The sequence below is a fragment of the Barbus barbus genome (genome assembly GCF_936440315.1).
Source record: "Barbus barbus genome assembly, chromosome: 3".
NCBI classification, from domain to species: domain Eukaryota; kingdom Metazoa; phylum Chordata; class Actinopteri; order Cypriniformes; family Cyprinidae; genus Barbus; species Barbus barbus.
Genome location: NC_136731.1, coordinates 558,572 through 702,750, shown reverse-complemented (window position 1 = coordinate 702,750; position 144,179 = coordinate 558,572). Strand labels below are relative to the sequence as shown.

General features: G+C 40.0%; 9 protein-coding genes across 10 annotated transcripts in view; 3 read left to right on the top strand and 6 right to left on the bottom strand.

Moving 5' to 3' along the window:
* Positions 1–3,705: 3,705 nt before the first annotated feature.
* Positions 3,706–15,318, bottom strand: LOC306856440 (uncharacterized protein). The gene is made up of 2 exons (XM_079395734.1): positions 14,409–15,318; positions 3,706–6,317 (listed from the first exon to the last, which is right to left on the bottom strand). The coding sequence occupies exons 1-2, from the start codon at positions 15,124–15,126 to the stop codon at positions 5,467–5,469; spliced, it is 1,569 nt and encodes a 522-aa protein (XP_079251860.1). The 5' UTR covers positions 15,127–15,318; the 3' UTR covers positions 3,706–5,466.
* Positions 15,319–16,952: 1,634 nt separating this feature from the next.
* LOC306856574 (microfibril-associated glycoprotein 4-like) lies at positions 16,953–18,415 on the top strand. Its single transcript, XM_079395935.1, has 6 exons — positions 16,953–17,012; positions 17,119–17,169; positions 17,258–17,467; positions 17,548–17,644; positions 17,720–17,887; positions 17,965–18,415. Exons 2-6 carry the CDS (start codon positions 17,164–17,166, stop codon positions 18,216–18,218), a joined length of 735 nt encoding a protein of 244 aa, XP_079252061.1. The 5' UTR covers positions 16,953–17,012; positions 17,119–17,163; the 3' UTR covers positions 18,219–18,415.
* A 10,988-nt stretch (positions 18,416–29,403) lies between these two features.
* Positions 29,404–36,093, top strand: LOC306856416 (uncharacterized protein). Its single transcript, XM_079395697.1, has 2 exons — positions 29,404–30,646; positions 32,144–36,093. Exons 1-2 carry the CDS (start codon positions 29,614–29,616, stop codon positions 32,863–32,865), a joined length of 1,755 nt encoding a protein of 584 aa, XP_079251823.1. The 5' UTR covers positions 29,404–29,613; the 3' UTR covers positions 32,866–36,093.
* An 18,990-nt stretch (positions 36,094–55,083) lies between these two features.
* Positions 55,084–77,708, bottom strand: LOC306856297 (uncharacterized protein). 2 transcript variants are annotated; one of them, XM_079395476.1, is made up of 7 exons: positions 77,611–77,696; positions 76,628–76,811; positions 65,768–65,830; positions 65,030–65,605; positions 60,729–60,791; positions 59,991–60,566; positions 55,084–57,520 (listed from the first exon to the last, which is right to left on the bottom strand). In XM_079395476.1, the coding sequence occupies exons 3-7, from the start codon at positions 65,778–65,780 to the stop codon at positions 55,698–55,700; spliced, it is 3,051 nt and encodes a 1,016-aa protein (XP_079251602.1). In that variant the 5' UTR covers positions 65,781–65,830; positions 76,628–76,811; positions 77,611–77,696; the 3' UTR covers positions 55,084–55,697. The 2 variants fall into 2 exon arrangements, with proteins under 2 accessions (XP_079251602.1, XP_079251601.1); XM_079395475.1 differs by lacking the exon at positions 76,628–76,811 and having other exon boundaries at positions 77,611–77,708.
* A 3,094-nt stretch (positions 77,709–80,802) lies between these two features.
* Positions 80,803–86,862, bottom strand: LOC306856501 (chymotrypsin-like protease CTRL-1). Its single transcript, XM_079395838.1, has 6 exons — positions 86,750–86,862; positions 85,818–85,838; positions 84,783–84,948; positions 84,439–84,707; positions 82,983–83,131; positions 80,803–81,818 (listed from the first exon to the last, which is right to left on the bottom strand). The coding sequence occupies exons 1-6, from the start codon at positions 86,802–86,804 to the stop codon at positions 81,441–81,443; spliced, it is 1,038 nt and encodes a 345-aa protein (XP_079251964.1). The 5' UTR covers positions 86,805–86,862; the 3' UTR covers positions 80,803–81,440.
* A 4,821-nt stretch (positions 86,863–91,683) lies between these two features.
* On the bottom strand, positions 91,684–108,068 carry LOC306856287 (NACHT, LRR and PYD domains-containing protein 3-like). Its single transcript, XM_079395465.1, has 10 exons — positions 107,929–108,068; positions 105,622–105,814; positions 103,328–105,193; positions 102,493–102,666; positions 100,169–100,342; positions 99,874–100,047; positions 96,419–96,592; positions 93,825–93,998; positions 92,719–92,765; positions 91,684–92,636 (listed from the first exon to the last, which is right to left on the bottom strand). The coding sequence occupies exons 2-10, from the start codon at positions 105,771–105,773 to the stop codon at positions 92,050–92,052; spliced, it is 3,522 nt and encodes a 1,173-aa protein (XP_079251591.1). The 5' UTR covers positions 105,774–105,814; positions 107,929–108,068; the 3' UTR covers positions 91,684–92,049.
* A 6,113-nt stretch (positions 108,069–114,181) lies between these two features.
* On the top strand, positions 114,182–117,950 carry LOC306856549 (junctional adhesion molecule-like). The gene is made up of 4 exons (XM_079395898.1): positions 114,182–114,285; positions 116,901–117,245; positions 117,338–117,694; positions 117,781–117,950. Exons 1-4 carry the CDS (start codon positions 114,195–114,197, stop codon positions 117,900–117,902), a joined length of 915 nt encoding a protein of 304 aa, XP_079252024.1. The 5' UTR covers positions 114,182–114,194; the 3' UTR covers positions 117,903–117,950.
* An 18,426-nt stretch (positions 117,951–136,376) lies between these two features.
* Positions 136,377–139,964, bottom strand: LOC306856450 (uncharacterized protein). Its single transcript, XM_079395744.1, has 2 exons — positions 139,820–139,964; positions 136,377–138,615 (listed from the first exon to the last, which is right to left on the bottom strand). Exons 1-2 carry the CDS (start codon positions 139,875–139,877, stop codon positions 137,138–137,140), a joined length of 1,536 nt encoding a protein of 511 aa, XP_079251870.1. The 5' UTR covers positions 139,878–139,964; the 3' UTR covers positions 136,377–137,137.
* Positions 139,965–142,662: 2,698 nt separating this feature from the next.
* LOC306856471 (uncharacterized protein) overlaps positions 142,663–144,179 on the bottom strand; it is an 8,482-nt gene continuing 6,965 nt past the window's right edge. The window contains exon 3 of the mRNA XM_079395784.1: positions 142,663–144,179. This exon is cut by the window's right edge and continues 887 nt beyond it. Coding sequence (XP_079251910.1) covers positions 144,039–144,179 — 141 coding nt within the window. The 3' untranslated portion in view covers positions 142,663–144,038.

The window sequence follows — 144,179 nt, the reverse complement described above, 5'->3', positions numbered from 1 at the left end:
GGCGTACACGTGCTTTTATAAATCTGAAAACTTTTGTGTGTACGCAAAATCTAGCTTTTGTGCGTACGTAGACTTTTAGGATGAAATCTATGGAGAGTTTTATACACGAGACCCCAGTTCTCCACCAATCCAATTCTCCTCCACTCCAACTCATCCTCGATCCTATCACGACAAAGCAAAGATCCATTACTACAAGCTAAGCCATTCGGACATTTATACTCCGTCTCATACTCACCTCTCGTCTGCACCAGATTCACCCTCGCTCATCAGTCAGTAAAGCTCTGTGTTTAACCCCTTACCTGTGTTGTGACAGAAGACCGGACCCGGATACATACCATGGATCCCCGGCTTCCCACTGCAGCGGACATGCTCGAGGAGTTGGTCAATACCCTCAGAGCCACCTCATCCTCCATCACCCTAAGCACTGGAGCCCCTCAAGGTTGTGTTCTGAGCCCCCTGCTGTACTCACTGTACACTTATGACTGTGTGGCCACTTCCAACTCCACCACCATCATCAAGTTTGCTGATGACACTGTTGTGTTGGGCCTGATCTCAGACAACGACGAGACGGCCTACATACAGGAGATTAAGAACCTGGAGAGTTGGTGCCAGGTGAATAGTCTACACCTGAACATCAGCAAAACTAAGGAGCTGATAGTGGACTTCAGTACGAAGCAGGAGCGGTCATACCAGCCGATCACGATCAGCGGGACTCCAGTGGAGAGAGTGGACAGCTTCAGATACCTGGGTGTTCACATCACGCAGGACTTGACTTGGTCCTGTCATACCAGCACCCTGGTGAAGAAGGCCAGGCAGCGTCTGTACCATCTGAGACGCTTAAGGGACTTTAGACTTCCCTCTCGGGTGCTTAAGACTTTTTACACCTGCACCATCGAGAGCGTCCTGACGGGCAGCATCACTTCCTGGTTCGGGAACTGCACTATGCAGGACAGACGAGCCCTCCAGAGGGTGGTGCGTTCAGCGGAACGTACCATCCACACCGAGCTCCCTGACCTGCAGGACATCTACAGCAAGCGGTGCCTGACCAGGGCCAGGAAGATAGTGAAGGACCTTAGCCATCCCAACAATGGACTCTTTTCTCTGCTGCGTTCAGGGAGACGCTTCCGCTCCATGAAGGCGAACACAGAGAGAATGAGGAGGAGCTTCTTCCCGCAGGCCATTCGAGTCTTAACCACTCTCCACTCTAAGCACATCACCCCACACTTCCACTTTGCACATTTTTCAAGTACAATCTGCACTAATTTGTAGAAGGTTACGTAAGGATAAATGAGTGGGACTTACATACCATTTGTCTTTGTCTTTAGTATTCCTTTTACTCACTTACACACTTTACTGCACAGCACAGCACACAGACACTTTATCACTGACATACACTTTACTTTTTATAGAATCTATATAGAATCATATTCTATTTTTATTCTTCATATCTATTTTTATTCTCATATCTATTTGTTATTTTATTTTATTGCTAGTTTATTCTGTATATATGTTTACTGTACTTTTTCTATTTGTATTTTTGTAAACTTGAGGTTTTTCTTAATTTTGTTGGACAATTTGTTGGACAGTCGTACAATACATTTCACTACATGTCGTACTATGTATGTATATGTATGTGACAAATAAAATTTGAATTTGAATTTGAATAAATAAATAAATAAAAAGACGCTCTTGAGATACTGTTGGCTCCTAAAAGAGATGTGATTTATAGGGATTAAACTAATAAACTACTTTGACTAGTGACTTTACCATTTGCTTTAATAATGTTTATGTAGAGTGTAATTTATTCTCCTTACCTGACTCGTGCAGAATTCTGTCCTGATGTTTGGCTGTGGTCCCTCCATCATCACTCTTCAGCAACTGGTCTTTGAATGGAGGCCACCATCATCTATACAGATCTAGTTGTCTCACAAACTCCACTTTCAGGTATGTTTTTTCTTTGTTTTTGTTTTTTCAGCAACATTGACTGTATTTTTGCATGCCAAAACCTAGGGCTGCACGATATAGAAGAAAAATGCATTATGCAAATTTGAACATTTTTAAATAATTTAATATTCGATATGCAATTCAATAATGCTTAAAGTGTGTAAAATAAACAAATTATATGTAGGTATATTTAAAATCTGAAAACTCTACAACTCACGTTAATGTTTCATATTCTTTTTGTGAGAAGAAAGCATGCCCACAACTTCTGAACAGCTGTACTTACTGTAGCATTACATCAAAAGTGTAAACCAGGGGGTTTAGGGTTTCAGGGAGGCCCAACTTAGGTTTATTTAAGAGCAGAAACAAACTAATCAAATGTAAAGATTAAATAAAGCTACAAAAGATATTCAGTCATGAGCAGTGAGAGATTTTCAAAATTGAGATGTATACATCAATGAGCTTTCCATTGATGTATGGTTTGTTATGATCGGACAATATTTGGCTGAGATACAACTATTAGAAAATCTGGAATCTGAGGGAGCAAAAACATCTAAATATTGAGAAAATCTCCTTTAAAGTTGTTCAAATTAAGTTCTTAGCAATGCATATTACTAATCAAAAATGAAGTTTTGATATATTTACGGCAGGAAATTTACTAAATATCTTAATATCCTAATGATTTTTGTCATAAAAGAAAAATGTATAATTTTGACCCAAACAATGTATTTTTGGCTATTGCTACAAATATACCTGACTGCTTTTGTGCAGCAGGGACACACATATAAATATGTTTACACATTGTTTTTCCTTCAGCTCAAAACTGAAGTCCCAATGTAATAATCAAGATGCAAAAGATCAGGTTTCATGAATAATCAAGATAAAACTGAAGTCGTGATGTGGCTTATATAATTAAATATTGCTGCATGTTTCAGAATGAATCCCAAAACTGTGTTCATCTACACACATCTAGCTTATGATACAGTGTTTTCTGTATTACATAAGCTTTACCTGTTGTAATAACAGGCTTCTAAAACCTGTTGTCAGCAACAGAGAAGCTAAGGCAGTGGTCTCAAACTCAGTTCCTGGAAGGCCACTGTCCTGCAGGGTTCAGCTACAACTCTAATTAAAAGGTGTGTTCACTCAGTGTCGTAATTGTGATTTCAGATTTCAGTAAAAAGTGTTTATGTCCTCAGAGTTTATAATTGCAGCTTGTAAAATGAGTTTTCTGAGAGCTCCTGCTTGTATCATGTGACCGCTGTACCACCTGACCTCTGCAGATCCATTTAGCCATTGATAGTGGTGCCATAGAAATGCATAATTCCCTTTAAGAGGATGTAAACGGTTCTGAATAGAATATCACATGTTGCCATCTCCAGCCTACGGTAATTACAAGATGGCATGAACGCAGCAAAACACACCTGATCCAGTTAATCAAGGTCTTCAGTATTACTGCATTACAGGATTAAGTCCCTTGTACCTGCATTAGTCTAGCAGTTGGAACAATCCTTCTTTAATGGTAGCATAACATTTTTTTATTGAGTTAGGAGCTAAATGGGAAAGCCAAATCTGTCTATTTCTGCTTTCTGCTTGTCTAAGATCAGACGCATGCACGGGGCAGCTTTGGGTTAGTTGCTCTGTGCTGTTTAATGTATGGTAGTTGGAATCTTGTTCAGTTTTATTCATTACTGTCAGCTTTCACACCAATACTGTTAAATGAGCAATTATCTCTGTCAAACCATCAAACATGGACCTTAAAGGGATGGGTCACCCAAAAACTTTATTCAAATAAATGAATATTGTGACAATCATGTTCATCAGTCTGATTTCAGTGGCACAGCTTCGAGTAGTATCTAGTACAGAGGTTGTTGACAGTATTGTGTGCATGTTGCTACATTGTACATGGTGTTCACTGCCTGATATTGTATTATTGTTTACACCTTCAGTAACTTGTACATTATTTCCTTATAAAATGCTCTTAACATATTTTTCCATTTCTTTTCTCCACCAGACACCGTAGGAAATGGTTCATCCTAAGATGCACAGATCTACCTATAGCCCACCATCATTCCCACACCCATGTTGCAACAATGTTTCATTAAGTGCAGTCTGTAACCAGTGTTTGCCATGCACGGCCTGCTTCTTGTTTATTGCAGATGTTATGGATTATTCTATTAGAGCTCTTTATATTCGGTGTTTAAAGAAAACAGAGCAAAATCTGTATTACAGCTCTCTATATGAAGCATACAGACTGTATTAGAGCCATGGAAAGACAAACGTTATGCTGAAAAAGAATTCATAGCCTAGGATAAAGTCATTATGTACATTAACAATGATTTGGGACAGATAGGCTATAATGTTATTTAATGGAATACTATGTGAATGGCACTCTGTTCCACGGCAGTATTTTCTGTCAGCTGCATTTAAATGCGTGTTTGAAGTTTCCCGCTCTGTGCGAACCGCAGTGTCACATGCCAAAACAAACAACACGTGCTGTCAGTGATTTCCGCCTCTAGAGGCCGCTCTCATAATGTAAAATGATAGCAGACCATTCTCAACCACTCCAGCAACAGACGCAACACAGAAAACTATCCGCATGGATTTTTTACTGATAACCGATAGTTCTGCAAATCAACTATCTGTGCCGATTAATCTGCAAAACCGATGAATCGGTCGACCGCTACAAAGTTACATGACAATATATCCTGTATCTGTTTTCTAAATACATAAACAATGATGAATAACTAGTGGCTTAAAAAACAACAATGAAGAACAAATTAAAAATAAATCTTGTTTCTCTCAAAAGTGTTAGTCTCCTCTTCAGCTTCCTGAATAAGAACAGTTTGTAGAAAGCTACTTTCCTTCATGAAAGAGTAAGCAAACTACAAATGATACGTCCAATGTGTCGACCGACTGAATCGCTTGTGCGGTTTCTCTCCAGTGTGGATCCTCTCGTGTCTTCTCAGGTCTCCTGACTGACTGAATCTCTCGTCACAGTGTGAACACTTGTGCGGTTTCTCTCCAGTGTGGATCCTCTCGTGTCTTCTCAGGTCTCCTGACTGACTATATCTCTTGTCACAGTGTGAACACTTGTAAGGTTTCTCTCCAGTGTGATTTCTCTCGTGTCTTCTCAGGTCTCCTGACCGACTGAATCTCTCGTCACAGTGTGAACACTTGTATGGTTTTCTCTCCAGTGTGATTTCTCTCATGTCTTCTCAGGTCTCCTGACTGACTGTATCTCTTGTCACAGTGTGAACACTTGTAAGGTTTCTCTCCAGTGTGGATCCTCTCATGTCTTCTCAGATCTCCTGACTGACTGAATCTCTTTGTCAGAGTGAACACTTGCACGGTTTTCTCTCCAGTGTGATTTCTCTCATGTCTTCTCAGGTCTCCTGACTGACTGTATCTCTTGTCACAGTGTGAACACTTGCACGGTTTTCTCTCCAGTGTGGATCCTCTCATGTCTTCTCAGGTCTCCTGACCGACTGAATCTCTTGCACGGTTTTCTCTCCAGTGTGTTTTCTCTCATGTCTTCTCAGGTCTCCTGACCGACTGAATCTCTTGCACGGTTTTCTCTCCAGTGTGTTTTCTCTCATGTCTTCTCAGGTCTCCTGACCGACTGAATCTCTTGTCACAGTGTGAACACTTGTGCGGTTTCTCTCCAGTGTGGATCCTCTCGTGTCTTCTCAGGTCTCCTGACTGACTGAATCTCTGGTCACAGTGTGAACACTTGTAAGGTTTCTCTCCAGTGTGAATAATCTGGTGCCGTTTTAAACACTGTTCAGATTTAAAAGTCTTCTCACACTCAAAGCAGATATAACCTCTCACAGCAGTATGTATTTTCTGATGATTTTTCAAATATTCTAGACATGAAAAACTCTTTCCACACACAGAACATGAATGTGGCTTCTCCTTTGTATGAACTCCCAGGTGCTTCCTCAGGTTTGAAACCCACAAAAATGCTTTCCCGCATTGATCACATGTGTGCAGTTTCTCTCTAGTGTGGATGATCATGTGTTCCTTAAGCGTTGATGATTGTATGAAACTCTTCCCACATTGATCACACGTGAAAGCTTTCTCTCCAGAATGAACTCTCATGTGTCCCATTAGGGCTCCTTTCTGTGTGAAACCCTTCCCACATTGAATACATGTGAAAGGTCTCTCTCCAGTGTGAACTCTCATGTGAACATCAAGATTATATTTGTATGCGAAACCCATTCCACACTGAGAGCAGATGATAGATTTATCCGTTCTCTTTTTCTTTACATTTTTCTGTTTGGTTTGAGAACAACTCAAAGGTTTTCCTCCAGTTTTGACATTATTTCGTTCCTCAACTTCACTCAAGTCTTGATTCTCCTCGCTTTCTTCAGTAAACTCTAAAATAAAAGCAAAAACAATTTATTTGTCAGTAGCTTGAAAAACAAACAAACTAAGAAAACATAGAAAAATGTGTAAGGACATAAAAGTTTAACAATGTAAAGTCAATTTCTATACTATGGAAGCCCGTTTCTGCCACTGAATAAAAAATAAAACAACGTAATTGCGACATTTGGTCTCACAATTCAGACTTTTTTTCTCGCAATTGCGAGATATAAACTCGCAATTCTACCTTTTTTTTCTCACAATTCTGAGATATAAACTCACAATTCTGACTTTTTTCTCGCAATTCTGAGATATAAACTTGTTATTCTGACTTTTTTTTCTCTCGCAATTCTGACTTTTTTTCTCGCAATTCTGAGATAAACTCGCAATTCTGACTTTTTTTTCTCGCAATTCTGATAAACTCGTAATTCTGACTTTTTTCTCGCAATTCTGAGATATAAACTCGAAATTCTGACATTTTTTTTCTCTCGCAATTCTGACTTTTTTTCTCGCAATTCTGAGATATAAACTCACAATTCTGGCTTTTTTTCTCGTAATTCTGAGATATAAACTCGCAATTCTGACTTTTTTTTCTCGCAATTCTGATAAACTCGCAATTCTGACTTTTTTTTCTCGCAATTCTGAGATAAACTCGCAATTCTGACTTTTTTTTCTCGCAATTCTGATAAACTCGTAATTCTGACTTTTTTTCTCGCAATTCTGAGATATAAACTCGAAATTCTGACATTTTTTTTCTCTCGCAATTCTGACTTTTTTTCTCGCAATTCTGAGATATAAACTCACAATTCTGGCTTTTTTTCTCGTAATTCTGAGATATAAACTCGCAATTCTGACTTTTTTTTCTCGCAATTCTGAGATATAAACTCACAATTCTGGCTTTTTTTCTCGTAATTCTGAGCTATAAACTCGCAATTCTGACTTTTTTTTCTCGCAATTCTGAGATATAAACTGGTAATTCTGACTTTTTTTTCTCTCGCAAGTCTGATTTTTTTTCTCGCAATTCTGAGATATAAACTCACAATTCTAAGATATAAACTCGTAATTCTGACTTTTTTTTCTCTCGCAATTCTGAGATAAACTCGCAATTCTGACTTTTTTTCTCGCAATTCTGAGATATAAACTCGCAATTCTGACTTTTTTTAATCGCAATTCTGAGATATAAACTCGCAATTCTGACATTTTTTTTCTTTCGCAATTCTGACTTTTTTTCTCGCAATTCTGAGATATAAACTCACAATTCTGGCTTTTTTTCTCGTAATTCTGAGATATAAACTCGCAATTCTGACTTTTTTTTCTCGCAATTCTGAGATATAAACTCACAATTCTGCCTTTTTTTCTCGTAATTCTGAGCTATAAACTCGCAATTCTGACTTTTTTTTCTCGCAATTCTGAGATATAAACTCACAATTCTAAGATATAAACTCGTAATTCTGACTTTTTTTTCTCTCGCAATTCTGACTTTTTTTTCTCTCGCAAGTCTGATTTTTTTTCTCGCAATTCTGAGATATAAACTCACAATTCTAAGATATAAACTCGTAATTCTGACTTTTTTTTCTCTCGCAATTCTGACTTTTTTTTCTCGCAATTCTGAGATAAACTCGCAATTCTGACTTTTTTCTCGCAATTCTGAGATATAAACTCGCAATTCTGACTTTTTTTAATCGCAATTCTGAGATATAAACTCGCAATTCTAAGATATAAACTCGCAATTCTGACTTTTTTTTCCTCGCAATTCTGAGATATAAACTTGTAATTCTGACTTTTTTTTCTCTCGCAATCTGACTTTTTTTCTCGCAATTCTGAGATAAACTCGCAATTCTGACTTTTTTTTCTCGCAATTCTGATAAACTCGTAATTCTGACTTTTTTTCTCGCAATTCTGAGATATAAACTCACAATTCTGAGAAATAAACTCATAATTCTGACTTTTTTTTCTCGCAATTCTGAGATATAAACTCGCAATTCTGACTTTTTTTTCCTCGCAATTCTGAGATATAAACTTGTAATTCTGACTTTTTTTTCTCTCGCAATTCTGACTTTTTTTCTCGCAATTCTGAGATAAACTCGCAATTCTGACTTTTTTTTCTCGCAATTCTGATAAACTCGCAATTCTGACTTTTTTTTCTCGCAATTCTGAGATATAAACTCGTAATTCTGACTTTTTTTTCTCTCGCAATTCTGACTTTTTTTCTCGCAATTCTGAGATATAAACTCACAATTCTGGCTCTTTTTCTCGCAATTCTGACTTTTTTTTCTCGCAATTCTGAGATATAAACTCGTGATTCTGACTTTTTTTGCTCTCGCAATTCTGACTTTTTTTTCTCGCAATTCTGAGATAAACTCGCAATTCTGACTTTTTTTCTTGCAATTCTGAGATATAAACTCACAATTCTGAGAAATAAACTCATAATTCTGACTTTTTTTTCTCGCAATTCTGAGATATAAACTCACAATTCTAAGATATAAACTCGTAATTCTGACTTTTTTTTTTCTCTCGCAATTCTGACTTTTTTCTCGCAATTCTAAGATATAAACTCGCAATTCTGACTTTTTTTCTCGCAATTCTGAGATATAAACTCACAATTCTAAGATATAAACTCGTAATTCTGACTTTTTTTTCTCTCGCAATTCTGACTGTTTTCTCGCAATTCTAAGATATAAACTCGCAATTCTGACTTTTTTTCTCGCAATTCTGAGATATAAACTCGCAATTCTGGCTTTTTTTCTCGTAATTCTGAGATATAAACTCGCAATTCTGACTTTTTTTCTCGCAATTCTGAGATATAAACTCGCAATTCTAAGATATAAACTCGTAATTCTGACTTTTTTTTCTCTCGCAATTCTGACTTTTTTTTCTCGCAATTCTGAGATATAAACTCACAATTCTAAGATATAAACTCGTAATTCTGACTTTTTTTTTCTCTCGCAATTCTGACTTTTTTATCGCAATTCTGAGATATAAACTCGCAATTCTGGCTTTTTTTCTCACAATTCTGAGATATAAACTCGCAATTCTGGCTTTTTTTTTCTCTCGCAATTCTGACTTTTTTATCGCAATTCTAAGATATAAATTCGCAATTCTGACTTTTTTTCTCGCAATTCTGAGATATAAACTCGCAATTCTGGCTTTTTTTCTCGTAATTCTGAGATATAAACTCGCAATTCTGACTTTTTCTCGCAATTCTGAGATATAAACTCGCAGGGGGCAGTCGTGGCCTAATGGATAGAGAGTTGGACTTGTAACCCGAAGGTCGTGGGTTCGAGTCTCAGGTCCGGCAGGGATTGTAGGTGGTTGGAGTGAATAACCAACACTCTCTCCACCCTCAATACCACGACTGAGGTGAGACCCTTGAGCAAGGCACCGAACCCCTCAACTGCTCCCCGGGCGCCGCATTGATGGCTGCCCGCTGCTCCAGGTGTACCTGGATGGGTTAAATGCAGAGAACGTCCCTTTCCCCCTTCCCCTTTAAAAAAATAAATATTTTGTGGGAAGTCGTGGCCTAATGGCTAGAGAGTCGGACTCGTAATCCAAAGGTTGTGGGTTCGAGTCTCGGGCCGGCAGGGATTGTAGGTGGGGGGAGTGAATGTCCAGCGCTCTCTCCACCCTCAATACCACGACTGAGGTGCCCTTGAGCAAGGCACCGAACCCCCAACTGCTCCCCGGGCGCCGCAGCATAAATGGCTGCCCACTGCTCCGGGTGTATGTTCACGGTGTGTGTGTGCACGTTGGATGGGTTAAATGCAGAGCACGAATTCCGAGTATGGGTCACCATACTTGGCTGAATTTCACTTCACTTCAATTCTAAGATATAAACTCGTAATTCGGACTTTTTTTTCTCTCGCAATTCTGACTTTTTTTTCTCGCAATTCTAAGATATAAACTCGCAATTCTGACTTTTTTTCTCGCAATTCTAAGATATAAACTCGTAATTCTTACTTTTTTTTCTCTCACAATTCTGACTTTTTTTTCTCGCAATTCTGAGATAAACTCGCAATTCTGACTTTTTTTTCTCGCAATTCTAAGATAAACTTGTAATTCTGACTTTTTTCTCTCACAATTCTGACTTTTTTTCTCGCAATTCTGAGATAAACTCGCAATTCTGACTTTTTTTTCTCGCAATTCTAAGATAAACTTGTAATTCTGACTTTTTTCTCTCACAATTCTGACTTTTTTTCTCGCAATTCTGAGATAAACTCGCAATTCTGACTTTTTTTTCTCGCAATTCTGACTTTTTTTTCTCGCAATTCTAAGATAAACTCGCAATTCTCACTTTTTTCTCGCAATTCTGATATAAACTTGCAATTCTGACTTTTTTTTTCTCGCAATTCTGAGATAAACTCGCAATTCTGACTTTTTTTCTCGCAATTCTAAGATAAACTCGCAATTCTGACTTTTTTCTCGCAATTCTAAGATAAACTTGTAATTCTGAATTTTTTCTCTCACAATTCTGACTTTTTTTCTCGCAATTCTGAGATAAACTCGCAATTCTGACTTTTTTTTCTCGCAATTCTGACTTTTTTTTCTCGCAATTCTAAGATAAACTCGCAATTCTGACTTTTTTCTCGCAATTCTGAGATATAAACTTGCAATTCTGACTTTTTTTTTCTCGCAATTCTGAGATAAACTCGCAATTCTGACTTTTTTTCTCGCAATTCTAAGATAAACTCGCAATTCTGACTTTTTTCTCGCAATTCTAAGATAAACTCGCAATTCTAACTTTTTTCTCGCAATTCTGACTTTTTTTCTCGCAATTCTAAGATAAACTCGCAATTCTGACTTTTTTTCTCGCAATTCTGCGATATAAACTCACAATTCTGAGAAATAAACTCGTAATTCTGACTTTTTTTTCTCTCGCAATTCTGACTTTTTTCTCGCAATTCTGACTTTTTTTCTCGCAATTCTGAGATATAAACTCGCAATTCTGGCTTTTTTTCTCGTAATTCTGAGATATAAACTCGCAATTCTGACTTTTTTTTCCTCGCAATTCTAAGATATAAACTCGTAATTCTGACTTTTTTTTTCTCTCGCAATTCTGACTTTTTTTTTCTCTCGCAATTCTGAGATAAACTCGCAATTCTGACTTTTTTTCTCGCAATTCTAAGATAAACTCGCAATTCTGACTTTTTTCTCGCAATTCTGAGATATAAACTTGCAATTCTGACTTTTTTTCTCACAATTCTGAGAAATAAACTCGTAATTCTGACTTTTTTTTCTCTCGCAATTCTGACTTTTTTCTCGCAATTCTGAGATATAAACTCACAATTCTATGATATAAACTCGTAATTCTGACTTTTTTTTCTCTCGCAATTCTGACTTTCTCGCAATTCTAAGATAAACTCGCAATTCTGACTTTTTTTCTCGCAATTCTGAGATATAAACTCGCAATTCTGGCTTTTTTTCTCGTAATTCTGAGATATAAACTCGCAATTCTAAGATATAAACTTGTAATTCTGACTTTTTTTTCTCTCACAATTCTGACTTTTTTTCTCGCAATTCTGAGATAAACTCGTAATTCTGACTTTTTTTTCTCTCACAATTCTGACTTTTTTTTCTCGCAATTCTGAGATAAACTCGCAATTCTGACTTTTTTTCTCGCAATTCTGACTTTTTTTCTCGCAATTCTAAGATAAACTCGCAATTCTGACTTTTTTCTCGCAATTCTGAGATATAAACTTGCAATTCTGACTTTTTTCTCGCAATTCTAAGATAAACTCGCAATTCTGACTTTTTTTCTCGCAATTCTGCGATATAAACTCACAATTCTGAGAAATAAACTCGTAATTCTGACTTTTTTTTCTCTCGCAATTCTGACTTTTTTCTCGCAATTCTGACTTTTTTTCTCGCAATTCTGAGATATAAACTCGCAATTCTGGCTTTTTTTCTCGTAATTCTGAGATATAAACTCGCAATTCTGACTTTTTTTTCCTCGCAATTCTAAGATATAAACTCGTAATTCTGACTTTTTTTTTCTCTCGCAATTCTGACTTTTTTTTCTCGCAATTCTGAGATAAACTCGCAATTCTGACTTTTTTTCTCGCAATTCTAAGATAAACTCGCAATTCTGACTTTTTTCTCGCAATTCTGAGATATAAACTTGCAATTCTGACTTTTTTTCTCACAATTCTGAGAAATAAACTCATAATTCTGACTTTTTTTTCTCTCGCAATTCTGACTTTTTTCTCGCAATTCTGAGATATAAACTCACAATTCTATGATATAAACTCGTAATTCTGACTTTTTTTTCTCTCGCAATTCTGACTTTCTCGCAATTCTAAGATAAACTCGCAATTCTGACTTTTTTTCTCGCAATTCTGAGATATAAACTCGCAATTCTGGCTTTTTTTCTCGTAATTCTGAGATATAAACTCGCAATTCTGAGAAATAAACTCGTAATTCTGACTTTTTTTTCTCTCACAATTCTGACTTTTTTTCTCGCAATTCTGAGATAAACTCGTAATTCTGACTTTTTTTTCTCTCACAATTCTGACTTTTTTTTCTCGCAATTCTGAGATAAACTCGCAATTCTGACTTTTTTTCTCGCAATTCTGACTTTTTTCTCGCAATTCTGAGATATAAACTTGCAATTCTGACTTTTTTCTCGCAATTCTAAGATAAACTTGTAATTCTGACTTTTTTCTCTCACAATTCTGACTTTTTTTCTCGCAATTCTGAGATAAACTCGCAATTCTGACTTTTTTTTCTCACAATTCTGACTTTTTTTTCTCGCAATTCTAAGATAAACTCGCAATTCTGACTTTTTTCTCGCAATTCTGAGATAAACTCGCAATTCTGACTTTTTTTTCTCACAATTCTGACTTTTTTTTCTCGCAATTCTAAGATAAACTCGCAATTCTGACTTTTTTCTCGCAATTCTGAGATAAACTCGCAATTCTGACTTTTTTTCTCTCGCAATTCTAAGATAAACTCGCAATTCTGACTTTTTTCTCGCAATTCTGAGATATAAACTTGCAATTCTGACTTTTTTTCTCGCAATTCTGACTTTTTTTTCTCGCAATTCTAAGATAAACTCGCAATTCTGACTTTTTTTCTCGCAATTCTGCGATATAAACTCACAATTCTGAGAAATAAACTCGTAATTCTGACTTTTTTTTCTCTCGCAATTCTGACTTTTTTCTCGCAATTCTGACTTTTTTTCTCGCAATTCTGAGATATAAACTCGCAATTCTGGCTTTTTTTCTCGTAATTCTGAGATATAAACTCGCATTTCTGACTTTTTTTCTCGCAATTCTGAGATATAAACTCGCAATTCTAAGATATAAACTCGTAATTCTGACTTTTTTTTCTCTCACAATTCTGACTTTTTTTTCTCGCAATTCTGAGATAAACTCGCAATTCTGACTTTTTTCTCGCAATTCTAAGATATAAACACACAATTCTGACATTTTTCTTGCAATTCTGAGATATAAACTCGCAATTCTGACTTTTTTTACTCGCAATTGAGAGATATAAACTTGCAATTCTGAGTTTATATCTCACAATTGCGAGTTTATATCAGAATTCTGAGAAAAATTGTGAGGAAAAAAAGTCTGAATTACGAAACTTTTCATGAATGAGGTACACTTTAGTTTGTTGTAATAGAAGCAGTCTTTAGAGCGGATGAATAATATAGATGGAGCAGCAAATAATAGGAGACACTTTTTTCAACAAAATGCATGTTAGATAATTTTATAGTTGATCAAACATTTAATAGTTCTCCTTGTAGAAATATGGGATTTATAATGTTTTACAAATTATATTTTGAAGATCATCTGCTTGAAACTTTACAACTGTAGTATTGTTACAGCTTTGTAAGTCTAATGTACCACAAACAATTATTACCCTTACGCAAATGGGTTTTATTGTCAAAAGTGTGGTAACCATGTTTTTTGGTGTATTGATTAGCCATGATATTTGTAGTAAAACTGTGGTTATACACATGGTAAACTATGGTTACTGTTGCAAAACCATGATTAATTTGTGGTTACCATGGTTTAACTATAGTAGCCATGTTTTTTGGTTTAATTTGTACTAAAATCTTGGTTAATTTCCGTAAGGGTAAAATTGAATGAAGAATAAAGACCAACCTCCTTGTTCCTCCTGTTTTATTCTCCAGGGTTCTGGTTCCTCCTGTTTTATTCTCCAGGGTTCTGGTTCCTCCTGTTTTATTCTCCAGGGTTCTGGTTCCTCCTGTTTTATTCTGCAGGGTTCTGGTTCCTCCTGTTTTATTCTGCAGGGTTCTGGTTCCTCCTGTTTTATTCTCCAGGGTTCTGGTTCCTCCTGTTTTATTCTCCAGGGTTCTGGTTCCTCCTGTTTTATTCTGCAGGGTTCTGGTTCCTCCTGTTTTATTCTCAAAGGTTCTGGTTCCTCCTGTTTTATTCTCCAGGGTTCTGGTTCCTCCTGTTTTATTCTGCAGGGTTCTGGTTCCTCGTGTTTTATTCTCAAGGGTTCTGGTTCCTCGTGTTTTATTCTCCAGGGTTCTGGTTCCTCCTGTTTTATTCTGCAGGGTTCTGGTTCCTCGTGTTTTATTCTGCAGGGTTCTGGTTCCTCCTGTTTTATTCTCAAGGGTTGTGGTTCCTCGTGTTTTATTCTCCAGGGTTCTGGTTCCTTGTGTTTTATTCTGCAGGGTTCTGGTTCTGGTTCCTCGTGTTTTATTCTCCAGGGTTCTGGTTCCTCGTGTTTTATTCTGCAGGGTTCTGGTTCCTCGTGTTTTATTCTCCAGGGTTCTGGTTCTGGTTCTTGTTTTATTCTCCAGGTTTCTGGTTTAATCATGTTCTCCTCACTCTCCTCTTTAACAAACACCATCTTCTCAGTTCAGATGATACTCCTCCAGATATTCCTGCTTGCTTCAAAACGACTGTGAGGATGAGAATATTACAGGTATTTACTGATTTGATTTCAAAAACTGTTTTTTCTACAGAACGTACAGGTCTAACAGTCTGTATTAAGCCAGCATCATGACAACAATAGAGAGTGCAGTGAAACGGAACTTCTTCTGAGGTTTGTTTGGCAAACAAACATGTGTTTTAGCGCCACCCGCTGGACTGGAGAGAGAAGGGAAATAATGTGTGAGAAATACTTAGCCATTTACCATATAAATATGTCATTTCTAATAAAGTAAATGTAGTAAAGAAGTACTTTACAAATTATCCACAGATGTTATCCTGTAAATGCAGCTTTTAGCAGACATATAGTGTTTTTAACAAATGTACTTTTTGTAATATATCTGTTGAAGATATTGAACATTTATTTTTTTATTACACTTTCTCCATTTCATTTTGGGTTTACTTTAAAACACACATGACAAAAAAATTAAACAAAGCCCTTAATTTAGAACCTCATGATATTTTACTTTGTTTTCAAAACCCATCTTTTTCTGATAAACAGATTTACATTATTAATCTGTGAATTATCTTGGCAAAGTTTTATATTCATAAGTCAAAAGTCATTCAAAAGAAACCATCATATTACATTGATCTTAAAATATAATTTGAAACAATTTTTAATATGAGATCACAAAATAAGAAGCATATAAAAACAATACAATTTCTAAAGCTTTTCAAATTTATGTAACTGTCCTAATGTATAGACTTTTTTTTATCCTAGTATTTTTCTTTTCTTTTATACACACACACACACATGTATATGTGTGTATATATATATATAACTTTGCAACTACAGTCATGGCCAAAAATATCGGCACCCTTGGTTAATATGTAAAGCACAGCTTCTAATGCAGGTGTGTGAATTGTCATCTACTTATGATTGCAATGTATTCTAAATATAGAATATATAATATATGAGCAACAATAATGTACGGTATGTGGAAAATAATGTGTATTTTTAACCTTAAACCACATAAAGACATTAAATACACAAAATAATGTTCTTTTTAGCAACGTCAAATTATTTGTAGGACCAAGAAATGTTTGTCCAGTCAAAATGGTGTCGCATCAAAACTTGTTGGAAAAGAGTAATTTCTATCACTGCTGTGAACAAACCACACAGAATATGAAAAATATCAAAAATATTCAGGACTCAGCTGTCCACGGTAATCTTTAAGATATCAGCCCAATAACACACTCAGCAAAATATCATCTAATTATCGTTATCGATAAAATCCCAGAAAACATCAAGATATAATTTGTCAATTTCGCACACCCCTAATTCATGTTATTTAATTTATATAATAATTTATTGATAATTGCTAAAATCCATATAATTAATACTTTTAACTTATCCATTTTCTTAAAAATGGTTTAAAGGCTGAAATGTAAAGTTTAGCATTTCACAAAACTTGTAGTTTTTGTGAAAACGTGTATCTGAATTGTAAATGATGCTTTTGTCAGTCATATTACAGTTTAATATGGTACTATAGACATTGCCCTGCCCCGCTCATATGGTATTCATTTCATTTGTGCAGGTCTTAAAAAGTCTTAAATTAGAGCTTAAAAATTTCTGCAAAGACGTCCTTTCAATAACAATAATAATAAGAAGAAAACACATGTAGCGATTTGTGGCCAAGGAACTGCAAGCACAGCATATACAACATGTGACTGCAGGTTTAACTTGCATTTTATTTGCAAACAAAATGCGGCTCTTCATAATGTAAATTTCATCTGTAATGCAGAGGAGCAGCCTGAGTATCTGACAGATATAGAGTGGTTGTGTCAGACTGAAGAACACAAACGGTGAGTTCCTGTTTAATTCTTCACTTACCTCATAAAACATTCAGACATTTATGCATTTTTCAAAAAATGTCAAAGTATGAAAATGTTTCTGTTCATTTTTGTCTAGATAAAACACATTTCTGCTGTGATTTACTGAGGAGAGATTGAGCAGATGGCAGTAAGTTAATCAATATCTCTACAGTCCTAGAGACGTTTTCAGCTTCATTTAAGTGTGACGCTCATGTCTTACGCTCTGTCTCGTGTAGATGATGGTGTTTTTGGTCATTCTTCTGGTGGTTTTTCTGATGAGTGGATGCAGTCAGAATGTAGATAAGCCAGTTGACTGTTCTGATGTTTATAACTCAGGAGAAACAGTCAGTGGGATTTACTCCATCTATCCAGCAGGTGACGTTCCTGTCTGGGTTCACTGTGAGATGATCTCAGATGGGAACGTTGAAGACAAAGGAGGATGGACGGTACGAATGTGACTTTAGATCATTAAACACACATCAGAACATTCATTATGAATCATATATTCTGTATAAACCCATCACAGGTGATTCAGAGGAGAATGGATGGCAGTGTGATTTTCTATCAGGCGTGGGATCAGTACAAGCGAGGATTTGGGAAAGTGGAGGGTGAATACTGGCTGGGTAAGATCTCACAGTGTGTGTGTGTTCATGTCCAGTGTCTGGTTGAACATGTTCTTCATGCGTGTGTATGATCAGGGCTGGACAACATGTACCAGCTGACACGCAACAGGAATTACAAGCTGAGAGTGGATCTGAAGGACTTTCAAGGAAATAAAGTCTTCGCTCAGTACTCGTCTTTCTCTGTGGGTCCTGAAGCTGACGGGTATAGACTGCGTGTTTCAGGATTCACTAATGGAGGAGCTGGTAGGACACTGTAATTTATACTCATCAACACTCATACTAGTTGTTGTTTTTCTCAGTGAGGCTCTTCTTCTGTGCAGGTGACTCTTTGTCTGTCCATAATGGATTCATGTTCTCCACCTTTGACAAGGACCAAGACATCAGTCCACATAACTGTGCCAAAAAGCATCTTGGGGCATTTTGGTACATGTCCTGTCACCATACAAACCCCAACGGTTGGTATTTATGGGGAGAAGATCACACCCATTACGCTATTGGAAATGTTTGGTCATCATGGAAGGGTTTCGCTGGTGGTATGAAATCCATCAGCATGAAGATCAAACGTGTGTCTTAGAAGCATTACAACGCTTCTCAGAAATAAACAGCAAAAACAATCAAATTAATAGCTTAGGAAATCCTGTAGTAATATCACTCTCAAAAGTATATGACTGTTTATAAATTGTTCTTCTATGTTTTGGGTCACTTATTTTAATTTACAACTGAAATTCATCAACAATTGATACATTTTCAATAAAGTCCTGCACTGAAAGCATATTGTCAGATGTGTTTATCTCCACAACAGATACCAGAAATTTAATGGAACAACAACTGCTGAGACAACCATCATAAAAGAAGCATAAAAACTTTGTTCAGAAAGTGTTCTTAATGACCTTACAGTATAGAAGCTCAACGCAAAATGTATTTGACATTCTAATGATAGCCTCAGTTGTGTTCCACGGGGTTGAAACTAAACTTTGCCCTCCAGAAATTGAGTGCTGCAACCCTGAGCTACAGCATTCATCTTAAAGGCCCATTTATATACTTTTTTTGGGGGGAAAATTATTTTTATTGAGAAAAAAAATACAAATCCCCACCCACCAGGCAGACCCACACCATACATGAATTCAAAATAAATTATACATCAAAAAGAAAGAACAAGATTTAACAATGTCAAAAGCAGCACTCCAGGTCTTCAAAGTTGTGTGTCTTTGATCCATGAATACAAGCTGTAGATAGTTCCATAGAAACAATGTCCTGCAAAGATAAGCCCATACACGTCTGGTCATTGACGTGCTATTGTGCCAGCATTATCACCATTTCTGTCTAAAATGGACATATTTCATTTTTTTCTAACAATTATCAAAACACCTTCAGTCACAGCAAAAGAGACCACCTCATAATATTTATTATTGCATCTATGAACATCATCCTTCTGCAAATAAGCTTCCTAGATTAGTTCTAATAAACCATCAACCTGATCTAAAAAAAAGCCAGATTCATACCTTCTTCTACTGCTCCATGGTCCAGTTCATTCGACCCGACATGATCTCCAGAATCAAAATTTATCTGCTATGACTTAAAGGGGTCATATGATGCCATTTCAAGTGTTCCTTTCTCTTTGGAGTGTTACAAGCTGTTTGTGCACAGATAAGATCCCTGAACTTGCAAAGACTAAAGTCTCAAACCCAAAGAGATATTCTTTATCAAAGTTAAGACTCATCCACGCCCTGCCAAAATGGTGCATTAAAACACGCACCCAACATGTCTACGTCCAAGTCAAATGTTTCAATATGAACTCAATAATACTGTATAATATGTATATAAATATGAATATATAACAATCAATGTAGTCATGTATTTTGTCATAATCATTCAGATCCAAGGTTACGCATTCTGTAGTGAGGCTTTTTGATAAAGGCATCTGGTACACAATTATTTTATTTGCAAATGATGTGGCCTATGCACATAAACAGCACAGCTCTGTTTTCCTATCGTATATTTACATGCATGCAAAATGGGTTTTACAAGACAAACTCTTCAGTGTTAAACAAACAAGGGGAGAAAATGCATCTGTTAAAGCAGTGGTTCTCAATTCCAGTCCTCGCGCCTCGAATGAGTGTGTCAGATAAAAATGGCAAAATGTGCCGAGCTGTGGGTCCCGAGGAACAGGAATGAAAACCACTGTGTCTTGTCGCTTCAGACGTTTGTTCTATTCGAACGTAAGTGCCCTGCGAAGTGGACATCACAGGATATTCCGCCATGATTCCAGTTCGAATCGAACAAATATGTTCCATTCAAAGTGCACTGAAGTGTGCGAGACGTTCATTTAAATTGTATATATTTACAGAGGTGTATTATGTCACACTCATCTGTGTGTGAAGACGTTGCAGGGAGTAGGGAGCAATGAACACTGTGTAGGGAGCATGTCAATCGGAACACAGTTCATGCATGGAGCTCACTTCTAACGAGCTGATTATCTGAATCAGGTGTGCTAACAAAGAGAGACATGCATTTGAAGATGAATGTAATTGTACAGAAGAGGACTGGCTTCTTTGATTTAGATAGTTTGTGGATCGTTAAGTAGAGCTCACAGCGGGTGATCGGTCAGAATCACGCAAGATTTCTTCGTTTGAAGTATTTATTGAATTTTACAATTGCATGATTGAATGTGTTCATTGACGTGTGTGTGTGGTTCTGAAACAAATAAAATAAAACAAACACAATTAGTTGAATGCAAATGAATGATTATCATGCAACAAACCTCTATTTGTATTAACTGTATTCTATTATAATAATATAGCAGGAATAAAATACAATAATATTTTAACATGGCCGAAACTGGCATTAAAAGAATGAAAAGGGCTGTTCTGTGGGTCTAAACAGCTACAATTATTACAATGAGAAAGGATAAACCATTCGTAATACAATGGCCCCCTCTGCCGGTCGCATAAATAACTACACCAGACCACTCCGCGAGGTGTCACGTGACGACCAGTGTACATGCGGGAGGTGCGTGCCCTATAGCAAATTAACTAGAATGACCGCGAATATCACCGCGATAGTTTACAAACTATACGCAGAGGGTGCTTAACTGGTATTCTACAATGTGTAACCAAAGAATAATGCCTGAGTGGCAACCTATACATTGATAGAAAAAAACATCACAACTCGATGCCCAGCCGGGCGGGAAAAGCCTGAGCTTACATTTAACAACACTAAACAGACAAAACACTACCAATCTAGCCTTAGCAATGACAGTAAAAGAACAACAGAATACCGATTCTTACTTGTAAAGACGCACACAGAATAAAGCAGTTGTATCAAGGCGGGTTGTAAGTCCGTGCGGTTAGCGTACACTACTGGCAAAAAGTCTCGGACAGAATGCTACCAGCGCGCAGCGATCCTGAGTCAACTTGTGATTGGCTAAGAGTCCAGGTGAAGCGAGGCGTATTCTAATAGGAGAGAGAGAGTCACAGTAAAGTGACTGATGCTTAGCGGCCACAAGGGGGCCTTTTTTACAGCCGCCCCCAGATTACTGAAGGGAATCTGCAGAAGAAGAAAAGGCACCCACTCGTCCGGTAGTGGTTAGTCTGACAACTCTGGAAGCTGGATGAGTCGAGCCACAGGGCGGGTGTACGCTCGGTCTCCTACATTCACTTCAGCAGATCGTACTTTACCGTCGAGGCCGGGGAAGACGCTGGTCACTGTACCCACTGGCCACAGTGAGCGAGGGAGCTGCGGGTCAATGATGAGGACCGTCTTGCCGATGTGCAGGTCTGGATTTTCAGCATTCCACTTCTGTCGGGCCTGGAGGCTGGGCAGATAGAAACGGATAAAATGCTTCCAGAAGTGGTCAGCCAGCAGCTGGCTATGGCGCCAACGCCTACTGCTCAGGAGCTCGGAGTCAGGATACACCACCTGCGGGATAGAGGCATCTGGCCGCCCAATGAGCAGTGAGTTGGGAGTTATTGGATCAGGGTCGGCGATGTCTGCAGATGTGTAGCCTAATGGTTTGGAGTTGAGAATCCCTTCAATCTCAACTAGTAGGGTTCTCAGTACCTCATCTGTCACAAGCTGGGCTCCAAGGGTTACTTGTAGGGCTTGTTTTACTGAGCGTATCTCACGCTCCCAGCAGCCGCCAAAGTGGGGGGAGTTAGGTGGATTAAACTTCCAGTCGATTTGCTGAGAGGCGAGTTGAGCTTTGATGTCTGGAGCAAGGTCGGCGAATGCTTCCCGGAGCTCTCGATCACCACCTCTGAAGTTTGTCCCCTGGTCTGAAATCAGCTCGAACGGCTTTCCTCTGCGGGCGATGAACCGTCTCAGTGCCATGAGGAATGAGCCCGCATTCAAACTGGAGAGCAGGTCGATATGCACGGCTCGGATGGTCATGCATTTAAAGATTATTCCCCAGCGCTTTTCACTCCTCCTTCCAATCGCTACCGAGTATGGCCCGAAGCAGTCTACTCCTGTTGAGTAAAATGCTGGCTTGAAAAGTCGGACTCTGGATGGAGGCAGGTCTGCCATTTTAGGTATGTGTGGCTTTCCGCGCCATTTCTGACACTCTTGGCACTTGCGCTGAAAGCGGCGGATAGCCTCTCGCCCTCCTGGTAGCCAATACTTGCGGCGCATCTCTGAAAAGACCCTCTCTGGGCCTGGATGGTGCAGACGGTAATCATACTCTTGGATAAGCAGCTGCGTGACTGGGTGTTTGGCATCCAGCACCACCGGGTGAACAGTATCCGGTTCCAGCTGGTTACTATGGCGCAGACGTCCGCCAACACGGATGAGCTTGTCACTGTGGTCGAACTCTGGTGCCAGCTTGAGAAGTCTGCTGCTCTTGGCGACTGGTTTCCCTGACTGCAGCTGGGCATAGTCAATAGGAAAACTGTCTTGTTGGACCTGTTGTAGCAGAGCCAGCTGGGCTTGCCTGTAGACTGTGACGTTGCCTGGGGCCGCCCCATGTAGAGTTTTAGTTGTGGCGGTCAGGAGGTCTTTGAAGGAAGAGAACTGCGTAGCGTCAGGGAGATGACTTGGCGTGGCAGTAGTGAAGCCGCAGAATGGAGGTTTCTTGAGCTCTTCACCCTGATCTGCCTCTGTCTGAATCTGAGGGCTTTGTGGCCATTTTTCTGGGTCACACCACAAGAAGGTTGGGCCTTGACCCCAGCGGCTGTCTGGTGTCAATGTGTCGAGAGGTTTGCCACGCGTTATGTCGTCGGCAGGGTTCTGTGCAGAGTCCACGTACCGCCATGTGTCACCCTCGGTGAGATCTTGAATCTCTGCCACACGCGTGCCAACAAACACTTTGAATCGGCATGACTCCGACTGCAGCCACTTGAGCACGGTGGTAGAGTCCGACCAGAGCACCACCCGCTGGATGGGCAGTGTGAGTTCAGATTTGAGAATCCGAGCCATTTGTGCTCCAGTCAGAGCAGCACATAACTCCAGGCGTGGGATTGATTGCTGCTTTTTTGGAGCAACTCTGGATCTTGCGGTGACGAAAGCTACTTGGACGACTCCATGAGGATTTTCGGTTCGGAGGTATGCCACGGAGCCATAGGCTCGCTCTGAGGCATCACAGAACACGTGGATCTCACGCTCACAGTTGGGAGAGTCTAACTCACGGTCAGTGTAACACCTCTGAAGTACTATGCTCTGTAGGTGAGGTAACTCGTCCTCCCACTCTCTCCATGCGGTTAGCAGGTGATCCGGCAGAGCAGGGTCATCCCAGTCACGCTTTTTGTCCCACAGGTGTTGGATGACAACTTTGGCCCTGGTGGTGTAAGGTACTAGAAAGCCAAGGGGGTCATATTGGCTTGCCACCACTTTGTAGATGGAGCGCATAGTGACAACTTCTTCAGTGGCTACAGCCTCTCGACACTTGAAGGACAGGGTGTCCTCTCGACAATCCCACTGCAGGCCCAGGGCTGATTCTTCTTGCCCTGGGTGACCTTGGGCGATCCACTTTTCAGCACTAGCCGATCTCGCCTCAGCAGGGAGGTGACGGATGGTGTCTGGATGGGTACTGGCCCACTGGCGTAGCTCAAAGCCTCCCTCAGCAAGGAGAGTCTGCAGCTTGTCGATGATGGGCTTGGCCCCTTCAACTGTAGGCACACTTTGAAGACAGTTATCCACATAGAAATGTCTTAACACGGAGTCTCTCACTGCATCAGCTGGCTGAGTATGGTCGGTGACGTGCTTCTGTAGGGCATATGTAGCACAGCAGGGGCTACAGGTAGTGCCGAAGGGAAGCACCTTCCACTGGTAGACTGTGGGTTGTTCATCACGCTTGAGCTCCCTCCAGAGGAAGCGGAGGAGAGGCTCATCTTCCGGAAGGAGCCTGACCTGGTGAAACATCCCCCGTATGTCACTGCTGAAGGCCACACAATGTTCTCTGAATCGCAGGAGAACTGAAAGGAGAGGTGGACCAAGGGTTGGACCAGGGAGCAGGAGTTTGTTCAAGTCAGCGTTGCTGTACTGGAAAGAGCAATTAAAAACCACTCGATGCTTGCCATTGTGCTCGACAAGGTGGTGAGGGATGTACCAGCTGCTTGATGTGTTCTCTGTGCCAGGGGGTAGTTTCGCCACATAGCCAGCCTGTTCAAGTCTCTGGATCTCTGCGTTGTAGACTTGGGCTGTCTCAGGGTTCTTCACCAGCCGCCTTTCCGTATTCCGGAGCTGAGGAAGTACTGCCTCCTTTGGTGCGCAGAGCTGGGGAAAGTTCTTCACACGGAGGAGAGGAGTAGCATAGCGGTGGACACCATCAATATCTACTCGCACCGTCTGTTTATCCAAGCATTCAAGGGCCTCCTTGTCCTGCCGTGACCTCGTACTGGCCTTTTCGCTGCGCCATGGGAGGACGTCCAGCTGCCACAGTCTCTCAACGTGCTGGTAGATGTCACCTGGAGGTGCCCCGAAGGTGGTGAAAAGACAGCGTTGTTCGATAAGGTACTGCTTTAGATTGTTGGTCGGACCTTGCAGCGTCCATCCGAGACGGGTGCGGACAGCAACCGGTGCACCAGGGGGACCAAAGATGACTGGCTCAACTGGAGTCACCAAGTGGGGGTGGTCTGAGCCAATGAGCAGTAGCGGCACAATATCCTTGAATGAAGGGATAGAAAGCTTCTTCAAATGTCTGTATTTGCTCTGCAGTGCTTTGAAGGGATACGTGTGCTGGCCTAGCCCAAGCTTGGGTGCGGTAAAGGCTCCTTGGATGTTGTATACCATGGCTGGAGAACAGGCTGGAGAGATGCTAAATGAGACAGCCGCCCCGTGAAGCGTCTGCAGCTCCTGTCTGACTGTACGCAGGGGCAAATCCTCGGGCTGGCCTTCAAGTCCCAGTTGTTGGACAGCCGGTTGGAGGAGCAGGGTGCGTTCGGAGCCGTCGTCTAGCACGGCATATGTCTCTAAAGTTTGGTCACCATGGCGGAGGATAACTTTACTGACCTTGAGCAGCACACGATGGCCCTGCGGTGGCTTGCCAATGTATAGCACTTGGTCTGCATTTGGTACGGACAAAGGTTTACTCTCACTGGACTTCACCTGGTCAGGCCTTCTCTCAGCTTTGTCAGTCTTGGCTAGACTTCTCTCGCTGACATCGTGCAGAGCAAGCAGATGTCTGCTGTTGCATGTTTTACAGCACATCTTCAGATCACATTCAGCTGATCTGTGTTCTCTGCCGCATCGCCAACATCGGTTGTTATCCTGAATCCAGTTACGTTTCTGGGTGGCGGTGAGCAGTTTGAAATTTGCGCAACTATTCAGAGTGTGCTTGTAGTTCTCACAGAATGGGCAGAACTTCTTTGCATCTAGACTGGTTGGAGGAGTGGATTTGGCCAGCTCTCTAACCGATTTGGGTTCAGCCCCCAGCATGAGGACTGAGGCCTTATGTGACGACTTGACAGTACTCTTGGAGTCTTTGGGCTTAGATCCAGTGTCCTTTCTCAAGCGGTATTGTGATATATCCTCCTGGATCTGGAGCTCGTATTCCAACCAATCTGCTAGGTCCAGAAGAGTGGGGATAGGAATGCGGAGCGGGTGGATGTAGCGCCTGAAACTGGACCTCAGGTCGTGCGGTAGCTTGCCCAGTAGACGGGTGACATGAGATCCACAGTCCAGCTCAACTTGCCCCTTTAAACCGAGCTGCTCCAACATGCTCACCAGGGATCTGACGTTCAGGGCGAACAACCTGAATGACCTGATGTCTCCACTCTGAATGTTGGGGCCATCCATCAGTTCAGCAATACGCTGAAGGGCGAGTTGGTGTGGCTGCCCGTACTGCTGGTTTAAAGCTGCCATAGTGTCAGTGAAGGGGTAATCAGAATTGCTGTAAGAATCTGCCACCAGCAATGCTTCCTCCAGCTTCAGATGATCCACTAATATCTGGAACTTAAAACGTTCAGTGGCATCTCTAGGAAGGAGATTGTCTAGAGCAATGCGGAGTCTCGCAAAGTCTCTTGGGTTAGGACGGTTGAAGTTCGGGATTGTAGGAGTGGGCCCTCTGTATGTTCTTTCCTGTCCACCAGGGGGGGTCACTGAGCGTCGGCGTCTAGGCTCGTGCCGAGGTGAAGGGGGACTACGTCTCTCGCGCTGGTCTGGAGAGTAGCTGCGTACTGGCTTAAGAGAGCGCTTAAGTGAGGGAGAGTCATACCTAGTTGATTCCCTGTAGTCCTTTGTCTCTCTGCTGTAGTCACAACGCCTGTCAGAGGACCGTTGTGGTGGTGTCTCCCTTCTAGATACAGTCTCCCTGTCTCTGAAGTAGACTGATTTGTACCGGGTTGAAGCACCTCCATAATCCAGCCCTTCTCGGTAAAGTCTATCTCTGGCAGTTACAGTACGTGGCTCTGGACGGGAACTGCTGGGCTCCGCTTTGGCTCTGAGCTGCTCGTTCTGTATTTTTAATTCCTCCATTAATGCTAGGAGATCTTCCCTTTCACGCTCTAGAATGTGACACTCCCTTCTCCACTCATCTGCAGAAGATTCCCGTTTATCAGTGACTGACCATCGCTCTGGGCTGTGGTGCAGCTGACCTTCTGGGGATGCAGAGCGTGAATCAGATCTGCTGTGGTCCTCTTCGTCTAGCCGCTCTCTGGACTGTGACTCAGAAGACTTCTTGGTCTGAGATCTGGTCGGGAGATCAGACAAGTCATAATCTTGCAAGTAGTTAGGGAGGGACCGCTGCCTCCTGGATCGTGCACCAGACTCTTTATCCGAGGTGGTAGACATCTTGCTCCGCTGCAAGCTCTGGATCCGGCTCGAAGGACCACTTTGTACAGAAGAGGACTGGCTTCTTTATATTTAGATAGTTTGTGGATCGTTAAGTAGAGCTCACAGCGGGTGATCGGTCAGAATCACGCAAGATTTCTTCGTTTGAAGTATTTAGTGAATTTTACAATTGCATGATTGAATGTGTACATTGACGTGTGTGTGTGGTTCTGAAACAAATAAAATAAAACAAACACAATTAGTTGAATGCAAATGAATGATTATCATGCAACAAACCTCTATTTGTATTAACTGTATTCTATTATAATAATATAGCAGGAATAAAATACAATAATATTTTAACATGGCCGAAACTGGCATTAAAAGAATGAAAAGGGCTGTTCTGTGGGTCTAAACAGCTACAATTATTACAATGAGAAAGGATAAACCATTCGTAATACAATGGCCCCCTCTGCCGGTCGCATAAATAACTACACCAGACCACTCCGCGAGGTGTCACGTGACGACCAGTGTACATGCGGGAGGTGCGTGCCCTATAGCAAATTAACTAGAATGACCGCGAATATCACCGCGATAGTTTACAAACTATACGCAGAGGGTGCTTAACTGGTATTCTACAATGTGTAACCAAAGAATAATGCCTGAGTGGCAACCTATACATTGATAGAAAAAAACATCACAACTCGATGCCCAGCCGGGCGGGAAAAGCCTGAGCTTACATTTAACAACACTAAACAGACAAAACACTACCAATCTAGCCTTAGCAATGACAGTAAAAGAACAACAGAATACCGATTCTTACTTGTAAAGACGCACACAGAATAAAGCAGTTGTATCAAGGCGGGTTGTAAGTCCGTGCGGTTAGCGTACACTACTGGCAAAAAGTCTCGGACAGAATGCTACCAGCGCGCAGCGATCCTGAGTCAACTTGTGATTGGCTAAGAGTCCAGGTGAAGCGAGGCGTATTCTAATAGGAGAGAGAGAGTCACAGTAAAGTGACTGATGCTTAGCGGCCACAAGGGGGCCTTTTTTACAGTAATCTAGTTAGAACTTCTGTAATGCTATTTAAATGATAGTTTCAATATTTACAACATTAAAACACATGCTTTTTGATTCCCTACTGGTTTCTACCTCTCATCCTACTGTCCTGAGGATTAAAGGTGCATCACAATATTTGATCAAACAGTTCTACGGACTGCCATAGACTTCCATTCAAAAATAATAAGAAGAAGAACAACAACAACAAGAATATAGTTGAAAAGCAGCAATTCGGGGCCAATGCACTGCAAGCAAAGCAAATAGAGCTTGTGACAGCATGTTTAACTTGCATTTTATTTGCCTACAAAATAAGTATTTTTGCAATCTAAATTTCTTTAAATCCGAGGAAGAAGCTGAGAATCTGACAGATGTAAAGCGTGTTTGTTTCAGACTGACACATAGGAAAATTGTGTCGCTCAGTGGTTGATTTTCCTACGCTCAGATTCTCATATATCTCTCATTTTAGTATCAACGGCATTTTCAGGAAAAATAGAAGTAGACACAAATGAGACATGAGAAATATTTGAGAAATATTCTCAGTCAAAACTGAGAATGTGGTGGAAGAAACATAGACTATCTCTTTACTGTCTCGCTGCAATCTCTATCAAGACTCCATTATAGGAATATTTTATTGCTCTGTTGCTCTTTCTAACCTCAGGAGGCTTAGTTGCGATGTATTTCTTATTTTAGTCTCAACAGCGATTATTGATGTAATAGCAGAAACAAGACAGCTGCTGTAAAACATTATAATCATTCTGGTGTGGTTTTATGAATTAATTAGATGAATGAGGTAGATTGACATTTCATGTATTGCTTTTCAAAATGCACAAATGAAATAGTTGTAGTGAGTACTATCAAGCATCTAATGATAAGTTAAAGGGACCAAACAGACCTCGTCCTCATTTACTCCCATAGTAGGAAAAATAATATGAAACAGAAATGCTATGGTAGTCAATGGGGTGATATCTGTTTGGTTCCTGACGTCGTTCCAAATACCTTCCTTTGAGTTCAGCAGAGCAGAGACCTTTATACAGGTTTGGAGCAACTGAGGCCGAGTAAATGATGACAGAATTCATTTCTGGAAGAACTATCGCTTTAAGATATTCCTTCAACCCTGTCAGACAGTCTGGAAAGCACATTTACTTCATACAATTAGCTGTTTATTGCTTAAAAATATATATATAACAAAAAACACAATGTTGTATCCAACAAACTGAAAATCTGTTGAAAACTCTACTCATTTCATAATTGAACTCTTTATCTAAATGTGATGAAGTGCTTGATGCTTTCTAACATGAATGTTCTTCAGCATGTAGACAACACATTATTCTCTGTATTTGCTAATATTGTTTAAGTTAAGCAGAGCTGACTTTGCCTAATTTAAATCTGTACACTCACAAAGTATTTATCTCGTATTATTTCCCTCCTCTCTCCGTTTCTCTCCAGTCCAGCGGGTGGCGCTAAAACACATGTTTGTTTGTTAAACACCAGTAAACCCCAGAGGAAGAAGATTAGTGTCACCAGCTCTCTGTTGTTATCTCGGGATGCTACAAACTGTTTGTTGAAATGTAGCCTATTTCTAAATAGAAAGATACAGCATTGCATCAGATCAGTAAATAACGTTTCCTGCAATATTCTCATCTTCACAGACGTGACTAAGTGTTGAAGCAAGCAGGAATATCTGGAGGAGTATCATCTGAACTGAGAAGATGGTGTTTGTTAAAGAGGAGAGAGAACCAGAACCCTGCAGAATAAAACAAGAACCAGAACCAGAACCCTGCAGAATAAAACAAGAACCAGAACCAGAACCCTGCAGAATAAAACACGAGGAACCAGAAACCTGGAGAATAAAACACGAGGAACCAGAACCCTGCAGAATAAAACAAGAACCAGAACCAGAACCCTGCAGAATAAAACAAGAACCAGAACCCTGCAGAATAAAACAAGAACCAGAACCCTGCAGAATAAAACAAGAACCAGAACCCTGCAGAATAAAACACAAGGAACCAGAAACCTGGAGAATAAAACACGAGGAACCAGAACCAGAACCCTGCAGAATACAACAAGAACAAGAACCAGAACCCTGCAGAATAAAACAAGAACAAGAACCAGAACCCTGCAGAATAAAACAAGAACCAGAACCAGAACCCTACAGAATAAAACAAGAACCAGAACCCTGCAGAATAAAACAAGAACCAGAACCAGAACCCTACAGAATAAAACCAGAACCCTGCAGAATAAAACAAGAACCAGAACCCTGCAGAATAAAACACAAGGAACCAGAAACCTGGAGAATAAAACACGAGGAACCAGAACCAGAACCCTGCAGAATACAACAAGAACAAGAACCAGAACCCTGCAGAATAAAACAAGAACAAGAACCAGAACCCTGCAGAATAAAACAAGAACCAGAACCAGAACCCTACAGAATAAAACAAGAACAAGAACCAGAAACCTGCAGAATAAAACAAGAACCAGAACCAGAACCCTACAGAATAAAACCAGAACCAGAACCCTGCAGAATAAAACAAGAACCAGGACCAGAACTCTGCAGAATAAAACAAGAACCAGAACCCTGCAGAATAAAACAAGAACAAGAACCCTGCAGAATAAAACCAGAACCAGAACCCCGGAGAATAAATCACGAGGAACCAGAACCCTGCAGAATAAAACAAGAACAAGAACCCTGCAGGATAAAACCAGAACCAGAACCCTGCAGAATAAAACAGGAGGAACCAGAAGGTTGGTGTTTCTTCTTCATTCATCTTTAATGAGTTTGTGGTGTTAACAGAGATTTAACAGGGTTCCTGCGGATCCTTAAATAGTTTTACATTCCTCAATGTCAAAAATAAGTCTTAAATCCACCTGACAACGAGAAGACTTGTATTTAATTTTCACTCATTGCTTTTTGAATCGTAAAACTGTTGAACTGTGAGACACATCAGATTCACTTTATTTTTGCATTAGTGTAATCTCAAACATTTTGTACCTGTTTTCTCTCTAAAAATAATGAATGTGCATTTATGACACACTACTTTGTGTTATGTTACTTTGACACAAATATGACATATTTTGATCTCGATTGAGATTTCTACAACATCTGAAAGCTGAATAAATAATCTTTCCATTGATGTATGGTTTGTTATGTTAGGACAATATTTGTCTGAGATACAACTATTTGAAAATCTGGAATCTGAGGCAGCAAAAAAATCTAAATATTGAGAAAATCTCCTTTAAAGTTGTTCAAATGAAGTTCTTAGCAATGCATATTACTAATCAAAAATGAAGTTTTGATATATTTACAGTAGGAAATGTACTAAATATCTTCATAGAACATGATCTTTACTTAATATCCTAATGATTTTTGTCATAAAAGAGAAATGTATAATTTTGATCCATACAATGTATTGTTGTCTATTGCTACAAATATACCTGTGCTACTGGTTTTGTGCTCCAGGGTCACATGTAAAATTAAACATACTTTTGTGTTCAGCCAAAACAATATGGACTGGAACAAATATAAGGAACAATATAAGGAACAAATCATAGATTCATGAGATCACGAATGCCTGTTAAATATCCCCAAAACGAATAGTATCTGATGTTTAATCACTGCAGAGTCATCAGAGCCAGCGGCAGATGTTGGGAGGACTAGCCGAGCTAAGGCTGCTCTGGGATACATGAGCACTGAGCTGATCGCCTGGAGCTCTGAAATCAGCGAAGCAAATTTTCCAAATAGGCGCTATCTTTATAAATAAACCACTGATTTGAGTTTTAAACAACTACATTCTGTAATTGCGTACCGTAGTGAACCGTACCGCTCGGTGGAAACCAGCCATAAGAGACACTTTCTATGAACTGGGCACTTTTTTCTATAACATTATGTCTGATCATTTTTGTGGTGGATCAAACATATTTAATAGTTCTTCCTATAGAAACATGGACTTCTGCCTATAATGTTTTAAAAATCATTTGAAGATCAGTGTACCTCATTCATGGAAAATAAATTCAGGGATGGATAATTTAGAAAAAAAAACTTTGTATAATAATGATCTACTTTACACTTTTATATCAAGTTCACGTTCAGGTTCAAGTTCACTTTATTTATATAGCCCATTTAAAACAGCCACGAGACTGACCAAAGTGCTTCAAAAAAGATATCAGGTTTCATTTTTATGTCCACACTTCTCTGCTTTTTACGAGTTACTGAAAATAAACAATTTTTACTTTCATTTTTAGAGATGATTAAAGAAAACGACGAGAATGAAGACTCGAGAGAAGTTGAGGAGAAAAATCATGTCAAAACTGGAGAAAAAACTTTGAGTTGCTCTCAAACCAAACAGAAAGATTTAAAGAAAAGAGGAGCCAAGAAATCTTTCACCTGCACTCAGTGTGGAAAGAGTTTCACACGCAAATGTGGTGTTGATATTCACATGAGAGTTCATACTGGAGAGAAACCGTACTCTTGTGATCAGTGCGGGAAGAGCTTCACAAACTCAGCAAACCTAAAGACACACATGATCATCCACACTGAAGAAAAACTGTACTCATGTGATCAGTGCGGCAAAACATTTTCGAGGGCTTCAAACCTGAAGAAGCACCTGACAGTTCATTCAAAGGAGAAGCCACATTCGTGCCATTTGTGTGGAAAGAGTTTTTCACGTCTAGAAAATTTGAAGGAACATCAGAAAATACATACTGCTGTGAGAGAGTTCATATGCATTGAGTGTGAGAAGACTTTTACTTCAGCAAAGTGTTTAAAACGGCATGAGATGATCCACACTGGAGAGAAACCGTACAAGTGTTCACACTGTGACAAGAGATTCAGTCAGTCAGGAGACCTGAGAAGACACGAGAGGATCCACACTGGAGAGAAACCGTATCAGTGCACTACATGTGGGAAGCGATTCAATAATTCATCTGGTCTACACATGCATACATATAACTATCACATTAAGTAGATCATCTTCAGATCCAGCACTTTCAGGTCTGATGAGCGTCCTGAGACACAATAATGCATCAAGCAATACAATATCATCTGGATAAATCTGTCCTAACCAGAAATTACAAGTGACATGACAAAGAAACATTATCTAAAGTTTTCACAGTGAATGAAGTTCATCTTCAAAACCAGCAGATTCAGATCAACTCAAAGATGGAGTTCCTCCCCAAAGAACAATGTCAAATTGTTTTATTCTTCTGTATCTTTTTGCTTCATGATATAAATGATATCACTGTTTTCTTATGAGTTTCATATTATGTCCAGTTGTCTTATAATGCATGTATCACTTGTACTGAGAGATTCAGATCAACTCAAAAGCCCTAATCGGACAGTAAATGTTTCTCCTGACACCTTCAGATTAACATGATAGTAGATGATGGACTCATGAAACAGTGGAAGTTCTTTCATCATTTGATGTTGAATTTAAGTGTTGGGCAAGCTACTTGGAAAATGTAGTGACTAAGCTAACAGTTCCTCTTCATTAAATGAAGCTTCTCTACACTAAAATGCATTACAATAGTCCAGTCTAGAGGTCATGAATGCATGAACTAGCTTTTCTGCATCAGAAACAGGTAGCATGTTTCGAAGCTTGGCAATGTTTCTAAGATGGAAGAATGCTGTTTTTGTAACATGGGAAATATGATTTTCAAAGGACAAGTTGCTGTCTAAAATAACACCCAGATTTTTGACTTTAGAGGATGTGACAGTGCATCCGTCTAGTTGCAAATTGTAATCCAAGAGATTCTGTGTAATGTTTTTTGGTCCAATAAGTAATATCTCTGTCTTATCTGAATTTAGTAGGAGGAAATTATTGGTCATCCAATCTTTTACATTTTTTACACAATCTATTAGCTTAGATAGTTGAGAAGTTTCATCTGGTTTTGTTGAGATATATAGTTGAGTATCATCAGCATAACAATGAAAACTAATCCCGTATTTTCTAATAATATTTCCAAGGGGCAACATGTAAATTGAAAATAGCAGAGGACCTAGGACAGATCCTTGTGGTACTCCATACTTTACTGGTGATAATTGAGATGACTCTCCATTTAAATGAACAAAGTGGTAGCGATCGGACAGGTAGGATCTAAACCATCTTAAAGCCTGCCCTTGAATACCAGTATAGTTTTATAATCGATCTATGAGTGTGTCATGGTCTATAGTGTCGAACGCAGCACTAAGATCAAGTAATACTAGCAATGAGATGCAGCCTTGATCTGAAGCAAGAAGCAAGTCATTTGTAATTTTAACAAGTGCAGTTTCTGTGCTATGGTGAGGCCTGAAACCTGACTGAAATTCTTCATAGAGATAATTGTTTTGCAAGAAGGAGCACAATTGAGCAGACACAACTTTTTCTAAAATTTTAGACATAAATGGAAGATTTGAAATGTGTCTGTAATTTGCCAGTTCATTAGAATCTAGTTGTGGTTTCTTAATAAGAGGCTTAATAACCGCCAGCTTGAATGGTTTTGGGACGTGACCTAAGGCTAACGATGAGTTAATAATATTGAGAAGCGGTTCTTCTGCTACAGGTAACAACTCTTTCAGTAGTTTAGTGGGTACAGGATCTAATAAACACGTTGTTGGTTTAGATGCACTGATAAGTTTATTTAGCTCTTCCTGTCCTATAGTTGTAAAGCACTGCAGTTTTTCTTTGGGTGCGATGAATGAAGCTGAAATACTAGACGCAGTAGAATCTACATTTGATATTGTATTTCTGATGTTATCTATTTTATCAGTAAAGAAATTCATAAAGTCATGACTATTAAACTGTGGGGGAATATTTAGATCGGGCGGTGTCTGTTTATTTGTTGATCTAGACACTGTGCTAAATAAGAACCTTGGATTGTTTTGGTTATTATCTATGAGTTTGTGGATATGCTCTGCCCTGGCAGCTTTTAGAGCCTGTCTATAGCTGGACATACTGTTTTTCCACGCAATTCTAAAAACTTCCAAGTTAGTTTTTCTCCATTTGCGCTCAAGAATACGAGTTTCTTTCTTGAGAGAATGGGTATAACTGTTGTACCATGGCGCAGTACGTTTTTCTCTAACCTGTTTCAATTTGAGGGGGGCAACAGCTTCTAATGTATTAGAGAAGATAGTGCCCATGTTGCTAGTCATTTCGTCTAGTTCATGCGTATTTATGGGTACACAGAGCAGTTGAGATAAATCAGGCAGGTTATTTGTGAATCTGTTTTTGGTGGCTGGAACAATAGTTCTGCCCGGACGATAACGCAGAGCCATATAGTTAAAGGGGTCATATGATGCTTTTTTTAAAGATCATTATTTTGTGTATTTGGTTTAACAGAATATGTTGAGATGCTTTAATGTTAAAAAAACACATTATTTTTCAAATACTGTACATTATTGTACTGCTAGACGTTATCACTACATTTGATATTGATATTGAGACAAGTAATGCATTATAAATAATCATTAGCTAAATCCTGAATGTATTTACCTCAAGCTGGTGTGGTTCCTCACGCTTTCTTAATGACCTATAGCACTTGGCCCTAATTATCACTTTCCCTAAAATAATGTTTGAGACTGAAGTGTCCAAACACACACACAAACACAGTTATTAACAGTGTAAGATATCAGAGACTGAATCAGACAAAGTGAAGAGGCGATCAGAACATTGAAACCTGAGGAGCTGGAATTCAGAGAGGCTCCAAGAAACAGGATGTCATAAATCTGTCCAGATCCTAGCACCAGCTAGTCTGAAGAAAGCCTAACCAGCAAACCTCTTTCACAAAACAGCTTGCAACACTGAGACAAACGAACACTTATTGATAATTCCAATTCAAGAAGGAGACTGTCAAATTTGGGGCAAGGAATCAAGACTGATGTTCACATGTAAACCTGTGATAGAAAATCACGAGCTACAGACTCTCTCTTCTATGTGTCTCCACACATAGAAGACAGACCAAACCAACATTCCTTTGTCTAAAGAACATGTCTTCGTTCTCCATAGAACTACACAAAGACTTTCTTTTTCATATGCCCATAAAATCATCCTAAAAGGACATTTTTATGCAGAACCCCATAGTATGTTTGTAACCCACATATCATGTTTTAATCAAATAATATGTATGTCTTTTTAATCATTACTGAATAGCTGAAGGATTCAAATGCATGTTTGGTATGTATGAGTTTGAAAATTCATGCTTTAAATGTTTCTTCCAATCAATTCTTTGTCAAATGCATCATAGTCTTGTTATAGAAATCATGCTCAAAAGGTATACTTTGCAAGAGCCTTTAAAGTTCGGACCTCTGACTGAACAGATAACAAGTTGATTTATTAGTGGGGTGGAGAAACAAAGCAATACCCCAAGCAAGGACAGTATCTAATTGGTCAAGACATCTAGATGGGACGGTCTGAAAGCCGAGTTTAAAAACTCAGGACATCCATCAAACTCTCGCTCTCTCTTACGCCCTTTGTGCTTCACTTTTGCCACCGCATGCTGCTCTTTGAGCGTGCTCTGGCCCACGTGCCATAATGAGAAGGAAAACAACGTAGTCTCATTACATCCTTTTATTCTTTTACTTTAGTTTCTTGTCTTAATATTGACCTATCGTGCGTCATGTTGCCGAGCCCTGCCTTGATGTAATGATTGTCAGCTAGGGGGCGTGCCTGGCTCGGAATGCATTTTCAAATCCACAATGACTTAAGCTATATTCATCGTGGGGTATTTAATGGAAATGCAATTGAAACGTCATATATGTAAATGTCAATGCATTTAAGAAAAATAAAATCACCGTTTACATTTTACATTTAAATCACCGTTTTGCTACCCTTTTGCTGCACCTTTGGCTCAGAATGCATTTTGAAATTCTCACTGCATTTTGCTACAATTATCCCGCGGTCTCACGATGAAAATGCAATCCCAAGTGTCCTACCCCTAAGTCTAAATGCATTTAGGAAAAACAGCATTTAAATGATCAGTTTGCTACAGTTTTTGCTTGGACATGTTAAATATATCTAATCAATTTGGGTAATACATTTTAATTTTAACATGACTGACCAAAGTGCTTCACAAAAGATACAGCATCATAAAAGTAATTAAAACAAACAAACAGATTAAAACAAAGAACCCGAATAAAACACTACCAGAAAAATTATAATAAGCAGAAATATAAACCTAATAAGCCAAAGAAAACAGATGGGTTTTTAAAAGAGACTTAAAAATGGTCAAACTCGGGGCCATTCGAATTTCCACTGGCAGGTCATTCCAGAGACAAGGACCAATTACAGAGAAGGCACGGTCACCTCTACGTTTAAGTCTGGCAACATCTAGCAACGTGGTGTGCCAACAACAACCTTGCACTCAACACCCAGAAGACCAAAGAGATGAAAAATATAGCATGAAAAATACATCAGGCTCGAGATCAGGCTGGGAAAAAACTGAAGCTGGAAAAGTACAACTGAAAACACAATCATCAGCAGACACGTTTCAGTCCTCCATCAGTTCAAACTCGCAGACAAAACTGCAGTTTATTTCAGTGTTCGAAGGGAAAAACTAGCAAAACACAAGATGTGTGCAATTCATTGAGTAAAACAATTAATAATGCTACTGAAACTTCCAGCGTGATGTTGTGCCTTTTTTTCTCAAAACGTCAGCTTTTAAACATGGTATTTCTTAGAAAGCTAATGTGTTTTACACACTCCATGTACAGTCAATGCCTAATGAATTAAGTGTCACAAAATCTTCATGACCCATGAATATTTTTTCGGTTAACCTTTTTTCGGTTTCTTTCGGTTACCGAAAGAAACTGTGTAAGCGATGTTTAAATAACTAATTCATTTATTTATTCATGCTGCAAAAATGCTTTTTATTGCTGCGATTTTTGCCTTTGTCAATCGATTAAAATTTGTAATCGTGTTAATCACAGTCATGGACTGTGATTAATCATGATTAATGGCAAATTTAAATTAGTAGGATTTATCTGTAAATCTGTTGAAATAAAGAAATGCATGACACTAGTTAAAGGAAACAGAACCTTTCACACCTCCGCTGGGTATGAGACATAATGAGACATTACCCAACTATTATCAAAAGTATTTCTAAATAAACGCAACAAAACATTTTCTTGCGACCTTACATGAAGTATTATATAAAATGCATTATGAAGACGAATTAGACATTAGAGCAGGTGCATTAGAGCTAACATTAGCATCATGCTACATAAGACAATTTATGAGATTATTATTAGTACACATTTACTCAGAACTCACTTTAAACCACCATCGAGTGTTTGTAATAATTTCCTTTTGCGATCACATGTGTACACTTTGGGCGGCCGTGGTACATTATAAAAGTAGCACAAAAAATTTTTTTTTTTAAAAATCGCAACCCACGGCTCTGTAATTTTTCCAATTGTGCGGGAAAACCACAACACTGGTTGGCTGTACCCTTATCACATACGAGTATACTCTCTCTATCTCTCAGACACACTCGCTCTCACTCTCCGCGTTTGCTTCACTTTTGTCAACTTATCCACCCTATCTGCCCTAAATAGCATTGAAAATTACTAATATCACTTAGAATTTAGGATGGATAGTGTGCACATTGGGACGCAGGCAATGATAGATTACAAATGAATGATAGATACCTTCCGCGCAGCGATGACGGCAAGAAGTTGGGGTCAAACTTATCAAACGATTAATTTGCGTTAGAAAAATTAATGTGTTAAGATTTGTAGATTAATCGCATGCGTTAACGTGTTAACGTTGATAGCCCTAATATATATATATATATATATACATATACACAGTCATGGCCAAAAATATTGGCACCCTTGGTAAATATGATCAAAGGCGGCTGTGAAATTAATCTGCATTGTTAATCCTTTTGATCTTTTATTTTAAAAATTCACAAAAATCTAGCCTTTCATTGGAGAATACGAATTTAAAATGGGGGGGGGGGGGTCACTATGAGATAAATGTTTTTCTCAAATACACGTTGGACACAATTATTGGCACCCCAAGAAATTCTTGAAATTATCCAGCCATGGCTTCCGGTTTCACAGAAATATAAATAAGAGGGAAAACAAAACCCAAATTCCCTTAATCAGCCATCACAATGAGAAAAAAACAAAGAATATATTTCTGATGTGCAGCAAAAGATAATTGAGCTTCACAAATTAGTGAAGTGGCTTTAAGAAAAGAGCTAGAGCAGTGAAAATCCCCATTTCCACCATCAGGGCAATAATTAGGAATTTCCAATCAACAGAAAATGTTATGAATCTGCCTGGAAGAGGACATGTGTCTATATCGTCCTAATGCACGGTGAGGAGGAGAGTTTGAGTGGCTAAAGACTCTCCAAGGATCACAGCTGGAGAATTGCAGAAAATACTTGAGTCTCGGGGTCAGAAAACCTTAAAAAAAATTGTCAAACAGCCCCTACATCACCACATGTTGTTTGGGAGGATTTCAAGAAAAATTCTCCTAGCTCATCCAAAAACAATCTCCAGCATATTCAGTTATCAGACACGACTGGAACTTCAAATGGGTCAGATGAAACTAAACAATGAGCTTTTTATCAGCAAACACTCAAGATGGGTTTGGTGAACACAGGGATAAAAAGTACCCCATGTGTACAATGAAATATACTGCTGTATTTGTGATGTTGTGGGCCTATATTTCTGCTGGAGGTCCTGGACATCTTGTTCAGACACATGGCATCATGGATTCTATCAAATACCAACAGATAAAAAATCAATAAGTGACTGATTCTATCAGAAATCTTATAATGGGCCATGTTTGGATCTTCCAACCGTACAATAATCCAAACACAAACCTCAAAAACAATACAAAAATGGGTGACTGAGCACAAAACCAAGCTTCTGCTGGCCATTCCAGTCCTCTGACCTGAACCCTGTAGAAGATGAGAGAGGTGAACTGAAGAGAAGAAGCTGTGAATCTGAAGGATCTGGAGTGATTCTGGATGAAGGAATGGTCTCTGATCTCTTGTCAGGTGTTCTCTAAACTCATCAGGCATTATAGGAGACAATCTAGAGCTGTTAAACTGACAAATGGAGGTTTCAAAAAGTATTGAATCAAAGGGAGCCGTTATTGTGGCCAATGTGTATTAGAGAAAAACATTCCTAATGATAATGATTTTTGTGATTTTTTTAAATAAAAGATCAAAAGGATTGGAAAACTATAAGAAGTTGAAATCACATGATGAGCCAATATTTTATTCACAATAGAACATAGATAACATCGTAAATGTTTAAACTGAGAAATTGTACAATTTTATGCACAAAATGAGCTCATTTCAAATTTGATGCCTGCTATTTTTCTAAAAAAAAAAAAAAGGCAGATATTTGATATAAAAAAGAAAGTTTAAAGTTATGTCCCTCAGTCTGAATATATGGTCTCCTCTCCTACACTACATGAGGAGCAGTGGCCATTCTGAGTGAAAACCACAACCCCATCACAAATAGATGGATTTATCAACAGTTGTAAACTGGTGATAGGGTTCAGTTATTTACTTCATTTATTAATCATTTGACTGAAAAACATAAATAGCCATGGTTTCAGTAAATATATAGCTACTTACCAAAATGATGACAACTCTTTTTTTGTTGTTCGTTTCTAAATCTCGTGCTGGCAGAAGGAAATGAATAGTGTTAGTGAGAAGTGCTGAGGCTGTCACGTGACCGTATGCGGCGCTGTGATTGGCTTCATGAAGCATCTCCGGCTCCAGACGCTTTCAGAAGAAGCTGCATTTATTTTGGCAAAGGCTCCGCTTAAGGTATGCAATATGTCTAAGATATTCATTTAAATACAGTTTGACCTTGAAACGTTTTTATGATTAGCAGGCAAATAAACTACATTGTTCAGGCTCAATAACGAGATGTTCAATACATTTCCAAAAAACCCATGTGCGAGTCAGTCTTACCGAGAAATACTGTTTTTATTAGAATATGTGTGTGTCAGCATCTGCTGATTTACCTGCAAATGCGTTGAAATAAAGGAATGCATGACAAACCAGTTTAAGGAAACAGAACCGTTCACACCTCCGCCAGGAACGAGACATAATCCTTATTATTCTTTCGTTTTTATTCAGCCATTATCAGCCTTTATACTGGCCATAAAACGTTTACAAAGCCACATCGCTTCAATCCCAGTACACATTTACCCAACTATTATCAAAAGTATTTCTAAATAAATGCAACAAAACATTTTTGTTGCATTTTGTTGCATTATATAATACTTCATGCGACCTTACATGAAGTATTATGATAAAATGCATTATGAAGAAGAATTGGACCTGTTCTGCAGGTGCATTAGAGCTAACATTAGCATCATGCTACATAAGACAATTTATGAGATTATTAGTGCACTTTTACTCAGAACTCACTTTAAACCACCATCGAGTGTTAATAACTTCCTTTTGGGATCACATATGTACACATACACTTTGGGCGGCCGCGGCACATTATAAAAGTAGCCCAAAAAACCCAACCCATGGCTCTGTAATGTTTCCCGCAACTGTATTTTCAAAACAGTACAATTGTGCAGGAACACCGCAACACTGCTTCACTATACCCTTATCACATATGAGTATACATATCTCTCGCGCGCACTGTCTCTCTCTCGGACACACTCGCTCTTTCCGCGTTTGCTCCACTGTTGTCGAGCCTGGCGCCTTATAGTGATGGGAAGTTCGGATCATTTTACCGACTCGGACCTTTGAGTCTTGTTCAGCAAAATGAACGAATCTTTTTTCGAGTCATTTCGTTCATTTCGTTCATTTTAGCAAAATATAATTCAAATGTTACGTGTTAATTTCCAAACACATCTACTACTTATGCAAACGTTTATCACACTACAAACAATACAAAACTATGCTATAAGAAACAGAAAATATTACTTAATTGTTTACCTGGGTCTTTAGTCTATGATTAGCGCACCACCTCTTATCTGACAAGTGTTCGGGTTTGAGTCGTTCGTTCATCACGTGACAGCCCCGTACGCTTAACCAATGCAGCCTGAGCCGGAAAGAGAATTGATTAGTTCTTCTATATCGAGTCTCAGGTTTGAGTCGTTCGTTCATCACGTGACAGCCCCATACGCTTAACCAATGCAGCGTGAGCCGGAAAGAGAATTGATTAGTTCTTGATCGAGTCTCGGGTTTGAGTCGTTCGTTCATCACGTGACAGCCCCATACGCTTAACCAATGCAGCCTGAGCCGGAAAGAGAATTGATTAGTTCTTCTATATCGAGTCTCAGGTTTGAGTCGTTCGTTCATCACGTGACAGCCCCATACGCTTAACCAATGCAGCCTGAGCCGGAAAGAGAATTGATTAGTTCTTGATCGAGTCTCGGGTTTGAGTCGTTCGTTCATCACGTGACAGTCCCATACGCTTAACCAATGCAGCCTGAGCCGGAAAGAGAATTGATTAGTTCTTCTATATCGAGTCTCGGGTTTGAGTCGTTCGTTCATCACGTGACAGCCCCATACACTTAACCAATGCAGCCTGAGCCGGAAAGAGAATTGATTAGTTCTTCTATATCGAGTCTCAGGTTTGAGTCGTTCGTTCATCACGTGACAGCCCCATACGCTTAACCAATGCAGCCTGAGCCGGAAAGAGAATTGATTAGTTCTTGATCGAGTCTCGGGTTTGAGTCGTTCGTTCATCACGTGACAGTCCCATACGCTTAACCAATGCAGCCTGAGCCGGAAAGAGAATTGATTAGTTCTTCTATATCGAGTCTCGGGTTTGAGTCGTTCGTTCATCACGTGACAGCCCCATACACTTAACCAATGCAGCCTGAGCCGGAAAGATAATTGATTAGTTCTTCTATATCGAGTCTCGGGTTTGAGTCGTTCGTTCATCACGTGACAGCCCCATACACTTAACCAATGCAGCCTGAGCCGGAAAGAGAATTGATTAGTTCTTGTATATCGAGTCTCGGGTTTGAGTCGTGCGTTCATCACGTGACAGTCCCATACGCTTAACCAATGCAGCCTGAGCCGGAAAGAGAATTGATTAGTTCTTCTATATCGAGTCTCGGGTTTGAGTCGTTCGTTCTTCACGTGACAGCCCCATACGCTTAACCAATGCAGCCTGAGCCGGAAAGAGAATTGATTAGTTCATCTCTCGAGTCTCGGGTTTGAGTCGTTCGTTCATCACGTGACAGCCCCATACACTTAACCAATGCAGCGTGAGCCAGAAAGAGAATTGATTAGTTCTTCTATATCGAGTCTCGGGTTTGAGTCGTTCGTTCATCACGTGACAGCCCCATACACTTAACCAATGCAGCCTGAGCCGGAAAGAGAATTGATTAGTTCTTGTATATCGAGTCTCGGGTTTGAGTCGTGCGTTCATCACGTGACAGTCCCATACGCTTAACCAATGCAGCCTGAGCCGGAAAGAGAATTGATTAGTTCTTCTATATCGAGTCTCGGGTTTGAGTCGTTCGTTCTTCACGTGACAGCCCCATACGCTTAACCAATGCAGCCTGAGCCGGAAAGAGAATTGATTAGTTCATCTCTCGAGTCTCGGGTTTGAGTCGTTCGTTCATCACGTGACAGTCCCATACACTTAACCAATGCAGCGTGAGCCAGAAAGAGAATTGATTAGTTCATCTCTCGAGTCTCGGGTTTGAGTCGTTCGTTCATCATGTGACAGCCCCATACACTTAACCAATGCAGCCTGAGCCGGAAAGAGAATTGATTAGTTCTTCTATATCGAGTCTCGGGTTTGAGTCGTTCGTTCATCACGTGACAGCCCCATACACTTAACCAATGCAGCCTGAGCCGGAAAGATAATTGATTAGTTCTTCTATATCGAGTCTCAGGTTTGAGTCGTTCGTTCATCACGTGACAGCCCCATACGCTTAACCAATGCAGCCTGAGCCGGAAAGAGAATTGATTAGTTCTTGATCGAGTCTCGGGTTTGAGTCGTTCGTTCATCACGTGACAGCCCCATACACTTAACCAATGCAGCCTGAGCCGGAAAGAGAATTGATTAGTTCGTCTATGTCGAGTCTCGGGTTTGAGTCGTTCGTTCATCACGTGACAGCCCCATACGCTTAACCAAAGCAGCCTGAGCCGGAAAGAGAATTGATTAGTTCTTCTATATCGAGTCTCGGGTTTGAGTCGTTCGTTCATCACGTGACAGTCCCATACGCTTAACCAATGCAGCCTGAGCCGGAAAGATAATTGATTAGTTCTTGTATATCGAGTCTCGGGTTTGAGTCGTGCGTTCATCACGTGACAGTCCCATACGCTTAACCAATGCAGCCTGAGCCGGAAAGATAATTGATTAGTTCTTGTATATCGAGTCTCGGGTTTGAGTCGTGCGTTCATCACGTGACAGCCCCATACGCTTAACCAATGCAGCCTGAGCCGGAAAGAGAATTGATTAGTTCTTCTATATCGAGTCTCAGGTTTGAGTCGTTCGTTCATCACGTGACAGCCCCATACGCTTAACCAATGCAGCCTGAGCCGGAAAGAGAATTGATTAGTTCTTCTATATCGAGTCTCGGGTTTGAGTCGTTCGTTCATCACGTGACAGTCCCATACGCTTAACCAATGCAGCCTGAGCCGGAAAGAGAATTGATTAGTTCTTCTATATCGAGTCTCGGGTTTGAGTCGTTCGTTCATCACGTGACAGCCCCATACGCTTAACCAATGCAGCCTGAGCCGGAAAGAGAATTGATTAGTTCTTCTATATCGAGTCTCAGGTTTGAGTCGTTCGTTCATCACGTGACAGCCCCATACGCTTAACCAATGCAGCCTGAGCCGGAAAGAGAATTGATTAGTTCTTCTATATCGAGTCTCGGGTTTGAGTCGTTCGTTCATCACGTGACAGCCCCATACGCTTAACCAATGCAGCCTGAGCCGGAAAGAGAATTGATTAGTTCATCTCTCGAGTCTCGGGTTTGAGTCGTTCGTTCATCACGTGACAGTCCCATACGCTTAACCAATGCAGCCTGAGCCGGAATGAGAATTGATTAGTTCTTCTATATCGAGTCTCGGGTTTGAGTCGTTCGTTCATCACGTGACAGTCCCATACGCTTAACCAATGCAGCCTGAGCCGGAAAGAGAATTGATTAGTTCGTCTATGTCGAGTCTCGGGTTTGAGTCGTTCGTTCATCACGTGACAGCCCCATACGCTTAACCAATGCAGCCTGAGCCGGAAAGAGAATTGATTAGTTCATCTATATCGAGTCTCGGGTTTGAGTCGTTCGTTCATCACGTGACAGCCCCATACGCTTAACCAATGCAGCCTGAGCCGGAAAGAGAATTGATTAGTTCGTCTATGTCGAGTCTCGGGTTTGAGTCGTTCGTTCATCACGTGACAGTCCCATACGCTTAACCAATGCAGCCTGAGCCGGAAAGAGAATTGATTAGTTCTTCTATATCGAGTCTCGGGTTTGAGTCGTTCGTTCATCACGTGACAGCCCCATACGCTTAACCAAAGCAGCCTGAGCCGGAAAGAGAATTGATTAGTTCTTCTATATCGAGTCTCGGGTTTGAGTCGTTCGTTCATCACGTGACAGTCCCATACGCTTAACCAATGCAGCCTGAGCCGGAAAGATAATTGATTAGTTCTTGTATATCGAGTCTCGGGTTTGAGTCGTGCGTTCATCACGTGACAGCCCCATACGCTTAACCAATGCAGCCTGAGCCGGAAAGAGAATTGATTAGTTCTTCTATATCGAGTCTCGGGTTTGAGTCGTTCGTTCATCACGTGACAGTCCCATACGCTTAACCAATGCAGTCTGAGCCGGAAAGAGAATTTATTAGTTCTTCTATATCGAGTCTCGGGTTTGAGTCGTTCGTTCATCACGTGACAGCCCCATACGCTTAACCAATGCAGCCTGAGCCGGAAAGAGAATTGATTAGTTCTTGTATATCGAGTCTCGGGTTTGAGTCGTGCGTTCATCACGTGACAGCCCCATACGCTTAACCAATGCAGCCTGAGCCGGAAAGAGAATTGATTAGTTCGTCTATATCGAGTCTCAGGTTTGAGTCGTTCGTTCATCACGTGACAGTCCCATACGCTTAACCAATGCAGCCTGAGCCGGAAAGAGAATTGATTAGTTCGTCTATATCGAGTCTCGGGTTTGAGTCGTGCGTTCATCACGTGACAGTCCCATACGCTTAACCAATGCAGCCTGAGCCGGAAAGATAATTGATTAGTTCTTGTATATCGAGTCTCGGGTTTGAGTCGTGCGTTCATCACGTGACAGCCCCATACGCTTAACCAATGCAGCCTGAGCCGGAAAGAGAATTGATTAGTTCGTCTATATCGAGTCTCGGGTTTGAGTCGTTCGTTCATCACGTGACAGTCCCATACGCTTAACCAATGCAGCCTGAGCCGGAAAGAGAATTGATTAGTTCTTCTATATCGAGTCTCGGGTTTGAGTCGTTCGTTCATCACGTGACAGCCCCATACACTTAACCAATGCAGCCTGAGCCGGAAAGAGAATTGATTAGTTCTTCTATATCGAGTCTCGGGTTTGAGTCGTTCGTTCATCACGTGACAGCCCCATACACTTAACCAATGCAGCCTGAGCCGGAAAGATAATTGATTAGTTCTTCTATATCGAGTCTCGGGTTTGAGTCGTTCGTTCATCACGTGACAGTCCCATACGCTTAACCAATGCAGCCTGAGCCGGAAAGAGAATTGATTAGTTCTTCTATATCGAGTCTCGGGTTTGAGTCGTTCGTTCATCACGTGACAGTCCCATACGCTTAACCAATGCAGCCTGAGCCGGAAAGAGAATTGATTAGTTCTTCTATATCGAGTCTCGGGTTTGAGTCGTTCGTTCATCACGTGACAGCCCCATACACTTAACCAATGCAGCCTGAGCCGGAAAGAGAATTGATTAGTTCTTCTATATCGAGTCTCGGGTTTGAGTCGTTCGTTCATCACGTGACAGCCCCATACACTTAACCAATGCAGCCTGAGCCGGAAAGATAATTGATTAGTTCTTCTATATCGAGTCTCGGGTTTGAGTCGTTCGTTCATCACGTGACAGCCCCATACACTTAACCAATGCAGCCTGAGCCGGAAAGAGAATTGATTAGTTCATCTCTCGAGTCTCGGGTTTGAGTCGTTCGTTCATCACGTGACAGCCCCATACGCTTAACCAATGCAGTCTGAGCCGGAAAGAGAATTGATTAGTTCATCTCTCGAGTCTCAGGTTTGAGTCGTTCGTTCATCACGTGACAGCCCCATACGCTTAACCAATGCAGCCTGAGCCGGAAAGAGAATTGATTAGTTCATCTCTCGAGTCTCGGGTTTGAGTCGTTCGTTCATCACGTGACAGCCCCATACGCTTAACCAATGCAGCCTGAGCCGGAAAGAGAATTGATTAGTTCTTGATCGAGTCTCGGGTTTGAGTCGTTCGTTCATCACGTGACAGCCCCATACGCTTAACCAATGCAGCCTGAGCCGGAAAGATAATTGATTAGTTCTTCTATGTCGAGTCTCGGGTTTGAGTCGTGCGTTCATCACGTGACAGCCCCATACGCTTAACCAATGCAGCCTGAGCCGGAAAGAGAATTGATTAGTTCATCTCTCGAGTCTCGGGTTTGAGTCGTTCGTTCATCACGTGACAGCCCCATACGCTTAACCAATGCAGCCTGAGCCGGAAAGAGAATTGATTAGTTCGTCTATATCGAGTCTCGGGTTTGAGACGTTCGTTCATCACGTGACAGCCCCATACGCTTAACCAATGCAGTCTGAGCCGGAAAGAGAATTGATTAGTTCGTCTATATCGAGTCTCGGGTTTGAGTCGTTCGTTCATCACGTGACAGCCCCATACGCTTAACCAATGCAGCCTGAGCCGGAAAGAGAATTGATTAGTTCTTGTATATCGAGTCTCGGGTTTGAGTCGTTCGTTCATCACGTGACAGCCCCATACGCTTAACCAATGCAGCCTGAGCCGGAAAGAGAATTGATTAGTTCTTGTATATCGAGTCTCGGGTTTGAGTCGTTCGTTCATCACGTGACAGCCCCATACGCTTAACCAATGCATCCTGAGCCGGAAAGAGAATTGATTAGTTCGTCTATATCGAGTCTCGGGTTTGAGTCGTTCGTTCATCACGTGACAGCCCCATACGCTTAACCAATGCAGCCTGAGCCGGAAAGAGAATTGATTAGTTCTTGTATATCGAGTCTCGGGTTTGAGTCGTTCGTTCATCACGTGACAGCCCCATACACTTAACCAATGCAGCCTGAGCCGGAAAGAGAATTGATTAGTTCATCTCTCGAGTCTCGGGTTTGAGTCGTTCGTTCATCATGTGACAGCCCCATACGCTTAACCAATGCAGCCTGAGCCGGAAAGAGAATTGATTAGTTCTTCTATATCGAGTCTCGGGTTTGAGTCGTTCGTTCATCACGTGACAGCCCCATACGCTTAACCAATGCAGCCTGAGCCGGAAAGAGAATTGATTAGTTCTTGTATATCGAGTCTCGGGTTTGAGTCGTTCGTTCATCACGTGACAGCCCCATACGCTTAACCAATGCAGCCTGAGCCGGAAAGAGAATTGATTAGTTCGTCTATATCGAGTCTCGGGTTTGAGTCGTTCATTCATCACGTGACAGCCCCGTACGCTTAACCAATGCAGCCTGAGCCGGAAAGAGAATTGATTAGTTCTTCTATATCGAGTCTCGGGTTTGAGTCGTTCGTTCTTTTGTCACGTGACGTGACAGTTTTGGACAGAGAAATTAGTTAATTTACAACCTTCCTTACAAACGGGTGCATAGTCATTATTATTATTATTAGAATTATTAGTATTATTATTTACTCTTACAGTTATGTGATGCTTTTCTGGTCTCAAATTATTGCTTTTAATTTCTGTCACATGGTTCTTTTCCATAACACCATGTGGTAAAAAAAGATAATAACGAGTTGGTTAACCTCTTCTTGCACTACACATATACCTGCACATTTAGTTTTGTTTTATTTAACTGGTTTGCACTCTATCTATTCTGCCATGTGCCTTATGCCACTTTATCTCTTTCTTTATTTTTCTACAAACGTCCTCATTTGTATAGTTGTATGTACATATGTTTAAACTGTATTTATCTGTATTTGAACGTCTACTGTCAGTAACTGTAACTGTTTAATGTTAACTGTATGCACCAAGGGTCTGAGAGTAACGCAATTTCAGTTCTCTGCTATGTACTGTACATGTGGAAGAATTGACAATAAAGCAGACTTGACTTGTTATGCTTTGTTTTTATTTTTATTTTTTTAGTCTAATCTTCATAAAATACAATACCTTGTTGTATTTATGTCTTTTGAGTTAACCCTTTAGATTGGACTATAGTGTTACTTACTATACTTTTGTAACATATGACACTTTAGACATTAACACTCGGTACACACTCCTGAATTGTTTTTTATTGTTTATTTTTGTGCCAGAAAAAGCTATAGCAAAGAGGATAACTATTCCAAAATGAATTTAAATTATTTAAATAAAAAATACAAGAAAATTAAAATATACTAAAGCCACAGAACCTTAAAAAACTAAAACAAAATACTGCACAACAAGCTAGGCCTTTTTTAAATAAATAAAAAATAAATAAGCTTTAAAATAACACTGTGGCTATATTTTAGACCATGCTTTAAGGCATGTTTGCATTAAAAAAAAATGAACATTTTTATTTCTAGGAAAATGCTTATTACACATATTTTGATAATTTTATGATAATTCTTAAATATGATCCAACATACAAAAAAATACAGTTTTACTTTATGGTAGCCTATTTGATATGTACTGATCCGGCAAGTGGTCACGTGACAAAAGAACGAACGACTCAAACCCGAGACTCGATATAGACGAACTAATCAATTCTCTTTCCGGCTCAGGCTGCATTGGTTAAGTGTATGGGGCTGTCACGTGATGAACGAACGACTCAAACCCGAGACTCGATATAGAAGAACTAATCAATTCTCTTTCCGGCTCAGGCTGCATTGGTTAAGTGTATGGGACTGTCACGTGATGAACGCACGACTCAAACCCGAGACTCGATATACAAGAACTAATCAATTCTCTTTCCGGCTCAGGCTGCATTGGTTAAGCGTATGGGGCTGTCACGTGATGAACGAACGACTCAAACCCGAGACTCGATATAGAAGAACTAATCAATTCTCTTTCCGGCTCAGGCTGCATTGGTTAAGTGTATGGGACTGTCACGTGATGAACGAACGACTCAAACCCGAGACTCGATATAGAAGAACTAATCAATTCTCTTTCCGGCTCAGGCTGCATTGGTTAAGCGTATGGGGCTGTCACGTGATGAACGAACGACTCAAACCCGAGACTCGATATAGACGAACTAATCAATTCTCTTTCCGGCTCAGGCTGCATTGGTTAAGTGTATGGGACTGTCACGTGATGAACGAACGACTCAAACCCGAGACTCGATATAGACGAACTAATCAATTCTCTTTCCGGCTCAGGCTGCATTGGTTAAGCGTATGGGGCTGTCACGTGATGAACGAACGACTCAAACCCGAGACTCGATATAGAAGAACTAATCAATTCTCTTTCCGGCTCAGGCTGCATTGGTTAAGCGTATGGGGCTGTCACGTGATGAACGCACGACTCAAACCCGAGACTCGAGAGATGAACTAATCAATTCTCTTTCCGGCTCAGGCTGCATTGGTTAAGCGTATGGGGCTGTCACGTGATGAACGCACGACTCAAACCCGAGACTCGATATAGACGAACTAATCAATTCTCTTTCCGGCTCAGGCTGCATTGGTTAAGTGTATGGGACTGTCACGTGATGAACGAACGACTCAAACCCGAGACTCGATATAGACGAACTAATCAATTCTCTTTCCGGCTCAGGCTGCATTGGTTAAGCGTATGGGACTGTCACGTGATGAACGAACGACTCAAACCCGAGACTCGATATAGACGAACTAATCAATTCTCTTTCCGGCTCAGGCTGCATTGGTTAAGCGTATGGGGCTGTCACGTGATGAACGAACGACTCAAACCCGAGACTCGATATAGAAGAACTAATCAATTCTCTTTCCGGCTCAGGCTGCATTGGTTAAGCGTATGGGGCTGTCACGTGATGAACGAACGACTCAAACCCGAGACTCGATATAGAAGAACTAATCAATTCTCTTTCCGGCTCAGGCTGCATTGGTTAAGCGTATGGGGCTGTCACGTGATGAACGAACGACTCAAACCCGAGACTCGATATAGAAGAACTAATCAATTCTCTTTCCGGCTCAGGCTGCATTGGTTAAGCGTATGGGGCTGTCACGTGATGAACGAACGACTCAAACCCGAGACTCGATATAGAAGAACTAATCAATTCTCTTTCCGGCTCAGGCTGCATTGGTTAAGCGTATGGGGCTGTCACGTGATGAACGAACGACTCAAACCCGAGACTCGATATAGAAGAACTAATCAATTCTCTTTCCGGCTCAGGCTGCATTGGTTAAGCGTATGGGGCTGTCACGTGATGAACGAACGACTCAAACCCGAGACTCGATATAGACGAACTAATCAATTCTCTTTCCGGCTCAGGCTGCATTGGTTAAGCGTATGGGACTGTCACGTGATGAACGAACGACTCAAACCCGAGACTCGACATAGAAGAACTAATCAATTCTCTTTCCGGCTCAGGCTGCATTGGTTAAGCGTATGGGGCTGTCACGTGATGAACGAACGACTCAAACCCGAGACTCGATATAGAAGAACTAATCAATTCTCTTTCCGGCTCAGGCTGCATTGGTTAAGCGTATGGGGCTGTCACGTGATAAACGAACGACTCAAACCCGAGACTCGATATAGACGAACTAATCAATTCTCTTTCCGGCTCAGGCTGCATTGGTTAAGCGTATGGGACTGTCACGTGATGAACGAACGACTCAAACCCGAGACTCGATATACAAGAACTAATCAATTCTCTTTCCGGCTCAGGCTGCATTGGTTAAGCGTATGGGGCTGTCACGTGATGAACGAACGACTCAAACCCGAGACTCGATATAGACGAACTAATCAATTCTCTTTCCGGCTCAGGCTGCATTGGTTAAGCGTATGGGACTGTCACGTGATGAACGAACGACTCAAACCCGAGACTCGATATAGACGAACTAATCAATTCTCTTTCCGGCTCAGGCTGCATTGGTTAAGCGTATGGGGCTGTCACGTGATGAACGAACGACTCAAACCCGAGACTCGATATAGAAGAACTAATCAATTCTCTTTCCGGCTCAGGCTGCATTGGTTAAGCGTATGGGGCTGTCACGTGATGAACGAACGACTCAAACCCGAGACTCGATATAGAAGAACTAATCAATTCTCTTTCCGGCTCAGGCTGCATTGGTTAAGCGTATGGGGCTGTCACGTGATGAACGAACGACTCAAACCCGAGACTCGATATAGAAGAACTAATCAATTCTCTTTCCGGCTCAGGCTGCATTGGTTAAGCGTATGGGGCTGTCACGTGATGAACGAACGACTCAAACCCGAGACTCGATATAGAAGAACTAATCAATTCTCTTTCCGGCTCAGGCTGCATTGGTTAAGCGTATGGGGCTGTCACGTGATGAACGAACGACTCAAACCCGAGACTCGATATAGACGAACTAATCAATTCTCTTTCCGGCTCAGGCTGCATTGGTTAAGCGTATGGGACTGTCACGTGATGAACGAACGACTCAAACCCGAGACTCGACATAGAAGAACTAATCAATTCTCTTTCCGGCTCAGGCTGCATTGGTTAAGCGTATGGGGCTGTCACGTGATGAACGAACGACTCAAACCCGAGACTCGATATAGAAGAACTAATCAATTCTCTTTCCGGCTCAGGCTGCATTGGTTAAGCGTATGGGGCTGTCACGTGATAAACGAACGACTCAAACCCGAGACTCGATATAGACGAACTAATCAATTCTCTTTCCGGCTCAGGCTGCATTGGTTAAGCGTATGGGACTGTCACGTGATGAACGAACGACTCAAACCCGAGACTCGATCAAGAACTAATCAATTCTCTTTCCGGCTCAGGCTGCATTGGTTAAGCGTATGGGGCTGTCACGTGATGAACGAACGACTCAAACCCGAGACTCGATATAGAAGAACTAATCAATTCTCTTTCCGGCTCAGGCTGCATTGGTTAAGCGTATGGGACTGTCACGTGATGAATGAACGACTCAAACCCGAGACTCGATATAGAAGAACTAATCAATTCTCTTTCCGGCTCAGGCTGCATTGGTTAAGCGTATGGGGCTGTCACGTGATGAACGAACGACTCAAACCCGAGACTCGACATAGAAGAACTAATCAATTCTCTTTCCGGCTCAGGCTGCATTGGTTAAGCGTATGGGGCTGTCACGTGATGAACGAACGACTCAAACCCGAGACTCGATATAGAAGAACTAATCAATTCTCTTTCCGGCTCAGGCTGCATTGGTTAAGCGTATGGGGCTGTCACGTGATAAACGAACGACTCAAACCCGAGACTCGATATAGACGAACTAATCAATTCTCTTTCCGGCTCAGGCTGCATTGGTTAAGCGTATGGGACTGTCACGTGATGAACGAACGACTCAAACCCGAGACTCGATCAAGAACTAATCAATTCTCTTTCCGGCTCAGGCTGCATTGGTTAAGCGTATGGGGCTGTCACGTGATGAACGAACGACTCAAACCCGAGACTCGATATAGAAGAACTAATCAATTCTCTTTCCGGCTCAGGCTGCATTGGTTAAGCGTATGGGACTGTCACGTGATGAATGAACGACTCAAACCCGAGACTCGATATAGAAGAACTAATCAATTCTCTTTCCGGCTCAGGCTGCATTGGTTAAGCGTATGGGGCTGTCACGTGATGAACGCACGACTCAAACCCGAGACTCGATATAGAAGAACTAATCAATTCTCTTTCCGGCTCAGACTGCATTGGTTAAGCGTATGGGACTGTCACGTGATGAACGAACGACTCAAACCCGAGAATGCTGTGCAATGCGCATGCGCGGCTGAACGAATCACTCCCCGAGACGACTCGTTCTTCTCGAGTCACATTAAAGATTCGTTCAAAATGAACGAATCGTTCAAGAACGACCCATCACTAGCGCCTTATAATCACACGATCCCTGCGTCCCAGTGTGCATACTATTCACCCTATCTGCCCTAAATAGTATTGAAAATTACTAAAATCATACAGAATTTAGCATGGATATTGTGCACATTAGGGCGCAGGCAATGATTACCTTCTGCGCTGCGATGATGGCCTCACATCTCCCACACAAGCACCTATGAATTAAAAACCTGTTTATCTGCCCCCCTCTCTCTCCTGCGGTGATGAGAAACCGCTATATCACATAACGTTAGTGTCGGATATTAACGAGCGTGATCAACGCTTATTAGTTTCTGTTCCTGGTAAGTATCAGTACTCATAGATGACCAATACTAGCTTTGCTATTGCCTGATTACATATCGTTAGCTAACGTGTGTATATCTGTAAGCTAACACTGGTCTCTCACCAAGACTGCCCTGTTCTCCTCTCACATCAACTCAATCTGTCTTCTCTGACCGTTGTTCTGTCTAATCCTGGCCTGTCCTGCTCTCTTGGCCGCATAGCAGGCTCATAATTGTATGGCTGTGGTGTCAATAAACATTCAATATTTCCTCAGCGTCCAAACTGTCATTGCGATCCATTGTTTTCCTATGGTTAAAATGGACCGTTTCCCTCTTGTTACGTCACTTCTGGTTTGGCGTTCTCAGATGTGGAAGTAAAATTCACAATAATTACTCCAGAAGCCTCAATAGCATATTTTAAAGAAAACCTGGTTTCTACATTATTTTTCTATACAATGACTCACTGGGGTCTCTAACCTGCAATATGCACTTTAAGTGATTCAATGCTTTAACGTAATTAATACTCTCATTTTTGTGATTATTTAAATGTGATACACTGATTATGTTTGTACTTCCCTATAGTGAATGAATAAATAAAAATAGAATGTAAAAAAAAAAACATTTTTCTTTTATTGTTTAAACTTTATTAAATGAATTTGATAGTTATTACATTGGACTAGAGTTTTCTAATTGTCCATGTTCTTAACTTTAATATTTTAATTAGAAAATCATTATCAGGCTTCTAATAGATATTTGAAAGAATTGTTTACATAACCCACAAAAAAAAAAATATTTTTCAAATATTAAATATTTAGGTTTTAGCTTTAAAAATGTAAAAAAACTACAAACAAGGCACCAGGATCAGGAAAAGAACAGCACAATATAAGAATCCAGAGGACATTTATGTATTATTCATTGACAGTACACAGAGTTTAGATTTAGTAACATTACAGTGAAAGTAAAATTACATCATCCCAAAACAGCATTCTGATACATTCTGAGCATTTGTGACATTTTCAGTATGGATTTAACAAACTGTTAGGTAAAATAATAGAGGTGGGTATTGTACATCATATGTAGATTAAAGATGAAGACCATTTTTAAACTGATGTATTGAATATAATAAAAATGCATACAGAACATTTGAACAAAAAGCTCAAATTCTCTCAAATTTTACTGAATGTGTTAAGCAGGGCAGGTTAGGAGTGGGAGGCTGGTGGTGCGAGTGTAAGTCACACCGGTCACGAGGCCCATGGTGGAGCTCTGGAAGGATAAAAGGAGGAGTGACGACAGTGAAGGATGTGAGAGGACCAGGCCAGCGAGTTTTGTTTGTGTAGCAGTCGTCTGTCGGGCGTTCTACTTTACTTTCATTTGGTGTTGATTGTTGATGTCATTATTACAGTTTAGTTTATCATTCGCTGGTTCCTGCCTACTTTTTCCAAAATCTTTGATGCGTTGCATTGAACCAACCTTTTGCATCACTCGAAGTTTTATTTTTTACTGTACGTTTGTATTCATTGCAAAGCTGTGGAAGCACTTCTCCTGTGGAAACCTTACTGATGAGGTCTGCTTTCTTCCTGACTTCCAGTAAAGACTGAATGCGATCTTTAAATCCTGGTTTGGCCTCTTGTTTTTCAGACTCGATCATCAGATCAATGTAGTCAGGGACAGACAGAGGATTGGGCTTGAGGGCAATTCCCTGCAGCCGCTTCAAGGACATTTGAGATTTTTTAATTAGTTCAGCCACATTATCCTGGACAACATCAAGCTCATTGTCAAGCTCTTCAAAGATCTTTTCTTTTGACATGACCTGTCCATGTGCATCCCTGTATCGCTTTTTTAAATCCTGATAGGTTTCCTTTCTTTTTTCTAAGACATAATCCCATTTGTATTTCTGATTGAAGTGCACATTCCAGACACACTTTCCAGGGCAGACCTCACACTCTCCGTCTTTCATGGCAGAGCACTTATATTTTTTCCTGTCGTTTGAAATTCTACATTTGTCATGACATGTGAAGTGACAAGTTTGGCAGTTGGTTAAAAAGGAGTTAGATGTGTTTTTGATCTTTTTTGGGACAGTTACTTCAAGCTCGTATTCAAAATCCTTGTTTGCATCCATTTCTGCCTTGTGCTGCTCCAGAGCAGAATATGTCTTCCTGATTTCATTCAGTTTTGTCAGACCTGCATTAATCTGGGGCTGGAGACGTTCCACAAGCACTTCTAGCTGTTTTCGCTCTTTTAAGACCTCCTGTGTCAGAGACAAGCTCTTAGTTTGCATCATGTTAAGGGATGTGAAGAACTTTGTCATGCTAGAAAATCCCAGATTCCAGAACATTTTATCAAAGTTTTCACAATCAGACTCCTTAGCTCCTCCAGATTTATTATTGGTAGCAAACATGGCAGAGTTGTTGAACTTGAAGTGAAGTGGATCTCCGGACTCACTGGTAGAACAGGGAACCTGAGAGGCTTTGATGGCCTCGAGAACAGGAGGCGATTTCCCATCTGCAAAGGTGACCAGCACAAGGATGTTTTGAGCAATATCCTTCCCAAATATGGAAAGAATGGTGTCGAAGATATATTTCTGTGTGTGTGTCAGACGAGCAAGTGAAGCCTGTACTACGAAACACACAGCATCAATGCAGTCGATCCCTCCACGGGCAGAGAAGAACTCATGAATCTGTGCTGTGATCTTCTGGTCATGTGAAATTCCTCTGGTGTCACCGAAGCCTGGTGTGTCCACTATGGTCAGAGAGGATGGAACCCGGAAGCCATCCATGTGATTAATTTGATATGCTGTGATCTTTGCCGTCTGACTTTCAGCCTGGGATTTCTGCTTCCCTTCATCTATCAGCACAAACCGGAAGTCGTCTTCCCATTCCACTCCCAGAATGTAGTTGATCATGCTGTTAATTAGAGTGGTTTTTCCTGCACCTGTGGCTCCGATCATCATAATGGTCTTGTTCTCTTTTGCAATGGTTTTCCCAAATGTGCTTCTTCTGCAGAATCCATCACTGCTCTGCCATGTTTCATCCAGATGGAGCTTAAAAATTGGTAGGTTTTCATTGCTTCCATCTTCTATTTTTCTGCTCTGCTTGTCCTTTATAATTTGTGCAACACTTAAGCCGTTTGCATTGCTGAGATCAGGTCCCATGTTTTCACTGCTTGTGGTTTCTCTTGAAATTTTAAGTTTGTCAGTAACAGCAGACTGGCAGTGTCTAATTGCTTTTTCCTGAGCTGTTTCCACCTGTGCCGCTGAAAGGAAAAGAAAATAATAGTTTGAACATCCAGATTTCAATATAGTATGATTAGTATTCACACTGTGTAACGCTGTACTGTACCTAGACCAAATTTAATGTCTTGTGTGCACATCCTTATCTTTAAACATATCATGATATTTTAAAAGTGCTATAAAGTCTGAATATTCAGTTGTTTTTCTGAAAGACTTCCGGAAATGATGAAATAATCATGCCAGAGGTTTTCAATATATAGATCTAAATATTAAACGTTACCCAAAAGCCAAATTCAAGGGAAAATAAACAGCAACACCATAGGAATAGAGACTATGTTAAACAGGGGTGTCCAAACTATGTTTAAAGGGGGTGAGATGTGTTTCTGTGGACGGGGAGACCAGACTTCTCATTCATTTATAGTAGCAGCTTTCACATAGTTCAGTTCTTTCATGTAACAGTGTTACATGTCATCAAGGCTGAGAAAAGACCACAACGCTGCAGACAACCGGTAAATGCTGTTATCAGTGTTTTCCATGTTCATAAAGTAAATATGTTTACATGGCTTTTTAAAAACGTTGGGCGTTTGGCCAATCAATATACATTCCCATCACTGGTAGGTCCTACTATGCTCGATTACTCCCTACTGTGAAGCTAATTTAGTTCCTTTATATATTGTGACGAGTCGGCTGCCTCCCCCCTTTCTATCATCACCACCCCGTCCCGTATTCGCCGCCCTTCACCAGGCTCCCGACGGGACTGGGTGTGCGAGAGAGGAGGGGCGCTGAATAGCTACGGCTGGCGGCGTGTGATGAGGCGCACCTGATGTTAATGGAGCCTCATCACCGCCGCTGTTTAAACGCCGAGCGCGCCTCTCCTCGGGAGACCGGTCTCTTCCCCCGTGCATGCACGCTGGTGTCCTCGTGGGTCCAGGAAGGGAGCGTTGAGGGATCTCCTGCCGCCGCCAGAGACGCGAGCCGCCGGACCCGCAGTCCAGATGACGCCGCACTCGTGATACGGCCGATGGGCCAGGAGGCCGGGCCGTAGAGTCCCCCAGAAGTGCCGCGGCCAGCTGAGGACGAAGCCGCGAGCGGAAGCCGCCGCCCCTCGCGCCCCGGACCAGGAGGGGAGCGCGTGCGGCCACCGGACTCCGCCCCTTCCCTGGACCCTTCCCTTCTGAACACTGCCCTCCTTCACTAGCCCCGCAGCACGACGAGGACACCAGATCCCTGTTTATTTTGGACACTTTTCCCCCTTTTGACACTTTATTTTAATATTTTGTTTAATAAAAACCTCTCCGAGGCTTGACGCCACGCCCACTGTGTCTGTCGTTTGCTCCTCCCACCACAATATGAAAGAACTTTCTTCTGCTCACCAAGGCTGCATTTATTGTTCATCATTTAGGATACATTTCCCTGTCAAAGACACAATGTTCCAGCTCTCTATGTCTATATTCTGGGGCCAGGAAATGTTGATGAAAATGATGCTTGAAGCTAATGCTTGTGGTGGCTGGAAACTTATTTTAAAAATACAATGACAGGGAACAAGCTGCAGGCCATTTGAAATTCATTACATACTTCGTACTCCCCTGACATAAAACCTTCAGATTTCAGAATATTAAGTAGTACTTAAGGGCCTGACATTGTACTGGATTACTCAAATTATGACATGATCTAGTATTGTTAGATTCTTCGAAGCTCATCCTGGAGTTGCTGCCAGACCAGCAGGTCCCGAAGCTCAAACCTGCTCAGGATCAGCCTTGTTTCATGTAAACAGGATTAGATTGCATCTTTTTAAGCTGAGCTTGTCCCAGCCACTGCTTGCAAGTAGGGCTGTCCGGAGCCGATCTGAAGGAATGGCGCCGATTCATTTTTTTTTTTTAAACTGATCGATATTGGCACTCTTGAGCCCGATCCACTGGTGATTCTTTAGCTGTCCTGCCGTGTCGATAAATAGGTGGCATATAGGTATGCACTTTCAGCAGTCCACCGCCAATAAAAGGAAAAGACGACGCTCAAATGTGCGTGTGGCAGGAGAACAACGCGTTCAAGATTCTGTGTTTAGAGTATTTGATGTCCACTTTGTGCAAGGAATCGCTCTGCAGTAATACATTTACTATTTAGCCTAGTTGCGTCATTTTGGATCGATAGACTGGCATTCGTGAACTTCAAGCTCATCTCAACTTTTTACCCTTTATGTTACTGGTGTGAATCTTGAGACATAACAAAGACACTTATATTTTAAGCTCAGTCAGTGTGAGTTTCTATCAGTTAAAACAGCTCAGACTTACATTTTAGTCTTGGACAAGGCAGGCGAATATGTATTTAAAATATGCAACAAGCACTAGGAAAAATACTTTTTAAACTAGTTAGTATAGACGTTTACATGGCATGCATACCAATATGCTGCTAACTTGATTCAACATGTGACTGCAGCATAAAATGTTTATTTACAAATAAATATATGATATTTACTGAAATATTTTGTGCATTCACCTCTTTCTGTGGCGTCTGTAGTGAAATCTTCACATTTGTTAGAATTCAAGTAACATCCATCATTCTCCTGAACAATTTCCTTTACTGTGGCTATAAGGTCAGCTGGAGTGCTGCTTCCCTCCATCCTGCGGTGTCTGTTTGAACACTTTTTAATGATTTCCTTCATGACATCACTGACTTCAGTCGGCTCAGTGCGTTCTGGCTCCTGTGTCGTGAGCACCAGGGTGTGCTGAAACACACTGTCAGAGAAACAGCTGAGCAGGATCTCGATGCACACTTTCTCTTCTCTTGAACACTCGTCGGGTTTGAGGACCAGAATGATCACGTGAGGTCCTGGAGCAGACAGAGACAAACACTCCTTCACTGCCTGTGTGATGTGACGTAGTGAGAGATCAGGGTTGAGCAGGAGAGGAGTGTTGATGACAGTCACATGTTTTCCTCGGACTCTGTCACTGTACGGCACTGCATCATCTGAAGGAGATTCGCTGTCAAACGCTGCTCTTCCTAAGATGAAGTTTCCCACTCGGCTGTTCTCTGACACACTCTTACCCAGAAGAACAATCCTCAGATCACTCACTGAAACACACAACACACATGATGTTACAGTATGCCGCAATGTAATGGGTGCCTGTAAAATAATCAGCACCCTGAAGTGACCCTTTAGATGGATCAAATATCCTGTATCTATCTGTACGATATCTGTAAATATCTCTGCGTATCTATAAAGACTAGACTCACTCTCAGGAGGTACGCTGGTTTTGCTGTCTCCTCTCCTGGCAGGAGGAATATGGGCAACAGATGCTGAAAAAACATTAAAAAATATAAATTAAAGCTTTATTTACAAACTAATTCAAATTATAAATTACTGAACACAACATTATTGAACATAACAGAACTGTAATTTGTATTATTAGTAAATATTTGATTTTGGTCATTCTGTTTTTTTATTCTAAAGATTAATCATATCAAATCAGCTTTATTTTTTCAGCCACTTTATTAGGTACACCTGTTGAACTGCTCGTTAATGCAAATATCTAATCAGCCAATCACATGAAGCATCTCAGAGCATTTAGGCATGCAGATGTGGTCAAGATGTTTTGCTGAAGTTCAAACTGAGCATCAGAATGTGGAAGAAAGCTGATATAAGTTTTTTCTGTCATAACCCCATTTGTACTGAATTTCTTGCACAATCATCTCTAGGATTTATAGAGAATGATCCAAAAAAGAGAAAATATCAAGTAAGGAGCAGTTATGTGAGTGAAAATGCCTTGTTGAAATCAGAGGAAAATCTTGAGCTCAGAGAAGCAGACTGCTTCAGCTATAGAAAGGCAGTTTTGATCATGTGGTGGCACGTTTCGCCACACTTCTAACAACATTGAAACGTATGCAGACACAATCTGCAGGTTCATTAGTAAGTGCACAACAGATGTTGTCCTGGGTCAAAACGATCAAAATCTACCCCAATCAGAAGCCATGGTTGAACAATAAGGTTTGTGCTGCTCTGAATGCCTGTAGAGCTGCGTTCAACTCTGGCAACGTGGCAGAGTACAAGGCAAGCTGCTATTCCATCAGGGAGACCATACAAATGGCTAAACGCGAATACAAGAAGAAAGCAGAACAGCAATTTAACTCCTACACTCAGGATATGTGGGAAGGATTAAACAAAACAACTCCCTTTAGAGGACATACTAACACTCCCCACACCGCTGTCTCTCTCACGGTTGAAAACAACTTTCATGCCTCCCATAGTGAGAAAATACTTTGAGAAACTGGTAAAGGACATTACAGATGAAGATAAGATAAAATTATTAGTCCCCCTATGAAATTTCAATTCTTTTTTCAAATATGAATGTTTAACTTTTTTCAAAGTGATGTTTAACAGAGCAAGAAAATTTTAACAGTATTTCTTAGTAAAATTTTCCTTTGGAGAAAGCCTTAACAGTTTTTTTTTATTATAATTTTATTCCAAAGTGAAATAGCTACGGTCAATATTATTAGCCCCCTTAAAAAAGATCTGTATGATTCGCTATGGAACAAACTTGCCCAATTCCCTAACCCTTTAACAAAATAACACAATTGCATTAGAGTACTCTCTGACAAAGCACAGAATAATTCATGACAGAGCACTCTTATCAAAAAAGGTTGAAACAGCGGTACATTTTGGATAAAGAATACAGTTCCACCTTTAATTCTTCAACCATCTCAGGACAAGAGTGGTATTTTCACATACCTGTTTAATCTGAACCTGTACTTGCAGAAGGTCCCTGGACATCTTGTCTGGTCCCTCTTCTCAAGAAGAGATACCCTACTGACCACAACGGTTATAGACCTGTAGCGCTTCACATATTATGAAGACCTTTGAGAGACCGGTCCTCTCTTACATCAAGGCTAGCCTGTTAACTTAAATGGATCCTTTACAGTTTGCAAATCAGCCTTATATTGGTGTAGATCAGTGGTTTTCAAACTTGTTCCTGGGGACACACAGCTCTGCACATTTTGCATGTCTCCATAATTTACACACCTGATTCAGATCATCAGCTCATTAGGAAACAGCTCCATGAACTGAAATGAGTGTGTCAGATAAGGGAGACATGCAAAATGTGCAGAGCAGTGGGTCCCGAGGAACAGGATTGAAAACCACTGGTGTAGATGATGCTCTCATTTTCATGCTACAGAGGACCTATGCACATCTGGACACTCCTGATGTATCTGTGAGGTTCAAATTCTTTGACTTCTCAAGCGCCTTCAATACAGGTCAACCTCAACTGTTGTGCGAAAAGATGAGGAGAATGCAGCTGGATTAATGACTGGTCCTATGGTGTATGGACTATCTATCCTGCAAACTACAGTATGTGCATCTACAGAATAGTGTATCTAATACTATTCTGAGTAGCATGGAAGTGCCACAAGGAACTGTTTTGGCCCCTTTTTTGTTTACCATCTACACTGCAGACTTCCAGTATAATACCGATAGCTGTTTCCTCCAGAAATTCTCTGATGATTCAGTAATTGTCGGCTTATTTAAGGGAGATGAGGAGGAGGAGTACAGGAGAATGATTAAGGATTTTGTGGACTGGAGTAACCACAACCATCTTCAGCTTAACATCTTAAAAACCAAGAAGACGGTTGTAGATTTTAGGAGGAAGAGGACACGATCAATTTTGATCACCATCCGGGGCATCGAGGTGGATTGTCTCAAGCCAAAAATACCTTGGTGTGCAGCTTGACAACATGCTAGACTGGTAGAGCCATATGGAGATTGTGTACAGGAAGGGTCAAAGCCGACTTTATTTCTTAAGGAGGCCGAGGTCATTTAACATCAGCCCTCACCTATTGTGCAGCGTCTATTAGACAGTGGTGGCTAGTGCTCTGTTCTTTGGTGTGGTGTGCTGGGGAGAGGGTGCCCGCAAGGGTGATAGAAACAGAGTCAAACTTGTCAAGAAGGCTGGCTTTGTTGACGGTATAGAATTTGACAAGGTCCAGCAGGTGGCAGAGCGGAGCATACTCTCTAAGCTGAGATCAATAATGAACAATCCCTCACATTCACTCCACGCTCTGGGGTGATCAATAGCAGCACCTTCAGTCACAGACTGATTGCACCAAAATGCAAGTCTGAGCAGAACAGAAAGTCCTTTCTATCAGTGGCTATCAGATTGTTTAATGTGTTGTGATGATAATATGAATTACCTGTACTATATATGAAGAGTTCAGATGCAAAAGCCTCTAAATGCCATCTGACATTTTCTTCTAAAATTAGCATTTTTATCAGGCCCCTATATTTGTGTTCAGTTATTTGACTTTAGAGTGCCATTAGAGTAAAATTACTGAACCTAAACATAGCAGTATGATAAAAATGCTTATTTTAGATGAAAATTTCAGATGGCACGTAGAGGCTTTTGCATCTGAACTCTTCATATAGTAACGACCTAGTACTGTCTAGTTTTGTACTTATATTATTATTTGCACTTTATTCTCTCACTTTTATATTGTAGATTTGTAGAGCTGAAAATGACTTGTTAGTTATGTGTGGTGCTGTTTTGTGTGTTGAATAGGGTTGGGTATAATTTGAATTTGATCAATTCCGATTGTGATTCTTATCAATTCCCAGTTTTGATTCCAATGTGGCTTAAAAAAACATTTAGTTCTAAAAAGTCAAACATCTAGATATCAAACATATTAATTCCGTGTCTCTTTTTGCAAAACATTTAATTGCTACTGATTACCATGAACAAAAATCAGCCGGGTATTTCTGAATGGAATAATTCAATGACTCGCTCAGGTTTTACTTGTCATTATTGGATGAATCAGTGTTTTTGAAGGAATCTCTTGAATGAATGATTCCGAGACAAATACACTTATCAGCCCCTTTTTGCCACCTAAAAAAAAGATGCGCGCACAGGAATTGAAATTAAAGTTTTACAACAAGTATCCAATTCCTGACCTCAAGGATCTGATTCTGGAATTGGAATTGATTGTCGATTCCCAAACCTATGCAATGCAATGTTCTAGCAGGTCACGTGTTCAAGAGTCCGTGTTTAGAGTATTTGATGTCCACTTTGGTGTAAGGAATCACTCTGCAGTAGTATATTTACTATTTAGCCTAATTTTATCTGCCGTCAGACGATCTGAAACATGTTTGTCATAGCGCGTTGTTAAGGGTTGCGTCATGCTTTGGACTGATAGACTGGCATTCGTGAACTTCAAGCTTTCTAACCTTATCTCAACTTTTTACCCTTTATGTTACTGGTGTGAATCTTGAGACATAACAAAGACACTTATATTTTAAGCTCAGTCAGTGTGAGTTTCTATCAGTTAAAACAGCTCAGACTTACATTTTAGTCTGGGACAAGCTTTGTCTGTGAAACTAGGGGATTATGTATTTAAAATATACACAAGCACTACTTTAGTAATTTAAATATAGATGTTTTCATGGCATGCATACCAATATGCTGCTAACTTGATTCAACATGTGACTGCAGCATAAAATGTTTATTTACAAATAAATATATGATATTTACTGAAATATTTTGTGCATTCACCTCTTTCTGTGGCGTCTGTAGTGAAATCTTCACATTTGTTAGAATTCAAGTAACATCCATCATTCTCCTGAACAATTTCCTTTACTGTGGCTATAAGGTCAGCTGGAGTGCTGCTTCCCTCCATCCTGCGGTGTCTGTTTGAACACTTTTTAATGATTTCCTTCATGACATCACTGACTTCAGTCGGCTCAGTGCGTTCTGGCTCCTGTGTCGTGAGCACCAGGGTGTGCTGAAACACACTGTCAGAGAAACAGCTGAGCAGGATCTCGATGCACACTTTCTCTTCTCTTGAACACTCGTCGGGTTTGAGGACCAGAATGATCACGTGAGGTCCTGGAGCAGACAGAGACAAACACTCCTTCACTGCCTGTGTGATGTGACGTAGTGAGAGATCAGGGTTGAGCAGGAGAGGAGTGTTGATGACAGTCACATGTTTTCCTCGGACTCTGTCACTGTACGGCACTGCATCATCTGAAGGAGATTCGCTGTCAAACGCTGCTCTTCCTAAGATGAAGTTTCCCACTCGGCTGTTCTCTGACACACTCTTACCCAGAAGAACAATCCTCAGATCACTCACTGAAACACACAACACACATGATGTTACAGTATGCCGCAATGTAATGGGTGCCTGTAAAATAATCAGCACCCTGAAGTGACCCTTTAGATGGATCAAATATCCTGTATCTATCTGTACGATATCTGTAAATATCTCTGCGTATCTATAAAGACTAGACTCACTCTCAAAAGGCATTCTGGTTTTGCTGTCTCCTCTCCTGGCAGGAGGAATATGGGCAACAGATGCTGAAAAAAAATTAAATGTTAATCACATTTGATTCCTATGTACAGCACATTAATCCCACACCTTGCATACTTTTACAAAAAACAAATACAAGAAAACGAAAACAAATAACAAATCTTTATTTATAAACTAATTAAATTGATAAATTACTGAACACAACATTATTGAACATAAAAACAAAACTGTAACGTGTATTATTAGTAAATATTTGATTTTGGTCATTCTCTGTTTGTTTGTTCTGAAGATATCAAATCAGCTTTATTTTTTCGGCCACTTTTTTTTTTTTTTATTAGGTACACCTGTTGAACTGCGCGTTGATGCAAATATCTAATCAGCCAATCACATGAAGCATCTCAGAGCATTTAGGCATGCAGATGTGGTCAAGATGTTTTGCTGAAGTTCAAACTGAGCATCAGAATGTGGAAGAAAGCTGATATAAGTTGCTTTGAATGTGGTATGGTGGTTGGTGCCAGACGGGCTGGTCAGAGTATTTCAGAATCTGTTGATCTGCTGGAAATTTCTTGCACAATCTCTAGGGTTTATAGAGAATGAACCAAAAAAAAGAAAATATGAAGTAAGCAGCAGTTCTGTGAGTGAAAATGCCTGGAGATCGGAGGAGAATGGCCAGACTGCAGTCTACCCCAATCAGAAGCCATGGATGTTTGTGCTGCTCTGAATATCCGTACAGCTGTGTTCAACTCTGGCAACGTGGTCGAGTACAAGGCAAGCTGTTATTAAAAGTGCATAAGCGGATAAGATGGCGCCGTGCATGGCTTCCTCGGTTTGGAGCTCCTTGGTACTTTTACTATTTTTTTTTTTTTTGTCCTGTTATAAATCACTTTTTTTCCAATCAGCTTTACTAGGGATTAACTCCTAGACCTCAGAAATAGCACACCAAATAACTTCTTGCCAACATCTGAGCATTCAGACCTTTTACTGGACATTCTAGTCGGAGGAGCTACAATTCTATACAAGTGCTCCAAGCAACACAAACGAGAGAACTGCGCTGGTGCACTTGTGAAATTAAAACAGAGCAGTTTTAGGACTCCACTGCAGAGCATTCATCTGGTGAATCTTCGCTCCCTAGCAAATAAAACAGATGAACTACTACTTATCAGCCACACAAACAAGGACTTTGCTTCACAGAAACCTGGTTGCATGGAACCATCCCGGATAGCGTGCTTCATCGAATGGGCTTCCAGCTGTTCAGAGTGGATCATGTCACTGAGTCGTCTGTGGTCATGAAGTCATTTGAGAGACTGGTGTTGGTCTACTTGAAGGACATCACTGGACCCTTGCTGGACCCCCTGCAGTTTGCTTACCGAGCAAACAGGCAAACAGCTGTGGATGATGCAGTCGACATGGGGCAGCATTACATCCTCCAACATCTGGACAAAGCAGGGACTTATCTGAGGATCCTGTTTGTGGACTTCAGCTCCGCTTTCAACACCATCATCCCAGATACCCTTCTGACTAAACTGACCAAGCTCTCTGTGCCCACCTGCATCTGTCAGTGGATCACCAGCTTTCTGACAGACAAGCAGCAGCTAGTAAAGCTGGGGAAACTCACATCCAGGACTAATCACCATCAACACTGGAGCTCCTCAGGGCTGTGTTCTCTCCCCACTGCTCTTCTCCCTCTACACCAATGAATGCACATCTAAAGACCCCTCTGTCAAGCTCCTGAAGTTTGCAGACAACACTACACACACTGGCCTCATCCAGGATGGAGACGAGTCTGCTTACAGACAAGAGGTTGAGCAGCTGGCTGTCTGGAGCAGTCACAACAACCTGGAGCTCAACACCCTCAAAACTGTGGAAATGATAGTGGACTTCAGGAGGACCCGCCAGACATGGGATCAAAGAAGTCGGGTGCTCCAGGACCGCTGGACTTGGGACCACAGGAGTTGGGTCCTCCAGGACCACCGGAGGAGTCTTTGCTGCCCTCATCCTTCTTGCCCTCCGTTTCTCCGTGGGAATCGGAAGGCCAGGGCTGGTGGGAAAATTCCTGCGGAAGGTTTCTGGTTGGCCTGGTGTAGCCCACTGACTTCACCAAAAAGTCCAGGAGTCCAAGTCCCTCCATCTCCCAATGGGACAGAGGATCATCCAGGCACGCATTAAAGAAATCTTTACCCTGGTTTCACAGACAAGGCTTAAACCTAGTTCCAGACTAAAATGTAAGTCAGAGCTGAAAGCAACTTGCACTGACTGATCTTAAAATATATCAGTGCCTTTGTTTTATCTCAAGATGGACACCAGTAATTTTTTTTTTCTAAGGCACTTTTATAAAAAATACTTAAATGTCTTAATTGATCTATGGCCTAATCCTGGTTTAGTCTAAGCCCTGTCTGTGAAACCAGGCCTTTGAGCGCCCCGTCATTGTATTCCAGCCCCACCGCAAGGCTCCAAAAGATTTGGGCAAAACCTCCGACCTCCATCCCCTGATGCCTCAATGCCATCAAAGTCCGGCATCGAGCCATTCGCTCCTTCCTTGTGGCAGGAGGGGTAATCCGAAGATCCATAGTCCAAATAAAGGAAGGGAAAAAAAACTGCTGGATCTAGAAGTGGCCGCAGTATTCTGTCACAGAATACCAGGGAAACAAAATTAGATCCAAGTGCAGTTTAATAGTGGTTCAAAATAAGAATTCAAAAACAAAGCAACAGGCAAAAGGTAATCCAAAACACAGGGTAACAGAAAACACAACATAACGGGTACAATACTGCAGCAACGAAAGGCTAACAGTGTTGCCAACTGCTTTCAAATGAAAGTAGCTAAAACTGGTAGCTAAATATCACTAACACTGAAGATTAAGCCTGCGTCCCAATGTGCATACTCTCCATCCTAAATTCTATGTGATAGTAACATTTTATTTTCTTATTTTTCAAGTTCTCCTTAGCTCCATGTAAGTTTTGGGAGTTCATTTTTAGTCCATCTCCTGTCCTGAAAACTCTGTCTTGCAGAGACTGACTAAATATGAGCTCCTAAAAACTTACTGCCAGATTCTGGAAGATAAATTCTTCAAACAGTGGTACAATGGATGCGATGCTGGTCCTTCAAGAGTCACTCTCAACTTATGTCTATAAAGGCAATAAAAAATTTGTCTCCATGTATTTCACAACACTTCAGCATGTTATTCTTATTAAGTGAGGGTCATTGTTCAGGATTTTTTGCCCAAGCAAAGTCTCTGAGAACCTGACACCTTGTAATTCTGAAGACTCCAGGAAGGTTGCAGTTCTGGAAAATGGTGGCGTTGGAGACTAAATGGTTTCTGATGGGTTCACACCTAATTCTTCATATTAATTCTCAATTATTTAGCAGTTAACACGCGTCTTTTCTTCTCCACCTGTTTTTGTCTAACCCTGCTGACCCAGTGAGCATTTCGCTGACCAATGCGAAATTTCAAATTTAATTCAAGCACTTTCAAGGACCTATGTTTGTTCTGAAGTGCATTCCAGGCCTTGAATCCATATGTAATGTTCAAATGTTCTGTGTTCTTTTTGGCAAACTGATGACGCTGAATTTTTATGCACTGACATCATAATTTACAAGTTCGTTTGCTTGTTTTTTTTTTTGTAGCTTAGAGTTGATAACTCTTTAACTTGGGTAAAATCCAGCGCTTGTCCCTGTCACTTTTTACCCAGCTGTCCAATCAATGGAGGAGGGGCAGGACAAATACTACACTGATCAATCATCCTACTTGTACAACAACTGAACAACAATAGAGAAGTTAATATTGCTGGTTACTACATTTTTATATTCAGTAATAATCTTCAAAATGAGATACTAGTAATATGTTGTCGCCGTGGATATTCCTAATCATAGCATTAAAAGCGTCTCAGCTGAAAAAACGCTGTGCCATCAAAGCGTTCTCAAGAGCCACCAGCTGGTCGTTTTAAGAAGAGCGCCTGACATTTTTCCAGCTGGATAAAAACACTTTGGTGGACAAATTTTAATTGAATACTTATTGTTAGGCATATGGCCTATTAGTCTTTTTTGCATTTATGCAATATACTGGAGCCAAACCTGAGAAAGTAGACCAGAATATTCCACTGCGTTCCTGGACACGAAATTTGTGTAGCTGTAATTCATAGGCGATTATGCTAATTGGGAATGAGCGTGCACGAGCGCCCTATTTCCAAATAATTGGAATTCATTAACATACACGTTTAACTATCAAATCTGATATTTACAAAACATTTGTGAATCCAGAGGAGAGTTTTCAGCGAATTACTCCTATATGAATTTACTTACTTAGAATTTACTCCTATATTTACGAATGTTTCATGAATGAGGCCCAATGAGTGCTAAAGTTGTTTTCACAGATGTGCAACCTGTTCATATGTTAACATCTTACAAAATGTGTTTTAGGGTTTCAAGACACTTTAAAGGTAATATGTTCTCTGCAAAAACATAATATCGTGTTTAAGATATAACAAAATCAACTTGTTTTTTACTAAAGTGTTATAAAATCACATTTAAACTTATAATTCAGAATTCTTATTAATATTCAGAACAAAATCACCACTCATGTAATACTGCTCTCCCTCCTCTCCACAATATATTAGTAGTAGCTTATCAGTGGTGACTGTCAAGTTGATGTACATACGGCAGAAATGTACGGTAAAAATCTGTTAATGACGTAATCAAACAGACGATGAACACTATTAACAGCAAAAATTATATGTTTATATGTTGCAATCAAAATTATGGCAAAATTTGGTAGATCTGTATGTTGTTTCAGGGTTGACATATGATATAAATATGAGACAAACTCATACAGAGGCTTTTTTTGCACCAATATCTTGAATTTTAGGGCATAACTGCATTTATGGAGTTGTTGCCCTGCATCATATTTATCAACAGTCAACTGTATGAAATATAAGATGACACAGGTCTGGGCGCGGGGCCAGTGCATTAACCGAGTTAAAATATTTTCATTGCATTATTTTTCAGTACTAATTAATTTAGTTAACACATTAAACTGCACAATAATGGGGGAAAAATTAATTTGCGATTTTTCTGATTAAAATTGCGATTTGCGATTTTAAAATGAAATTTTTTTAAGCAAATTAACAAAACAAATTACTGTAATTAGATCAAATTAATGATAAGAAATTAACAATAATTAATCTATAGAAAACTAGGCTACTGTTTTACAAACAAATGAAGGGTTACTTTTGATAGGTGGGTATGTAATTTCAAAAACGCTTCAGAAAACTGAGATCGGGCCCAGTAGCAAAACAAACTTGTAGCCAATCAGCAGTAAGGGGCATGTCTACTCATGATCCGGACTCTGGAGGAGAGAGCGGACATTAGCTGTGCCGAGCGATGACAGAAAGATAGAGATGGCGGATAAAAAAAACAAAAAAGGAAAACATCTGTGGAACAAAAGAGGGCTTACACCGGACGCAGCACAGAGCCAGCTAAAATCTGTCTACACTGGACAGATGTCATAATCTGCCCTTGATTATGTTAGTCAGTTCACCTGGGTCTAGTTAATTTAGTCATTAGTCTGTTTACTTAAGTTCCAGTCTCGTCGATGTGTTATGCTTGATACTGAACTTATTTTTAGTATTTTCATAATACAGTAAATTTATAATTGAGCGCTAATCGACATAGCCTTTATTACAGTATACAATATATTGTAGTGCCTCATTTTGTGATAAGAAGCCACACCAGGGGGCTGTTTCATAAAAGTGGGTATTAAAGTCCAAAACCTGACTTGAAATAACCTAAAAAATCAATCGGGAATAAAGTGGCTTCATAAATGACAGTTTCAGCTCACACAGTCTCACTAATTTGATCCAGGTTCAATGAGTCAGGAATATTTGATGTGCATGCTTATTCTTAGGCAGCCCTTAATGTCGATCACTGATCAAATCGATCCACCATGACAAACAGCGAATATTTGTGCTGTTTAATGCATTTGAGACGTTGTGTTTTCCTCAGTGTATAACTGACACGTCACAGGCATATATTTCATCTGTAAATGTTAGAAAGTTATACAAATATATCCATTTTGCTGTCAGGAGCGGGCAAGGCTTACGGGAGCGAACGAGCGCTGCAGCGTGCATGCCCACTACACAGACAGAGCAGAATAGAATAAAAGCGCAAGAATTCAGAATAAAATAAACATTCTGCTAAAATATTTGTTGGTGGACATTAAATGTGACATGTAGAATTTTAATCCTACACACACTGCAAAGAAAAGCTTTTCTTACTTAGATTTGTTTTGTCTTGTTTTCAGCCAATATTTATAAAAATGTGAGATAATGCCTGTTCATGATTTAAATTACAACTCAATAGAAAATATTCCCATTAAAATCACAGTTAAATATTTGGCCATTTATATTACAAAAATCTACTGGAAAAATAGCACTTGAATTTTTCATCCAAGATTTGTGAAGTCTTAAAACATTCTTAATTCCTGGCTAGCCTACAATCACAGACCTGCCAACCTTGAAAAAAGAGTACCACCAGCAGCGGATACTTATATATATATATATATATATATATATATATATATATATATATATATATATATAAATAAAACAACAACATGTAAAATGCTTTTTAAACAAATAAAATGCTGTAGAAAAACACGGATTATCATATGTCGACTTCAAATTTCTTATGAGAGAAATATTACTTTTATGGATTGGCCATTATTTAGTGCAATAAATACATGTAATGTGTGTTTCATTCATACTGGCAGCCAGAGGGCGCCCTCGCGCATAAAATCGTCTCAGGTTACATAAGTAACCATGGTTCCCTAGGGGTCGCTATGGGGAACGCCGTCAGCGTGACCCGTGTCTGAAGCATACATACAAAAACACCACATGTTGGCCAGTGACAGCCTATGACGTCACTACCGGTGCGACCACAGTATAAAGGGGCGCCGGGAAAATACGTCATTCACTTCTTCGTCTGAAGCTTGCATCCGAGGCATAGCACCAAATCTAGAGGATGCAGTGTCTCGTTCCCTACTCTCAGGGAACCATGGTTACTTATGTAACCTGAGACGTTCCCTTTCGAGGGAACTTCGAACTGTGTCCTCTACGGGTCGCTATGGGGAACGGAATACCCACGCTACCATGCTGAGGGGAGTGAAAGCCAAGCACAAAAGGCGAGCACTAAGTACCAACTCTACCCGGCTAAGGGAGTTGCCCCTGGGACGGTACGACGGCTGTCAGTGACATTATCCCCTTCGGCCAAAGGCCTGAGCTGCATACGCCAGAACTTACCTGTTAGGGGCCGGGCTTCCTGGACCCAGGGAAGAGCTCAAAGGCTTGGAATCGGAAGAAGAGATTCCTTTAAGGGGATACAACCAAGCGCCTAGGATAGTAACTAAATCTTGGCCTGTCACCCAGGGGCTACTGCTTGCTCTGCAAGAGCTCGCTGAAGGAACTGTGTCAACAGATCCTTGGTAGCAACATCCTGTTCAAGTAGCATCACTGGGGATACATAGGTAGAGTGGGGTCCAAGGTGAAACCGGAGCCTGACCGACTCAAAGAATGGGCACGAAGTCACAGTGCGTAACCTATACCGTACAGGATTTTAGAAAGACCGCAAAACACTTAGTGTGTGATCTTACCACAACGGGGCTTTCAGAAAGTGCACAGAGACTAGAGTGCACACTTAGCATAACATGGATTTGTAAACACCGTCTTTTCAGATGCTCGGGAGGGAGCAGCATGCTCATAGGTGACCCTCTATGCTGAGGGGAGCAAAGCTATCTCTACCAACAAGGAGAGCAACTTAACAGGGAGCCAGAGAGAGGCCTAAAAACCTGAAATTGCTGTCTTGCAGAGCTGAAATTCTTTTCAGATGCTCAGGAGGGAGCAGCAGGCTCATAGGTGACCCTCTAAGGGGAGGAGAGCAATGCCAGCTCGACCAACAAGGAGAGCTCGGAAGGGAGCAGCATGCTCATAGGCGACCCTCTATAGTGAGGGGAGCAATGCTAGCTCTACCATGACAGACTCTGGAGAGCGGAGAACTTAACTCTCAACATGAGAGGTAACTCAAGACTCTCAGAAGTTCCTGAAAACTCCAGAGAAGCTGCCACAATAGTGTTTACTTACATCCTAGTACAGGGGCTCAGGGAGATTGCTACTTAAAAACCCCCGGAAGGGGAGCAGTCCCTGAGCTAGCACATAGATATCCTCAGATAGCCATGCACCTTTCTCAAAGGAGGCGTCCCTATGCCAGAACTGATGTAAAAGACCTGCAGGTCCAGGCATTGCAGTGCTGGAGACCTGATGACCAAGGAGGCTAACCACAGAAACCTACAACTGGGCCACATGATCCAGGGGTATGAGGACGGAAATGGGGCTCTCATCCTGAGTCGAAGGCAAGAGGTGAAAACACAAAACGACAGGTCCCAGAATACTGCAAAGAATGGCTACACAATACCAGTGACTACTAACTGTACCGTACTCACACATCCATGGTTCCTGCGCATGAGATCAGTCCCGGAGGGGAAGTCCGAAGAGTCTGGTCCGGACCATCAGTAAGGTAGTTTCTATGAAACATAGAACTTAACCAAAACATCATAAGTCCAGCATAGAGACTGTAATGTTTTTAAACACAGGTTCCTAGGTTCCCACCTAACCTCGGTCAGGTGGAATTAACGGTGGTTGCAGGGGAATTAGAGAGGGGAAGATGAGGGCAGATGACAGGCCCCCCACGGCAAGGGGGTAGATGTTCAAGTGTTAGTCTGGTCCGGACGAGAACATTGAGAACACCTTGTCTGGATCACCTCCCTCAGGTCTTGCCTACCTCTCTTTGACCCGCGCCTCCCTCTAGCCCTACCCGCAGGCGGGGGAGGGGCACGAGTCGCAACACTAGCCTTCTATGCCCATCTCTGATCCCCAGATGGGCCAGAACCCCTGCGTTGTTAGGGCTTATACCTGGACCTTCTTAGAATAAAGGTTTTGAAGGCCGCTGAGTGTACCCTCGCCTCCCTAAACTTCTTGACCACCGTCTCGATGGAGGTACCGAAAAGCTCGGAAGGCGAGACTGGAGCATCGAGAAGAATATATCTGCCAGATTGACCCACAGATGTCTCTCCGTTACCACCATGGCCGCCATAGACCTGCCCATAGCCTGCCCTGCTTAGTGGCACGGAGAGCCAAATCCATGGTGCGGCGCAGCTCAGCTACTTCGCCAGGCGACAGGCCCTGACCCTTATCCAGGTCTTTCAGCAGATCAGCCTGGTATGCCTGAAGCACCGCCATCGTGTGCAACGAAGCGACAGCCTGACCTGCTGCTGCGTACGCCCTGCCATTTAAGCGAGATGTTTCCTGAAGGGGCCTAGATGGCAAGGAGGGTGCCTTGAGAGAGGATGTCTCGCCCTCAGATAGATAGCAGGCTAGTGTCTCTTTCACAGGGGGCATCCTCTCATAGCCGTTTTCAAGCATCCCCTCAATGTTAGCATAACTGGTATGCTGAAACCTATGAATGCGAGAGGAAAATGGCTTCTTCCATTCCCTCTCAACCTCCATATGGCTGTCCCTCCTTCCTCGAAAGGAGAGACAGACGAGAGCGGAGCTTTCTCATAGAAAAAAAGCTCACAGTGCATGCAGATTGCCCCCTCGAGGACATCGCGTGCGTGCTCCTCGCCCAAACAACAGACGCAAAGATTGTGTGTGTCATCAGGTGTCAAATAACGAGGACACGGATGCACACATTTCTTAAACGCCTTGCTAGTGCTCACCATAGTAGTAGTAGAAAATCGTTCTTACCAGTGGAAAGCATGCTTCAAACAAAACAGTCACTGAAGACGAAGAAGAGGATGATGTGTTTTCCCGTCGCCCCTTTATACTGTGGTCGCACTGGTAGTTACGTCATAGGCTGTCGCTGGCCAACACGTGGTGTTTTTGGTGGTGTTCCCCATAGCGACCCCTAGAGGACGGAGTTTGAAGTTCCCTCGAAAGGGATCCACATATACATCACACAAGCAAAAGAAAGCTCCAGGAAATCCCAAATATGGACAAAAGCATCCAGTTATGAAATATTAATCCAATAAACACTCCACTGTGACAATGTATAGTTTGTCTGTGTTCTTAAAACCACCTCGGGTTTTTTCATTATGATTAAGTATATTTATAATCCATTGCTAATCGACATAGCCTTTATTACAGCATAGAATATATATTTCTGCCTCATTCTGTGATAAGAAGCCACATAAGATCACAAAAGTATTTCTTTTATTATTTCTTAAGTATTATTTCTAACATCTGACCGATGTTGTTTGCTATGTTATAATGTTTTTTTTTTGTTGGACAAAAGCTTCTCATCACAAGTCATTACAAGGGAAGATGTTTCACGTGTTGCTTTGTCAAATGCTCATTATAAGCGGGAAGAGCACGTACACTCACTGACACATACAAACAGAGCCTGTTTGGAGAGAAATTAAACGCACAGAAATGATTTAAATGCAAAATCGGTAAAAAAAAATGCTCTGATTGGTCGAACTCTTCTTTTTCTGTTGATACCAGCTACTGATACTTTGAGGTCAAAATGCGTACCCGCCACGCAAAATGCGTACAGGCTGGCAGGTCTGCAATTATATCATACCTATCATTATATGGAAGACTTCTCTTAATAGGCTGAGGGGCTTTCTCATTTTGTATATCCATCTCTATCTTTATTTGTTGAGAACAAAGTTGCTAAAAAATGTATACTATTTTCTTACATTTCATTGGGAACAATAAAGCTCATAAATTAAAAAAAGGAAAGGATACAATTAACATTATTTTGAAACCATGTGGGGAAAAATAATGATATCCTGACATACCTACGATGTATTTCCTGATTCCTCCAAAATAGTTTAACAAGGTGGTAAAGGCAATTTCACCTGGATTAATTCACTTTATTAAATGTCACTCTATATTTAATGCAAGGCTTGCTGTCCTCTTGGCAGGCGTCGTTCTGGAGGTCCTTGGTTGATGATTTAGACTGGAAAAGAACCTGGCTTGTACCTGGAAAATATTGTATTTCCAATAAGGCAAAGGAAACACACTTTAAAATTTTACATAAAATATATCCTGTCAATTCTAATATGTCTAAATATTTGGACATTGACAGCTCGTGTTCTTTTTGCAAACAAGCAGATTTTAGATTTGACATTAGCCTTATATTACAGACGTATTTGAAGAAAATCCATGCATTTAGGTGCTTTGATTGCATATGATTGTTTGAATCTTATTGTAGCGTCTCTGTAATGTTGTGCACAATCTGTTAAGAGGTTTTTCATTTTGTTTGTTTTCTTTAGTTATTTTTTGTAATCATTTTAATTCATTATAAATGTGTATGCATTTGTGTTTGTTAATTATATTTAATTTATAACTATTGGATTTGTGTGTGATCTATTGCAATGTGACTGTTTAAGCATTAATGAAAAATAAGATAAAAATATAAAAAGAATAAATAAGGAAATGTCCCTAAACATGGAAAAAATCACATTTATGAATCGCAAATCGAGGCTAAAGAAAACAGCATTTAAACTCCGATTCCTCGACGCGAACATTGAGATAATCTAATTATAGGCTACCACGTGCAGATTCTTATTTTGAAGAAATTTGTATAGACCTAATAATTACATTGTGACAAACGTCAGCCATTCATGCCTGACTCATTGAGGAAACGCCTGTAAACTCCACATTGACTTTGAGCGTAATATTCAAAATGAAATGTATAATATCATATAATATCATATAATATCGAGACACATACATCACAACATCATGGAAGTTATGAGAAAGACATTGCTGGACTTACCAGTAATTGTAATGGAAACTGTTTTGTTCCACGGTGTGTTCTGAAATGGCGTCGTAGCCTATATAATCTTTACTGAAACTTTCAGTTTCGATTTCTTCTTCTCTTTCGGGGTGGGCGGATCGATACTAATTTCGATTGTATTGATAAGTTGGTATCGGATCGTTACTAGCTTAATGAGATCGATACTTTAGGTTAAGTTTACTTAACTCAAGACACTTTTCAAATTATTTTACATTTAAAATGTTTAATTTAGTTTTAAATATTTCACTTGACAACACTGATTCTTGAGACATGGGACAAAACACGTCCAGCAATTGTAACTGCTATTAGGTTTAAACATTAAAATATTTTCAAATATAAATGTTATGAGGAATTAATAATAGAATGTTTAACACAATTATCCCCTTCAATTTAACTTTATCAGTATTATATCAAATTCAAAACATTTGTCGTCGCCGATAGCCTCGTGGGCAGCGTTTCGACATGTTGCGCTTCGGGCGTCCCGTGTTCGAATCCCAGCTCGTGGACCTTTCCCGATCCCATGTCTAACTACTGCCCTATCAAATAAAAGGCAAAAATTCCAAAAATTAAATCTTAAAAAAAGAAAATCTGGCACTTATTGTCTTCTCATTCATCAATCATTCATATGAAATAAAAATGGATAGAAAATGTTTTTTTTAGAACATGCTATAAAAGTTATACATCAGAGATAGACAATAGGGGTGCATACATTTGACAAGATTTACAAAGATAGAGGGTTACAAAAAAAAAGTTGGTATTTTTCACAGTTTCAAGATTTTTCAAATAAGAGCACAAATAAAAGGAAAATCCATATGCTTTGTAAACGTGTATATAGTTGCATACATATTCCACCCCACTATTTATAGTCAGTTAACTATTATTATGTATTATTCTTAAGATTGGACTCCATCTGGTCTCAAAGATATTCATCTGCAGTCTAAGGGAATGTTATTTTTTCCATTTCGTAAATTTCCCTGATTTTTCAGATCCACTGTTCATATGTGGGTGGGTCTGATTTGAGCCATTTAGATGTGATGCATTTTAGGGCTGCAGAAAATAATATTTGAAGTAGATCATTCAATCTCCTTTCCCTCATGCCCTCAGGTATCTAAAATAGCCACAGCAGGATCAAAAGGAAAATCTATTCAAAATATGCCTCTGAATACTTTATAGATATCCTCCCAGAATTGCTGTATCTTTGGACAGGACCAAAACATATGAGTGGTTTCCCAATAGATCACCACACTCTCTCCAGCATCTGCTGGATGATCTTTGCTACAGATGGCAGAGTGCGGAAGTCTCTTGTAATGACTTTCCACTTAAACTCTCTCCATGTGTTTGAGTTAGTTACTTTATGGGCCCTGGAACATATATCTATCCAGTCTTCTTGCGTAATCTCTACCTGCATTTCAGCCTCCCATCTTTCTTTGTATGCAACAGAATTATATAGATATAGATGAAGTGATAGCAATCCCTGATATAGTTTAGAAATAAGCCTATTATCAATAGTAATTTCTCTATTTCATTTGGATTTGTGATATTCTTCCACTCTTTATGTTTTCTAAGAAAGTCTCTTATTTGTAAAAATCAGTTTTTGGTAACTTAAATTCTTCTACCAGTTGTTCAAATGACTTAGGGTGATCTTTACTAATAAGCTGATATATAAAATTAATTTGCCCATTTTTAAAACCAATATCTGGTGCAGATGGTATAAAGTTATTTACTGTACTTATACTAGATAGAAGAGAAATTGAATGGGTAATTTTCAATAAAGATCATATCTTTATTCATATTTTTAAGTAAATCTTGTCCACTTACCCGTCATCACTTTATCCCAGCTGACATCTATTGTGAAAGCAGGGGATACTGACAGAGGTTTTTCTCTATGTTTACCCAACACGTATCCGTATTGTCCTTCAAACATGCCTCTGTTGGTTTTAGTTGTGCTGTCCAATAATAGCATTTAAGATTTGGAAGTCCTACTCCCCCATCAGCCTTCATAAGGTGTAATGTTTTATACTTTATTCTTGGCCTTTGCCCTGCCCAAATCAATTTAGAAATCTGCTTCTCCAACTTGGCTATATCATAACTAGTTACCTAGCTGGGGACTACTTTCAGGTGCTGTGTAATATCACTGCGCCTGCTGCACTCATGGCACGGCAGCAAAGTTCCTTGATTATTACGCCGGAACGAGAGTATAGTTCCTAGCCATATCAGCCTAGAAAACCACAACTTTTCATTTTCCGTCGGTCTTAGTGCACGATGTAACTACAGAAGAGTCAAGTTATAAAAAGGAAAATTATTGAAACTCTTTGGTCATTTTTGAGCGAGATGCTAACAGTCTAATCTGATTCAATGATCTATGCTAAGCTACGCTAAAAGTGCTACCGCTAGACCCGGAGACCGGCTGAATGGATTCATAAATGGTAAAACTCAACTGTTTATCTCTGGGGGAGATGTAAAATGAGCCTATTTCCAAAAAAAGTGGAGTGTTCCTTTAACACGTGTCTTTTCTTCTCCACCATTTTTTTTTTTGAATGTGCTGATCCAGTGAGCATTTTGCTGTCCAATGGTCATGCCTTAACTTTGCAATTTCTCTACTGTATTAGTTTTGAATATTTCTCATGGCTAATTCATATTTCTTGACTTTCAGCCTGAGTTAAATCTCTTTTTTTGGCTCATTTAATCTGCAAAAGAAAATGTGCCTAATGAAAATTAGTGATCGAGATTGATGTGGTTTGTAATTGGTCAAATGTGCTTGGAAAAACATGATCAGAATATCAACTTGCATAACAATTATGCACATGGTGTAATGTATTTCTGTGATCTGCAGCTGTATTTTCAGCATAAGTCTTCAGTGTCACATGATCTTCAGAAATCATTCTAATATACTGATTTACTGCTCAACAAACATTTCTGATTATTATCAATGTTGAACACAGAGTAGATTTAGTTTCTCAGGTTTCTTTGATGAATAGAAAGTTCAGAAGATCAGCATTTATCTGAAATAGAAGTATTTTGTAACATTTGTAAATGTCTTTATAATCACTTTTGAAATTGTGTCCCAGTCCGGCCGTCTGTCTGAAAACATGATGATCTATATTCTAGAACATGATGCATTGCTGTGTCTGTCATAATTAAATAACTCTGGAAAAAGTGGCTGTGTGTTTTACATAAGTTTTTTGTTTACAGTATATAAGACAATACTGCACAGTTTACCTAAATTACACACAGCTGAAGCTAGTGGAACAATAATAAGTGCAAGGGGTTATGGGAACTGAAGTCCGGAACAACACAAACAATAGTCCAGAAGAGTGCCCTCTGATGGCAGGCAAGGGCACTCCAGCAGATAGCTGTGACAGGTTTACACCAAAATATGAAGCGAGATAGAGAGACAGCGAGAGTCCGTTTCCTCTTTTGTGTTTATTTGTGGTATGGTAACATGGTAATTGACTAAAGATCATTAAATTTTCAAAAACCAGTATCCATGATCACATCACAGAGCTCCAGACCCTCTTTCGGTTATACAGATTATCAGACATATAAACATAAAAATGATTGTCATCATTAAATCAATATCGGTCCATCTCTAGTATTTATGCAAAGATCCTGAATCTCAGAGGGCTAATCTCATTATGCTCTAATAATATTATCAAGACAGCTTTTCAAGAATAATACATTCTTAAAAAGATAAAGACTAAATGACAAAAACAACAAAGTAACCTCTCTGTTCACCTGTTTTCAAGAGCATGTACAGCAGAACTGACCTCTTCATCAAAACTCCCTGAGAATTACTGTTCAAACCATCTTTAGGAAGAGAGAAAGAGGGAGAAGGTGAAAGGAATGATGGAGAATGTGAGAGAAAGGGGGAATAAGAGGAGGTTGGGTGCGCTTATGAAGATGGAGTCGGATGTTGGAGTTTTAGTTGGAGTTTTAGTCGGAGTTGTAGTATTAGTCGGAGCTGTAGTATTAGTCGGAGCTGGAGTTGAATGTTGAGTGTCAGAGCTGAATTGAACAAATCCAGGCTGGTTGCTGCCCGTGGTAGAGTTGATCCAGTCCTGGTACTGGGAAACTCTAGCGAACACAGCGGGAAATGTGGGGTTAGCACATTTCATACCAAAACTCACAATGCCGGACTGAATCCACTGGGAGCCGTTCCTGCTGACCACTGGACCTCCAGAGTCTCCCTGCAGTGACAAATATTCAGCGTTTATATCTAGTTTATAATAAATATAGTGAACAATATATAGTGAAGAAGAGTTTTAGACATAAGTATGCAATAGTGTAGTGTATGGTATAAGGATGCTGGTCATGCGTCTATTTTCCTGAGGCCAGCATATCTTTTTCAGTTGTTTGCAGTGGGAGTGATGAACATTTTTCTCTTGTTACCGAAAGTTGAAAAATGTTCAATTTTGTGTGCTACACATGTGCTGAAAAGTGAAGTCAAATCATTTTGATCACCCCCTGTTGGCTGGCTGTAGTATAGGTCCCCATCCTCTCCATAAACCTCCAATCTGGACCTCGAGATCCACTTTCCTGCAGAATTTAGTTCTGACCCTAATCAAACACACCTGAACAAGCTAATCAGGATCTTCAGAATTACTACAAGATTGAAGGTAGGTGTGTTTAATCCAGGCTGAAGCTAATCTCTGCAGGAAAGTGGATCTCGAGGTCCAGAGTTGAGGTATTTTGAGAAAGTTTGGTTGTAGTTAGTTATTTGATGCTATAATAAAGGGGTGTGGTATTATGATTGTGTGATTGGTTGATTCTTTGACACTGCGGCTCCACCTCACGATCATTACTGCACCGACTCGTCGACAGCGGCCATTTCTGGGGCATTTTGGCTTTATTTTTCTGCAGTGAAAGGAAGTGGTGATGCGTCCTCCATCTTTTTTTACAGTCCATGGGTAAAACGTAGTGCTCTTCACTGTCTCTTTTTACCCAGCTGTCCAATCACAGTGGAGGATGGGTGAGACAAATACCACACCGGCCAACCGTCACATCCTACTTGTTGACTATAAATAACAATGGAGGATAAGTTCATATTTCTGGTCAGTAATTGTTCATAAAACAAACCGCAAAAACAGATACCAGACACAAATGACTTCCATGGATTGTGTCTCCAAAGCGCTCTCAAGCATGTCCAGCTGGGAATTTTCAGAAGAGTATTTTAAGCACAATACACATGACTACTGTGATGTAAATTTGGCGCTGTTTTGGAATTTGCCCTGTTTGGTAAAACTGGCCCTAGGTTGGCAGTGTGAAGTTTTCAGGTAACCAAAAACGGGCGAGTAGTGTTTTGTAAATTGATATGCATTTTAAAGGGTTAAAATGAAGGACTGATGTCTTACCGGACATGGACCTTTTCCTCCCTGATTTAACAATCCAGCACAAATCATATTGTTTGTGATGCTTGTGTTGTTCCCTCGATAAGTATTATTACAGTCACTGTTGCTCACAATTGGTACCATCAGCTCCTGCAGTACATCAGATGGCTGGCCTGTGACACAGAACATAGGACAGATTTTATGGCTTTATCTGAAGACTTGTCAGATAAGAGATGAGATGAGCTAATCATGGACTAAAGACACAATGAATTTTCTGTTTCTTATAGCATTATAGTTCTGTATTGTTTGTAGTGTGATCAATGTTTGCAGAAGTCGTAGATGTGTTAGGGACGTAACACGTAACATTTTAATTTTATTTTATTAACGAAACGACTCAAAGATTCATTCATGTTGCTGAACGAGACGAGACTCAAAGGTCCGAGTTGGTAAAAAGATCCGGACTTCCCATCACTACAAAACTGTCACATTTCATTCACAGATGCTCTTCGTTTGGCGGTGCTAAGAAGTGCATATACTTGCTTGCCGGGAACCCACCAAAATAAAAGCTTGCTGATTTTAAGTTAGAAAATTATTAAAAAAAGGAAATTCATGAATTCTATTTTTTTTTACAAAAGTAAATATTAGCAATATTAGAAAATTTGCTATAAAGTAAATGTATTTAATATGCTCTTTTATTTAAAAATATAATATTATTATCACACTTTATTTTTGTTTACTCTTTTATTTTAAAAAACTACTAAATAAATTAAATAATAATATATTCATCACTCTTATTAATTCATTTTTGTATAGCTATATTTAATGGGTATAGTTATATTAATGCACACTATGTGCAGTTTGAGGACCAAACCAAATCTCCAGCTGCTCTTATGAGAACCAGGCTGAAAAACTTGCAGACGTATGGCTTTTAATTAGTTTTTTCCTTTTTTATTCAAAATATTCACAAACTCACTTACCATGCCATCAACTGTCTGATATTCCGTGTGTCAAATACGTGTGAGTGTGTTTTGTTGTTTAAAAACCGTAATAAATGATTTTGCGCCGCAGGTCAGAGAGTCTTGTCGGTCGGATAAACGGCGCGTAAATTCCTCAGTTTCTCCTGGAATAAAACACGTCGGCGAATTAAATTTGAATGGATTGTTATTGCTGCTTCCATAGACTTCAGTGTGTATTTTACAAACTGTAAATGCATTATTTTACTAGTACTTATGTGTATTTAAATATCTGAAGCATAAAATAAACATTATGTGGTTAAAACACTGCATACTTGAGATCCAGAGCATGTCTCAGTGCAGCTAAAGCACAAAAGCACAGTGCGAACTTAGCAGTTATGTGATGAACTTGATAAATCCCATATGTGGGACCAAACCGCTCAAAAGGATAAAACATATGTAGCTAAATGGTTGAGGTTTACAGTATTGTTTGTATTTGGTGAATTGTAAAGGTAATGTTTACTCACCTCCATGTTGTAGCTTGCCCCATCCAGTGACCCAGCTCTCCGTTCCTGCACCAAATACACTACCAGCTGCAGCCAGACAGACCGGCCGAATGTAATCAGAGAAATTCACGGAGGAGGAGAGCTGGATCAGTGCTATGTCGTTGTCAAGAGTAGAATAATTAAAGTTAGGATGCTTGATGATTCGACTCGCTGTCCTGTTTGTCTCATAAGGGTTTGAGCCGGATTGACTCAGACGACCGAAGTACAGCACAGTGTCAGACTCATTATTCCTGTAAATAGAGAAAGTCTGCTTTAATCCCACCATTATCAATCTACAAATGCACCTTGAGCTTTAAACTTCATACATCCGGAAGCAGTGAGCTGCAGATAAAACCCAGTCTTTAGTGATGAGGGTCCCTCCACAGAAGTGCTCAAAGCCGAGGACATGAATGCTGACCTGCCACGGCCAAACACCTGCCGTCGCATTCTCCCCTCCAGCTGTCCTGTTGCTAGGAGGTGCTCGACCACATACTGATGAGAGACAGCAAGACATCAGATTTCCTTCTTAGGGCCCTATCATACGCCCTACCACATCGCGCTTGGCGCTGACGCAAGTGTTTTATGCTAGTTTATCATTTCACGCCCTGCGCCACGTTGTTTAAATAGTAAATGCATTCGTGCTCATGGGTGTGCTGGTCTGAAAACCAGGAGTGTTCAGGTGCATTGTTGGCACGTTGCTATTTTGAGGCTAATTAAATAAACTGCGCCACAAACCAACTAAAACCTGGTCTAAAGTCAATGGCACAGTATTTGTTGTTATTTAAAGAGCGTGTTAGTAACATGCATCTATAGGTGGGTCCACAACACATGTACACTCTGCTTATTACACACACAAACTATTAAAATATTAAAAATGAAAGGATTACAATGTAAAAGATTATTATTCTGTTGGTTACGCCAAAAACACACCCATTACTCAGTAAGAGAATAGGGACAACCCTTTTAGACCATGCTGCTGTAGCGCCGGCCGTTTTCAGACATAAGTGCACCTACGACATGCGCTTTAGATCATTAAAATAGGGCCCTTAACATGCCTGTCAGACACAGAAGACATTTTTATACTTCATTATTTCTGCAAGCAAAAAGCGAGGAAAGCAAGCAAGTAAACAGATAAATACAGTTTGACCAGTTCATGTCATTAATAGCTTTTCACTTCTGTGATTTACTATGATTGTGTTCCCATCGGAAGCGAACCGTACCCCAGACCACCCTTTTCAGTGATTCACGGGTGTGCACCTGAGTTCAGAAAACAGCGATCACATAATCCAAGCAAACCCATTTCAGACGTCAGTCGAACCCAGGCGAGCACCAAAAGAGCAAGGGTCATCGTGAACACTTACCATCTAACTGGCAGAGGGAACCTGTGTGGACAGACAAAGACAAAGTAAGCACACAATCATCTGGACAGAGCTACACAAACCAGTTTATTTAGTTTTTCAGTTTATTATTATTTAATCAAATAGAATAAACTGGTTCACTATTTGACCTGCTACATCAGCACTGGCACATACTGACATGAAAAGAACATGAAATCTATCACATGAATAATGGTGTTTATAGACTTTAGCCCAAATATCTGTAAATCCTCAATTGCTCCACACACACAGTTACACTTGGGGTATTTTACAGAGTGAATAGTGAATATACGTTTTTTATCAAACAAATGTTATATCATTTTTATTTACTTCTCAACTGTATGTTTGTGCTGTATTTATGGGGATATATGGTACTTTATTTTTTTAAACCTATTTACCAAATATTACTACACTACACTATTACTACACCATTACCATACTAATGAAATATATATATTTAAAAAATCAGTTTAATGATAATGTAAATTAAATATGAGTTGTATTATTAAACTATTCATTCTTTATTATCACTATTTCCCACATTTTAGAATAAAATTAAAGTCATCACATCTATAAATCTATAAAAACTAAAACAATAGAATTTATGTAGTGGCCAAAACATTAAATAAATCAAAATTAATTTATCTTCCTCAAAGTTACCCAACTGCATCCTGGCATTAACATGAATTAAACTCATCCATTAAAATGGATAAATTATGCATTTGTAAAAAAATAAAAATTTCAAGCATTTGACCAACTCTTTAGATCCAAAGGTTTTTACAGTCATGAAATACATATATTGTCAAGTGTGTTTATAATTTTTCTTAGTTGGCTGTTTAGTTATGAAACTTTTGAAACAATCATTATTAAATTAGCATCTATTTTTATCATGTTGTAGATGTTTTGCAGGATCTTACCTGCTATGTAGAGAAGTATGACTCCAGCAACACTCAGAGCAGTTTTGAACGTCATTCTTCTGTTATGCTTTGAGATCTGACTGCTGTTTCCTCAACAGTCAGCATTCTAATGAGATGGAAAGCAAGAACCACCGTACTTATCAAGAATTCTCTGGCTCCACCCCAGCACTACGTTCAACTCTTACTCATATTTTTCAGGGAAAAAAAAGCTTATTCTGAGCTTTTCTTGGAATCTAAAAAATGCTGTGGAATTTTTTTTTTTTAACCCAAATGCTGGGTTCAGCCAGATGGGTCATTTTAGTGGGTTATTTCTTATTATTTTTCCCCATCTGCTGGGCAGTTTTTCTGTAACTCAGCTGCTGGTTCATTTTTACTGTCAATACAAGTGATGAACCCCCTCATTTACCCATCCCGCGCTGGGCTAGTGCAACCCAGTGTTCGGTAGTCTATGCCAAACCGGTTAAAACTGGATACATTTGTCAGTGGTCATTTTGTGTTCTGTCCTGAAAGAAAACTTGACTGACGTGATCTCTGAGACGGGGTGTACAAAACAGCCCCTCCCACCTCTGTAATAAACACAGAGATGTTAGTACCGTCTGAATTGGTACATGAAAATCGCAGACGTCAGGTGATAAGAATCGAAACTCAAACGTAGTTTAGAAAACTAGTACCGTTCGAATAGGGCTTTAGAGAGGCAGAGTCTCTCAGAAGCAAAGATGGGCAGAGGCTCTTCAATCTGTGAAAGTGTGTGTAAAAAGATTGAGGAATACTTTAAAAACAATGTTCCTCAATGTCAAATTGCAAAGGCTTTCCAAATCTCATCATCTAAAGAGATCATCATCACCTTCAGAGAAACTGGAGAAATCTCTATGCATAAGGGACAAGGCTGAAGACCTTTGTTGGATACCCGTGGTCTTCGGGTCCTCAGACAACACTGCATCACTCATCGGGATGACTCTGTCTTTGACATTACTAAATGGGCCCAGGAATACTTCCAGAAACCACTGTTGGTAAACACAATCCACCGTGTCATCTGCAGATGCCAACTAAAGCTCTATCATGCAAAAAAGAAGCCATATGTGAACATGGTCCAGAAGCGCCGTCGTGTCCTGTGGGCCAAGGCTCATTTAAAATGGACTGTTTCAAAGTGGAAAAGTGTTCTATGGTCAGATGCGTCCAAATGTGACATTCTTGTTGGAAATCACGGACACTGTGTCCTCTGGGCTAAAGAGGAGGGAGACCTTCCAGCGAGTTATCAGCATTCAGTTCAAAAGCCAGCATCTCTGATGGTGTGGGGGTGCATAAGTGCATAAGGTATGGGCAGCTTGCATGTTTTGGAAGGCACTATGAATGCTGGAAGGTGTATAAAGGTTTTAGAGCAACATGCTCCCCTCCAGACGACGTCTATTTCAGGAAAGGCCTTGTGTATTTCAGCAGGACAATGCAAAACCACATACTGCAGCTATTACAACCGCATGGCTTCGTAGTAGAAGAGTCCGGGTGCTGCATTGGCCTGCAGTCCAGATCTTTCACCTATAGAGAACATTTGGCACATCATTAAACGTAAAATATGTCAAAGACGGCCACGAACTCTTCAGCAGCTGGAAACCTATATCAGGCAAGAATGGAACCAAATTCCAACACCAAAACTCCAGAAACTCATAACCTCGATGCCCAGATGTCTTCAAACTGTTTTGAAAAGAAGAGGAGATGCTACACCATGATAAACATGCCCCCGTCCCAACTATTTTGAGACCTGTAGCAGGGATCAAATTTGAAATTAGCTCATTTTGTGCATAAAATTGAAAAATTTCTCAGTTTAAACATTTGTTCTGAGGTGCCGGCACCACCATTGAAGTTTTTCACCTTCCACCAAATGGATGTGTGACAAGGGCTGAAACACGACATGACATTGCTAATATATTTAAGAAACCTTGTGTGCATGCTCTGATTAGCCAGCTATCCAATGCATTGTGATTGGCCAAATACCTCAAACGTGAGATGGAAATGTTACACCCCCTTACCGTATCGTGATGCCGTGTCCCAGCGTGATGACACAAAAACAATAAAACCCATTTATAAACGAGGCATTAGTTGCATCAAGTGGGGACATAATTACTGATTATAATGACATATACTGTCTTTTTAAGTGTGGCCTTGCATCGCGCCGCATAAACATTACCATGTTTGCATTTGTGATCGGAGAAACGACAAGCAACAAGCAGTACTCTACACTGCTCAAAACTCGCATTTGAATAGTCAGTGGCAAATTCTTTAAATAAGAAAACTTACTTACAACCTGTGAGTCAGAAGCGCCAGACTGTTCTTGCAAAGTTGGAATTGCCCCACCTTATAGAAACAGGCTTTGTGCAGCCAGTATTGTAGGCTACTCTTCCAGGTTCAGGAAACAGTCCTCCGTAAAATGCGCTGCACACACTCTAATATTTGGGTTGAACTGTTCTGGAACCGTGTTGTAAATACAACTTAACCACTGATTTCTAGTTGTGTCCTCTTTTGGAAGCCAGAACAAAGTACTTTCACTTTCACAACGAAACACAGCGTCTCATGGCGCCAGCGGCAGCAACAACACTACAGCCAGAATAATAGTTACACCTTCTTTCTTTGTGTATGCATTTGGGAGGTGTTTTGCAAACCTCCCCACAACGTGACATAGACATGTGCGGCGTATTTAAATAAGCCGTTTTAGGAGGGCGTGGTCGAGTCAACTTTTATAAAGAATATCTCTTTGGGTTTGAGACTTTAGTCTTTGCAACTTCAGGAATCTTATCAGTGCACAAACAGCTTGTAACACTCCAAAGAGAAAGGAACACTTGAAATCGCATCATATGACCCCTTTAATGAACTGGAACAGCCTACTGATAGCAGTTTTCTGTTTTACGAGTTCGCATTAACATAATATGATTGAGCAATTAGTAAGCATATTTGGCGTGTTGTCCGGAGGGAGGGCTCTGAGCTCGGGATAGAGCCCGAACCCAGAGGACTCCCCCCTCATCCCAAGAATGGGATGAATTAGATTGGAGTGCGGAGTTGGGGTGGAGGCGGGATGCTGGAAAACTGTAATAGAACAGAGGTGAGTTGGCTGTATATATATATATATATATACACCTGATGTGCTTGTTAAGGTGATTAGCTGGCGAGCTGCACCTGGGCCAGACTGATTATCTGATCGTGCTCCTCCCGAACCTTGTTAATGAAACATCATTTTATGAAGCATAATTCTTCATCATTTAAAGTATGAAACATGCATGCACAAAATACACTCTTTTACTAGTGTGATCGAAGTGATGAAGTTCCTACCAAATCTAGCATTCAGACATGAACATTTAATCCACAACATACACAGAGATGGAGTATGGATTGAATATATAACAATGTCTGTGAATGTTAGATTTTGGTAGCTTTTTCAATTTGTTATAATATCTTGATTTTTTTTTTCATAAATAGCAACATCAGCTTAATGCTTTAAGTAGTGAAATTGTTGAAACAGGTCTAAGATGTATCCTAGCGGACAGTAATGATCGATGATTAGTGTTTTGTGCTGAAACATTATTATTTACACAAGTTTCTACCCTCGTAATTCAGTGTAATGTTTCACCTACGTTTCAGTAATGTTTCTTGTAAAAATATGTTTTTTGTAACAACAATTCAACCAGAAACCAAGTACATGGTGATTTATCAGGCCACATGACCTTTAAAACCAGATCTGCAAGTAACTGAAGGCCAGTCTGAGAAGATTTGTGCTTTCTTTTTCCTTTCAATCACATGAACAGACTCATCTGAACCATGACATGTGGCAGTGGCAAAATATCACTATTTATTCAAGTCTTTTCATGCAGTATTTCCTCAGGCTCCTGATTATCATAAGGTCATAGCCACCATTTTAACTGTCCTGTGTGTTGATTTTTTCCCCCGTTGCTCCGTGAAGAAACGGCCCGGCTCGTCCAATCAGATTTGAGCTCAGATCACGTGCCCAGAGCAGCTGCTGCTGCACAAAAGGCAGGAGTGGTGGCGCCGTTTCAGAAACCAGTGTAAACACACACAGAAGAAGAGTATTCTGAGAGAAGAGAGTAGCTGCAGAGCACTTGTTGTACTTATTTATTCTCACGTTCTTAATATAATTTCTATTAATTCTCCTCTGAATTATGTGATCTGGAGTGTCCTTTTCTCCCAGGTGCGCTAATGTCAGAGCGCGTTTACTCTAATGTTAGATCTTCCGTATTAAAAAGATCGAGTGAAACATTTTTCTACACATGAAATATGAAAGCAAATAGACATGACACTATATTTTCTGAATGTGTTTTGTATGCAGCTCACGGTGTTTTTCTAACAATAAAGGATGTTTATGACTATAAGCAGTGTGGTGTTATTAAACACAAAGAGTGCGTGTGTGCCTATTATAGAATCAAAAGCAGCTACAGATCACAACCAGAAGTTATTACAAGCACTCGATGATGGTTTAAGGTGGGTTTTAAAAAAACATTTATAATCACATACATGTTCAAATGTGGCTTGATGCTAATTTTAAGCATTATAGATGTTTCTGGCGTAGAACCAAACGTTATTTAGCTATATTAATTTAGTGCTATATACTGAGCAGCAGATGATGCTGAATCCATATATGAGATGCATTGCTGGTCGGCGCCACCTAGCGTGCAGACGGGAATTAGCAGAAGCCGGACATTCGTTTCACGCTCGGTGTGAAAGCACCATTCGTAGGCGATTCGCCTTTTCACATCGCGTCCAGTGTGACACGGCCACTACAGAGCCAAAGGTAATAATAGTTCAATCCATTAGTTCTGTTAGAAGCTGTTCTTTGGAGTGTTTTAATTTAAGATGTGCTGTTTTTGCTCAAGTTAATATTGAATGTGTGATCGTGTGGTTTGTGCTGTTGTTCAATAACAGATTATGAAGTTATCAAAGAGAGATCACAGAATGGATGTTTATTAATATCAAGTCTTTATCTGACCAGGTATGTCATTATGTAATGTAACTTTGGTTTGATGTTTATTGTTCAAGCTTTCTTTTACCCTGAGAATGTGAAGTTTATAAATGTTCTCACATAAAATGTCAGTTCACGCTAAACCAGAAAAATAAAAAAAATTCACTTCATCTCCAAAAGACTGCCAACCCCTGGTCTAAATGAGAATTTATGACACGTTTATTCTGATTCATGTTATTTGACTGACACCATATTCATGGAATTAAGAAACTCTATAGCATCTTGATCATGCAGCTCAAAGCATTATGGGTAGAATCTCTCATCAGTATATTCTGATTCATCAACACAGTTCCACTGATGATTCATAACCAAGCCTAAACCCAGGACAGAGCGGCTGAGTGAATGTGGTCTGGACTGTGTGGATGAGGCTCATCGTGTCAGAGACGCTGTAGAAGGACAGAGTTCCTGCTCTGTCATCCACAAACACTCCTGTTATATAGTCATCATCACACAGATCATCACACACGTCTGTTATATAGTCATCATCACACACTCCTGATCTACAGCTTAGGGGCTTTACAGGGAGAACAGTCTTTAAATTATTGTGTGTGAATGCGTATCTGTCAGGAGAGCAGCTCAAACTCCAGGACTGATCATTATTTCCAAACAAACACTCATACCGTCCCTTCCTGCTGATGGTCTTATATGACACTGATATCTCCACACCTCTATCTCCACTCCACTCCAGCTCCCAGTAACAGCGTCCACACACACTCTCTCTACACAACACCTGCTCCCAGTAATCAAATCTGTCTGGATGATCAGGATGCGGTTGTTTCTCTCTCACACGTGTCACCTTTCTGTTCTTCTCAGTCAGAATAAGTGCAGTGTTTGCGGTGTTTGGATCCAGTGTGAGAGAACAGGCATCTGAACACAAGAACAGAGACATTCAGAACAACAACAATCACTACAGCTGTGTGTGTGTGTGTGTGTGTGTGTGTAGACGTACATTTCTTCAGTCCTGCTGTAATCCTGGATTCTCCTCCATAATTCACACTATAGAAACAGACACAAACATTCAGTCAGTCAACAAACACAACATCAAATTATGATTCCAGTTATGATTTTGAAAATGAGAAAATCCAGATAAAACATGTTCAATCAAAAGTGTAATTGGACATGACACTTGTAATGTTGCGCTGGGCTGAGCTGGAAGTCTGTCTACACTAGACGCAACAAAGCGACCTTTGCAAATCATTTGAACATAAATAGAACGAGGCATCAGTTCACTGACGGGCATCGTGTCGCATCACGCCGCATCCAGATTGTGGCTAGAAGGGATTCAGCTCCGACCAGAAACATGAAATTTAATTTTCTACCTATTCTACTAAATACTAATTATTGTTGTACAGTGTGACAAAAATGACTCTGTATTGATGTGCGCATGCCCAGTAGCCACAGCTGTCTCCCTTCCAGCCTTAACCAGGGTAGACTACATCACTGATTATAATGGGTTCTATTGTCTTTTGTCGCGTCCGGTGTAGACACAGTGTGAGTTTTTTAATGGGTTATGCTGCAGTAGCCCTGTTGTTTTTAATGTTTTTATGAAATATCCATATTGACTGCATGATCATGTCATCATATTATTTACTGCCATGCGAGCCACAAATTAAAGCTTGGTGAGCCGCAGGAGGTTACCACGCAATGAGTAACACTGCTCTAGAAAATACTTTTTAGGTAACACTTTAGAATAGGGAACACTTATTAAATACGACTTTTCCCCTCAATAAACTCCTAATTTGCTGCTTATTAATAGTTAGTAAGGTAGTTGTTAAGTTTATGTATTGGATAGGGTTAGGGATGTAGAATAAGGTTATGTAGAACAAGAGCCTCCTCTGTAACAGGTGGCGAGCGAATGAAAGTCCATGGACCCGTTTCATGACAACACATACATACACTTAGGTGCTGATTTATGTTTCTGCCCGTGGGAGCCAAACTTTTAGACCACTGTTTACACGAGTAACTGATAAATGGGATAAATGATCATACTCCTAAGCAATAAATGCTTTAGGATTTTAAATAATAAGACCTGAAAACTTTTCTTGCTCAACATACTTGAGTTCGTTCAGTCTGTAGTTGGGATTCTTAAGTTTTTCAGAGAGCTGTTTAACTCCTGAATCTCCTGGGTGATTGTAGCTCAGATCCAGCTCTTTCAGGAGTGAGGGGTTTGAACTCAGAGCTGAAGACACATAACCACAGCCTTCCTCTGTCACCATACAGCCAGACAGCCTACAAACACACACAGCAACAGTCCACATCACATTAATTTGGCCGGCAGGCAACACTAACACAGTCATTTATGCTGTAACAAGAAAAGTCAAAAGATATATTTATACTCCAGTAAGAAAAGGGACAAAACACTAGACACCAGGGACAGAAAAGTGCCATTTTTAAGTTGATCTCACTGTGACGGCAGTGCTTATAGTACAGTACAATATTAGCCAGTATCTGAGGTGTGCATATTTATTTTTGTCACCATTATTGTCGAAGATAAAAGGTTTTAAATTTAATAATTAAATGATTCATTCCTGCAGGTTACCTGCAGATGGTACTCAACCAGAATGAGCTTTTTTACTGCTGGTACCACCACATCTACAAAATACATTTGCAGATTTTGACCACTGGGTGGCGCTTTAACCACAAGTTATCAAACGAATGCATAAAAGCACATTTTTTGCAAATAACAGTCCGTTTTGCCTTGCTGATTGGCTACTTTTGATGGTTGCAGTCACCAGAGAATCTAAGAAAAACATAACTAACAAAATAATTCATATTCACTGAAGCAAATAAATACTGTATGTACTTATGAAGTGATGTGTGTATTATTTATAATAAGTACATACAATATATATTTGCTTCATTGAATATGAACTATGAAGTGCTGTGTGTGTGTTATTTAGAACAAATTTTTTAACAAATTCAAACCCGTGAGCCTTTGCTTATAGGGCATGTACTACATCATATTTTAAATTTGGTGAGCGGTATTATTTATGTCATATGAATAATATATTACTTTAAAATACAGAAAAGGTCATTTACTTTGCATTGGACCAATAACTTGTGCAATATTTATATGCTAAAATGTCAAAATTTCTTAATATCTGTTAAATAATTTACTATTATTATTATTTTTTAATTCTGCTAATATAATGGCATGCATTTCTGCATGTCACACACATACTTTGTAGGCTATTCATATACCTGTCTTTAATTTGAACAGATAATATACGTGGGGAAAAGATCTGTCCACAAATGAGAAAATATTAGTGGATTTTATTAATTATTTTCTTTATTTTAGTAAAATGTGAGCACTGTATTATTTCATTCTCATTATTCAAGTAAAATAAGAATCAAATTAATAAAACCTGGCCACGATTTAGCTAAATCAATGAAACATTCATTTTTCATGCAGCTGCATTTAAATGCAGGAGTGAATCTGCTAAATTACTTATGAAGTTTGAGATGATTTACAGTAATAATCATATCAACCAAAATATCAATTTCAAATTTCAATATAAATTTCAACATGGCATTGCTCAAAGATCTGGCAAGAGTGGGTCTATGGACAACATCATATGGGGTTTCATGGAGTATCTTTGACAAGAGGCAGTGTAGGCAGTGAATAAGACACATGCCTTTGGTGTGAGAGACCCGGGTTCGAATCCACTGTGAGACACCAATGTGTCCCTGAGCAAGACACTTAACCCCTAGTTTCTCCAGAGGCGTGCCACCTCTGACATATATAGCAATTGTAAGTCGCTTTGGATAAAAGCGTCAGCTAAATGAATAAATGTAAAAGTGAGAAAAGGTAAAGGAAAGGTTGTGCAGAAAGCCCTTATATGGAGATGGCTTGGCTGTGTTTTATGCAAATGACTAACCTCATGCAGGGGCCACATATTTACAATATTCAAAATTTACTAACATTAGGATGAGGTTAAGAACAAATCTTATGTGCGCACGCATGTGTTATGAATTAGGCGGAAAGTACAAAAAATCTATGCAATCAGACCAAACGCGTTTTTTAGGTCTGAAAACGCAAGGCGCACCACACTGCTGTTTTTTAAAAGTCACAAAAAAAGGCAGTGCGCTGCAGTTTTTTTATGTTGCTAGGCAACCACCAGAACAGCTGTCCTATCAGTCTAATCAAAGGATTATTGCATGAGTGCTCTAAAATCTTTGGGTTTTGCTATTAAGTAAACTGTCATTAGCAAAAACCTTAAAAAAATACTGCTCCGTGTAACCCGTGACAAGACACCAAAAGTTTCTCCATCATTGCAGTGTCCGGACTTTCTAAGCAACGGTAAACTTTCGTCACAAGAATGGAAGACCCGCCTCTCCATTCATTCGATTGGACAATGGAAAAAATGACGTGGAGTACTTTTCTGCTCAGAGTTGCTTTTTTTCCAACTTCAGGCACTCAAACACGAGGCGCAGCAGGTGGTTAAAATGCGTGGCGCCCAGAGCTAATAAACAGCGCGCTAAATGTTAACTGCCAATAGAAAAAAACATGTTCTGTCTGAGATGCAATGAGCTTCCAGCACACAGCTGCTAGATGACGCCGCTTGTAGCAAATGCTACATTTGTTGACAATTTTAAGGTAATTTACTGTAACATAATTTTGTTAATGATTTTATGGAAAAAACATTTACCTCAGTATTTCCAGCTGACAGTTTGGACTTTTCAGTCCATCAGAAAGAAGCTTCACTCCTGAATCCTGCAGGTCATTGTTACTCAGGTCCAGCTCTCTCAGGACAGAGTTTGGGGATTGTAAAACTGATGACAAACTCTCACAAGACTGAGCAGTGAGATTACAGAAGGACAATCTAAACAAGAATAACACAAGAATTGCATACAGAAAAAAATCTTAATATGAATTTTAGTGAATAAGTTAGTGCAAAATAAATAAATAAAATTAATCAGAATCAGAATGAGCTTTATTGGCCAGGTATGTTTACACATACAAGGAATTTGTTTTAGTGACAGAAGCTCCTCAGTGCAACAGAAAGACAGTAACAGGACAGGACACAGATAATAAAAGAATAACAACAATTAACCAAAAGGCAATGCACAAAGCAGCCAAAACACAATATATAATATAGACAACTATGTATGTACAGGTCAAGTATGTGCAAATTAGAAATGAGAAAATAAAAATAAAATTAGTGAGTGTGGTGAATGGATAGTGTATTATTGTGTGTTCCACGTTTATTTATTGAGTGTTCATGAGATGTATTGCCTGAGGGAAGAAACTGTTCCTGTGTCTGGTCGTTCTGGTGCTCAGAGCTCTGTAGCGTCGACCAGATGGTAACAGTTCAAAGAGGGAGTGTGCTGGATGTGAGGGGTCCAGAGTGATGTTGCCAGCCCTTTTGCTCACTCTGGATGAGTACAGTTCTTGGAGAGTGGGGAGGGTTGTACCAATGATTCGCTCAGCAGTCCGGACTACCCTCTGTAGTCTTCTGAGGTCAGATTTGGTAGCTGAGCTAAACCAGACAGTTATTGAGGTGCAGAGGATGGATTCAATGATGGCAGAGTAGAACTGTTTCAGTAAGTCCTGTGGCAGGTTGAACTTCCTCAGCTGGCGAAGAAAGTACAGCCTCTGCTGGGCCTTCCTGACAATGGAGTCTATGTGAATATCCCACTTCAGGTCCTGAGAGATGGTGGTGCCCAGGAATCTGAATGACTCCACTGCAGTCACGGTGCTGTTCATGATGGTGAGTGGGGGGAGAGCAGGGGGGTTTCTCCTGAAGTCCATGATCATCTCCACAGTTTTGAGCGTGTTAAGCTCCAGGTTGTTAAGACTGCACCAGACAGCCAGCTCCTTAACCTCCTGTCTGTAAGCAGACTCGTCACCGTCCTGGATGAGGCCGATCAGTGTGGTGTCGTCTGCGAACTTCAGGAGCTTGACAGAGGGGTCTTTAGATGTGCAGTCGTTGGTGTAGAGGGAGAAGAGCAGTGGGGAGAGAACGCAGCCCTGAGGAGCTCCAGTGCTGATGGTTCGAGTGCTGGATGTGAATTTACCAAGCTTTACTAACTGCTGTCTGTCTGTCAGGAAGCTGTTGATCCACTGGCAGATGGAGGTGGGGACAGAGAGCTGGGTTAGTTTATTTTGAAGGGTTTCCGTGATGATGGTGTTAAAAGCGGAGCTGAAGTCCACAAACAGGATCCTCACGTAAGTCCCTGGTCTGTCCAGATGCTGCAGGATGAATCATCCACAGACCTGTTTGCTCTGTAGGCAAACTGCAGGGGGTCCAGTAAGGGTCCAGTGATGCCCTTCAGAAAAGCCAAAACCAGTCTTTCAAATGATTTCATGGCTACAGACGTTAGGGCCACAGGTCTGTAATCATTAAATCCAGTAATTTTGGGTTTCTTTGGGACAGGGATGATGGTGGAGCGTTTGAAGCATGAGGGGACTTCGCACAGCTCCAGTGATCTGTTGAAGATCTGTGTGAAGATGGGGGCCAGCTGCTCAGCACAGGTTTTTAGGCAAGCTGGTGACACACCGTCTGGGCCTGGTGCTTTCCGTCTTCTGTTCTTCCTGAAGACCTGGCACACATCTTCTTCGCTGATTTGAATCGTAGGTGTGGGGGAGAGAGGGGTTGCTGGAGGTGTTAATGGTTGTGTGGAGGGGTGTTCAGGGCGGGTGTGGGGTGATCGTTCAAAACAACAATAAAAGTCATTCAAGTCGTCTGCCAGGTGTTGATTCTCCAGAGTGCTGGGGGATGGTGTCTTGTAGCTGGTGATATCCTTCATTCCTATCCACACTGAAGCAGGATCACTGGAAGATAATTTTTTCTGAGCTTGTCAGAATAATTCCTCTTTGCCACTATGATCTCCTTTTCCAGTGTCTATTTGGCCTGTTTGTACAAGACTTTATCCCCCTTTCTGTAAGCATCTTCTTTGGCCTGACGGAGCTGTCTGAGTTTGGCAGTGAACCATGGTTTGTCATATCCTCACAGAAACTGATATATGATGTTACAGTCTCTGTGAGCTCATCCAGATCGGTGGCAGCGGCTTCAAAAACAGTCCTATCAGTGAGGTCGAAACAGGCTTGTAGATCCCGCTCTGTTTCGTTAGTCCATCTTTTAACAGATCCTAATACAGGCTTTGCAGACTTAAGTTTCTGCCTGTAGGACGGAATAAGATGAACCAAACAGTGATCAGAGAGTCCTAAAGCTGCTCGTGGAACCGAGTGATATGCGTCCTTTATTGTTGTGTAACAGTGATCCAATATATTACTGTCTCTGGTGGGACATGTGATGTGCTGTCTGTATTTTGGCAGTTCGATTTGCTTTATTAAAGTCCCCGAGAATGATTAAAACAGAGTCCGGGTGTTGTTGCTCACTCTCTGTGATCAGATCAGCGAGTTTCTGTAAAGCTGTGCTCACGTGCGCTTGCGGTGGAATGTAGACACTCACGAGAATGAACGAGCAGAACTCCCGCGGCGAATAGAACGGCTTGCAGTTAATGAAGAGCGTTTCTAGATCTGAACAGCACATCTTCTTTAACACAGTTACATCTGTACACCACCTCTCATTGATGTAAAAGCATGTCCCGCCACCGTGCGATTTCCCCGTTGATTCTGCGTCACGATCTGCTCTGATCAGCTGATAATTAGGCAGATGTAGCACGCTTGGTATGTCGCCATTCAGCCAGGTTTCCGTGAAACACAGGGCAGCAGAGTTAGAAAAATCCTTGTTTGTCCGGGAGAGCAGAAGGAGTTCGTCCGTTTTGTTGGGTAGAGAGCGGAGATTCGCCAGATGGATGCTAGGCAACGCCGTTCGAAATCCGTGCTGACGAAGCTTCACGAACGCTCCAGCTCGCTTCCCCCGTCTGCGCCTCCTGTAGCGTTTGACCAGAGCTACGGCTCCGCCAACTACAATGTCCAGCAAAACGTCCGAAAAATCTAAATCCGGTAAAAGATTTTGTGGTGTGTTCTGCCAAATGTTCAACAAGTCATCCCTGGTAAAACTGATCGTATTTGAAAAACAAAAAACAGGAAAAACAAACAAAAACAATACGAACACTGAAGAGCAACGCACAATAGCTGCCATCAGCGGCGCCATTTTTCCTATCAGTCCTATAATAACAGTGTTTGAAAACAAACCTCAGTCTCTCCAGCTGACAATTTGGACTCGTCAGTCCAAAAGAAAGCAACTTCACTCCTGAATCCTGCAGGTCATTGTTACACAGATCCAGCTCTCTCAGGACAGAGTTTGAGGATTGTAAAACTGACGACAAACTCTCACAAGACTGAGCAGTGAGATTACAGAAGGAAAATCTAAACAAGAAAAACAGCCATTTCATACAGAAAGAAAATCATAACAGTATGATTTTTTGTGAATAAGTTACAAAATAAATAAATAAAAAGAAAGAAAGAAAGAGAGTGTTTGAAAACAAACCTCAGTATCTCCAGTTTACAGTTTGGACTCTTCAATCCAAGAGAAAGCAATTTTACTCCACAATCCTGCAGGTCATTGTTATTAAAGTCCAGTTCTCTCAGGACAGAGTTTGAAGATTGTAGAGCTGATGACAGACTATCACAAGATTGAGCAGTGAAATTACACTTATGTAGCCTGTGTAGAAAAAAAACAAATAGTGACATTAATGTGCTTATCCTGTAGGGTGTCACGGTGCACACACAAGGAGGATACAGGAGCACACAGACGAGGATGTAAACTCAAATAACAGTCTTTAATCAAATCCAAACAAGACAGGGCAAGACAAGGCAAGTCTGACATAGACAGTAACACCAGGGAGTAACAAGTAGACCAGACGACACGAAACTGAACAGGCAGGAACTTAAATACACAGGCTAATACACAAACACAGCTGGACAAGAATTAGCTAATGATCACATTAAACAAGGACAGGAAACAAACCAAACAAGGACACAAGAGGCGGGAATACAAGACACACACGACAGAGGACTGACAGGGTTTATAATCTGAAGTGCATGCTAGAGACAGGACATTTTTCTAGATAAGCCCGAGAGATGGTGTGGTGATGAACAAGATGATGTATCTAATTCCAGAGCCTCTAGTTCTGAACAAGTGCTCAGTTCAGTTTGATTAGGGGACCAGGGGTTAATGGAGTTAATTATTGGACAGCTGTACACATGACATCAAATTATTTTATTCTTTGTTAATAACTGAGGAGTGTTACAAATGTTCCTCTCTAGCAATATAGACATATACACATTTTCTTATCCATTCCAGTAATAATTATTTCTGGATAACAATCTTTGGTGTTGGTTGTGTCACTGGTGTTTCATTGTTAGTAAGTCCTGTGGCTCATTTCTTGATGTAACACCAATGACACAATGGCTTGTAGCGTGGAAATGAAAATAATTTCAAATCTGTTCAAAACGGCAAGAATAATATTTCACAACAGCATTTTTAGTGCTAAAGAGAGTTCTTGGGTTTTTGCAGCTCGTCTTAATGAGTTCAGCGGAAAAGCTGACTTTGCCATCTCATTAAGTCTATGTCGTGTGTTTTTAGAGAAGGCCAATGAAAGGCTAATAAAATAATTTCTTGCCCCCTGTATACTCTTATGCATGCTATTGTTTCATGTCTGGTATGGCGAACTGCCCCATTTATGTTTCTATTGTTCTCACTCGACAAATATTTCACACCTCACACGTATCTTTTATCATCATTCTTTTGTTTTTATTCAGCTATTATTAGCCTTTATTCTGGCATTACATGTCTTACCAATCCACATCACTTTGATCCCAATATACATTTAGCTGCCTACTATCAAAAGCCTTTCTAAAAATACAAAACATTTTCTTACAACCTTACGTGAATTGTTTTGACAAAATACTTCATGCTATATAATACAATTCATGAGATTAATAGTACATTTTTATTCAAAACTCACTTTAAACCAATCAAGTGTTTGTAATAACCCCCACTTGTGATCTCATGTTGATTTTGGTTATTGTTTGATTATTGTTATGAATAGGGCTGCCCTTGACTAAGGATTTTTCTGGTCGACTAGTAGTCATTCATTTTAAGCATTAGTCAACTAATCTCATGTTTATTAATAAACCATTTCAAGGCTCGTAAAATCGCTAGCCCGGCGTCCCGGGGCTATTGTTTTCCAGTCGGGCTACCAAAATGTATCACTGCCCTGCCCGACGGGCTACCTTAAATACAGGGCTCCCACGCAATGTTCCCTCTAAGCTGAGCGCGCTCTTCTTCCACCGCGGCCGCGCAGAAGAAATAATGTGCCTCGCGCGCACACAAAAATGAGTTGGGAAGCCAATTTTTATTATGTTATCATGTTTTTATTGTGTGTTATTTTTTAACCTTATCAAAAAAACAACAACTGTAGTTTGATTGAGATGAATTGGAATGCACAATGAAAAAAACTTGATTTTTGAAAATTTTAATCTTTCTGTTTTTGCAAATGAACTCTTCATATTAAAATATATGTAAAATTCTAAAATTACAAGTAGTATTTGGGGTAAAACTAATTAGTCTCTCAATATGTCATAAACTGATTTTTGTGGTAAATATGCCTGACAAGATTGTTACACAATGACATTTTAGTGGCTGTTTTCTGTAAATCGTGGTAAAATGTAGATTTATTTTTTGTGCAGAAAAAACGACTTATTAAAAACTACTAAAACTACTTAAACACTTGGGCTTTGAAGCGTCAAAACAATGTTTTCGTCTTTGACCAATATACAAATGCCATGAAATGAGTGAATGAGTCAAACCTCAGTATTTCCAGCTGACAGTTTAGACTCTTCAGTGCATCAGACAGCAGCCTCACTCCTGAATCCTGGAGGTCATTTACACTCAGGTCCAGCTCTCTCAGATTGCAGTTTGATGATTGCAAAGCTGAACACACAGTTTCACAGTGCTGATCAAAAGGCCAACATCCAGCAATTCTGTAACAGAGAATGACATGCAATGAAGCGGAGATGGATGGATAAAGTCATGTTTTCTGTATTCTATACATAAAAATAAAATATGCCTTTTATTGATCACATTTCTAATATCCTATGCAAAATGAAGATCTGTGTGCACAGATCATGATGGATGCAGTGGCCATCTGTAAACCCTAACATAAACACATTAGGTGAAGTTTAATCTGTTGATGTGCTATATCCTTGTTTGTGGGCCCAATGTCACGTTGTTCTCAAATGTTACAAATGTTGACAAATCATACATGTTTTGAAAGATCTATGAGTTTAGCATCTGTGCCCGGTCTTTGTTTTATGATAGAAATGCATCAGCAACAGTAAGTAGTCATTTGTGTCAGAAGTGTATATGTCATCATGCAGAACACAGGGTCTCAGGACGTTAATATGTTATTATAAACAAGCACTACAATGAACACGTTACACAGACACTTCTTATTTAGTGATGCAGTATTACATGATTTATGGATTATATTTAATAGATTCGACTTTAAATAAACGTTCGGTGTTTAAATGAGAAATAATTTATTTTATAGAAATGAAACCAGGGTTATGATTTGATAGATTAGTTTGAGTTTCAACTCCAGACTAATCTGTAACTTCTATAATGACATGAATGAATACTCACAGAGCTTTTCTGCAGTTGATCACAGCTGGCATCAGTCTTCCTCTTCCTTCATCTGATGTGTTGAATTTCATGAGATCAAGCTCATCCAGCGGCTCCTCTGACATCTGAAGCATGTAGGAGATTGTTGAGCAGTGAGCAGGAGAGAGTTTCTCCATCGAGTGTTTGTCTGATTTCACAAACTCCTGAATCTCTCTGGACAGAGTCTGATCTTTCACTTCCAGCAGACAGAGGAACAGATTGATGGATCGTTCAGCTGATAGTTTCATGTTATAGTCATATCTCTTGATCTTGTCTTTGATGTACTCTGTGGTTCTCCTGATGCTCTCTGAGCTGTTCTCTGTGTGTGTCAGTAGATCCTGTAAGAGTCTCTGATTGGACTCCAGTGAGACGCCCAGCAGGAACCGCAGGAACAGATCCAGACGTCCATTCTCACGCTCAAGAGTTTTATCAACTGCTGATTTTAGCAGCTCATACAGAGCGTTTTCCTCAGATATGTACCTGTCCCTCTCATGTTTATCATCCAGAAACAACTTCACTGGCTCCATGTTCTTTGCTAAATAGCAGTAATACGGATAGAAAGCAGCGAGAAACTCTTGAAAGCTCAGATGAATGAAGCTGTAGACTTTCCTCTGATGAATCACAGATTCCTCCTTAAAGATCTCAGTGCAAATCCCAGAATACACCGAGGCGTCAGTGACGTCTATGCCGCTCTCAATCAGGTCCTCCTCATAGAACATCACATTGCCCTTCATCAGCTGTTTGAAAGCCACTTCAGCAAGTTTCACAATCACTTCTCTGTTGGACCGCAGGAGTTTCTCTGGATCTCTCTCTTCATACTTCTGGTTCCTCATGTTGATCTGAATCAGCAGGAAGTGGATGTACATTTCAGTCAGAGTTTGAGGGATTTCTGCACTCAGATCTTCTTCCAGGAGCTTCTGAAGCACAGTGGATGAGATCCAGCAGAAGACGGGGATGTGGCACATGATGTGGAGGCTTCTTGCTCTTCTGATGTGTGAGATGATTCTGCTGGCTCGATGCTGGTCACTGATTCTCTTCCTGAAATATTCCTCCTTCTGAGGCTCATTGAATCCCTGAATTTCTGTCAGACGGCTGATGTACTCGGAGGGGATCTGACTGGCTGCTGCTGGTCTGGAGGTGATCCAGATGAGAGCAGAGGGAAGCAGCTCTCCTTTCATGAGCTTTGACATCAACACATCCACTGATGAAGTCTCAGTCACATCACAAACTTTCTGAGCGTCTGAAAACATCAGTGTGATTCTGCTTTCATCCAGACCATCAAAGATGAACACAACTTTACACTCCTCATAAATCTTTGAGTCCAGATCTTGAAGTTCAGGATGAAAGTCCAGCAGAAGTCTGTGAAGACTGTACTGATGATCTCGGATCAAGTTCAGCTCTCGAAATGGAAGCACAAACATGAAATCTACATCCTGATTGGCTTTTCCCTCGGCCCAGTCCAGAATGAACTTCTGCACAGAGATGGTTTTTCCGATTCCAGCGATGCCTTTAGTAAGAACAGTCTTGATCTGGTCTTTCTCCTCACATCCTGGTTCAGCTGAGGCTTTAAAGATGTCATTGCAGTAGATTTGAGTGTCTTGTGTTCTGGCTGTTTTCTCCATCTGTAAAACCTCATGTTCTTCATTCACTCCTTCACTCTCTCCCTCTATGATGTAGAGCTGTGTGTAGATCCTGTTCAGGAGGCTTTCATTCTCCTGGAGATTCAGTTCCTCAAATAATCTCTCATACTTGTTCTTCATGCTGGTTTTGAGCTGGTCTTTGACTCTCTGTAGTTCATCATTCTCTGGTTCAGGAGAATCCTGCTGCAGGTCTCCAGTCTGATCATCTCTATCCACACAGCAGAGAAACAACACAATGAATGAATGAGTTTGAGTCTGAATAATAAGACTGAAATTATCTTTACTGCAGAAAACTGAAAGCAGATTCACAAAAACCCTGTTAAAGGACACAGCTGATGACAATAATGAATGAATCTGGAATATATTCAGGTGAGAGTGCTTTATGATGGAGCAGACTCATTTGTGATAAGGCTCAAAATATAGTTAAACCAGATCATGTGTCTTCAGTTATGGAGACCGATGTCAAATATGGTTCATTCTGCATTACCAACCTTGATATTAAATAATGTATCACCCTCATTTTACTGCAGCAGTTCAATCAGCTGCATGCTTGTTCTCACACAGGCTCAGAGGTCACAGCTTAATCATTAATGTTTAAATACTGTCTCTTGTCTCCAGCACTGGTTATCTTCTCACCTGGGGTTAAAGGTCACTGGCCCATCACTGAATTTAGGAGGTTGTATCATAGATGCATTACTCCTCATCGACACACAGCTGGGCTCTGGAGATGCTGTTATCTTGTTCTGATAATGAATATCATCCTCCTCTCTCTCCTCACAGAGACTCATTTTAGAGCCAGTGATCTTCTGTTCCTCAAATATGTTCAGTTCTGCATTTGGACACAAAATAACACACAACTCAACTGTCATCTTTAGACAAACTAAAAAAAAATCAAGCAGACCGTGTCCTGGCATTCAGCGTGTGGCTCAGGGTTGAGGCAGGGGGATATAACGTTTCTGTTACCTACGCAACCGAGATGTTCCCTATCTGTCAGTTGGTACGAGTTATGTTGTAATGACATTAGGGGTCCTATGGAAAGCGCCATAACCAGTGAATGTTGTTACCACCTGTGGCGCTGCAAATGCTGACAAGTTGCGGAGTGCCAAAACAAATGCCAGCGCATAGGTCGTAGCCTTCCCAACGCCACAGTGCAAATTGGTGCTGGAGAAAGCCATGCTGCTGTTCTGTCCACAAAATATGTCTTAACAGAAGGAATTTCAACCTTCAAGCAAAAGATGGCTTCAGACTTTTTTTCAGCTTGGGTAGTAGAACGTTGGGTAAGTGTGCCTTCCCAAGGAGAAGGCTGCTACGGAGACCACATCTTACCCATAGGGAGGTGACACTGATATGGACCGTTCATGGTATATCAAGTCACCACTTTAGTTGAGGGGCCACACACATGATGAAGTCATGAGAAGCTAATGCTTAGTTAATGATGACTACTGTATTTGGATGTCAACAGAATTCACAAGCTATGTGCTGTGATTGGCCAACGTTGGGGTCTGTACATTTACCTGCAGGCTACTATGAAGAAGATATGAACATGCTTCATAACTCATATCATATTTAATGAAAAACATTGGTTCTCACATTAATTTATATACTGTTCTAGCCTGTATGCATGCATGAGGATTTTTGTATATTCCTTTAATAATTCAACTAGTCTTACATGCACAAAATAATGCTTTTTTAATCATGTACCATACGCATATGTCATAGAATATCCTGCCGTGCTATTCTATGACATTAGAGATGTAATTCACACCATTTACTTTAATACATTTTAATGAGAAACAGGTGAATAAAGACTGACAATCATTGTTTAATGTTCAGAAATGATTATTTCAAGACATGGAAAGCATTTGGCTCGTTTATATGGGCCGTCCCAGGCATGGTTGCAATGTGTTCATTGTCAAACTCAAAAATCAGATTACTTTTAATTATTAAAAAACGCCATTATTTTATTTAAAATAAATAATTATTTTATTTTATTGACAAAATCTTTTAGTTTGTGTTGTATATATCTGATCATAAGATCAGATAATAATTTAGGGTGTCATATGGTCATGTTACAATGTACCCCTCCTACGGGGCATGTTGTCACAATTCACTTCCAATTTTTGGGGGTAAATAAAGAAAAACGTATACACTGTATTTATGAAACAAAGCAACATATTTGTACTAGTCAAGTGTGAAATTACTGTGGATAAAAAATTATACTCTGAACACGAAGTGGATTTACACAATTTGAGAAAGTGTTACTTTGTGCCCCTCTGCATTTCTATTATTTTACAAACAAATCTAAATGAACATATATAAAATGTCTTTTGCACAACTTCCCCTGAAAATGACTTGGCAACAGTAATTACAGCGGAGAATTCATCAGTTCATCTCTGTAAATATGACCGTAACAATATTTAATATAACAACACGTGGAGCGGTAACAAGACGGATAATAGTTGATATCTGGACCGGAGAAAGCGTGTTTCATTCATATTTTATATTCTCTGGTGCTCTCAACGTGAACCAGCACAGATGATGTCTTCTTCAAATAAGAGATGCGCTGAATGATAAAACAGACACTTTCATGACACTTTAAAATGATTAGATGTTAGTTTTCTAATCTATATTATTACAATAAAAGTAAACGTTTTGGCTGGGTATTAATTTGAATGGAAATATTAATGAACAGTCCAGCAGATATAGAAATGAAACTGGCGCTCTGGCTCGATTCCGGAAGCAGAGAATCTAACTGGAAGTGGCCAGAGTGTATTTCCCTCTCTGGGCAGCTTCCTGTCGTTCACTTACAGACACACTGTTTGATCACGACATGAAGAGCTAAAATGACTTCAGCACAGCATGAAAGTCTCAGAAGCACAAATAAGTGACCAATGAGAATGACTCACTTACATGAAAACAACCAGAGAAAGATGAAACACTCACCTCAAAATATATTTGTAGATCTAATGTGTTCTGAACTGTTGAGTTGAGTGTGTGATGCTGGGATGAGTTGCTTGAAGTTTGGTGGGGTTTTCTTTGTTTTTCGTCGAGCTGTTTTTCGTTTCACTTTCATTTTCTCAGCTGCTGATTGGTAGATGCAGCTGTCAGTCATCGGAAAGGGCGGAGTCCAGCGTTCTGACGGCAGGCGGTGCTTGGCACCTGGAAACATACACAGAGACACGTCAGTGTGCAAATATTCAGCTTTCTGCACCTTCAGACATTTCGTTTGTGATTTCTGCCATAGTTCTGATACTTTACTCTTCTTCGTGTCCATTGTGACTTTTCCTCCCCAAACCCAGTGCATTTGTGCTTTAGAAATTAAATGTATTACTAGTTATTAGGTGCATAGCATTTATGACTGACCTATTAGCGAAGGGAAGCACCATGTTTAAACAGTTTGCTTTTCAACTTGAAATAAAAACATTAAAATAAACAAGTACAACTTTATTCATATTTTCAAAACGTTCAAATCATATTTTTATTTTTGTATTTAATTCAAAATTAATTAGATAAGTAACGCAAATGTAATTGGCCACATTTACAAAATCAGGAGATTACGTTGCCCATCTATGTAAATGTCTCTATAGAGCCAAAAGAATGAAGTTGATCACTGTCTGTCACGTCAGTTTAGAGTGATCATGTAGATTTGCAAAGACAGATCAGCTGGAGATGGTTCCAGGCTTCAGCTTCCTGTTTTTATTTCTGGAAAATATTTTAAATATTTCGGCACTAATGCGAATAACGTTCTGTGAAAATAACTTACAACTCTCCAGCTGATCTGCCACATCCCGTAGCAAACTGGACAACAAATGACTACTTGCCGCTATTTTCTTTGAAACCTCTCTGTCGCTTAGCCGGCCTGACGATGCTGTCAACCAATGATGCACTGAAGCTACACAAGGACCACCTTCCTCATTTACATGTTACACACGCAAAAGTCTAAATAAATGAATAAATAAATCTAAAAATAAATACATGTGGGAATAAATCATAATATTTCATTTATGCAGGTTTGGTCAGACCTCTATTAGAAAACTGTACATTTCTGCAATATGGACATTACATCGACAGTCATTTCTGACATAGCTTCAAAGCAACTTTACATAAAATGCTTGTTTCTGTTACTATGAAGATAAATCTGCTATGTATTGATAAAAGTGTTTGTTTTTGCTTCAACACCTATTAATGTGTTGCATATATACACGTTTGTTGAACATTCCATTAAATAATTATTTGGGATAATTCACTGCATCCTATCTGTGTGTCACTAATCCGAAATTATATGCATAATGCAAAACTATAGCTTGTTTAGCACTCATTCTTTAGCCATATAAAAAAGAATGCAAATTAAATGACGTCCTTTAACCACAATATTGCTGCTCAAATGAAATTGACTCAAATTAAGGAATATTTTTGAGCAACTGTCTACACACGTGATGCAAAGAAAGAAAGTAAATACCTTATTTAACCCTCTGGTTGTGTTCGGACTCCTGTCACACTTGTGGTGTTCAGACTCCAAACAATTGCTTATAAATCTCTCATTTTGCTATATTATCACTAAATATTGGATTCATTCTTTTTGTCAACTTTTGTTCTTTCATTTAGGTGTGTGTGTGTGTGCCCAAGCTGAAGCAATATAATTTCAACTAGCATGTTGCTGTAGTCAAATAACAATAGCATGAATCTAAATGGGGAAGCTACACCCTTAGTGGCAGCAAATTCGCTACAACAAGCATGTTGTGTACTACAGACTAGTGTAAACTAGTGGTAGTCTGGTCGGGGAAGCATGCACCCTGCATCAAGCTCCGCTGCTGAAGTGGCAAAACAGGATAGAAAACACGAGGACAATTAAATGCAATATTAACCTTTATAGCAGTCATGAGAGAGAAGGAGAAGCAGTTACATAGATTCCATAGATCTTTGCGCATCTAAAATGTCTTTGAATAGAATAGAGGCTCATCGGGACAAGCGTGAGGGTGAAAATTCAGATACCGGGACATGGAATAAAAAAGGACAAAAAGCTGTATTAGTACGAGCAATAACAACTGGAATGCCTTTAGATTCTTTGTCAGACTTGGAATGTTTAAGGGAAATTGTCAAATACAGCTCTTTGAAAGTGACATCCGACACCGTGAGATCATATGAAGGATTCAAATATTTGTTATGTGTAGTGAATTCCCCCACCCTGAGAAAACCAGAAAAAGCACAAAGAAACACAGCCTCCAAACGTGTACCCCGTCTTAGTCTATAAACTAATTTTTGAACAAGAGAGAGAGTAAGTGGAATGCGCTTGTCGTTGCCTTTTGGTGCTTCTTTTTTAATGCCGTCAAGTAGCAGACGAATAGAGGGATGTCCCAACAAGCTGCAGACGGAAGGATCCAAGCATCTTAGATGAAACTGAATGCCTGAAATCTGACTTTTAATAGAGGAAGGCTGCATTTATTTATCTAGATGACAAGGCATGATATATGAACATATAATAGCAATGTTGACATCCAAATGTAAGTCTGACAGAGAAAAACATTTTTTCACGCCACTGAACACTGAAAAGGTGCCACTGAGACGGGTGAAGCAGCATGACTTTAAATGCATCAACGATATCAGCTTTGCCCAGCCAAGCGCCCATCCCAGCTGTTTTAATAAACTGAATAGCATTATCTACCGAAGCATAAAACAGAGAAACATTGGGCAATGGAATCAAGCTGTTCATGCTAGGAATATGCTCGTTGTTGTGAAGAGCTGACAGGTCTATAATTAAGCACTTTTTCCCCCGAATATTTCCTTGTAGCTACACCTATTGTGTTGATTCGAAAACAGGAAAAGGAGAGCTATCAAAGGCTCCGATCATATATCCTTTCTCAACCTCTTCAGCCAATAGACTGTCGACTACTTCGGGTTCTTTAAGAGCTGACTGAAAATTACAGACGTGAGATTTATTGGGAAGGAGAGTTAAACCAGCCAGAAACTTTTACAAGTCCAGATATCAAATAATTCACAAAACATCGATTAGGATGCTTCTTTAATGCTCTGTCGAGTTCAGGAACATTGACAGGCGTAGAAGGCTTTATTCTTTATTTTTCACAACACGCATTCTTCGTGGACACACGGACTTGGGATGCCCGTCTCCACAATAACCGCAAGCATGAATAAACTTACAATTAGAAAACCTGCACACACTTTCATTGAAATGATAACACATGGGAGTATGGATCATAGGGGTAAGCTTTTCTTCAGCATCTTCTTTTGGTAAGCGGTCGGATGAAGTAGAGGGTTTAACGGATCTCGAGCATAACGAGGGAGTGTGCGTTAAGGAACCGCATAGGGAGCAAGACAAGGCGCGATGATTGGTAAAATGTCTGCTTATCAGAGCCAAATCTACTACAGTCCAGTCCAGTCTTTGATTGAACCGTTGAATGTACATGGCAGATTTCGACGAGAAAGACTTATGATATTCGTAAAAAATAGTACCGCCATAGGTCATTGCAAGGTTTGAAATTATGGCAAGATAAGTGTCCAGTTCGGCCTTACGATTTGGATACATTTCACAGATGACATCTCTAAACACACCAAAAGCAACGTTAAACTCAGGCATGGTTAAACTATTTGACAGTCTCTGGTTGTTATCTTTTAACAGTACAGATATATCTCCACAGTCTGCTAGAATTTGAACCCGCAGCTGAGGAGAGATGGCAGCGGCTGGTGGAAAGAGGGGAGCTCCAGTGGCAGGAGCTGGAATAGCCATAGCTAGAGACCTGCGCGGCAACAATTCCAGATCGAAAAAGAAGGCAGATTTTCTAGTGTTTGAATCCTGGCGTCAAGGTTGGAGTGGGAGCGTTGGATGCTCTGGAGGGCTGTCATCATGGGATCCTCTGCCGACTGAACCTGGGAAATGTTGTCGGATCTTTCGGTACTTCTCCTTTTCGGAACAGGAGCATTAGTGGAACGGGAACTGTGCTTTCTTTTCGCAGTGACCTTCCTGCCGCTGGATGGTGTTGAAGTTGATGGGTTTGGAGGAATTTCTGAGAGATTTTCCAAGAGAAATTTTTAAAGTTCTTTGTGATTTATCCCCAGAGGTGCCTGAATATTTTGGCTATGTAAAGTAGCAAGTATTTTCTCAGCGGGCCAATCTGCGATGAGTAGAGTTGGCGTTTTATTGGCCAGACGCGAACTTCTGCGAACAGAGACTGCCGCATCATCTAGATCAGAGGTCCCCATCGCGACCCACTAATTTGACGATTTCATGTTAAATTAGTAAATAAAAGATTGCTCTGATCTGTCATATAGGCTATTAGGGCTTAAACAGATCGCAGTTGATCCGTGATATACAGACCAGCGCTCACAAGAATAGAGCCATGTTTCAGACAGCGTGGCATACCAATTTGTTTCCTCTTTCATGTATCCTTGCGTTTACGAATCATATGCATGGGGGTTTGCGGTTACGTCGCAATACTGGAAATATTTCTGTTTTAAACCATAAAGGAGAGCCGATTGATATCACACAAGCAACGTGCAAACTTTGCGCAATAGTTATACCGGTGAACGTCTTAACTTCTGTCATACAGAAAGTGAAAGTTAAAAAAACCCGCTGCATTAACAGCACATATTCTCTCAGAAACGACAAGAGACGAATCTACTTCAACATATGATGTTTCATTAACAAGGTTCGGGAGGAGCACGATCAGATAATCAGTCTGGCCCAGGTGCAGCTCGTCAGCTAATCACCTTAACAAGCACATCAGGTGTATATATATATATATATATATACAGCCAACTCACCTCTGTTCTATGAGCACTCGGTTTTGCTCCTTTGCTATCATATCACAGACGCATCTTTTTCTGGAAAATGAAAGAACCTGGACCGGGGATTTTTCGTATCCTCCATCTCAATCTGCAAGCTCTAGGCTCACTCCTTTTCCGTCAGTCACCACCGCCGAGCACCAGGCTTCATCGCAGCCAGTGCTCCGCTCCACCAGCCACACGCTCTCCACAATGCCGAGGCTTAACCTCACCTCAACCGACATCCTCGTCTCATTCGGCCATTCCAATATATTCTCCGATCGGAAGTGGACAGTATTTAAGCCTGAAGCAAACGCTGATTTATTCTGACGAACCAATCTCACGGAGGGCAAACAAAGCGGATACATGTGATCTGTTCGTTACACTGCAAATTAGCCTGGGAAATTAGCCTCACTCCTAAATCCACTCCAGGCGCAAAGCGGCCAGTAGATCGAGCAAAGCCCCGATCTTGCCTCACTCTCCACCATCATCGTCCCAGTTCTCACCGCAGCAAAACCTCACTCGGCTCTTCTTTTCTCCGCAGTTCTTCCGGCCGCAGTGCCGTATGTAGCCGGACCTCCAGCTCTCTTTGAAACAGTCCATTTTAAATGAGCCTTGGCCCACAGGACACGACAGCGCTTCTGGACCATGTTCACATATGGCTTCCTTTTTGCATGATAAAGCTTTAGGTGGCATCTGCAGATGGCACGGGCTGAGATTTCCCTTACGCACAGAGATTTCTCCTTTTGATAATGTTATGCACTGTAGATTATGAGATTTGCAAAGCCTTTGCAATTTGACGTTGAGGAATGTTGTTTTTAAAGTATTCCACAATCTTTTTATCCACTCTTTCACAGACTGGAGAGCCTCTGCATATCTTTACTTCTGAGAGACTCTGCCTCTCTAAGACATCCCTTTTATAGCTAATCACGTTACAGACTTGATGTCAATTAACTTAATTAGTTGCTAGATGTTCTCCCAGCTGAATCTTCTCAAAATGTCTTGCTTTTTCAGCCCTTTGTTGACCCCGTGCCAACTTTTTTGAGACCTGTAGCAGGCATCAAATTTGAAAAGAGCTCATTTAGTGGATAAAAGTGTAAAATTTCTCAGTTTAAACATTTATGTTCTCTATGTTCTATTGAGAATAAAATATTGGCTCATGTGATTTGAAAGTCTTTTAGTTTTCATTTTATTAAAATTTAAAAAGCGTCCCAACATTTCCAGAATTCGGGTTGTAATAGAGTGCAGTTTCGGGCAGCTCCCTTTACAGATGCATTACATTTGTCATAGTCATAGTATACCATTTAATTAGAACAGGTTTATCTGGATTAGATGCAGTTTCACAAATCTCTTCCTTAAAATCAAAACAAAAGTAAAACATGTTTCAACAGCTCGTCTTCATGTGTCTGATCGCACACTTGACCGACACACTGATGATCGAGACAGATAACTTGACAAAACTTCAGCTCAACATGGACCTGCTTATGTTCTTTTTTGTGGCTATTGTTCCTGTTATATCTGATGGTATGTACATAGCTTTTCTTTCTATATGCTGATTCTAAAGAAAAAGCACAGAATAAATTATGTACAAATTAAAACATACAGTATCAGTCAAAAGCTTCAAGTGTCAAGCACACGTTCCTTCTTCCGTAGGCCCGGTTTCACAAATGGTGCTTAGCTTAAGCCAGGACTAGGCCTTAGTTAAATTAAGATATTTAAGCAACTTTTACAAAAATGCCTTAGAAGAAAACATTAAGGTGTGCATCTTGACACAGAACAATGACACTGACATATTTTAAGATGTTTCAGAGCAAGATATTTTCAGTTGAGACCGCTCAAACATGCATTTTAATCTGGGACTAGCTTAAACCTTGTTTGTGAAACCGGGGGATAGTGTTTAAAATCAGTAAAGTAAAGACGGCCAGCTTTAGGTATATCTCTCCTGTTTTACTCATCACCTGTTCATCCTGTGATGTATACAGTTTTCAGCAGTTGTGTTGTTTGCTGATTTCTCATATATAATAAAACTTCTGATCACAAGGTTTTTGAAAGTCACTAATTTTTTATTTAATTTATCTCTCTCCATGTTCCAATTTACTTTAAGATAACTGTTTTGTTACATATTTAGACAAATTTATTATTTATTTTTTTACGGGGAAGTAAGCCAGCTCGAATTTGAAAATCAATTTTGCAACTCCTTAAACATAAGGGAACCCTACAGCAGACAGTTGCTAAGATCACTGGCACCTCTTTCTCTTCCATCCTGGACATTTCCTTGCACGATGCTAGCCACCAGCATTGTGAAGAACCCCACCCATCCCTCCCACAGTCTCTTCCAGCTCCTGCCCTTAAGAAGACTGTACCAGAGCATCCAAACCTGCTCTGTCAGACTGCTCAACAGCTGCTTCGCGCAGGCTGTGAGAGCCCTCAACTCCAATCACCCCACTCCCCTCTGAACCCCATCAAACCGGTACATCCTGAACCAGAAACATTAACACTCCCACCCCAAACAGGCAGGGTAAATCACCAGCAAACTGAGCAATAGAGGCAAGGCAGAGACAGAGTCGAGAAAGCAGGCAGAAGGTCGAGGCAGGCAGCGAGAATCAAAAGTCCAATAAACAAATCCAAGTCGGGGCAGGCAGAGAATAATCAGCAACGTAACACAGTCCAGGGTCGAGAGGTACAAAACAAAACACGGGTAATAACGCTCAGAAATGACAGCCAGGGCAAATCAAGACTTCGCAGTGAGGTGCTGTGTGTGAATGGCTTATATGTGTGTGTGTTAATGAGGTGCAGGTTTGGAGTGCAATCAGTCCCAGGTATGAGGCATGATGGGAATTGTAGTCTGAGGTGGCTTGCAACAGTTAGTGTAGTGCAAGAGTTCATGTGGTGAGCAAGTGACCTCTGGTGGTGAGTAAATGGAAGTTCATGGCCAGGATTCGTGACAATACGTTTACATAGGTTATATAGTTTTATGTAAATTTATATAGGTTATGTATACATTTGTTTTTTTATATTATTATATGCCTATACTGTATGTAGAACCTAGGTCATGTGAGGCACATTTCGTTTCCGTGTATGTCTCCACATATAGCGAAATGGCTAACTCTCTGGACACTTAGGGTGCTTTCACACTAGCACTTTTGGTGCGCACCCGGGTTCGATTGATGTCAGAGTTCGGTTCGTTTGGATGATGTGGACGCTGTCTTCCTACGTCGGGTGCGTACCTGCGAACCGTACCCGAGTCCGCTTAAAAAGGTTGGTCTGGGGTATGGTTCAAGTGAACTCTGGTATGGTTCGCTGCTGATGTGAACGCAATCGTACCAAATCACGGAAGTGAACCGCTATTAATGCCGTATTATTTGATAAAAATGTGTGTTTGTGTGTGTTTCACTCACTTTCCTGACGAGCGTGATTGACGCGCAGCAAGCAGAAAGCTGTATGTCTAATTTCTGTTCGCTTTCAGCCATCTTTAGAGCATTTGCAGTACATTTGTAAGACAGACATAAGTGCTTTATACACTGAAGCGTTGTAAACAAAACGAACTGTTCAAAAACGTAAATATATAAAAGTGCAGAGAGCAATCTTATGCATTTTGCCACCTTCTCCCACGCCGTCGTTACTAAGCAACGGGATAAACAGCCGCTAGCTTGATGACGCAAACGAACCGCGGTTCTGACCCAAATAAAATAAGGTGGCATCCATTTAATAAATTTGAATTAAAATGATAATTTACACTCAGTACGTTATTATTGCATACTGTTTTATAATGTACTACAATACTGAGGTGCAGATAATTGCCAATATTTGCAATAAGTAGTATAAATAGCAGAAAATCTTGCTATTTTAACAGTGTAAATAGAATCCATCGCTATTTGCACTTAGTGTAAATAGCATCTGTCACTAAAAAAATATGCTATTTGCACTTGGTGTAAATAGCATCTATCGCTATTTACACTTAGTGCAAATAGCCGCTGCCATAAAATAATATGAACGCAGTCCAGCGGGGGCAGGGGGAGGGGGGAGCAAACGAACTCAAGCACCCTTAAGCTAATCCCCATCTTTCTTCTTATTCTCTTATGTGCTAAAAAATCCAATAAAAGAAATGTGAAATAATTTATCTCTCTCTGTTGCCGCAGGGTTGACTGTGCACGGTCCCTCTGGTCCTCTGGTTGCTCCTCTGGGATCTTCAGTGATATTGCCATGTTTTGTTGATAAGCCCTTAGCAATGGAGAATCTGGAGGTGGAATGGAGAAGACCAGACTCAGAAACTCTGGTACATCTGTTTCTGGATGGTAAGAGTCAAACAGAAGCCCAGCAGCAGGATTATCAGGATAGAGCTCATTTCTTTACAGATCAGATTCAACATGGAAACTTCTCCCTCCGTCTGGACAAACTAAGAGCTGAAGATGAGGGTCAGTATAAATGTAATGTTTATATTCAGCAAGAGTCTGGAGAAACTGTGGTTGAAATAAAAGATGTTGGTGAGTAACAACTAAAATAGGTCTATAGAAATATTACAACTAAACTTTATACTATATATTTCATATTGTGTTATTTACACTGCTTGTTTCAGAGCGTTTGCTAGTATCAGGATCGAGTCGCTCCATATCAACTTCTGTGGGTGAGGACGCCACTCTAAATTGCTCTGTAGACTCTCACATCCCACCTGAACAAATTGAAGAGATTTCATGGAAGAAAACCGATGAAGATGGAGATATTCTGGTTCTGCTCTACCAAAGCAACAAGACTTTATCAGATGCATCAGATGAGCAATACAGAGACAGAGTTGAGCTCTTCACTGCGGAAATCCCCAAAGTAAACTTCTCTCTCAGACTGAAAAGTGTCAGAACTGAGGACCAAGGAGTTTACACGTGTCAAGTGTTTGCTGGAGATTTATCAGGCAGTGTAACTGTAGAACTGGAGAGACTGGGTGAGTCATGGATATAAATAAACAATAAATGTGTAGAAGAATAGTGCTGTGCTCTCTTAAAAACTGATTTCTGCATTTTCTTTAAGGTTTCTCAAGTTCACACACAATGGTGTTGATTCTTTGTATTACTGCATCTGGATCTGCACTTCTGCTCTGCTTTAAAATCTACCGCACATCATCAACAAATGAGGGTATGTTCAAATGGTGAATGTACATCTTCACTGAAATAAATATGTGTAGCATACACTGAAATATGATTAATACTGTATTTTCAGTTTTCTTTAAAATGAGCTAAAATAACACTATTTGTTGCCTTATGACTGTACAGTACAGTTCTGTAAAACTGTGTTCTACTTAAATAGCAATAATAATGCATAATCAAAATACAGGTTTGAATATAGTTTATAGTCTTGACTAAGTTCAACTAAAAATTGGTTTAAAATGAAGAAATTAAATTTGTGAGACCACTTAAAATCAAAAAGACACTCTTTCAGTGTTTGTGTTTATACTCATGCAACTTTCACAATTTAGTCACGATCAAGTCACGATCAATGGTCAGATAAAGTTACGTTACATTTGCATGTACATTTAGGCATTTAGCAGATGCCTTTATCCAAAGTGATTTCCAAATGAGAACAACAAAACAGCAATAATATGGAAGTGCTGTAACAAGTCTCGGTTAACCTATAGCACAATACACCTAGCAAGGTTTTTTCACCAAGTTCGCCAACATTACAACAAAAGCACTAATTATGTCACAATATAGTCAATAATCTGATGAATTTATAAAGATGAAGTGTTAAAATTTACACAGTAGAAAAGTATTGCTACACAAAGTCTAGAGTGAATCTATTATGCAGAAAATAACTTAAGTATTCAGTGTTGTTCACTCTGTAATTCTATTTACAAAATGAACAGTTTCTGGTCCTTGTCGCTGATTAGTGAATAGCAGTATTTTATTTAAGGCAGTGGCTATTTGCACTAAGTGTAAATAGGGATAGATGCTATTTACAAAACTCCCCAGTATAACTTTTTTTTATTTTTGCCACACTCTTGGAGCGGGGCTCCCACATCAACACTGGAGTGAGGCAGGGTTGCGTGCTGTCACCATTCCTCTTTCTCCTCATCATGGATTTTATCATGCGACGTCCACTCACCCACAGTGACCTCAGTGTACAGCGAAGAGATGGAAGACAGTTTGCAGATTTCATTGCTTGGATCTACTCAACGATCACTCTGCGAGCTAACGGCTGTGCTGAAAAGAGAAGCTAAAAAAGCTGGACTCAGGATTAACGTCCAAGAGCAAGATCCTCCTCATAGGCTATGCCCACGTAGTTCACATTTTCCACAGTGATCCAACCTCTGGGTGAAGTTGATCAGTTTACTTATCTTGGTAGCATTGTGATGGTGGGCCGCGGCTCAGACCGGGATGATGTCAACTTGGGAAGGCCACGGCATTTATGCAGCAACTACAGCCGATCTGAAAGTCAAATACAATTGCCCTGGGAATTGGGGTCATCGGATGCAAAATTCACTTCTCAAGTTGTTTGAACATAAATGTGTGTTGGAAGTGTGTGTACACATCCATCCTATAATGATCCCCCCCCCCCCCCCCCCCCGCGTCTGCTGTATCGACTCCAGTGTAGAGGAAGAAAAGGTGTCTCAGATTAAGCGATTGAGGTGTTCTGTTGTTGGATGTAATAATGAATATAGCAGTCGTCATTTACTCCATACATCTGAGCTGCTGAAGACGTAGAGGTTTAACGTTACTGTCGCTTTGAAGGGAATGTGCCGATCCCCAATCTGCCTAAATGCGTCTGTTCGCGCGAGTCATTTGCGAACCAGCTTCATCTACAGAAGAAGCGAGTATAAGGGTTTTTATGAATCTTTGCAAATCGCCTTTCCTAATAATGTGCTAGTTTGCCAGTTTCGCGGCTAAAGTAAACAGTACTGCTCGTCACCCCACCGAAGAGAGGGGCGGGGTCAGCAGAGCTCATTAGCATTTAAAGCAACATGGACTAGAATGGCTTGATGAAAACAGAGCTGATTTTGACAGGGTAAAAGGGTGTTTTTACCCTTCCATTGAGAAATTTTAACCAAATTATGTTATAGACTTTTCATTAAGACCCTAAAGAACCATATCAACTTGTGGAAAATGGGCATCCGATGACCACTTTAAATGGCAGTCGTCATTTTCACAGCCATTTATGCAAGTGAGACCTGGAAATCATCGGAAAGCATCACTAAACGTCTAAACCATACCTGTCAACACTCCTGTTTTTCCTGGGAGTCTCCCGTATTTCACACCCATCTCCTGCCCCCCTCCTGTTTTGCTATTTTTCCCGGGAAACTCCCGTAATTTGCATGCCCCAAACCTAGTTATATGAATTATGACATCAATATTTTATTCCAAGGTTGTCCAGTTGCCAGATCTTGTATGAAACGCATCACCTCACACTTCTGCTATTGAGGTGGGATACAGGTAAGGTTAGGGACAGGTTTGGTGGTATGGGTAGGTTAAAGGGTGGGTTAAGGTGTACAGTGTAATAGGTTAAGGTCAACAGTGTAATTATAAATGTAATTACAGAAATTAATTACAGATGTAACTACGTATAGGTACAATGTAAAAACATGTATGTACACAATAAGTGCATTGTACCAAATGATTAATTTAAATGTAAGTACATGGGTCTCCTGGATTTCCGTACACAAATGTTGACAATTTAATTTCAGGTTTGGTCTAAACATGTTAACAACCAAGAAATACACAGAAGAACTGCTACTTACCCCTTGCCCAATGTGGTTTACGGGCTATATTCTTTGGTTAACCTGGGAAACATTACCAAAGATGGCTATGTCATGGATGAAAAAAACCTTTTCACTAACAGAAATTCTTTCCAGTATCTTATTGAAAAAAATAGTACATTTTAATACTGCAGTGCTTTAAAAATGTAAACTTTGAAAATTAGGGTACATTATGATATGCAAATTTGAAAGATGTGATACATACAGCTACTAGAGGTCAGGAAAGATGCCAGTGTCTATTGGCATTACTATTATAACAGGCAGCGATGCTCCAATGACTGCACAAGTCAACATGTTATGTGTGGAATGTGTAGGGTACACTGAAAAAAAAAAAAAAAAAAAAAAGTCTTGTTGACTAAGGCTGTCAAAAAAAAAATTAATTTCGAATATTCATCAAATTTAAAATATAAATCCACATTCGAATGCAAAAACGTTGCTCAATGAATGCAAACTACATTATTCATTTCGGAAAAAGAGAACATTTGTTACGGGGTCGGTGAGACATGAGACGTGCGGATCCATTTGCAAGGCTTTATTGGAAAACATAGTCGTAGTACAGGCAGGGTCAATGGGAGCAAACCGGTATGGCATAGGTAAGACACAAGAGCAATCGTGGGTCGACGATCGGCAAACAGTATCCAAACAGGGCAAGGCAGAGAGAATAATCCAGGAACACGGGCAGGAATCAAAACACAGGAAATCAAACAAGAAATACTAGGAACGATGATTTGTAAGGTAGCTGGGCTAGATAATACTCGGCGTTATCCGAATGGAAGTCCCAGGTTTATATAGTGTGTGATTGGGTGATGGTGATTGTGAAATGGTTCTCAGGTGTGGGCGTGATCAGTGTGAACAGCTGTGTCATGGCAGTGGCTGATGGGAAATGCAGTTCGACAGAGAATGGTAACAGTACTGTGGTGTAAAAGTCATTATGGTGAACGAATGACCTCAGGTGGTGAATGAGTGGAATTGCATGGACCAGATTCGTGACATAGCTCCCCAGGGCGGAGCAGGCGTGACCGGAGCCCCCCAGGGCGGAGCAGGCGAGACCAGAGCCGAAGGCCACCACGGCGGAGCAGACGGGACTGAAAACCATGGCAGAGTCTGAAATCTGAGAGAAACAGAGACAGACAACACAGGAAGAGCAGAGACAGACAGATCCCCCCTGGGTGGAGCAGGAGACCCCCAGAGCCAGACAACTGACCACCACGGCGGAGCAGACAGAGCCGGAGCCCACCAGTGTGGAGTAGACAGGGCAGAGGATCTCCACAGTAGAGCAGACTGATCAGGAAACCATGGCAGGATCAGAGATCTGGGGAGAACAGAGACAGACACCACAGGGAGAGCATCCATGGTCTCAAGAGCCGTGGCAGGGCAGGATGGGGATTCATAGGCGGCCTCCGTAGCTGTGGCAGGGCAGGACGAGGATTCACAGACGGCCTCCATAGCCGTGACGGGGCATGACGCGGATTCGTAGGTGGTCTCCATAGCCGTGACAGGGCAGGACGAGAATTCATAGACGGCCTCCATGGCCGTGACAGGGCAGGATGAGGACTCACGGGTGGATACCACTGACACCTCTATAGATTCTGCAGCAGATGCCGCCACCTCTAGAAGTTCTACAGCAGCACTCTTGGGAGCTTGAACCAATGCAGAGAATTCAGTGACTTGACAGGTTGGGAGTGCATCACTGGGCGCCACCACTATGCGAGGAACTGAAGAGAGTACCACTGTTTCAGGAGGTTCTGCAGCATGCGCCACCACCTCTGGAGACGTCACAGTGGACTTCGCCACCTCGAGCAGTTCTGTGGTGGTGTACGCAGCCCAAACGCAACATAACGCGATCCCCATCATGGGAAGCGCTTCAGATAGGGAAATCAGTTCAAGAACAGAAGGGTTGGAGTGAGTGGATTTGGGGATACCAGCTGCGCGTACAGACACCAGTGGTGCATCCCTCACGCTGGACACCAGACAGGGGACTCGAAGGTCTGACCTTAGATCTCTGGATGTGACGGACTCTGGCAGTTCAGCGGAGACGTGGTGTGACTCTGGCTGGAGCGCTGAGGCGGGTAGAGACTCTGGCTGGAGCGCTGAGAAGTGGTGTGACTCTGCCTGGAGCGCTGAGACAAGGTGTGAGACGAGGTGTGACTCTGGCTGGAGCACTGAGGCGGGGAGAGACTCTGGCTGGAGCGCTGAGACGAGGTGTGACTCTGGCTGGAGCGCTGAGACGAGGTGTGACTCTGGCTGGAGCGCTGAGACGAGGTGTGACTCGTGGCGATCAACTGGGGCTTGGCTTGACTCGTGACGATCAACTGGGGCTTGGCTTGACTCGTGACGATCAACTGGGGCTTGGCTTGACTTTTTAACATTGGCTGCGACCTGACTTGGCTCTTTAACGTAGGCTGGGGCTTGACCTGGCTCTTTAAGGTAGGCTGGGACTTGACCTGGCTCATGGCCGTCAGCACTGACGCTACACGGTGGTGTTGTGGCCGCCATTTGGTGAGCGTGCTCCTGCGCGGCTGTGATCAAACAATTGGGTGTGGTATCTCGTTCCTCCGCGACCCCCACAGTGAACGTTGAGCCAACAGTCAATAAAGCGTAGTCCAGAAACTGACTGAGAGATGAACGGGGACCCTCACGGATTAGCTGTGACTTAAGCGGGTGATTAATGCCCTCACAAAAGAAGTCTATGAGTGCACAGTCCGGCAGATCAGAAAAATGGGCGAGGTTTAAATACTCTTGTATATAATCCTCGAGCGGTCGCGAGCCCTGCTCGAGGGTTAATAACATACGTGCCATGTCCATACCTGGCCAATATCCACTGGAAAAGCCGCTGGATCCTTTGGTGGCCGAGTATTCTATTACAGTGTCAATGAGACATGAGACGTGCGGATCCATTTGCAAGGCTTTATTGGAAAACATAGTCGTAGTACAGGCAGGGTCAATGGGAGCAAACCGTTATGGCATAGGTAAGACACAAGAGCAATCCTAGAGCAAGCGTGGGTCGACGATCGGCAAACAGTTTCCAAACAGGGCAAGGCAGAGAGAATAATCCAGGAACACGGGCAGGAATCAAAACACAGGAAATCAAACAAGAAATACTAGGAACGCTTTTTAAGGTAGCTGGGCTAGATAATACTCAGCGTTATCCGAATGGAAGTCCCAGGTTTATATAGTGTGTGATTGGGTGATGGTGATTGTGAAATGGTTCTCAGGTGTGGGCGTGATCAGTGTGAACAGCTGTGTCATGGCAGTGGCTGATGGGAAATGCAGTTCGACAGAGAATGGTAACAGTACTGTGGTGTAAAAGTCATTATGGTGAACGAGTGACCTCAGGTGGTGAATGAATGGAATTGCATGGACCAGATTCGTGACAACATTAATACAGAGAAGATGTTGTTTACATCAAAACTGAAACCAAACACACAGTTCACACAGAATGCATATTGTCGCATTTTCTAGAGGGACATCTATCACCTTTGCATTCTTGTCTCACACAAGAGAACTGCATGTTTAGAAATGAATGTAAGTTCAACTTTTAAAAAACATGTCTCGATTAACTTGGAGTAAGGTGAAGACGGGATACGTGGAATCATTGCAGTTCTGACAATCAGAATTGTCATATGCACACAGCTGTCAAAACGTCCATCGTGTTGAGTATCTCACGTAAATACAGTCGGTTATGGCTTAAGTGAATGTAAACGGGGCGAAAACTGGATGTGTGTCAGTATATTACATTCATTCGGTCTTAAAGGTACACCTGCCTAATGAAATACCTGTCTGTCTCAATGTTAATATATACTGTCTTAAAAAAACTGTTTTTTTAAATATTTCATTTGCATCTATTGTATTTGTCTTATGGCTTTTTAATTTGCTTCTTAACTTTTATATAAAAAATAACTATGTACCTCTGTGTGTATAAAATTTCTCATATCGTGGTCATATATCAGAACCAGTATAGTCAGTATATTGATATATACCATTTATATATCAAATATTGAACCATGAGAAATCTGGTCACCCTAGTCTTTGGCCACTCAAACTCTCCTTCTCACCGTGCATTAGGACGATATAGACATATGTCCTCTTCCAGGATGATTCATAACATTTTCTGTTGATTGGAAATTCTTAATAATTGCCCTGATGGTGGAAATGGTAATCCGTCACTGCTCTAGTTCTTTTCTTAAAGCCACTTCACTAATTTGTGAAGCTCAATTATCTTTTGCTGCACATAAGTAATATATTATTTGATTTTTCTCATTGTGATGGATGATTAAAGGAATTTGGACTTTGTTTTCCCTTCTATTTATATTTCTGTGAAACAGGAAGCCATGGCTGGATAATATCATGTTCATAATCACCCTGGAGTGCTCAAAATTGTCAATATGAAAGGGAATATACTTCAGAGATATTTTACTCATAAGAATTTCCAGGGGTGCCAATAATTTTGTCCAACGTGTATTTGCGAAAAACATTTATTTCATAATGAGATTTTCCCCCATTTTAAATTGTTTTAGTTCAATGAAATGTTAGATTTTTACAAATTTTTAACACATTTTTATTACAATTTTTTTTATTTTAAAGCCTTCTTTGATCATATTTCCTAAAGGTACCAACAATTCTGACGATGTCTGTATGTGTGAATAAAGAAGGTAAATGGACAAATCTTTCTCTAAATAGATAGCAGTGATGTGGTTACTCTACTGCATGGATCTTCATGTGTATCTTCAGGCGACTTTTAGAAGAGAAACTCTTTCCTCACTGATCACACGTGTGCAGCTTCTCTCTGCTGTGAACCTTCTCATGTGTTTTCAGATTTGATGACTGACTGAATGTCTTGTTACAGTATGAACACTTGTAAGGTTTCTCTCCAGTGTGGATCCTCTCATGTGTTTTCATAGATCCTGACTGACTGAATCTCTTCTCACAGTGTGAACACTTGTAAGGTTTCTCTCCAGTGTGGATCATCTGGTGCAGTTTTAAACAGCTCGCTGTAATAAAAGTCTTCTCACACTCGAAGCACAAGTACTCTCTCACACCGGTGTGTATTTTCTGATGTAGATGTAAACGCTGCAGCAGTGAAAAACTCTTTCCACATTCAGAGCAGGAATGTGGCTTCTCCTTCGTATGAACTTTCAGGTGTGTCTTCAGGTTTGATGACCAAAGAAATGTTTTGCCGCACTGATCACACTTGAATGGCTTCTCTCCGGTGTGGATCCTCATGTGTTTTTTAAGGTTTCCTTTTTCTTTGAATTGATATCCGCACTGATCACACTTGAACGGCTTCTCTCCGGTGTGGATCCTCATGTGTTTTTTAAGGTTTCCTTTTTCTTTGAATTGATATCCGCACTGATCACATGGGAACGGCTTCTCTCCGGTGTGAACTCTCATGTGAATCTCAAGACATTGTTTGTTTGTGAAACTCTTCCCACACTGAGTGCAGGTGATAGATTGACTGGCTCTTCTTTTCTTTACAAATGTCTTTTTAGTCTTCAAGGGTTTTTCTTCGGGTTTGTCATGATGCTCCTCCTCCACTTCACTCAGTTCTTCACTCTCCTCGCTCTCTTCCATCGGCTCTGAAATGAAAAATAAAACACTTTAAATAAACCAACATTCAAAGAGAAATATGAAAGTGATTATTGATGAAATAGCAGAAACAAGACATTCTGATCATTCTGGTGTATTTATGAATTAATTACATGACTGAGGCACAAGTTATTTTTTTTTGTGGTGAGTACTATCAGTTATCTAATGTTAAGTTAAAGGGACCAAACAGATCTCGCTCCACAATTACTTCCATAGTAGAAAAAATAAATACTATGATAGTCAATGGGGCCCAGCAACTGTTTGGTTACCAATATTCTCCAAAATAAGTCGTTAAATCCCATGGACGTTTACCAACTTTCAAAATTCCCAGAATTGTGCATCCCTGATCATGAATGAAGAATAAAGACCGACCTGTTTGTTGTTGAGTATCTTGAGTGTGTTTGATTCTGCAGGATTCTGGATCTCTCATCTTCTCTCTGTTCTCTTTAATAAACTCAGTCTTTGATCAGATTTCAGCTCTTCCTGATGCTCTGATGCTCCTCTTCACTCCTGAACTGATGGACATCTTCCAGCATTTATTACTGAACTGCAGTGGGAGGAGCTTCACTGATGATGAGTCCCATAGTGGGAGGGGCTTCACTGATGATGAGTCCCAGAGTGGGAGGGGCTTCACTGATGATGAGTTCCAGAGTGGGAGGGGCTTCACTGATGATGCGTCCCAGAGTGGGAGGGGCTTCACTGATGATAAATTACAGTGTGGGAGGAGCTGATCTGCCAAAATAAAAAAATAATTCACTTACTGAGTTTATGTTTTCATAGGGTCAAAGACCAGAAGTCAAATTTTAGTGTTTGCATAGTTGGTATTATTAAAATAAAAATGAAACAGCATAGTTATTCTGTACAGTCTGTAATTATATAAAAGAATCTGAGATCATTCTGAATTTTATTATATTTTAAATGACTAAAAAATTGCTTGCTGACAATTTAGTAAAACCTTAAAAGTAATGAATATTTTTGGGCTGCACTATGATCCTATGATACAGTGTTTGGATATGTCATTGAATGATTCTTGTTCTATTTGTATGTATGTTTGTATATATATATATATATATATATATATATATATATAAATAAGTGCTGTCAAACTATTAATTGTGCGTGATTAATCACATCCAAAATAAGTTTATTATTTACATAATATGTGTGTGTGTACTGTGTATATTTATTATAAATACACATACATGTATGTATATTTACGAAAAATGTTATATTTATATAATATTAAATATATTAATATGAAAATATAAATATATGTAAATATTTTCAAAATATATATTGTGTATTTGTATATACGTAATAAATATACACAGTACACACATATATATTATGTAAAGGAACACTTTTATTTTGGATGTGATTAATTGTTTGACAGCACTTATATATGTATTTATGGCTTTGTCTTTCACACATATACTAATTAACAAATGTAAGCATTTATCTGTGTATCGTAAAGTAACTGATGCTAATTCACACATTTTTATTTTTAATTGTAACATTCGGTTTCTTAATTAATGGCAGATTTCTAGAAAATTAATAAAGAACTGTATGAAAAGCCCAGAAACAAATAAATGTACATGTCTGTAAGAAACTAATTGCCTACCTTCTGCTGACACCAATGACATGAGCTTGAAGTGGCCATTTACAGGAGATCTGAAGACATCAGCATAATAAATGAGGTGAGAACAGAACTATTGACATGAAATAAAGAGTGTTTTCAGCAGCGGTTAATATTGATGAGCCTCATTCAGGATCATTAGCGTATCATCTCACTTTATTCTGAGTGTTTGCTGTTAGAAACACATTGTGATCAGATAGAGTCAGAGATAGAAGGAAAATCTGACCATGCCCCAAGTCACACCCACAAGCCACGCCCCCAGCACTTATTAAATATATATATATTAGCACATTAAAAGATATTGAATACTGTAAGAATACATACTGTTGTCCTTAAAATTAAAAGCAGCACTTAATAATCATGATAGCAATATTATATTATAATATATTATATAATAAAGTACTATAGTATAGAATTGTTATTATTATTAAAGTACCAGCATTACAATGAATGATTCTGAAATAAATATCTTCTGCTCATCGAGGCTGAATTTATTTGATTAAAATAAAGTAAAAAACAAAACAGCAATATAGTGAAATACAATTATGAATTCAAAGTTTTCAATTTTAATATATTATACGATGTTATTCCTGTGATGCAAAGCAGAATTTTCTTCATTATTACTCCAGTTCTGTGTCAGTTTTAAGATCAGTGTCACATGATCTTATAGAAATCATTACAATTGATTTGACTATTATTTGAATATTTCTGATTATTATCAATGTTGAAAACAATACTAACAGCAATACGAAGCACCCACGCACTAGTATTTCCAGCATCAAATTAGAGCTATTCACATTTACCTATATTAATCTCTTCATATTAATTCAATGTCTTACGGTCATGGTCGATATGCAACTCAGAATATTTTTTACATTTATGCATTTATCCAAAGCGACTTACATTGCATTCAAGTTACAGTTTCTACATTTTATCAGCTCTTGCTTTCCCTTTTTACCTTTCTTTTGGTTGAAAATTATGTTGTTTCCATATTATTTTATTTTACAGTGTTTTGAGTGTATTTCTTTTTGATTATGTTATTATCTTTAATCGTGTATTTTGATGTTTTGTTTATGTAAAGCACTTTGAGATGTAACATTTAAAGATGATTATGTAATTGGCTAGCTGCACCGTTCAGCGTGACCACAGCCCCACTATGGAGTTTTATGTGAATGATGTTTTAGGCCGAGTGAAGTAAGTATATCCAATATGTGGAGAATATGGAAACATTTGGATTCATGCCAAAGGAGAGAGGGCTTTAGTTTGACTGTAAATTAATTTGTTTTGGCTTTAGCCATATCGCACAGCCCTACAACAGAGAGTATCTATTGAGGCCTCCGCTCACGAGAGCTCCATTAGGACAGTATCTGTGAGTTGTGGGCTCTATGTGAGCCTCCTTACAAGATGTCCTGAGCGTGGGGTGTAGTTAGGCCTCCTCCCGTTTTAGAGAGTCATCATGTTGAGGTCTCCGCTCCTTGAGCTTGGCTAGGTGTGCTAGGTGGTAGGGTAGTATGCTAGGTTGCTAGGCTCTCTGGGAGCCCCCTTGGCTTCTGACTTTATATGGAGTGTTGCTAGTTCACCGCTCACTTTGAGAAGTGTTGTATTCACTTTGCAGAGCTTCGTGGGCCAGTTAGTCATGTTTAGACTCATACTTCAGACACTGGTCACAACAAAGGCGTTGCTCCATATCATCCTCTAAGGGACGCAGCGTCTTGTTCCCTAATCTCAGGGAACACATGCGTGACCTGCATAGATTTACACTTTGATAAAATAATCCACATGAGACAAAAGAGCAAAAAGCATCACACAAGGAGAAACCAGACCGCTCATCAGCAAAACACAGAGCAATTCCTCCACAATCATCTTGTTTATTTGCTCACAGAAAACTATATTGATTTAAATGTTTAAAGACATGTTTTGTGACTGAAAGCCTATATGCGAGGGAGTGGTAATGGGCTTGAATATGAAGTGATTCTCACCTGAGAGACAAAGGGCCCTCCCCTAAAGCTGCTAATGGCCCATCAGTGTGACTGTGACTGAGGCAGGTAAGAGAGTGTGAGGAGACTGAAAAAAATGGGGTTTTAAATGATTTGTATTTTATTTACAACACAGTATAATCAAAACACACATAATGAAGGTCAAAGACACATTATTGTGCACTGATCTAACCACAGAGATGTGAACAGACTTTGACTCGTTCCTGCAACAGATTCTGTTCAACAAGTGAATCATACCTGATATATATGTGTGTTATTTAAGTGTTTCTGCTACTGTCCATGGATTCAAGAAGAAAAAAACACAATCAGTAGTCAAGGATCTTGTTTTACCATAGAATATCAGTGTAGTTGACCATCTGATGTTGGTGCAGCGATCTCAGAGGAAAACAGACGGAAGAAAGTCATCAGGATTCATCTGTGGTTCAGGCACCCGATTCAATAAAATACAAACAACCAAAAAAAAAAAACATTTGTGAGCATGTTAATGTTAATATCAAGAGCATCTGTATATACATACATATATATATATATATATACATACAGTGGTGTGAAAAAGTGTTGGCCCCCTTCCTGATTTTTAATTTTTTTGCATATTTGTCACACTTGAATGTTTCAAATCATCAAACTAATTTAAATATTAATCAAAGATAACACAAGTAAACACAACATGCCGTTTTTGAATGAAGTTTTTTATTATGAAGGGAAAACAAGATCCAAACCCACATGGCCCTGTGTGAAAAAGTGCTGAAACATTAAAGTGTGACAAACATGCAAAAAAATCAGGAAGGGGGCCAAAACTTTTTCACACCACTCTGTGCGTATATATATATATATATATATATATATATGTATGTATATATATATATGTTTTGTAGCCATAGACTCACGCATGCGTTGTACTATCATTAAAAAAAGAAGACTTTTGATTTTTGAGAAGCTAATTATTATTGTTTAGCATGTTATTAAAATCTATTTTTGAACAGAGTAGGCTATTAATCATAAACATGTTCTAAACATACTTAGACTCGTAGCATTCATCATGTTACAGTGTACTCTCATATTACTTTTATTGTTTTATATAGAGCATGAACACATACTGGCGCCGTAAGAAATTTAAATACAATGAATTGCCCATCATATTCACAATGTTTTACTGGATTTCAAACATTTTAGTCAGGAATTATAGTTTGGGGAAAACACAACTATGATTTTGTAGTCATATAGCCATCCTGAACATCATGTATGATTTTATATTATAGAAGATAGACGGCATGCTTTGTATTATTAAAGGATGTACTTTGTACTATAAAAAAATATATTATATCTGAGAACTAATTGTTATCGTTTAGCATGCTATTAAAATATATTTGTGAACAGATTATTAATAATAAACATGGTCAAAACATTCTTAGATGCGTAGCATTCATCGTGTTGTAGTTTGGGAAGAACTCAACTAGTAATGTGTTCAAGTTTATGTCACAATAACATAAACATTACTTATCAGATCAGATACATATCTGAGTTACAGTTCATTTTAGTGACTCGTTTCTAAAAGCAGTTTGCGGAGAAGGCAGAGAGCGCACCCTGTTTGTTTTCTTTATTCTTCAAAAGCACAAAGTTTAGTTGTTATTATGAGTGAATACAAATAAAAGTAGACCCCTTACAGATTCGAATGGTGTATTGCTCTTATCTGAACGATCAAAAATGGTAATTCAATCTCATTTCTGCCTTATCAGGAAAATCTGCCCCAAAATGCCTATATGCGTTTGTCGGGCTCAGAGGGGTAAGCCATGGACTTCCTCAGTCAGATTGCCGAGTATTGTATAGCGTTTATCACTCTCCTAGCGATAGCTACTCTACGGAGACCACTTAGTTGCTATAGTCTTGCCTTGCCTGTTTTCTTGTGTTGTGATATCTGCCCGTGTTTCCTGGATTAACCCTTTGCCTGGCCGTTCGGACTCTGTTTGCACCTCGCTTGGACTATTGCTCTTGTACCTTGATTATATCTCTGCCTTGCCCTGTTGGATATTGTTCGCCGATCGTTGACCCCCGCTTGTTCTAGGAATACCCCTTGTCTTGCCTTACTCATATCTGTTTGCTGTTTACTTAACCATGCCTTTGAATAAAGCTTGCACATGGATCTGTTCGCCCCGTTACAGTATGTTTCTTTACAGCGCGCCTCTGATCTGCTCTGATTCAAGCACATGCTTTTCTCCTGTTCCTTATAAAGCCGCGCACTCACATACTTTAACAATTAACGGTCATTTTGTTTTGTTGTCTGACTAACACGTTTATTGATCTCTTTATTGAGTAATTACTTATAATTATTAAATATTTGAGAGTAAATATGATTTCAGAGAGATTTGACAAGTTTAACAGAAGAGAACATAACCGAGAAGTTTTTGTTGATGGACCAAAAGAGAGAAGCACATCATCGTTAATTCATTGGTAAGAAATTTATGTAATATTAAAGTCAAATAAATGTTATGAATTTTTAATGCATGTAAATATATAAAAAAAAAATTTAAACCCAATATTCTGTCATTGTTATTTGGTGCTTAAGAAACGTAATATCTAGGTTATTATATGGTACATGGTAGTTATAGTAAAGAAATCTTACATATTAACAGATAATTCAATCTAATTTAATGCTCCTTATTATGGTTAAATGTGCTCTGATTATCTTTAATGTCGGACTTGTAATCCAAAGGTTGTGGGTTCGAGTCTCGGGCCGGCAGGGATTGTAGGTGGGGGGAGTGAATGTCCAGCGCTCTCTCCACCCTCAATACCACGACTGAGGTGCCCTTGAGCAAGACACCGAACCCCCAACTGCTCCCCGGGCGCTGCAGCATAAATGCTGTCCACTGCTCCGGGTGTGTGTTCACGGTGTGTGTGTGTGTGTGTGTGTGTGCATTTGTTCACTACTCACTGCTGTGTGTGTGCACTTGGATGGGTTAAACGCAGAGCACCAATTTCGAGTATGGGTCACCATACTTGACAATACGTCACGACTTTTTTTTTTAGACTTTTATAGTACTGATTATTGAGGTCCATGTCAGTTCATGCCGCTTATAAAAGTAAAGAGGTTAGGAGAACATTCTGGGAACTTTCAGAGAACTTTCTGGGAACCTACTAGAAATGTAAATAGAATATTTGCTTTAAGTTAGGGGAACATTCCCAGAACGTTCCCCTAACCTAAAGGGAACAGTCTATTTACATTAAGAAAACTTTGTTAACAAAAAAATGTAATCGCCAAAAATTGTTAGCTTGGATGTCCGTGTTCTTTTCCGTATCTGAGCGCAAGCCTCCTGAGTAAAAGCGCTAGATCGCTTTTTTGCTTTTAAAAACAAATAAATCTAATCAACTTTAATAAATCTAGCATGTCCCATTTGGCAAAAATCACGTAACATGATTTTACTGATTTGCATGTGAAACTGGGCTTTTAAGAGGAGAGAAAGCCCCACTGCTGGAAAGGGGGTCAGAATGGGACGCAATAATCGTTTTATCTCCATTATTGTATTTTCATAATCGTTGGAGGCCGAAATTGAAACTGTATTGGGATTAATTGATTAATTGTATTTGGATTAAACTGTGCTGTACAAAGGGTTAAAATAAACCCCAGTGTCTTGCTCAGTTCACATGCACAATTTTTGGTTCAGTCGGACTGAATTCACTCCGATTGATGAATCTGAATGTAGTTTTTGCATGAACGCTAAATAAAGTGATCGGGTTGATGCGCGCGTTTATATATGTCACAAGCTTCAAATTGGAATTGATTTTTTTTACATGTGCATACTGCACAAATATAGTTTCTCACCGTTTGCACATAATAACCACTCTGCTACACGGTTTGTTTATTTGTTTTTAACAGCAGAATTAATATAGATCTATTTTTAGATAAATATACATATAAACCGCTGTACCGTGCTGCTCATATTTATCCCTCTCCGCGCCCAAAACGGGTTGCCTGTGGCTGAGAATCCAAAACAAGGACTGGTGGGAGGTTGTCCTGCTCCACTTCACAGTTGCCGAGTGAAAGGAGAGTTTTATGATGACAGGACACGCATTTATACAACACTTTATTCAAAATGAAGAACCGCACGTTCCGCACGTCATTACGCTAGTTCTGCGTCATTGCACATGCACAGTCATTTCAGTTTCGGTTTTCAATCGAGCGTTTACATGCACACCATATTAGAAAAGGAATAAACCACCCCCTTCAATCCGATCAAAATTTCATTCCAATCGAGCTCAGTTGGATCGATTAAGTTGTTTACATAAAGCCTTTTCAGTCCGATTGAGCCATTAATCTGATTACAAACGGATTATTTGGTTGAATGTAAACGTAGCCAGTAAAACAGGTGTTAAATAATCCGTACATCACATCTCTCCAACTCCCACTCCATCAATCATTACTGTTAGCTAGTGAGTTGTTTCCATATCACAAGTCAAACAGTACTCAATTTAGTTCTTGCAACTTTGCTCTGAACCACTTGACACGTTTATGATGTAGACTACAGATCGCTAGGTTGAAAACAGTAAAAATAATAAAAAAATGCGTCCTGTTATTTCTCGTTGACACCAGAATGGCCAGGAAGGAGGCAAGGCAGACACAAGATCTGAATATACCTTTATCGTTTCATACAATAGTATAAACACCCTCATGAAAATTAACCATGGTTTTACTATAGTAAAACTGCCATGCTTTTTCTGTTTTTACCATTTGTATAACAACACTTTTATGACAAATAGCCTACTATAGTTAAACTATAGTCAGTGTAGTACAACCCGAGTTAATTTGTGGTTATATGGTTTAACATCAATTGCAATTTTTGGTTTTATTTGTAGTAAAAACCATGGCTAATTAATATTGTTTGTGTGCATTGTGCTCTTATTCCAAGCCCCTACTGCTTATTCAAGTGTTAGAAATGGCTGAATGAATGTGCAGTAGCTTATTTAACGATGTTAAACATTTAAATAATTTTTAACAGTAACACGTTGACAGTGCGACTACTTTGAATATTCATAATTTGCCAACAAAAACAACATTTAAGTGATAATTAATAACAGTTAATATTTAAAAAAATAAAGCATACACATAAACCCAAATAGGAAATAAAGTGAATACATGTGTGTTATCGAATACATGTGTCCTACACTTCTGAACAATTTGTGTCTCGTATTTTTTCTATTAAAATTTTAAATGAATTATATTTTAGTGACTGTATTGAATAAATGCCGGGAGTTATGTTTGTTTTCTTCTAGAAGAGACGAAAAGTAATCAGATCTAGCAGTTTTTAATGCTTTTCTGTAGGATAGGGTACTTTCCTGCCAGGCTATACGAAATACCTCTAGTTTTGTTTTCCTCCAGCTGCGCTCCATTTTCCGGGCTGCTCTCTTTAGGGTGCGAGTGTGCTCATTATACCACGGAGTCGGACTGTTTTCTTTGATCTTCCTTAAGCGTAAAGGAGCAACTGTTTCTAAAGTGCTAGAAAAGAGTCTATAGTTTCTGTTACATCATCAAGTTTTTCTGCGCTGTTGGATATGCTGAGGAATTGAGATAAATCAGGAAGATTACTTACAAAGCAGTCTTTTGTGGTAGAGGTGATGGTTCTACCATACTTGTAACAAGGTGTAGAATTTACAGTTTTAGCTATATGGAGTTTACACAAGACTAGATAATGATCTGAGATATTATCGCTTTGCTGCAGAATTTCAACGCCATTAACATCAATTCCATGTGACAGTATTAAATCTAGAGTATGATTTCCACAATGAGTAGGTCCTGAAACGTGTTGTCTAACCCCAACCTCAATGCTGATCCTAATGCATCTTTTTTTATTATCGATGTAACCAGGTTGAAATTATATCTTTACTTTTACAGTTGAAATGTCACCAAATCCTGATGAACATTGTTTTCTATAGGTTTAAGATGTTCTATTGCCAGTATTTATGCCTGGATGTTGTATTCAGACCATGGTGTTAATACCTGTACTGTCACTTTAAGAGTGTCGCAGGCCTTGTGGCGTCATTCACGCGCTTCTTTCAGTTTGCGCCAGATTAGCTGAGAGGAGGTAATGTATTATTTTGCTCGTCAGTTTTAAACATTTATTTCGGTTTTTGTACGATGCAAACTTTGTTTTATGCATGTATAAATGTTAGTTTTGAGAGTGTGAACATGCAGTTAATGTGTCAATTGAACGTAAACCTTGTAAACAGACTTTTTGCAAGCTTTAAAGTAGACATGTTTCCACATGCTAGTCTACAGGATTTTCTGTATGTTTATCTGCTAACAGGAGCTTGAGACCTGTGTGTTGTGTGGAGGAGACTGCATGTGACAGAGCCTTATGTATTTTTTTGTTGATTTGTACAGGTATGTGTATAATGTTCATTATAATTCATCTGGCATAGTGTTTACATTGGTTGTATTAAGCATGTAAAAGAAATTCATGTTGTCAATTACATTGAGCATTTTATAATTTATTCAGTTCATTTTCACATTTTATTTAAAAGAATTTTTGCTGATAATACTAAAAGTTCTATCAGTATATGCATATGCAGTTTGCGCCAGATTAGCTGAGAGGAGGAGCTTGAGACCTGTGTGTTGTGTGGAGGAGACTGCATGTGACAGAGCCTTATGTATTTTTTTGTTGATTTGTACAGTCTGCACTAGGCTCGCTGAGAGGAAACAAATTTGCTGTTTCGCCTTCATTAAAAGAGAAACCAGCAGTTGGTCGTGGTCTGCGTATTTCCTTCATTCAACACAACAAGAACACAACGCAGAATATACAAGGGTTAATGGACGTGCATCCAACCTAACAAACTGTTAAAGACAAAACACGCCCGTTACATCGACATGGATATTAAAATTGTGTCCAAAGTGTATGTCACAGTCTCATGGGGAGCAAGGAAGCCAGAAACGAGGAGGTGTGGAGATCAAACTGAAATGAAGGTTTTAATCAAGACAAACGAAGGTACAAACACACGGGAACTCTGGCATGACATTAACGAAGTAGGTCATTTAACAGCAGACAAAAACCAATGGAGAACACAGGACTTATAAAGGAACAAAAGCAAAGGAGATTATTAATATAAAACAGGTGATAAGAATAATCAATGATTAACTAAACTAGAACGGGAAATACCAAACAAGGCCAAACAGGAACTAAACAGAAACCAACACCTAACAGTGTATTTGAGAAAAACATTTATTTCATAATGAGATTTCCCCATGTTAAGTTGTTTTAGTTCAATGACAGGTTAAATTTTTGTGAATTTCTTAATGCAGATATTTTTTTATTTTTACAGCCTTCTTTGATCATATTTACCAAGGATTCCAACAATTCTGTCCATATGTTTATGTGTGAATAAAGAAGGTAAATGGACAAATCTTTCTCTAAATAGATAGCAGTGATCTGGTTACTCTACTGTATGGATCTTCATGTGTATCTTCAGGCGACTTTTAGAAGAGAAACTCTTTCCGCACTGATCACATGAAAACGTCTTCTCTCTGCTGTGGATCTTCTCATGCGATTTCAGATTTCCTAACTGACTGAATGTCTTGTCACAGTATGAACACTTGTAAGGTTTCTCTCCAGTGTGGATCTTCTCATGCGATTTCAGATTTGATGACTGACTGAATGTCTTGTCACAGTATGAACACTTGTAAGGTTTCTCTCCAGTGTGGATCCTCTCATGTGTTTTCAGATGTCCTGACTGACTGAATCTCTTCTCACAGTATGAACACTTGTGAGGTTTCTCTCCAGTGTGGATCATCTGGTGCAGTTTTAAACAGCTCGCTGTAATAAAAGTCTTCTCACACTCGAAGCACAAGTACTCTCTCACACCGGTGTGTATTTTCTGATGTACATGTAAACTCTGCAGCAGTGAAAAACTCTTTCCACATTCAGAGCAGGAATGTGGCTTCTCCTTCGTATGAACTGCCAGGTGTGTCTTCAGGTTTGATGACCAAAGAAATGTTTTGCTGCACTGATCACACTTGAACGGCTTTTCTCCGGTGTGGATCCTCGTGTGAACAGTAAGATGGTGTTTGTATGTGAAACTCTTCCCACACTGATCACACTTGAATGGCTTCTCTCCGGTGTGGATCCTCATGTGTGCTGTAAGATGTACTGATTGTGTGAAGCTCTTCCCACATTGATCACATGTGAACGGCTTCTCTCCGGTGTGAACTCTCATGTGACACTCAAGACTATTTTTGTTTGTGAATGTCTTTTCACACTGATCGCACATGAACGGCTTCACTCCGGTGTGGACACTCATGTGAAACTCGAGAGTATTTTTGTGTGCGAATCTCTTTTCACATATATCACACGCGAACGGCTTCTCTCCGGTGTGGATCCTCATGTGTACTCTAATTTGTGCTGATTGTGAGAAACTCTTCCCGCACTGATCACATGCGAACGGCTTCTCTCCAGTGTGAACTCTCATGTGAAGCTCAACATATTGTTTGTTTGAGAAACACTTCCCACACTGATCACATGCGTACGGCTTTTCTCCGGTGTGAACTCTCATGTGATGTTCAAGACTTTGTTTGAATGTGAAGCTCTTCCCGCACTGATCACATGGGAATGGCTTCTCTCCGGTGTGAACTCTCATGTGTCCTTTAAGGGTTCCTTGTTGTGTGAAACTCTTCCCGCACTGATCACACTTGAACGGCTTCTCTCCGGTGTGAACTCTCATGTGAATCTCAAGACTATGTTTGTTTGTGAAACTCTTGCCACACTGAGTGCAGGTGATAGATTGACTGGCTCTTCTTTTCTTTAAAAATGTCTTTTTAGTCTTCGAGCGACTCGAAGGTTTTTCTCCAGGTTTGTCATGATGCTCCTCCTCCACTTCACTCAGTTCTTCACTCTCCTCGCTCTCTTCCATCAGCTCTGAAATAAAAAAAACACTTTAAATAAACCAGAATTCAAAGAGAAATATGAAAGTGAGTCCTGATGTAAACAAGGCAGCTGCTGTAAAACATTCTGATCATTCTGGTGTTTTTATGAATTAATTACATGACTGAGGCACAAGTTATTTTTTGTGGTGAGTACTATCAGTCATCTAATGTTATGTTTAAGGGACCAAACAGATCTCACTCCACAATTACTTCCATAGTAGAAAAAATAAATACTATGATAGTCAATGCGGGGCAACATCTGTTCAGTTACTGACAAATATCTTCATATACAATTTCAAATACAGGTTTAACATTTATACAGGTTTTGACCAACCATAGGGTAAGTAAACAAAGACAGAATTTTCATTTTTGGGAGAACTATCCCTTTTTTGGCTTAAAAAACCCAAAAACACAATGTAGTAAACTCTATATTTTAACTATTTAAATGTGATGAAATGCTTGACGATTTCTAACATGAATGTTCTTCAGCATCATAAACAGGGTTGCAAAGGAGTATAACATTTCCAGGGGAAAATATACCAAATTGGAAACAGGAGTGAAAGGAAATGAATTGGAAAGTTGATTTAATTGATATATCAAATAAATTACTGAATGGATTTCATACACTTTTTGACTTTGGGACCAGTTGCTAAATGGAGAAGTTAAGTTATTTCTGAGATAAATGCTAGCAGCAAGTTAAAGGGACAGTTACCCAAAAATGAAAATTCTGTCATCAGTTCCTCAGCCTCAAGTTGTTCTATGCGTGAAAGAATTTCTTTGTTCTCCTCAACACAAAATATATTTCGAAGACTGTTTGTAACCAAACATTTCTGGTCCCCCATTGACTCCCATGGTATTATTTTCATACTGTGGAAGTTAGTGGGGCCCAGCAACTGTTTGGTTACCAATATTCTCCAAAATAAGTTTGTGTGTGTGTGTGTTCAACAGAAACTCTATATATACAGTTAACACAACTAGTGAGGTTCAGTCTTGTACTAAAGTATGCACTTTGTGTTACAGCTGGTTGTTTTAACCAAGATTATGCTGCAAAAAAAACAATCAACTGCATTTAATTTTCCTGTTATAGGCTAACATAACATTTCCAGTTTATTTCAGTTAAATCCCATGGACGTTTTCCAACTTTCAAAATTCCCAGAATTGTGCATCCCTGATCAGAATGAAGAATAAAGACCAACCTGTTTGTTGTTGAGTATCTTGAGTGTGTTTGATTCTGCAGGATTCTGGATCTCTCATCTTCTCTCTGTTCTCTTTAATAAACTCAGTCTTTGATCAGATTTCAGCTCTTCCTGATGCTCTGATGCTCCTCTTCACTCCTGAACTGATGGACATCTTCCAGCATTTATTACTGAACTGCAGTGGGAGGAGCTTCACTGATGATGAGTTCCAGAGTGGGAGGAGCTTCACTGATGATGAGTCCCATAGTGGGAGGGGCTTCACTGATGATGAGTCCCAGAGTGGGAGGGGCTTCATTGATGATGAGTCCCAGAGTGGGAGGAGCTTCACTGATGATGAGTTCCAGTGTGGGAGGAGCTTCACTGATGATGAGTTCCAGAGTGGGAGGAGCTTCACTGATGATGAGTTCCAGAGTGGGAGGAGCTTCACTGATGATGAGTTCCAGAGTGGGAGGAGCTTCACTGATGATGAGTTCCAGTGTGGGAGGAGCTTCACTGATGATGAGTTCCAGAGTGGGAGGAGCTTCACTGATGATGAGTTCCAGAGTGGGAGGAGCTTCACTGATGATGAGTTCCAGTGTGGGAGGAGCTTCACTGATGATGAGTTCCAGAGTGGGAGGAGCTTCACTGATGATGAGTTCCAGAGTGGGAGGAGCTTCACTGATGATGAGTTCCAGAGTGGGAGGAGCTTCACTGATGATGAGTTCCAGTGTGGGAGGAGCTTCACTGATGATGAGTTCCAGAGTGGGAGGAGCTTCACTGATGATGAGTTCCAGAGTGGGAGGAGCTTCACTGATGATGTCCAGATTAAAAATTTCTTGCTGACAATTTAGTAAAACCTAGTGGTTTTAAGGACATTGTCAAAGTATAAAGATTAAAAAAAAAATACAATTAATGAATATTTTTGGGCTGCACTATGATCCTTAAATACAGTATTTGGATATGTCATTGAATGATTCTTGTTTTATGTATATGTATGTGTGTGTGTGTGTGTGTGTGTATTAGTGCATGAAACAATTAATCGTGATTAATCGGATCCAAAAAAAGTTTTTATTTACATAATGTGTGTGTACTGTGTATATTTATTATAAATACACATACATGTATGTATATTTACGAAAAATGTTATATTTATATAATATTAAATATATTAATATGAAAATATAAATATATGTAAATATTTTCAAAATATATATTGTGTATTTGTATATACGTAATAAATATACACAGTACACACATATATATTATGTAAAGGAACACTTTTATTTTGGATGTGATTAATTGTTTGACAGCACTTATATATGTATTTATGGCTTTGTCTTTCACACATATACTAATTAACAAATGTAAGCATTTATCTGTGTATCGTAAAGTAACTGATGCTAATTCACACATTTTTATTTTTAATTGTAACATTCTGTTTCTTAATTAATGGCAGATTTCTAGAAAAGTAATAAAGAACTGTATGAAAAGCACAGAAACAAATAAATGTACATGTCTGTAAGAAACCAATTGCCTACCTTCTGCTGACACCAATGACATGAGCTTGAAGTGGCCATTTACAGGAGATCTGAAGACATCAGCATCATAAATGAGGTGAGAACAGAACTATTGACATGAAATAAAGAGTGTTTTCAGCAGCGGTTAATATTGATGAGCCTCATTCAGGATCATCAGCAGGTCATCTCACTTTATTCTGAGTGTTTGCTCTTAGAAACACATTATATGAGTCGTTCTCTCAATATGACTTATATAACACAAAAACAAACACTAATGTAACTAATCTTCAGCTAAATAACTACAGCAGCATGTCCATATGAATCTAAATGTAGTTTGATTTTCTAAGTACATTCATTGAGATAAAGTAATTATAACGTAAATGTTAGTTTTGAGTGCAGAAACTGACTCAATCATAAAACTAACAGCAATACAAAGCACATACGCACTAGTATTTCCAGCATCAAATTATAGCTATTGTGCCCGATGAAAACAATACACAAATAAACCTGTAAAATGTCACTTAAACAGTCAGGTGTGCCAAAACTCTTCTTTAAACGACAATATTTCATCCCAAATAAATAAGCAATTCTTTTCTAAAAATGTGGCTGTAATATTTTGTTTTGTTTTGTGAGAGTCATGGTCAATATGCTGCTCAGAATAATTTTTTACCTTTCTTTTGGTTGAAAATGATTTTATTTTCAAGTGTTCTGAGTGTATTTCTCCTCTTTTTGATTATTTTATAATCTTTAATCATACATTTTGATGTTTTATTTGTTTATGTAAAGCGCTTTGAAATGTAACATGTAAGGGTGCTAGAAAATAAAGATGATTATTATTTTATTATTATGGCAGCCACAAACATGCCGTGAAAGCAGAGAACATCACCCATATTCTTTTGTATCCTGTGTTTCCATGGTTGTCATGGTTTCTAAGCATGTGTTCATTTGTTGTCATAGTTACTCATTGATTAAGTCCACCTGCTCCTTGTTTAGATCAGCAATTAAACTGTATTTAAGCTTTAGCAAAACTGTTACTTCAGTGAGGTGTCTGGACATTATAATAACTGTTGATAAGATTTTTTTAACTTGCAAATGCAGCTTTTGTCTTTTTGTTATTTTCTAAAGAAGTGGTTTGTTATGTTTTGCTAAAGTCTTTCATACTCAAATATTGGTATTTTAATTTTTGGTGAATGAATGCATTTAAAATGATACTTTTTGAAATAAATGACTCCAGCTGCTAGAGAAATTTGATAGAGTAAAATATACAATTACTGCACACATACTAAATGCATTCCCATGTCTATAGTCTAATTATACTGATTTTTTTCTTTCTTTTTTTTTAAGAACAATAACTTGGCTTTCTGCTAAATATCCCAAATTGGTGCTTCTCTCAGATTGTGTATTTGATAACACACATTATGCAATTGTCACATGTGACCAAGCACCGATTTGCATCTGATTTCAGGCATTTGTTGTGGAGTGAAATTTATTTATTCATTTAACAAGTTATTTTTTTTATCAAAATGGCTAGATATACAATATTTTTAACAATCCAGAAAGATTAGTGCATCACCAAGAGCAAAAATGTAACAAACACACTTTATACATTCTCATTTATGTAACTCACACACACACCACCTCTCAGCAGACATCTATGGAAATATGAATGCATTTTTTTGATGTTTGTGTTGATGGTTGAGCTTCTGTTGGTGGTATGGAGGGGGTTGATGGAGCGATGGATGTAAATGGCATGGCATGTGAAAAATCATCGACTGCTATATTCATTATTACATCCAACAACAAAACACCTCAATCACTTCCTCGGAGACATTCTTGTCTTCCCCTGCACCGGAGTCGACACAATGGTGGTCGGACAGCTCTCAGCTCACTCAGGGCGGGTCTAAGGTAAGATGCTAGTGTCAATCAACTATCGTGGAAGGGGCCTGTACGTCAGGACTCTCAGAACAGCCTGCTTTGAGAAAGAGGATTTTTAAAAAACCACTGGGTGGATTTTTATCTTTATAGGATGGATGTGTACACACACCTCCAACCAGGGTTTAAATTGGGCCGGGGCTATCTGGGGCTGAGCCCCGGCACATAGGGCTGGACATTAACGCTTCATAATAAGCTAGTAAGCCTCGTGCTTCTACTGGGCAATCCCCACTACTGTCATCAACAATCTGCTGAAGATGAGGAAATATGCATTTGATTTATAATCATTTAGTTACATTGTGGCATTTTGCAGTAAGACAGAAATGTTATATTTTGATTCCAAGCTACAAGTAAACGGAATGGCACAATGTCTCCATGCAACTGAAACTTACTGTAATGTTTTAAACTATAGCAAAGGAGACTGGATACAGGAAATAATTTATAGAAAAAAGTAAAAAGCCTCAAGACAAGTTTAAAAAAAGTTAACAATATAAATAAAAGACATTGCTAAGAAGATGCCATAATTAGATATGGCTCATATTCAGCTGTGGTGAGACAGATACCAATTTTTATTTTAAATTGCAGGGCCATTTTAAGCTTTCCCCAAAAAGCACAAAAATCTCACTTTTATGATTTCTTAGGTGCATCTATCGGGTGTCATGTCAAAAGAAAATCCTCTGTGAGTCTTCAGGTTTCCTTTGACTGAGAAACGTTTTGCACAATGATGGCATATAAAATAGTTCTCCCCCGAGTGAAATCTCATGTGGGTTTCTTCATATTTCATGAGAATCTTAAGATTTGTGAGAAGCTCTTCCCACAGGCTTCTGTCGAGGGTGTTGTTTCTTAATGTGAGCATTGAGGCTGCCTTGATGACTGAAGCTCTTTCCACACTGAGCACATTTACAGCAGTTCTCTGCCGAATGAGTCTTCAT

Excerpts from the sequence above, each read along its gene's own strand:
- LOC306856440 (XM_079395734.1), bottom strand. The coding sequence starts at position 15,126 with ATGGTGTTTGTTAAAGAGGAGAGTGAGGAGAACATGATTAAACCAGAA. Across the intron at positions 6,318-14,408 it reads AAAACAGGAGGAACAAGGAG|AGTTTACTGAAGAAAGCGAG; the intron begins GTTGGTCTTTAT and ends CTTTTATTTTAG.
- LOC306856574 (XM_079395935.1), top strand. Across the intron at positions 17,645-17,719 it reads GGAGGGTGAATACTGGCTGG|GGCTGGACAACATGTACCAG; the intron begins GTAAGATCTCAC and ends GTGTATGATCAG. Across the intron at positions 17,888-17,964 it reads ATTCACTAATGGAGGAGCTG|GTGACTCTTTGTCTGTCCAT; the intron begins GTAGGACACTGT and ends TCTTCTGTGCAG.
- LOC306856416 (XM_079395697.1), top strand. The coding sequence starts at position 29,614 with ATGGTGTTTGTTAAAGAGGAGAGAGAACCAGAACCCTGCAGAATAAAA. Across the intron at positions 30,647-32,143 it reads AAAACAGGAGGAACCAGAAG|AGATGATTAAAGAAAACGAC; the intron begins GTTGGTGTTTCT and ends TTTCATTTTTAG.
- LOC306856297 (XM_079395475.1), bottom strand. Across the intron at positions 60,792-65,029 it reads TACAGACGCCACAGAAAGAG|CATCTGTTGCCCATATTCCT; the intron begins GTGAATGCACAA and ends ATGTTTTTTCAG. Across the intron at positions 57,521-59,990 it reads TACAGACGCCACAGAAAGAG|CGGCACAGGTGGAAACAGCT; the intron begins GTGAATGCACAA and ends TTTTCCTTTCAG.
- LOC306856501 (XM_079395838.1), bottom strand. The coding sequence starts at position 86,804 with ATGACGTTCAAAACTGCTCTGAGTGTTGCTGGAGTCATACTTCTCTAC. Across the intron at positions 85,839-86,749 it reads CATACTTCTCTACATAGCAG|GTTCCCTCTGCCAGTTAGAT; the intron begins GTAAGATCCTGC and ends CTGTCCACACAG. Across the intron at positions 84,708-84,782 it reads GCAGCTCACTGCTTCCGGAT|GAATAATGAGTCTGACACTG; the intron begins GTATGAAGTTTA and ends CTCTATTTACAG.
- LOC306856287 (XM_079395465.1), bottom strand. The coding sequence starts at position 105,773 with ATGAGTCTCTGTGAGGAGAGAGAGGAGGATGATATTCATTATCAGAAC. Across the intron at positions 100,343-102,492 it reads TGTCAGCTGGAAATACTGAG|GCTACATAAGTGTAATTTCA; the intron begins GTTTGACTCATT and ends TTTTCTACACAG. Across the intron at positions 92,766-93,824 it reads TACAGACTGAACGAACTCAA|TGTGAATTATGGAGGAGAAT; the intron begins GTATGTTGAGCA and ends CTGTTTCTATAG.
- LOC306856549 (XM_079395898.1), top strand. The coding sequence starts at position 114,195 with ATGATCGAGACAGATAACTTGACAAAACTTCAGCTCAACATGGACCTG. Across the intron at positions 117,246-117,337 it reads GGTTGAAATAAAAGATGTTG|AGCGTTTGCTAGTATCAGGA; the intron begins GTGAGTAACAAC and ends TGCTTGTTTCAG. Across the intron at positions 117,695-117,780 it reads TGTAGAACTGGAGAGACTGG|GTTTCTCAAGTTCACACACA; the intron begins GTGAGTCATGGA and ends ATTTTCTTTAAG.
- LOC306856450 (XM_079395744.1), bottom strand. The coding sequence starts at position 139,877 with ATGAGAGATCCAGAATCCTGCAGAATCAAACACACTCAAGATACTCAA. Across the intron at positions 138,616-139,819 it reads AGATACTCAACAACAAACAG|AGCTGATGGAAGAGAGCGAG; the intron begins GTTGGTCTTTAT and ends TTTTTATTTCAG.